Source organism: Pholis gunnellus (assembly GCF_910591455.1).
Source record: "Pholis gunnellus genome assembly, chromosome: 3".
Taxonomy (NCBI): Eukaryota; Metazoa; Chordata; class Actinopteri; order Perciformes; family Pholidae; genus Pholis; species Pholis gunnellus.
Genome location: NC_136529.1, coordinates 17,146,583 through 17,288,061, shown reverse-complemented (window position 1 = coordinate 17,288,061; position 141,479 = coordinate 17,146,583). Strand labels below are relative to the sequence as shown.

Sequence of the window (141,479 nt, the reverse complement as noted above, 5' to 3'; positions counted from 1 at the left end):
TGGAGTTGTTGTTCGTGATTAGTGCTGCTCCCGAAGGTCAGATTCTCAAGTTTGAAAGTATAGCTGGAAACTCATTAAAGTAAGTTAGTGATCAATCAGGTATAAGAGAAGTCCCAAATCAATCAGAAGGCCCTTTTATCTACTCTCTCAGTTTTTTATATTCTGTAATCAGCACACAGGAGTACAGAGGTTTCAGCATTTCCCCCTTTACTCTCCGCCACATATATGATTACAAGAGTATTCTGATTGATTATAGTGTGTGAGCTTGTCTTGCTCTTTTCCTCTTCTTGTATTTGTTTCTACCTTTGCTCATCACAGAACCAACCATTGTGTTTCTCACAACTTTCAAATCATCCGTGTTGGATAAAGTATTCAGATCTTTTTTGCTGAAGTAAAAGTACGAACACCACGCTGTAAAAACAGCAGCCAGCCAATAGCACACCTGCTGTACTTGTATATTTTGTGGGTTAGTTTGCTTTATAACTATAACATCATAATTGATAAGCTCTTAATATGTTGTATATACAAATCTTAATATAAATTTGCAAATTAACTAGTAATTAAAGCTGTGAAATAAATGTATATTTCCTTCTGAACTGTAGTGGAGTAGAAGTAGAAAGTGGCAAAAAAAAGACTCAAGTAAAGTACCTCAAGCTTATAGTAAGTAAAGTATTTTAGTAAATGTACTTAGTCACAAAATACGTAAAATACTTGAATTCAAAATCTTGGTAAAATGACAGAAATAGCTCAATATAATTTACGTATGGTTGGTATATATTACAGAAAATTATTTGACCATTGTTATTGACGCATTAATGTGAAGGTGTATTTGTCGAGCTGGAATTAATTTCAATTACATTATATACAGTTCAATCTGTAGCAATGTGTCTATGAACCGATTACATTCTGTGTTTTTTTTTAATTTTAATCAGTAAAGTAACTATTGGCTGTCAGATACATGTAGTGCAGTAAAAAGTAAGACAGTTCCCTCAGAATTGTAGTGGAGTACAAGTAGAAGTTTGCATAAAATGGAAACACTTAACACAGTTCTTGAGTTCATGCACTTAGTTTAATTTCCCCAATGCAAATCATTATTCTTTATATACATGTATAAAGTCACAAGTGCATTTAAAGGCAGTTGTACACAACAATAGATATTTTGACTCTATTGATCTATTGATTTTCCAAAAGACAGATTGTGTTGCTTGCCCCCTCCCCACAGCAAGGACTGAGAAAACTACCTGTTCAGCTGCTCTCTTTATGTTTTATGCGCAGCATTGACACGCCTGTAATATCAATAACTTTTGAAATAAAGTTAAGTGAGAAGATGACACTTACATTCCATGTAGTGCTGCAACTGGATAAAATCCACGGGAGTCAGAGACCCTGCTGTATCGTCAGACGAGGCCATGCCGAGCAGCTGACTGAGCAAAGACAAATCAATGATGGGCGTCACAGAGATGACAGGGAGGAGAACAACACCAAACAAAGCCTTAACCTCAAGAGAGGCTGCTGAAACGAGGAGGTAGTCTTTTGTGTCATAGGTGGGTCAAAATAACTGGTTTTCCACCATTCCTTGGATTGCAAATACCAGCAGTGACTAAACACTCCACTCTGTGAGGACATTGATCAACCACAGTGTGTGGTTCCAGATATTTAGACAGTCTGGGGCTTCTAGCTGATGAATCCTAAAACCAGAGCCAATAAGAGTTACTGTACCACATTCAATAAGTAAGGGAAGTCTTGTCGTGCATGCTTTTAGTTGACACCCTTAGAAACATGGACATGAGTCAACAGTTTGTGACAAGATCTGACAAGATGAGGATTTACCCACAAGGAGATACATGTAGGCTAATAACATATGTTATATAACAGGCTGTATGACTGTCGCCAGCAGAAAATAAACATGAATTTACCACCAGCCTGTAGAAATATGAATTGTGCTGGTACATGTGTCCACCTATCTTCTCTGCACAAGTCTCCTATCTCACAACAAACACTGTGTAATACCCCATCAGCTTAATCAGAAACGTACTGTACAAACACCTACGCAAATCAAAAATCATCAATTAAGACCAACCTTTTAAGGGTCGTCCATCAGACAGGATTTGCTATGATTTCATTTCACAGAGTGACAGGTACGATTTTTTACTTTGCCGTGCTCTCTAAGTGCTGCACAGGTGTTCAGTCATCCGGTTAAGGACTGCACACTAATAAAGGCTCCTTACCTTCCTCTCTCCTCAGACTTCAGCGGAGCTAAATAAAAAGCGTCCCAAACTCGGAGCTTCACAACACGGAACTTTGATATGTTGGTTGACGGCAGCTGGTGCTCGTGGGTGAACGTCTGTCGTGGTATTAGCGGATATAAGGGATTAAGAAATGGGCGGAGGAGGAGCTTTTAGTGACATAATTACAGTTAGTGGCACCATCTCGACTGTGTACTCACTCACACAAACGCAGTAGGCACGCACACGCACGTGCACTTGTTTGATGTATTAACATGTGTTCTAAATACTGCAGAGTTAAGCCTCAAAATGAGGTTCAGGCTCTCTGGTTTCCAGCGTTCACAGAGCGAATGAGCAGATGTATATATATGTATTATATGTGAACTTATAAGTTGGCTCAGAGAAGCTCTTTGCAAAAAAAAAAAAAAAAGCTTCCAGACTGGGCCTTACAATTGTAAATGAACTGGAATTTTGCTAATTGTCATTATTTGGTATCAAATGATCAAGATTATTTGAGGACATGTCTGAAATAGAAGCTATACTTGAACAGGTGTATGTTTGCTTTTCTGCCAATTTTCTTTAAGGAAGTCTGAGGTCCATGACGCATTGATAAGATATGCTGAGGCAGTGGGTGTAGTAGGCTAAATGCACTGAAGATAAAATCCCACAAACTGAAAGTGGAGGACCAGTTGGCAGGTCAAAGGTTTTCTGATGAGGCAGTGACACTAAAGGTACCATGGTCCGTATAGTCTCCAACTGAAAGAGCAATATATGCATGTGATGGCAGGGAAAGATGCAAAACATGAAGGAACCACAGAGCATATTTGAAAAAAAAGTTGTCATGGCATGACTAGTGTGGACAAAGAAAAGGAGAAAGGAGTCATGCAAAGAGAGTGACTATAAATAAATAGACCAATCATCTGGGCCCAATGCAATGGACACATATTTTGCATATATTCATATAATAATATGTTTGCAATGCATTGTGGTATATATAAAATACATACTTGCAATTAATTATGGAAAAATATTGCTACTGTGCATGTATTGAGCAAAGTATTGTCTCAAAACCACATGTTATGTAAATTGATCACTTATGAAATTATGTTTTACCTATGATATAACATGTGACAGGGTTTTACAGATCTGAAAATCACATGTATGTCATATTCATTTATCACATGTGAAATGTGTTTAACAACTTCTTCTTCGGGAAGTATGTCGACCATGTTAATGGAATTGTTTTGAAATGAACGTTGCTGCATAAACATATCTTCCAGACATATTTTAATTATATGTATAAAATACTCTTCCACAACAATTTCCTCGTAAAAAAAATCCCAAATTACATATATTCATAAAAATATACATCCAGAATCAATGAAAATGTAAATATTTGTTCAAAAAATTGAACAAAAAACAAGTTCAACTACTGGACACAAGATGTCTCCCACTTCACGGAACAGTTCATGTTCAGTTTATGTGCACTTGAGGTTTCGAATTTCACACTTGCGTAATGGACCATGATTGGCTTTCAAGCGAGTTGTGATGTCACAAATCATACTTGTACATACACGTCTTAAACTCAGATTTAAGGTGAGCACAGAGAAACTTCCCCCTTCAGCAGATTACTTTAGTAACTGTTTTTTAGTGTAAAACTCTGTACACACATCGTTCTGCACAGTAAGCTCATAAATCCAAGTGATGTGACAATAAGCAAAAAGGTTTTTTTAGTGAACGGGATCTTTGACTTTAACATGACAAGAAGTCCTTCAAGTGCTATGGATGAAATCATAATAGCTATACTGAGCTCATAAGTCAACAGATCCATCTTGACAATTGAGCAAATCCCATCTGTTGATGAAGACTGCGTACAATGGTTGAAAGCTCTGGGGACATGCCAGTAAGTGGGCTTTGAATTGTTATGTCAAACGGTCAAGCACGAACTTTCATGCTTATATAGGTCATATTTAGTGAAACAATCCTGGAGATAATGCTTAGTCCTGCATTATAAACCGAGGCGGTAGGTGGCGATAAAGGGCTTCAGTTACAATCAACAGCTGCAGTAAATAAGTAGTAGAAGAAGAAGCACTTCACGCAGGTGTTTACGTTTTCCCACTTCCGTAGCTTCCTAAAGCGGAATAACGTCACTAATCTAACGTTATATTACCAAATTTGAGAAGAAACCCTCGTTCATGTTTCTCTTTTTTAACTTAAGCATTAGAGATGCCTGACAGATAAGTATCGTTGAGGTCGTTTGCGGTCCACTACAGGCGCTGTATCGCGAGTTTTCCTCATCTTTCATCGCGGACTAAAGCTAAAGCTAAAGCTAGCGGTGTCAGTAGCTGGTCAGCGGCAGTTGACATCCTTTTATTAAATCACCTGATCCGCATTTAATCCAGTTTGAATTGATATATCAAACAAGGCAGTCATGGCCACTAGGCGTCTGACCGATGCCTTCTTGTTAATGCGGAACAATGCGATCCAAAACCGGCAGATATTGGCTGAGCAAGTGAGTACATACGACCCCCGTCTGAGTACACGTAGCAATGCTGCGGTGAGTGGTCTGCATCGTTTTGACATTTTACTGTGTGTGTGTGTGTGTGTGTGTATACATATAGCCAGTCACTGAGCTGTTTTAGCTAGCTGTTTAGATACATGTGTGTGTGTTAGTAGTACTGTCATTACGGTAGTAGTTCACCTCAGCACTAACTGCTTTATTTGACTCAGCGGGGTGATGGAGGAGGATGGAGAGGGGTGTGCAGGCATATTGTTCAGCTCTTAACAGCTAAATGTCTATAGTAAATAAAATTAGCTAACTTTTAGTTAGTATTCCCCATTTCTAAGATGAAGGATACATTTGTAAAATGAATTGGTGTTTTTTTTGTGAAAGTTAAAGCATGTTTTTTTTTAATGTCCACATAGTGCTTCTCTCTAGTAAAACGTGTGCTGTGGTCACTCCATTGTAATTTGATCTAGTCGAGATCAAACTGTGCACCTGTAATTCATTGTTCCACTAGAGCATAGCTGGTGTTCTCCTGGACTTATTAGCATGTATGACACAAACAGAGGCAAGGAGATTAGCTGGAAACTACTGCTTGTCATTCAGAAATACTAATAATCATTAAGTTGTCTTTATCTTTAGTGGATCAATTATGAAAACTCATGACATTGTTAAAAAAAAGTCCAAATATCCAATCCACATGATAAGGAATGATTCACCCCTATATGAAAGTGTTGTCATTATTAGCAGTTTGTAATACTACAAAGCACAAGGTAGTGAAGGCAGTGTCCTGCCGTTCCCCAACACGTTTATGACGCTTGATCATGAACAGTTTACAGCTCTCCAGTGTTCACCTTACGTCTCTAGTAGAGGAGGCAGTGTGTGCACAACCATTCACACTCAGCTGAGAACATTTTAACCAGTTAAATGCTCCCTGATAGATTTATTGCTGAAAGCCTGAACACCCGGAGTCACTAAACACAAGGATATCCCATCAGTTGAGGATACATTTACCAAAATATGCTGCTGAACACTTTCTTCTCCTAACCTTTTTTTCTCCTCTTATAAACTTTCTTTAATCCGCTGCTCCTGATGGCTTGGAGAGGCCGATCGTTCTCTGACGCAAACAAATCAGTACAAACTAAATTAAAGATTGGAGACCTTTTTAAATGGCCGTGGCTCCTGGATGGACACTGTCCGTTAGTGCATCTCTGTGTATGACGCAGTGTGGAGTGATGTGCTGGGGTTTACCTCAGGACTATCAGCAAATAGGCTCAGAGATGGGAAATCCTATAGTGATGCTGTGGTTTTGTCCTCCAGAGCTGAGGAAAGTGTTCGTCTGACAGTGCAACTGCTATGTTCAGTAGATTCACAGCTCCTGCACTGTCTGTGATTTCTCCTCCTGAGAGCAAAACACTTCATTGATTCATTACTCAGTCGGTCACCTGCATTCGTACTAGAGCTACATCAGTAGATGACGTAGATATCATGGACCAGCCACGGAGAAAAGCTTTAGTGGCTTTTGACCAATAGGTCGCCATCGTTATGCTAATCAGGTCTTTAGCTGTCAGTGGCCTGCAAAAAAAGAAAATTCTAGAAAGTGTGGAGTCTCGTAGTGAAAGATCTCTACAGATCCTGGAATAGAGCTGTAATTCCAAGAACATCTGTGTTACTGGACACTTATTACACTGATCTAAGCACATTGTGTCATGTAGCTCAAATGGAGATGTAGAAATGTTACATGAACAATTATGTTTGTCTTTCACTGTGACTGTTTATGTTTGGTCCCATTGTCCCTGTATTACACTTCATACATATGCTCATTCATGTTGTGAACTGTGTTGGTTTAAATGTTGCTGCACTCTCCTCTAATGTCACAGAGAAAATGTTGGTACATGATTGGTGTTGAAATTAGAAATTCATCACTTATGTATATTTTGAGCAGAGTGAAAACTGGAAAAAAAAGCAATTCAACTGTTTGTTTGTTGTAGTTGTGTTCCAACAGTATGCTACTGTCGTTTAATGATCCTGTGCAAACATATCCACAGGCTGAAATATATATTTGCATTTACTAAAAGGCAATGACTCAACTAAAACTATTTTAGTTAGCTGAAGCCGCTTTAAAATAACTCTGTTTGCCAAAGACACATGAGACGTAACTATCTAAAACAAGGCAATGTCTTTTGAATTTCCTATCACATATTAACTTCCCGCTCATTTTAAATTGTATTAAAAATATCCTTTTTGTTTAACTGCGCCGTGTTGGGTGATCTTGAGGCTCAGCCATTCTTTCTCTCTCTCTCTTTTCTTGCTGTTTCTTTCCTCTAATATGTTTAAAGTGGAATTATTGTACAACTAGTTTCTGGATAAATATGATTTATCTTTGCAGTTTTAGTCTTTCGCACATTCACACAAACGCAGGACAAATGATTAGATTTTATATTAACAGCCAGACCTGATGTACCTCTGCTGTACATCATTCTCATCTGATGGATTCATTGTTGGGGGCTGTGGTTTGGTATTTACAGCAGATGTTTTCCAGGGCTCACTTTCTGTCACTTCTGTCCTTCTCTCCCTTTTCTTCTTCTTCCTCTATTGGATGGGACCTATCTGCTATCTGCTATCTGCCAATCGCATTAGGAGCTTGATGAGGTATTGTTGATTCCCTTTGTGGATAAATTACACAAGATGCATACAATTCTTCACCGTCATCATCCTGTTGAATTACTACATGCAATGTTTTTAATTGAACAATATGTTGTTTGTGTTTTTCAGCTGGCTGATGATCGAATGGCCCTGGTGTCGGGAATCAGTCTGGATCCTGAAGCGGCCATTGGAGTCACAAAGAAACTGCCCCCCAAATGGATAGAGGGGGTTGATGAGGTGAAACTAACACATGGGATTGGATCAGAAATATATAAACCTATCTGTAAAAGGCTGACCGACGAATACAATATCCCTATTTATTAGACCGAAAGCTCACAAATGCGTCTGTTTGGAATCCTGTATTCTTAAACCGGTGAAATCTTCTGTACGATCCCAATAGTTTGTGTACAAAGTGAAGTCCCACAGCTTTTAACCATTGAGTTTCTCCTTTCAGATCCAGTATGAAATCACTCGGGTTCGGCAAAAGATGAAGGACCTGGCCGTACTACACGACAAGCATATGAACCGACCCACACTCGATGACAGTAGTGAGGAAGAGCATGCCATAGAAATCACTACTCAGGAGATTACACAGGTACAATCATTTACCAGTGTAGTTAATAGAGATAATGTATATTTGTATAGATAGAAAACCTTAAACACAGATGTGTTTTTAGTTGAGCACAAAGTCAGAAGAGCATGGTGCAGTATTGAATCTTGACTGTCTATGCTCTGGTTGTTTGAGGGAGTGAATACAAACACATCTGACAATATTTAGTGTCGGGAAGAATTTTAAATGAAACGTGGAGTTCGTTTCTGCTCGCTCACTCTTTTTGTGTTGTCTGCAGATGTTTCATCGATGCCAGCGAGCTGTGACGAGCATGCAGTCTCGTTGTGGTCACTGTACCGAGCAGGAGGAGAGGCTGTTGAGGAACGTGGTCTCGTCCTTGGCTCAGAGCCTGCAGGAGCTGTCCACCAATTTCAGATACACACAGTCCGGCTACCTAAAACGTAAGCACTGCAGCGAAGCTGGCATTGGACTATAGCTTTTCACATTTGTAACCATTACTAACGGTATGTCTCTTTTATCTTCGAGATATTTTCACGTCTTTTGTTTTTATTCCAGGTATGAAGAATCGGGAGGAGAGATCAAAGCACTTTTTTGACTCTGGTCCCTTAATGGAAGAGGATGAAGAATTAGCTGTATATGACAAGGTGACCGACTTTAAAAAACATCCATCACCAGTTCCTTTGGCTCAGGCGTCCTGATGCAGTGCAATAAGAAGAAGAAGAGTTACTTCATGTTATAAGCATAAGAGTACAGACCAGAGGAGAAAACAAACATCCCAAAAGTTTAGATGCACACTCACTTGTTGATGAACTTTGTTAAGCAAATTTAATTTAAGCATTTGGACATATTACGTTTTCAGTTTTTGTCACTTTTTATTAAGCCCTACTAGAGGACAGGACAGGAGGATATCTACCAACACATATGATATATGTGTGTTACATATCATCAGATGACTAATGTTTCCAAGTATAATTAAGCCATTTTAGGGCAGCATTGCTGTGCAGATGGATGTCCTTTCGCCATCATCGTCTGCTAAAATCTACTTAGTGGAATAATTAAATGCAGCATTAATTGTTTTTCTTTTTAATTTTGACATAAAATTGAAATCTGTAATTTGTTCTGGAGCGGTATCTACTGAGGCTGTGGCTACATGTGTGGTTGCATTTAGAGTAATAATTAATCACTTACTTCTTATTCTTTCTTTTGTTTCAGGGTTTCACAGACGACCAGCTGATGCTGGTTGAGCAGAACACTGTTATGGTGGAAGAACGAGAGCGGGAGATCCGACAGATCGTGCAGTCCATCTCGGATCTGAATGAGATTTTCAGGGACTTGGCTGGAATGGTGGTGGAACAGGTATTTGAGTCGGTCCCGACAGGCTTACACACAGAATCAATTAGACTTAGTTAATAGTTATGGCACGAGTCCAGTCACTGAGGTACCAAAGACAAACGCTCTGGTCCTCCACATACAAGCGTGAGTGAGTTATACCCTCATGACTCCAAAATATACTCCATATTGACATTTCATATGTCGTATTCGTATCAAAGCTTGAATGAGAGTTATTAGGTTAGTGGCAGTGCTACACCAAACTCATAAAGAATCTACTACTGAAACGTTCCTCTGCTAACAGAAGCCCCTCCTCTTCTCCATCTAGGGGACCGTTCTTGACAGAATTGACTTCAACGTGGAGCAGGCTTGTGTGAAAACAGAAGATGGAATGAAACAGTTACAAAAGGTAAGGTGTCTTCATACACATTTTGACTACTTTGGCTTGTTGACTGTCAACATTTATTTGTTTTTTTATCCCAAATTTACATTTCAGATTGCTGTTCATTCCAGATTTATTTTCTGGGTTGTTTGTTTAGATACTTAACTTTTGTTTGGAAGCTAATAATGAATGTTAACCACCTCAAGGAAAAAACAAAATGCAACTTTCAGCATGCTACAAGACACAATTATGTTATTATAATATATTATTAACAGTTATCTAATCTGTTTGGTCTCAAATTTGCATGATGATAAGACACTGAATGCCTTTTATTAATTAAATTGAGAGCAAGTGAAATGCAGTGTTTGACTTCTTATTTTCTTTTCATTTTCTTTGCAGGCAGAACAGTACCAGAAGAAGAACAGAAAGATGCTGGTCATTTTGATCCTCTTTGTCATAGTCATCGTTCTAATTATTATTCTTTTTGGAACAAAGTTTTAATCATGCATTCCTCCGGCTCTTGTTTTCGGTGTGGGTGTTTGTTGTGCGTCTGTGTGGACTTGCTCTCGGTTTCTACCCAAAACAAAGCTAACTGCCTTTTCATACCAGGAAATGTTGAGAATAATTCCTCGTCCCGTTGCAGGTGCACTTTGGGCAGCTTGGAGAAGTTTTGTGGTTGATTTTGATGAAAGAAAGAAAAATCAACAATCCGTCTGAGCTGTGGCTGTTTCAGCACATGACTGGCGCCCAAATAGCCAAGACTCTGTGACAGAGTTTTGCCGAACCTCACTATGTTGACATATGTGCTTGTCTTAACAAAAGAAAAACACTTTGTGGTGTATACAAATGGACTACCAATGTCTCCATGCTAAAGCAGAGTGTTTTCTGCTTGAACTCAAAGCATGAATTGTTGTGTGACAATGCATCATTTCCACCAAGTATCATTGCAAACATGTTGATTCTGTGAGAAAGATGTGACAAGAACGAATGTTTGTGAAAGAGAAATATGCAGTAGATTTTATTTCAAATTGATTTTCATTCCTCCGTTACATCTTTGTCCCGGCTCAGTATTTTACCTTGACAGGCTAAAATAAAATGTTTTGTATGAGGACAGTACCAGATATGATTAGAATAATCATTTAGTACCAAAAATATTCCTTTGGTTTAAGGACCACCTTTATTTTGTGTTGTTGTATCCCTTTACTGCACAATTTAAAAATAATATTGAGATCATTGTTACTCAATTGTCGGCCGCAGGAGTTGGTAGACAGTCATGAACTTTCTCTAATTCATCCTGTCATTTTAAAATCATACCCGTGTCACACATGCTGCACTTTTCATGAAGTGCTCTTTTGTTTGTTTCTATGGTCCTTGCTTAAAGTGCTACCTTTTGTAACTCTTGCAGTTTGCACATATTGAGGCCTGAGGTGGGAGGGGAGGGGGGGGGGGGGGGTTATCGATGTAATACTACTGTCATCTGTATGATGAAAATAATTATTTATTTTTCAATAGCTTCAAATAATCAAGAGGGTCTGTCTCTGACAGAAGTACTGTATATTGATTCAAGTGTATCTGTAGTCTAAACCCAACAGTTATTGTCCACTCTGAGAAAGCAGACGTATGAAGACATCATTTTTATTTTATTTTCAGATTGGACACTTTACATTTTAGTTGGAGCTTCTTTACATGTTGTGTTCTATAAAGACTGACGAGTGGAAATTAAGAGCTTTATTTAACATATCTGTACTCGACTCTATACACCTGTTAAATCATCTTTGTCATTGATGTAGAGTTGTGTGTGATAAATAATTGTCATTGTACTTAAGTTTTGTTTTCTGAACAAAACAGGTGAAGAGAGAGCAACTTTTTCTTTTCTTCTTTTTTTAAATAAACCTGGAACATGGTGTTTTGTGTTTTAAATTGTAGCATTGATGCAACTGCAACAATTTACTTTAAATTATATCAACTATTTTACGAATTGACTATGTAAATCACTTTTCAAGCACAAATGCAAAACATTTGATGGTTTCTCCTTCTCAAATGTGAGGATTTGCTACGTTTCTGTTTTATAGCATCATATATTAAATATTGTTTGGTTTTTTACTGTTTAAGGACAAAATAAGCAATTTGGGGACATCCACTAGGCCTAATGTTATTCACATTTTTCAATGTTTTATACACTAAACAATTAAAGTAAAGAATTAAGAGATTGACCGTGAAAATGATCTTTAGTTGCAGGTCTACTCTTAAGTGAGTGAACATACGATCATATGTCGTTTTTAAGACAGCCACTGTTGTCTGGCTGTGAAAATAAATGACTATAGGTCAAGATGAATGGGTTATTAAGTTGTTACATTCAAATAACATCAATATGAGATGACCGGTGTAGTCGGTATGGTGTCTGCACTGCGGAGGAATACATTCACTGTAATGATAAGTGGCAATATGTCCTGGCTGTTTGTAGCCTTTATGTAGGAGAGTTATTTTCGGGCTCTTTGCTTGTTCATTGGAGAGACCCTTCATTTGACTCTGAAAGTGAACTCTCATGCTCAAAACACACTTCCAGTCCAAAGATATGCAACTCGCAGCTGCTTCCACCAGAGGCGCTGTTGATCTGCTGCAGCTGCCACAGCCAGGTGTTGCTCATATAGAGTCAGTGTTGAAAACGTACCACTGTCACTTATTCAGCATTGTCACAACATCCTGATTTATTTTTTGGTATATGTTTACAGTACCTGAATGTGTTATATGTGGTGCATCCATCTGTAAATAAGATATCATTGCATCTTGAGTTGAGAGTCTCATCAACAACACATTGGAATCAAATGTTCTTATCTTTTCAGGAGCAGTCGTGACGCTCACAGACCTTCCTTTGACTGTCCAACAAATTCAGGCCAACGTCTCTTTACCTCCCAGAGACTTACCCACTGCTGGTGGAGACACTAGCCCATCTGTGCAAGAACAGAGCCGTGGTATATCTCTAGTCCAAAATGCGGAAAGAGCATGAGACTCCAGGTTTCTATGAAGAATGTCTGCCAAGCAGCTTTAATGTGGAGCTTGTGCACCGTGATGACAATCAAAATATTAATATCTACAGGGCATCTCTGAGGAAAGACCAGTGACAGCAGGGACAACCTGCTACAGGACTTGGATTAGTTAGTGAACGGAGACCGGTTATGATTATTTTTGGTGCCTTTTAAAAAAATGTTTAAAAAAAGAATCAGTGAAAGCTGTTATTTTACATACAGTTTACCATGGCAAAACAAGTGCAAGTTGTAATTGTGATCTAAAATCTAAAAGCCGTACGTTTTGTTGATGAAATCTGAAGTCGGTTGTTCTCAGCTTCTCGTGTTTCGACTCGTTTTCTCTGAGACAGGATCAGCTCTTTCGTTACAGCTTCAGGTTTCAGTCCAGGTCTGCTCATGATATCCTGACTGGAGACTTCAGGTTCTTCATTTCATTGTCTATTTCTTCATTTTGACTCTGTGTTGTCGTTGTCATGCACAATGCAGTTTCAGAGATGAGTTTGACAAGGTTATCAGTTCATGTCTTGAAAAATGGTCAACTGTTCCTCTGCTCTGAATTTGAAAGTTTAAATCACACGTTTCCTGTTTGTATTTCTGACTGTTGTCTCAGTTAAAACACTGTCTAGGTTCATTTTATTAGTACATGTGACACAGCGGCCTGTTCGTAGTCAGACGCCCCTGTCTGGTTTCTGGAAGGATGTTGTTACAAAGAGAACTGAGCTGCATCACCTTCAGATTAGATTCAACACAAGTCACATGATCACAGCTTTAAAGACCCTGAAAATCATGTCATCTGTTGTCCTCTGGTTCAAAGTAGGCGGGGCTCTGTTGGAAAAAAGTGACATTAAATCCTGCATGCACCAATGAGGGTTCAGCAACATTTCAATCAAAATGTGATGACGTCTTTGGGATTGCTTGCTTATGTATGTTGCTAAACTTTTGTCAATCAAATCTGATCAAACCTCACCCACACAATCCTGATGAAGAGGATTAATTTAGTTTGAGTCATCAAATTATTAAATAACACCCAAGGATCTTTTTTTGTTGATGCTCATTTGGTCATGAATATTTAAAGTTATGTTTTTAGGGGCTTTAAATCAAACTAACACCAGTCCTCCCTCCACACAAGGTGATGGATGTCAGATTTATCTATCAGCAGCATCAAAACTCAGAACAATGCAAAAACGAATGTTCACAGTATTAATGGATACTGTCATTGTGTCAACATTCACATTTCCGTCTTCTGTGCAATTTTACATCAGCTCAATCTGGACAGACATAAATTAGAAAGCTACATGGGTCCAATATATCAAAATATCATTCTCAAACTTCTGTCACATGAATCCAGTTCTAAAAATTCTGGCAATACCGTTTAGCGTATGGGCTGTTGTACAGTATTGTTTTTATTGAGATATGCAAAACCCAAAACAAAGTTTATCCCATCCCCAACTATTCTGTCAACATCAACAGATTGCCCAGCCTGCAGCCTGCTGTCTGTACGTACTTCATCCCCTCTCTCCTGCTCTCTGCTGATGTACAGACTTTCTGTTCAGAGAAGGAAAGCCTGTTTGTTACGCTGGAGAGTTTCAAAGAAAGGGAGACAACCCGTCCGCTGCCCGTCTCTCCCTCCGCTACAGTTCAGCCGACAAAACAACAGATCCCTATCTCCATGTAGAGCCTGCCTGCCATCACGCCGAGCACCTCCCACACGGGTGTCGTGCAGCTCTCTGATTTTGTTGTAATTCATGATTATTTGGGCAAAGTTATGAAAACTGTGCATTGAAGAAGTGGTAATGTTGACCCGAGTGCCGTATGAGCTGATAGAAAACCAGCTAATTAGAAAATGTTACAGTTGGCTGTCTCTTTCTGAACAAAACTGTTTGTTTTATGGAAAAACAAATCTGACTCCTTTACATTAGTTTTGTATTACTTTAAAGAGGAATGATGAGGCTAAAGATGGTAATTCTAAAAACCTGATAACAAAATTCCTCAGTGGTATTTGGACGTGTTGACCGGATGAGAGGAGGATGGGCTACAGTGACAGGGGAGTGTGTGTATGTGTGTGTGTGTGTGTGTGTGTGTAGGTGTGTGTGTCGAGTGGGAGGGGGACTGAAAACTATGGTCCTTTTAAAACAAGTTGTCCTGTTGTGACTTCATTAGACCTCACATAACCTCATGAGCAGCAAGGACAATAATCTGAAAACAGTAATTAAGGGTAAGTGTTGAATGTGTGAACTAATCTCTCCATTATCTAAATTGCAAGTGAGACTTTTTAGTATTATGTGATATTCAATGCAAAAATATGCTTTTGAGTCTCTAGATTTGATGCATGTTAACAACACACTGACATAGTTAAATATATGATCCTTTCTATGTTTCATCCAAAAGATGGAGTTCTGGCCCAAGAATCAGGGACAGTCGCCTCTATACCCCAAATTTGGTACTGTTCCTGGGAGAAATTGTACACATAAGTGAGTTCAGTGCTATTATTGCCGTTTAAATCACTGTATTTATTAGATGATAGAGTCTGTTGCCTTTTTTATGCTTGTTTGAGAAACTGCACAATTTTTAGACAACACAATTTTTTCACTTGTTGGACATCAGCGTTGTACCACATTGATTGCAATAAATGATGCTAAAAGGAGCTTCTTGTCATAAGTAGACACATAGCAAGAAATGAAATGTGGCTTCTACATATTTTCCATTTCACCCACAGCTACCATGACAGACATCAGGTACCCCATTATCCACTTTACTATGGTGAGCAGCAGGATCAAGGCAGGGAGTCCAGATACTGGAGTGTACCAGGATCAAGAGCCGGAGGGGCTCCACAGGAGTACACTAACTGGACGGACCAAGAGCTGGTCGTCCCTTCTTCCTCTCACTTCCCTTTTATTCTAGACCGTCACACTCAGCAGCAGCAGCAGCAGGACCAGGGAGACAGAGAGTGGACAGCAGCTCAGCGAGCAGCGAGAGAATATGAGAGAGGATTTCTGAGGGAGGGGTGGCAGAGGAGGTGGGAGCCCTGTGATCCTGTCCGCTACAACAGGGAAGCTTCTGCTAAGAGGAGCGACAGCAGCTATCGAGAGCTGGAGGCTTGGGCAGCTCGATACAGCCATTCACTTCCACGGAGGAGACGTATAGAGGCAGAGTTGAGGGGCTCCTCTCAGGGGCTGCTGGAGAGCAGCAGGGCTCCAGAGAGGGACAGCAGGAGTGGGACAGATCCTCGAGTGGCAGCGCTGCAACAAGTCAGACAATCTGCAAACGTCAGAGAATCAGGACTGTGGTGTGATAGAGGGGGGAGACAGCAAGCTCCGACCTATTATCCATCACAAACTCCTGCCACCGACACAAGCCACATGCTGGACATGAAAGAAAAGGCCGACTACCAACGGAGGATGTTCAGCCAACCTCCTGGCTATATTGCTCCCCCTCCCTATGACAGCCCACATAAAGGCTCACCTGTATTGCACCACTGTGACACCAGCTGGGAGCAGAAAGGTAAGAGACAAACCAACTGGTCACAGCCCACTCTGAGAAAGCAGGATGCATCTGCAGAGCTGCGCGATCACAGAAAAGGAGAGAAAGAGGAGTTTGCAAAACCAGATGGGAATCAAAAAGGCTTCCTAGAGCTGGAAGGACTAAAGCACAGACGACAGGAAACGGATGCTTTACAGGCAAGTAGTCCTTTCAGCATCCAGGAAAAACACATACAGCGTGAGGGTGTGTTGCATGTGCAACAGCCACAAGTGTTGCAAACGGTTGAGAATAAAAAGATAAATGAGGAACTGTCCTCAAAGGTAATTGAAGGAAGGGAGTTCAGATTAAACAAAAAGACAGGTGGGATGACCATATTCTGCTTGGTGTCTCGGATAGCAGGCACCACAGAAACCTCATCTTTGCCACTTTGTACTTTACAAACAAACACAGTTTTAGGAGGTATTCCGAAAAGTCTAAGGGGCAGTAGTGGCATTAATCAAACACACAAACTTGCAGATGAGGTAGACTTCAGAGCGCCAACACTCACAGAGCAGTCAAACACTTGTGATGGGAGGAATGTCAAAGCCAAACAGAAGGAGACACCAACCTGCGTAGAAAGTGAGATGCTTGAGGTTAATCTATCAGTAAAAGCAGAGACAGATATTGTGTCCCCGGAAAAAGCGAATACAAGTGATGCTGATTCTACGTTTGGGAGAATGGTTGCTCAGTCAGCGCATTCTGTGTCAGTCAAATATCCTCTGTGGAGGGAGCCGAGTATTACAAGCAGGGCTGAACCTGAGAGATCATCCCCATGTTTGAACGCAAACAGCGAGGAAGGAGAATCAGATGTTCTGCAAGACCAAGAAAGAACAGTTCATCCAATTGATGTTGAAGTAAGAAGACTGGACATCACGACAGACACTAAATCTGAGGACAGTAACGGTCTTCTGCTTATCGACACAACCTGTGTTGTTGTTAAAATGGAGCTGATTCCATCACCCAAGAAAGAGCATGTTCACCATTTACACACCGAGCACATTCAACTTGATACTCAAACGACCGTCTCTCCTGAATGTGTCCAATCAAACGGTCAGCTGAATCAGGAAGAGACAACAGACCAAAACACAGAAACAAACCCCCACCGCATTAATGAAAGGCCTGAGACCAAACTAGACTCAGATCTTATGGAGAAAAAGGCACCCGAGGGACAAAGTGAAATCTCTTCCTGCTGCATGTCCTCATCTTGGGTTTCTGAAAGGGAAGAGTTGGAGGAGCGAGCTGAAAGGATGCTAGGAATCCCTCTACATGACTGCATCGTTAAGCAGCAACGTGAAGATGAAACGTCACTGGACTCGTGTGTGGAGGACGAGGAGGTTGAACCAGCTCCAATTGAAGATAACGGTATTGATGATGCAGTTGAACAAATCCAAGAGGACGCAAGCGAAGAGGAGCAGTTACAGAATCAGTTAAAGGTTGGCCAAACTGAGGATGCTGTGTGTTTGCAAGAGAATGATGACACCAAAGATCAGGCATCAAATGAAGGTGCTGGGGATTTTGCGGGACTTCAGGATCAAGTGTCTAATATGTCTGAAGAGAAAGACACTGTCTACCAATTCAAAAATGACATCAAACCTTCACCTACAAGTGAAATGAATGAGGATCTTCTGCTCAAACCAGCCAGTGAAGAGAGTTCAACCAAGCAGGAGGAAAATGATACCTCTTCTCATCCCTCTCAGTGTCTCAGTCCACCAACCAACCTTTCTGATTCTTCTTCACTTTCACTTTCTCCACTCCATGAAGCACCAAAGTCTGCCCTTTCGGTCATGCCCTCATCCTCCGATCATACACCGCTCATGCACTTCTCAGAATCAAACACTGAGGAGGGTCCTGATCCTGAGTTGATTGCCCTCAATTCTGCAGAAAGCTTGGCTCCTCACCCTGAAACCTCATCTCTGCCTCACACCCCATCACTTCTTCCCCCTGGATCAACAAGCTCCATTCCCCATACAGATCATTCCCAGAGTCCTTCTCCTCTTCATTTAACTGTTGTTGAGGACCAGGATGAAGAGGGCGAAACATCACATGTAATAAACAGTGAGATCAGTGAAGCCCTTGAAGACTTCGCTAAAGATACGACACAGGAGCTGGTGTTGCAGCAACAATTTGAAAGTGGCCAACCAGACGATGCCGATTGTGTGAAAGAGAGCAATGTTGCTGATGAGCAACAAACAAAAGAAGCCGATAAGGATCCCGAGGACCATACTATGGAACAGACTCTTAACATATCCTTAGAAGATAACAAAGAGGTTGACATTTTGCAGCAACAACTTGAATGTGTCCAAGCGGGAGATGTTGCTTGTGTAAAAGCAAGTTATATGATTGAAGAGCAGCTACCAAAAGAAGACAAAGAGGATCCTACAGGTCTTTTGGAACAGACAATATCCCAAGAAAAAGTGTCTGACAGTCAAACTCAAACAGAGGTCAACATTTTGAAGCAGCAATTTCATAATGAAGAAGAAAGTTTCATGACTGAGGAGCAATCAAACCAAGAAGCTGATGAGGAACAGGAACTATCCACAGAAAATGCTACAGACACTCAAACAGACATTGACATCTTGCAGGACACTGAACCACAGACAGCACCGTCAAACTCTTCCCCCTCATCGTCAGACTCAGACTGGGAGGTGTTTCAATCACCTTTGGGTGTGCTCTCACCCTCTGACCTTCCCTCTCCACCACACACATCTATCGAGTCAGACGCAGAGTTTGTTTCTCTTTTGCACTCAGTCTGTCCCTCAGGTCTAAATCCTGATGCTGATCCTGCTGCTGGCATCCATGAAACTGACCCTCCTTTTCTTCATCTGGACTCTTGTGAGGAATCCCTTCAGTTCCCATCTTCCTCTTGCACTGATCTACCCCCAGTCCTACCTTCCAGCTCCTCAACTCCTCCTCCTCCTCAAGAGGAAGGTGGAGATGTTGACCCTGAATTACCCCTCAAAGAAGAGCCCCAGTATCCCATGGCCCTGTGGGATGCGGTAAATCGCATTAGGAAGCATACGGCGCCAGACTCTGAGAATGAAGAGGAGGAAGTGAGTGAGCTGTGGGATCCAGAGAGTGTCGGCGAGGACCTGCGCTGCCTGGGTGTGGTTGTAGGCATGGAGTCTGAGAGGATGTTCTTTGATGGAGCAGGACAACGTGCAGTTTCAATAAAAGAAAGTGTTGAGGATGATGTAGAGTTGGGACAAATCCAGGAGGATCTGTGTGATGAAGAGCTAGGCGGACATGCTGAAGAAGACACGCTGTCCTGCAGCAGCACCAGCAGCCACGGCTCTGGGGACACCGTTGTCGTTGAGGACGAGGACGAGGTTGAAGAAACACTAGCCGATGCCTGGACAGAAAGCATGACGGGGAATGACGAGGAGTTTCAGTCGGCAGAGGGAGAGCGATGCTGCTCTGCTGAAGTAAAAGATGAGACTGCAGCCAAGGAAGAGGGAGACGGTGATGGAGACGAGAGCGTCACAAATGTGTCCAGTCAGAGTGAGGACTGTCAGGTGGAGGTGACGAATAAAACCACCAAGGCAGCGGAAATGACGGAAACAGAGAGAGAAGGAAGCGAGCAGGGCGTTTTCATGCCCTCAGCAGTCTCAGATGAAAGGATGATTGAAAGTGAGTCAACTGGATAAACATTGTTCTGATTCATGTAATTAAATATCTAACGACGACATTGGTATTGTGCCTGATAAGGAATGGAAGTCGCTGATATTTAATGTATTTTTTTGTGTTATCTTAGAGCTTTTATTTTTAATGGATAAGTAATGATACATTCACTGTTATAGAAATGTAGAAATGTGGCATTAGGGAAATCTTAAAATTTATTCTTGTAAAGCAGACCACGTCATACCTCCCAAAATGTTTCCACTGTTTCTAGAGTGTTTAAGGTTAATATTAGGCTGAGAAATTATGAAAGAGGATGTGATAAAAGATTGATTATTTGGAGTGATTTCATGGTGTGGTGATATTTCTGGCAGAAATCAATCCATTATTCTGCATTATAAGTAAATAAAACAATGGAGTGCATTAACAACATGCTGTGGAAAGTTAATCTCCTCTTGTGGTGATTGTTTTGTTATCGGCTCTTTCCAAGGTCAAGAATGAACTTTCAATCTCAACATTTATGTCAACAAGTCTTTAAGAGAAAAAAAAAATGTAAATTAAAAAATGTACAATTTCATGACAACTGGACAAACTCCATCTGTTGAGGAAGACTGTGTTATACAACTGAACTGAGCTCTAGTGACTCTTTACATGCTGAGAAGTCATTTTTTAAACTTCTCTTTTGGAAGCAGTATTTAAATGTCATTATGGTCTTCCCACCTACATTTCAGTATTTTAGTTTTTGACAGCAGTCCATTATTGTAAATACAGATATTACGTAATAAAGTATTGGCTACTATATGTGCCCTCTCCTCTCAATACATCGAAAAACTCTAGCTACAACGAACTGTTGACAGTGTGTGAAAACATTTGTAAATCACTGATCTTAAATTATCAAAACAGTTACTAATTTTTGGGATTCATTTTATATATAAAACAGGAAATAGACGAATGGTCCTGTGAGAAAGAAACTTCTTTTTTTCTCCACACATCAAAAAATAAATTATACCAAAAATATTTTTATTCTACATCAACAGTACAGCATGTGGACTTTCCAACTGAATACGATTATATAATTCAGACTCAACTATCAGATTGTGGACTACAGCACACTCTAGTGGTGTTACACTGGAGTTCAGTTTTACTAGACAGAAGAAAACTTTAATCTTGATGCTCAAAAGTAAAAACTAAAAGCTTTAATCAAATACCATAATTCAATGGGATTGCAGATGTAGTATTTAATGAAATGAAGAGGTGACATCTGCCTGCTACTGACACTAAAAACTATTTTGTACTTAGATATAAAGCTATTTTCTGCTCTGAAACAGAAGGACATCATGGAGGGAAAGACTTCAGAAACAATTACTGTTAACATTAACCCAAACATTTCAGCCTATTTACAATCCAAAACTTTGTTAGACAAAAAGGAAAGTCCTTGGGAGTGTTGTAACGGCTATATGCTGCTTAACGCTTCAAAGTTAAGCTTCAATTCATACTTTTAGAAAAGGCAGTGGTTGGAGGTTTTCAGAACTTTAGAAATGTTCTTCTTTCCTTAAATTATTTTTGACTTTGCTCCAACTTTCAAAAAGGATCCTCAGTTGGCAGAAAACGTGTGATCATTTCATTTTCAGCATCAACACACCCACGTAAGTAGCAACATTGTAACTGTTCTCTAAACTGTAATACATTTCACATCAACAGTAACAATACCACGGGGCTAATAGTGAAAGAGGATCAATGTTTAAAGAGGGCGACGTTATACGGGAAACATTTGTTCAGCAATAAAGGCACATTTCACCACTAACTCCACTCAAATCAAATCATCTTCATGTCTGATGCTCTATAATGTGTGTTTAACTTTTCAGCTTTACCTAATGAAATATTCACCCAAAACAAGTTATTCCTGTGATCTTAGACAGTTCAACAAATATTGGTGAGCATTAAACTAGAAATGAAAATATATTTGGGCATCAAATAACTCTTTCATTGGTGAGCGGGCAGTATGGTTATCCATTCACTATGAATAAGTAACATTAATTAAACTAAAAAGACTATCAATTAATTAATATGTCAACCTGATCTCTATGTACTCGTGTCTTAAATTAGAACATTTACTGGACATACACAACTAATCCTGTAAGAAATCCTTTACGCACTGGGAAGTATAACTTCATTTTTGCAGTTTCACAGTTTCCGTTTCATCTTAAGAGCAATTTAAGGCAAGAAAAAGGGCTTTTATATTTAACACAGACTATTGAAAAGTATAATAACTTACAGTATGTAAAAAAGTGACAAGATAGTCCAAAGAGATGCAGCTAAAACTGGCAAACTAGTCCTTAAATTGTCACAGATCAGAGGAACAAGACTTGTATCTACAGGTGGATTTCCTATTATCTTACATTATAATGTATTACTGCCACGACGTAAACCGGTGACAAAGAGACAACCGAAAACAGTACAGCACCCAACGTCTCCGTTTCGTCCTGAGAAGAGACGATGATATCAAAGCTCATCGTGGGACACTTTCAGAGCGTGGTCACAGAGGTCTGCAGAGCACACAGAACATGTGAACAATGAATTAAAATACAGTTGCTGGACGGGAACAACATAACAGAAATGTGTAATAGTATGTAAAAAAAGAATAAATCACGCATGCTTTAAACATACCTGTCCTCTCGCTGCAGAGTTTGTCTTTGATATTTTCTGTCTCATAAGCGAAGAATTCAATGACTTCATCTTCATGCTGCTCAACAATTGTTTCACACTGCAGAAATAAGTTTAAAAAAAACTTTTACAAGCTGCACCATTCACTGATTTTTAAAAAGATTTGGGCTGTGGGTTGCATAAAAAAATATTATAATAATTAACAATAAAAGAAAAGTAATGCAAACATATGATGGTGCATTTAAGAATCATTTGGTGATATTTTGTACTCACTGCAAATTTTAAACTGGCCGTAACTCTTGAATCCAGCGTGGCCTCTGCGAGGTCCATGGCCTCACCGCTCCGAGACTTTATCCTAATGTAGGACTTCCTGGTTGTGGAAGAATCTGTGTGCTCACCGTAGTCCCCCATCCTCTCACACACAGTCTCCATCAGCTCCAGAAGGTTTCCCTCCGAGCGAGCCAGAGGAATCTGGTGCCACCAGAGGCCATGAAGGACTCGGAGTTAGTGAGGATGTGAGGCGTCTCTTACCAAACGTGGTAATAATTAACAAAGTGATAACAATACATTTTTTCGCACCATAATATCCGGCACTTGGCAGTTATAGACACAATTGATTTAGCACTCAATACTCAGCCCACATTGTGGTCATCTGACTGTAAATTATTACCAGCAACTGAAGGTTATTGTCTCAATTAATCGATTAACTGTTTGGCGTATAAAATATTAGAAAAGGTGGAAAATACCCATTATTATACCACTATCCTACAGCACAGGGGGCATCATCAGCTGTCTCTCGTGGTCCGATAAACAGTCCAAAACCCCAAAATATTCTGTTTACTATCATATACAGTAAAGACATCTGAGAAGCTGGAAGAAGAGAATGTTTGACATTTCTTTCTTTAAAAATCACTTTAACGATTAATCGTATCAAAATAGTTGCAGGTCTAATTCGTTAAGTTAGTAGAAGCATCTCATCCTAGTGGAAAATAGTTGATAAACCACACGTGCAACACTACTTCATTGTGCACTATAGTATTGCAGTGGTTGGACATATTACTACGTGGCTGTGCTGCTGCACGTTTACCTCTCTAATGGACTGGCTGCCGTCTGGGTTGATCCTGAAGGATCCCGTCTGGATCATTTTCTTTGGGTCTATTTGAGAGATGGTCCATTCCATCTCATCTACCAGAGCCCTGCACGCTGCAAGGAGCAGAGGGAGAGGACGCTCGTGCGCATTAGGACTTGTTTGTGTAACGATATTTGTGCCCTGGACAGAGCGCGAGACTTACAGACACATACCTCCACATTTGATGTCCTGTCCATGTCTGGCTGCCTGGCTGAAGCTCAGGAGGAGACACACAACCACACACGGTGCGAGCAGGACGGCCGCTTCCCTCATCTTGCATCTAAACACAGATCTAATACACATCAACCGGCAAAAGAAACACTCAAGTGACTCTGAGAGAAGTTATTCGGTGCTCTCGAAATATTATTTATGTTCGACTGGCGTGAAACAGAGAGAGATTCACAAAAACACACATCTTGTCACCTTTGTCGTTCAACTTACACGTTTCTGCCGGTGTCTTCTGAGGCCACCTTTACGTTTATACACGCTGTTCCATCGCGTTCAGTGGAATGTGGTGACGTAGGCAACGGAGCTGCTGGACAAGGATGGAGCTCGCGCTCCAGACAGCGCCCTCACGTGCCCGGGAAGATGCCAACGGGCAACCTCTTCATTTTGCTGGTTTTATGCCGGCTAAAATCAGCACTATCGACTGAAATTAACCGAAGACGAACATGTGTGCAGGGTCATAAGTAGCTACCATATCAAATGTAATTGGTTTTACACTTTAGGTGATACTTACTTTGCGTAAAAACCCTGTAAAAAAAAAAAGTGTTTAATAAGCAAACAAATTGACCAAATAGGTGCAAGTGAGTTTTAAAAGTCAGACACAGAAGTAATTGTTGGTAGCCCTGCATCATGCTTATTTTGTGCTAGGGGTCCAACATGTGTGCTATCAAAATGTATTTTGTGAAGGAAAGCATATTAGGTGGCAGGATGGATAATCAAATGCAGTCCACCAGCATTATTAACCACCACTGAGAAAACTAGTAAGAACACATTTAGTCCTTCAGAGGCAACAGCATTATAACATAATACATAACATTTTTATTTTAAAAAAGTTTTAAAAAAAAACACTGTAAAACTGGAAGGAAGTTTTTTTTTAATTGTTTTAATTTGAAAGATGGCAATAATATATTCCGCTGTCTCAAAAGAGGACATGGTGTTTGGTCTTCAGAAACTATATTTTCTACACAGGTAGACATTTTTATAAATAAGACCTAAAGTGATCAAAAAGAATTAAAAGAGATTCAGAAACAACAATGATTTATAAAAGTATTTTTACTTTTTATATTCAACAAGAAACAACAAGAAACAGAGATGACAGATCATACAAACAGATATAAATGTAAGATATAAATACCATACAAATCAGAAAACCACCCTTTTAGTAGGGCCTCAATACTGTATCATACTGTTCAATTGAATCCAATAAAACACATTTAATCACATTTACAGCACAGTGCCAGTTTCCTTCCTGGCAATGGAAGCAGAAAATGGTCTCTGGCAATCCTAACAGGCGTTCCCATATTCAGACACTTCACAATGCAACACATGATGCAGCAATCAATAAAACATATGGTTTAACTGGGGACATTACCATGTTTTACATACATTTCACTAGAAGCTATTTTATAAAACAGCCAGACTTACATTCTTCGACCAAATGCATGTGACCTGCAGTGAGATATGTTCACTGAATGTTGAGTCCTCCCAACATCATTCGCTCACTGCTGAGCATTGATTTTCTGCTGTGATCTCATCAATGCTCCTTTCAAGTATTTTATAATTATTCACTATATAATCAGCTTTCATGCATTCAATTATACCTTGGCCCATTTCTTTTGCTGGTTCTTTAATTTTTTTAAAGTGTTTGTTGTCGTTTTTTGCAAAAGTGAAATTACTAAAAGGTCTTTTGCACAAAAGTATAAAAAAATATTAGTCTTAAAAAAAGTAAGATGGCAAATGCAGAACACAATGGCTAAAAGAAAACAGATTTGAAAACATATTAGACTTTTAAGCCTCTGTATACCTCAACCCTACCACACATATTCTTATAATGATTCCAATTGTTTTACTCGTGTACTACAGTTGAGTACAACAATGTGACATTCTTGTATTGGTTTGTAATCGTTTTTGACTGGATAGCGCGCTAGAGATCCAAGAAATGAGGCACAATGGTGAACACAGGAGGCACTGCGGTCATCTGCACAGTAATTGTAACATACAAGTGCAGTTCAGTGTTTGGTCAAGCAAAAGGTTTGGTTTATTTATCAGCCCAAACTGGCAGCGCACAATCGTAACTCTTGTGTTTTTATGTTGGATTCTATTGTTGTTTGACGTTGTTATTATTATATATAATTTTCTGTCTGTTTCGATTGTCTTTCCTGCACTTTTTTTACTTATTATTATTATTACTACTTATCTTAATTCTCTAAAATAAAACTGTTTTTGAAAGGTAGTAAGTTAGTAAAGTACACAAGAAGACGTGCAAGAATCAGCCTGTCACAACTGCTAAGCTAACACTTGTCTCCCATATTTGAAACAGTCTTGTTAATCTTTTGTACAGTTACAAACTCCCATGAAACTCCTGGTACACCAGAGTGAAGTAACAAAAAGCATCTTGTTAGGACACAAGGAGCCCTGAGATACAATGAACATGACCAATGCTGCTACTCACGATGCAACACATCCATTCTCATATTTAGCATTTACGGTACCTCACATATTTGCACCACAGTGCCAACTTTTTCATCGATATTCAGAAAATGAGTGCCATATTTTTCTGTAATGTGATGCACTTTTGCACACATCACACCCACCCACAAATTAGGCTTCATGAAAAAAAAGGCTGCCGATATATGTCCCCCAAAAGCTTAAGTTAAAGAAAATAAAAACATTTTAAACCAAACATCCACTAAAGAATTTATGAAAAGAATTAATACAAAAAAAAATTAAACAAACTGGCCTAAGCTTAACTGAGAAGAAAATTTAGGAGAGAAGAAATAAATAAAATAATAATAGAAGATAACAAATTATTAGATTCTAATGTGTGAGAACGGATAAATAAGTTGCCTGCGACTGCCTCCAACAGGTGAGTGTCTCTGCTACAGTGTCGCTTTGAGATACTACCACCAAGTAGTCCTACACATGGCGACTTAATTCAATATGTTTTCATGACTGGCCCTTAAAAGATTTGGAAACACAAAGGAAGTACAGACCTCATCTCCAAGAACGGAACATTTCTAGCATCTAAAATAGATGCATAACTGTGCATGAAGTGACATAAAACTGTCATTCTCTTTTATATAGAATACACAGGAACAAGTGTGACTAATCACACATAAATATGTTCCTTAATTCTCCAGTGTTCAATTCATATTCAATATATCCATCATAACAATCTAGATGATTTTTGTTTTTGAATTACTTCATATTTTATCTGAACATTAGATAGAATTCAGGGCAACTGTTCAGTCCCCAATAAATGCAAGAAAAGTAACATGCCGCAGCTTTGGTGTTTTTTTATGAATAAAACACACACCATTCACATCAGACTGTTTTCTGGTTCTCCCTGTGAGGATGTGTGACAATGGAATAATCAGATTTATTTTTTTCATTTCAATTGGTTTTAGAGCATGTCGACTAAACCAAAAAGAAGTGGAAGAACTAAAAATAAAAGGAAATAAAAGGAAAGTTGCTGGCTGACCATATCTTGCATATCTGTCCACGGCCTCTTTAGTAAAGCAACGGCTGAAAAACCGACAACTGTGTTTCTGAGAGCAAGAGCCTGGCATCTCAATGACGTGGAATACAAAGTTAATTGCGATTTCGGAATGGAAACCTTAAGGTGTGATTGTTTTGCCAAAAACTCTGTTTCAGTCACCTAATTCTTTTAGACATATTAAACCATTACTTGCGTGAACATTATTTAGCTTAGAGGTTGCTGAGACATTTGCGATGGAAAACATCCATCACTGGATTAGACATCGGTGTGTGTGTGTGTGTGTGTGTGTGTGTGTGTACACACCGCACTGTGTACTGAAAGGACACTTTTAAAAAAACGTGTTAGGCACAGAGAGGTGAAGACAAACACATACTGGCCGAGCTTCAGTGGTCCCACGCTTCTGTCGGGTCATCGGTTCAACATTCGATCACAATGTCTCATCCTACCTCTCAACCAGAGTATCAGTGTCAGTATCCATGTCAGTCAGTAAGTAAATGTCTGTGTGCCGTGACAGCTGAAAGAGAGAGAGAAGAGATGGAGGTCAGTGAGGAGAGATACATGGTTAACCCAACACATAAATCAGCTAAACATTATTTTACCATTCATGAGGACAAAAAGAAAAATGTTCATATGAATTTGCCATGAGTTGTATGTTATTAAGAAAATACTCCCCCATTATGCTTACATGAAGAAAGAAGAACACACACACACACACACACAGCTACTTGCTAGCTTCACACGCTGTGTTTATAATGACCTGTAAAAAGCATCTGTGTTACTGCAGCTCTCTTTATATTACTCTACATATACACTAGCTTTATTCTTTTTTCCAGGGAATATAAACCTAGAGAGCGCAGATACACAGAATAACAAGTAGGTTTCTCTTTTGCAATTTAAAATAAATATGCTAAATTAAATATAAAATAATAAATAAACATCACAATCAATGCTGTGTTTTGATCAGTGGTAAATAGGAGGCAATCAGGTGACAAATAGATTTTGATTCTTTTAGAATTACAGAAGGGGCTCACCTTGGGTCAAAGTGATATTCTTCCAAAATCAAATTTCCTCATTTAATCCTGGAAAGTCCTGCAAAAGAGCATTTCTATTGCCTGCCAAAATGTTCTATAACAGAAGGATTTGGCCCTTTGACCCTTTAATTATTATTATATACTTAGCAGGTTGTACATTAAGGCAAGTTATCAAGTTTAGTACTTTATTTACTACGTTAACATCTTATCATGAAACTGCCTCAAAATCGTTACTGTATTTGAAAACTGTTATGAGAAAACCTACAGCCTCAGATCATTTCTTTAATTACCTTGTTTGTTTTTTTCAAATACAAGGTTTGATTACCTCATAATATACTAAACATTATTAATATTATATGATTCAGACTGTTAGTTTTTTCAGTTAAAAGACATAACTCATGAATCGTTCTTTAGACATTCAGACAGAAGACGCCAACAAATGTCCATATGTCCATTATTTCCTGTTTATTTTGAACACATGGGATGCTTTATCCAGTAGAAAGGACAGACGCTTATTCATTCAATCCCAAAGAGCAGAAATGAGTGATAACTTCAGGAAACACATCTCTGTGACAGTTCAAATGTGCTTGTGCCATGTTTTTCTTTAGTCAGTGAGGCATTGATATGACACTGTATGACGTAACAGTCGCCTGAAAACCATGAGAGAAACTTCATGAAAGCTTTTGAGAACTGTGAACCGGAGAGCCGTCTCTGATCCACCACACTAAAGGTGAACTTCTAGAACCATAACCTGAAATCTTTCCTGTGATCACTGTACGAACTGTAAGCTACACGGCTCATGTCCAACATATTGGTCAATGTATTACTTGCTTTGATTTGACCAACAGGACAGTGTGAGGTTGTCCACTTATTCATTTACACATCAACCAGCCGCTGCTCAACTTATCTTGTGTGTTAGACGGACTGATGCAAATCTGAAGGCAGATTGTGTGTTAACTTTAGTCTCAGCTGAAAATCTACTACTGAGTCTGATAGTGGACATGATGTGTGGACATTTCCCCCCCAAAACAGGTTTTAATTATCTCTGAATTAGTTTATTAAATGCGTTTACTGTATTAACCTTTATTTCAGGTCTGCAGTCCAGCGGACTTGTGTTAAAAATTTGCAGTGTATATCAATAGTAGTTTTATTGTCAGTGGAAAGAAACAGACATACATTTTAAAAATAAACTGACTATGTTGAGAAGGGAGAGCAAACAAACACTTCTGAAGTCAAACGTAACAAAACTTTTTCAGTCACATCAGCAGGTCTTCAGTGAATCAGAGAGCTGGGCACACTGTAGCTTCATCAACAGATGCACCAGAATTAGCAAAAACTATTTCCGATGCTTAAATGAATCTGTGCGGCCTGTATTTCATTCTGAGCTATGGCGCTTTTGACGTGTAATTCACAAAACGACTGGTTTCGATGGTCTAAAGATAGATTACAGACTGTGAAAACACTCTGAGACAAACTCGTGATTTTGGGCTATATAAGTAATCTCGTCCTTGTTTTGACTTTTTTTCTACTTTTGTGTCCAGTTCTCCTTTAAACACAGCTTTGTCATGACAATAACAACAATTATGACTACAAGAGTATTTTTAAGCTACCACATAAGAAGTTCCTTTCCTTCTTTGCAAAGCAGTTCAAATAAGTCACAACGTTATCTTTCAGAAATGATAAACTATGTATTTCAATGTAACATATTTATATTACAATATTTTTCTATGAATCTTTACCCACAGGCAAACAATACTGAATAAAATGTGGAGTAGAGGTTTACCATGGTTTCACTAAAGGAAATAAAAACAAACAAATCAATACTTCTACAGATTATTCTTTGCACACTGCTACAAACGTAACTTCAGTCACACTCACAATATTTCACTAATAAGCTCACTTCAGTATGTTGATGAACCCGAGTCACTGGCATCCTGATTATTTAGGCACTAAAAGAGGATGAGGCTGTAGTCATATTAAGCTTCACTTGCTTAAATGAAGTTTGTTAACTGGTGTCAACTAATATTTCCGGGTCAAAGTGCAAATTAATTTCATGAGCCAGCTGGGTTTTGATCACATTAACGCAGAAAGGGAAGTCTGGACGTCGACAGAACAAAGAGAGGACAGCACATGCATAATGTATGCACAATACTGAAACTTGCCACTTTAGCTTCTTTTAAATGTTAGACAGCAATCAGTTTACAACTTGGTACAACAACACCAAAAGGTAGTTTTCCACAGAGTTAGGGCTGGATATCATTTGGTGATTTTTTCATACAGATAGTAGGATTAACATGACTTTCTCGTGAATTACGTGACAATTGTATTCTGTTAAAAGATATGAATTGATATTGACTTGTTAGATGCAAAAATCCAGTGATTAAAACTGCTACAGAGACGATACACTCAAATGAGTTAGTAGCGGGTGTTGAGGTAGACTGTGGTGGAGATCATAACAGAATGAGCATCGTCTCCTTCCACCAGGACACGGGGATGTTATCAAGGTAAGAGGGCTCAGAGACAGCAGAGTGCTTGATGCTGCTAGCATTAGTGTGTGTCTCAGGGAACACCGGACAGAATCAGAAAGAAAAAGATTAAAAAAGGCTACTACTTTAGGTAGATACTTAGGTCAGCTGTACGATAACAATAACAGTAAATAACAATATGAAAGAAATCAAACAGTTAAAATGAGTATAAACTCAACAGCACAGAAGAAATGTGGGATCTTTTATATCTTTCTGTGCGGCTGTGTTTCTTCCACACTCAAGTTCACGTTAACCAACCTGTCGTCTTGTTGGATTACGTCTAATATCAATAACTTTTAACTGATGTCCTCCATCGTCCTCCTCATGACGACCAAAGTATGTTCATTGGGTGTTTTTACAAAGAGGCGGTGAAAATACAAACTGAACCGATAGTTTGTCTAGTCCAGCTGATTTTCTATAGAAATTGTGGAAAATCTGTTTTTAGAGATACAGATAATTGTGGTATAAACCACTCGTGTCACAGTATGTCGCTTTCTAAACAGAGGTGGATATAGTTGTACCACAATTATTGATTTGCCAATGATTTGTATTTGCTCAGAAGTCTTTTCAAGCATCCAACAATGGCCTTGAATTTTCTTTGCTTGTGTACCATCAGTTTGGTTTATTGGGGACCTAGATATAGCACCAAATTCTGATACCCAGCCCTACACAAGATAAACATGTGACATTAGCAGAAAAAGGTGCTTTCATCATCCTACATTATCTAGAAAAGTATTGGTTGTGTACAGGGCTCAGAGTCTCCAAGAGGAAAGAGGAATGCTGGTGGTTACTGTCCATTTCAGCTCTAGGAGTCGTACTCAGACGGCTCCTCTATGAACACAGCAGGTGGATTGCTTACCCTGCTGCCAAAGTCCAGGCACGAAACCCCCAAAGAAACCAAACAGTGCCACACCTGTGAACGACAGAGGAGAGAGAAGTCAGGACACAACCAGGTTTGTGCACACTTTTTTTCCAGTGGTTAGTGTACTATAAATATAAATACATCTTTTGTGCAGCAAGATCAATACATCCATAGACAGCCTGAAGTTATTTATGATTCATTTAAACTTAGGAACCAGTTTATAGTACTATAGTTTGTCAAATATTCATTGTCTGCGTTAAAAAAGGTTAAAAAGTTCAAATTCCAAAAGCTAAAAAGTGTGTTATGAGTGAATGTAAAGTTGCAGTAATCTGACTCACCAGGTAGCCTACAAAGCACAGATAGGCTATGGAGAGCAGCGCAGAGAGAACGTAGAGCAGCACGCTGTTCAACGCTGTCACGTAAACCACCACAAAGTACATGTTGATTGCACAAACCACCAGGATAACGACGCCTCCGGAAATCTTCCACACCCTAAAGAAACAGGCAGTATATTTAATACAAATTCAAATGTACAGTCTCCTGGAAATACTTTATTCTAACAGTAAAACTACTGAGTGAATTCCTAGTTTGCGAAGCTCAAGCGTGGCCTGTCTACAAACAACAATGGATAGTTTTTTCATAAACAGCTAAATTATTGGCCCATATGTCAGAAAAAGGAGGAACATTCGGTAAAAAAAAATGAGCTTGAGCAAACAAGTTGCATTTTATTCGTCAATGAATAACTAAACGCAGACCTCCACCATAACAAATACACCAGCTGGCTGTCAAAGTGAAAGAGATCACGTCTTTGATCCTAAGAAAATATAGAGTCATGAATTAATGATGAAAAACAACGTATCCATTTCACTCACATTCCGTTTGCAAAGTCGTTCATTATGGATGTCAGACTGGTGAAGGTCAGGATCGGGATCAAAGCAAATGGAAGCTGTTGAACAGAAAGAAAAGGAACAGTGAATATTTGCACTACACAATAGGACCGAGTGAGAGGAGGTGAATGTTAAAGATGTTTTCGACTGAATGAATAGTGAGGGCTTTCTAAGTGATTTCCTCCTGACCTGCATGCTTTGAAGCACGTTGAGGAAGTCGTTCATCCCCGTCAGATGCTCAACGTCCTGAAAAATGGCGACCAGCAGTGTAGGTGTGATGGCGATGGAGCGGGTCAGCAGCACACGTGCAAAACGAGACCACCGAAGGTTCAGGAAGCCCTTTGCAAATACAAAAACATGAGCATACACACTTTTTTTTTTTTTTTAACCCATTTCCTGCTATATAACCAATAGGCACTCTTACCTCCATGACAAACTGCCCAGAATAAGTGCCTGTCATGGTGGAACTCTGTCCAGCTGCCAGGATCCCGATCGCCCAGATGTAGAGGGCTGCAGGGCCAAAGAAACAGCCCAGGACCACTCCCTGAACACACAGACAAACCCACAGAGAAAGAAAGGAACAATCATACGTCTATCATCACTTAAAAGAGACAGAGACCCTGCTCTTAGTTTTACATATTGCATCGTTATCATTCTAACAATTTTTGAGCACGTCATAACAGAACAGAGTGGTGTAACTAATACTATCGCTAACAACTGCCTTCGCTTTAGGTGACCCACCGCCAGTGTCTTGATATTGTGTAAGTTAGGTTAACAGAGGCAAAGCGTAACAAGATATAATCATTAATGTTATTAGCTGCACCTGTTTGCTGTGACAACGCTCACCTGTTCTGTGTCCCAAATTAATACCATACAATATGTGTACTACACTAATTGTCACAATATCTTGTTTCTGGTGCACATATTGCATAATTGTTGTACATTTATTGTTAGTATAAAATGGTTAAGTGTGTACTAACAAGCAACAAAAACAAAACACTAAACAGAATAGTATACAAAATAAACTATATACAATCAGTATTATTAGTCATAGAAAGGTCTACAAGTAAATGTACTGTGTCCATTTTCTGTGTCCCTATTATACAAATAGTATAGAATTTGTACTATGTACTAAAATAAATGTGCTGTGTCGTAATTTGGATACGTCCGTTTGTACGCTCAAAACAGCAAGTATAGGTACGGAAGCGTGCAAATTAAGACACAGCAATGATGTTTCGACTAACAGGAAGTGATGTAATATGTCCTCTAACGTCACTACAGCTGTGATTTATTGTAGTTGTGTTGATGACCAAACGTACCCCTTTGTAGATGTCCACCTCCAGTGTGTCGTTGTTGAGAGGGAAGAGATTGCTGTGAGGGCTGCCGGTTGCATTGCACTGACTATTCTGCAACCAGGAACACAAACACACGTTAAGCCACAACTTGAGGCTCTGGATGCTTTGCGTCAATTTGTGTGTCATCAGAACAACCATTACACTGTGTTTCAGCATCAGCAGTAAAGAGAGAAAGATTCTTAATACTGTACACCAACCATTTCAATATTGGTTTTGTTGAAGAAGGCCTGAGCAAAGACCGCTACGACAAAGACGTTGATGAGAAAGGAGATGAAGAGAGCAACAGTTGACTCGATGAAGTAGTACTTGTTGGCTTCCTTTACTTCATTCTTATTTTTGCGATCAATGTCCCGAGACTGGTAGATAAAGAAATAAACACAATAATGTGCATTAAGAATGTTTTAAAAAGGCATTCATACTGCTGTGTCAAAACACTGACAAATATGATACAAGCTTTCTAAATTCTATAAGAAATATTCATGAGACAGCTTATCAGTTTATCAAAACTAAAAAAAAAAAAGTTTGGCTGGCCAATGTAAACTCTAGAATCTAAAAATGTTTTTGGGATTGTGGCAACTTCTAACTATGTTGTAACAACTCTTCACTAACTCAAATTACTTCCAACTAGACAAATTCACATTTCTCCGGATAAAACAAATATTCCTCTAACCTTGACCAGCGCTGAGTGCAGGTAGATGTTGTGGGGCATGATGACCGCTCCCACGATTCCCACCGCCTGCTCCAGCTGCACAGGCCCACAGCCGGCACAGTAAGGTACGAACATCCCCTTCAGCAGCTCCCCTTGGTTTGGCTTGACCATCACATACTACAGACAAAACACAGCCAAACATGTCATGGTGCCATGAACGTTGTGGCAAAAACCCTATCGGCTCTCAACAAATACTTATTATTAATTATATTGGAAACTGTGAGGGACTATTACCTCGTAACCAAAGCTCAGAGCCATTACGGTGATGAGAAAGCCAAAGAAAGCTTCAAGTTTCCTCAGGCCTGCGAGGAGATGAAAACTGTATCAACACTGGGATGCACAGCTTTCTTAAACATTGATTGACAAGTAAAAGATGGTGGATCCATACCGTATTTGTCTAGAAAGAGGAACACAAATGTGTCTGTGATGGTGATGAGGACTCCTCCCCAAAGTGGAATCCTGAAGGAGAAAGAGAGGAACTACAGTAAATCCTCACATCCCTCAAAATGTTTGTAGTCACTTTTCATGGACAAGCGGTGAAGACGGTACCTGCCCACAGACAGAAGGTTGAGCGCTATGGCACAGCCAATGACCTCCTGCATGTCGGAGCCAATAATTGCCATTTCAACCATCAGCCACAGGAGGACCCGAGGAACCTGGAAAAGAAAAGAAAAAAGATTGAAGATACTATCAGAGAGTAGACGAGCAGAGTTCAATCGTCTCTTTAGAAACTGAAACTTTACTGAATCTGATATATCCTGATATGTTGGCTTCTCATCATTTGATACAAAATGTGCCGCTCTTATTGACTGATCTGATCTTACATATACAGTGCCATGCATAAAGAAAGAAGAAAAGGGAAGTTGAGATATGTGAACGCTCACTGTTGGATATTGGCGGTTGCAGACTTCAGCCAGGTGCATCCCAGTGACGACCCCGAGGCGAGCAGCTAACCTCTGCAACAGCAGCCCAATGATGGTGGCTCCGAGCAGAATCCATAGGAGCTGAGACAGAGAGATAAACATTAGTACAATATGCAAAATTAAAATGGATAATGGTTTGTTCTTAATCAACATGTAAACACGTTTTGTTTGGATGTAGTTTTATATTTCACCTTAAAGCCAGCTTTAGCTCCAGACTGCAGGTCAGACTCGATGTTTCCTGGATCCAAGTAAGCAATGCTCATCAAAAATCCTGGTCCAGTGAACGCCCAGAGTTTACGGAAACTGAACACCTGAACAGACAAACAGCATGATTCATTTGATTAATATGGAACAAAACAAAATGTGTTTTGCTTCCCAAAATCTAACAAATCTAATAAACTGTAATGGGTCAAATCATTCAAATGGATAACCACAGCTACATGTATATGATTACATGTGAACTGACATTTCAACTCCACTTCTCTTCTATGAAACAGCGGCTGTGAGACAGTACCTTGCTGACATTGTCAGGAATGGCCACCTTGTCTTCAAAGTATGTGGAGAAAGGTTCGTCCTGGGCCACCGGGGAGGCAGGAGGAGAGATGGAGCTGTACTGGTTTGTCTGGACTCCATTCTCCTGAGAGGAGTCCTCTAACAAAACCACAGAGAGGAAAAACTCAAATTAGTTGTGAGAGAAGAGGAAGAGGAAGAAGACGTTATGCTCTGCTGGAACACTAATGCGTCCTTCCATCAGTTGCCAAACACAGATACAGTCTCTAAGCAACTCTGATGCCATTAGTAAAAATCTGATTGGTTATATAAATATATAATATATATAAATAAAGAATCATTTCTAGACCTCTAATGTGCTTTAAGACTTTTGCAACAACATTTGCGTCACTTGATGCTTTTCTACAGATCCTTAACCAAACACTCACACACTTTTCTTCTGAGCCAACCTCAAATTTTACAACACCGTTAATACTTCTACACAAAGCGTAAGTTGGATCAACAACTATCAACAACTACAAAGCACAAATCAAAGCTTTATGAATTCTTTACGTTGGGAAATGTTTAAACCGGTCTCTCAGCCTTGTCTGTACAGGAGCTTTAGTGAATACACTCAGAGATTAAGCCATTTGTGGCAGTTTAATGACCAGAAGCAACCACAGTGAAAACCTCACTGCTGTTAAGCTAAAAGCAATTCAACCTCAGTTTCAAAACTGCTACATAAGTGATTCAGTTTAAGACGTGTGCACTCAGTAGAACAGTAATAACCAGCAATTAGGTCCACTTTACTAAAGAAACATGTTTTATGAGAACACAATGAGAGGAAATACAAAAAATCATCAACATATCTGATCCATTATAACAGTAAACAATGTCTACTACTCACTGAGGTTAGAGTTTTCATTCCCTTCCTTCATTTCCAACTCACTGCTGGTCCCAAAGTCCACTGTTCCCTAACAGTGACTCTGCTTTTATGTGACTCAGCCTTAATCAACCCTGTTTTTTTGTCATTAGATGTCACAACGACATTCTGGCGTCGCGTTACTAAGAATAACCCGCAAAGAGAGAGAAGCAAAAAACGCACACCTAGACAGACACTTGACAAACTGGTGCTCGGGGGGGGGGGGGGGGGGGGGGAACAAATAATATGCAGAGCTGTGCCTTTTACCCTTTAACGATTAACACAGCATCACACAAGCGGTGATAAAGTTCACAAAAGAAGCAATGACAATTAATAGCATGTAGATTCTCAAATAATCCCAGAGAATAAAGACAACAAATCTTCCTTTTTGGGAATATGTTGTCAGAGTAGGAATTTTCTAACGTTAAACCATGGCGCTGTGGTTACATTTCAGAGAAAATGAACGTTTAATATTGTTTTTTAACTGCTCCGTCGGCCTGCACACTGACACAGGATCATGTAGAACAGCCTTCACCAAAAGCCAAGCGTGTTTAACGTTGGAGAACATGGCAGGTGTGTCTGTAATGCGATGATCATGTTTCTGTTATCTTAAGCGGTTACCTTCGAGGAGGTCTCCTTCTTGCTCGGCCTTCATCAGAGAAGGCTGAGGGATCCCTGGGAACGTGAGGGATGAATTTCAGCCTCCCTGGAATAAGACAACAACAGTAACACAATATGAATTTAGCATGAAAGACGTGAATGTTGATGGTAAAACAGTAATTATCTGGAAAGTGACGCTTTGCTTTCTGAAACAAACAAGCACTGAGCTGAAAAAGACAATAAGCAACTTAAACATGAGACACTGTGTGAGATTCTGTTGTCCTTTCCCCTAGAAACATTAAAATGCACGAGTCATAAAAATGACTCAGCAACATTGACAGCGTGTGAAAGGTTAGTAAATTAACCTTTAACAAGAAACCTTGAGTTTCACTTCTACCACATACATCCTTCCTCTCACACTCCGCTTCAGAACAACATGAGTACTTCTTGAATTTACCACCCAAAAGATGAAATGGATTCCAGCCGGAGAACGGTATTTTATAACACCGTGTTCTGTGTGAGAGAGAGCGCAGCCCCTCAGGAAGCACATGACTAAGGATCATATGAGGCAAAGGACAAGTTGAGGCTGCAGACAGAGCAGCTTTCCCAACAGTCAAAGTTTCCTTCAGAGTGCCACTTCTTCCTTTAGTGCGCAACTGAACATGTGCTCTGAATAATTGGCATTATCAAAGTGATAAGGTCCAACGACAATGAGCAAAATGTGAGTTGTTTCTTGTACAATATACCCCAAAAAAACATTTTAAAATGATCTTTTTTTCCACAAGGCAGGAATATACTGATTTTAAAAAGAGAAAAAAGTTAATACATTGGTTTGTACAACTCTACTAAACCGAAAAAGTATACATTTTCACATCTCAGGAAACTTTCTGTGCTCCATCTTTTAGACGGTTCCGGGTAAGTCAGAGTGTTATTTTTTTTTCATAGCTAAACGACTTGTGTTGAAACGCTTCTTATTTAGAGGCAGCTTGCTGAATATTAAATATTTTACAAATATTTTGTTCAAATTTTGGTACTTTGTTTTAAAATGTAATACTCCACAAAAAAAAAAGCTTAAATGTAACAGTAAACTTTAAGCATGTCAGGGGGGACCTTATGAAATGGTCTTGGGGGCCGGATAAAGCCGGTTAGATATTACTTGTCCGCAGGACACTTCAGTTTTCTGCATCTCTTAAGACAGGCGGCTTATTGTCATGTGTGCTCATGTGGCTGCAGTCGGCCGTCACAGTTAGTTAGTGAACACACTAGAAAGAGTACAAAATTAGTTTTCAAATACTGCACTATTGTGTTCACTAATAGTAGCTCATAAAAACACGATGTGCTCATGATGTGACAATAACAAACCAGCTATCATCCTAAACTAGAACAAATTGTCCTGCAGCTAAATACCGCTGAGATTTTAGCAGGCACACATGATGATGTTCTGGTTCGTCAGTTTGCTCTTATCATTTTTCTCAAACTCAATCAAGTGCAAACAACTGTCCTTAATCTCCAAACAACCATGTGTCTCACATACCACCATGAACTAAATTATAGTGTTTCAGCCCTGTAAACACACCCCTCTAATAACAGTTTATTCAGTCAGCCTTGACACTCTGTTGCAGGTTTGCCTGATGAATCTGTGATCCAAAAAAACAGAGCTGTTTATTAAGACTACAAAGGAGATTTCCAACACCATCTCACTAGTATGAACACCAATAGAAATGTATCAACAGAGGAACAATTACTTGGCTTCATTTATTTATAGTCCACTATTGTACTTATCTACGCCACATGTGACATACTGCTATCGTACTGTACTGGGCCGAGCAGTCCAGTCCTTGATTTTGTAACTGCCTTTTAATGTGTCAGCACTAGTCTTGTTAAACTCCATGGGCAACCCTGTGCATGTGCATGTGGTGATAAAAGAGATTTAGGCAAAGTTTTGCCAGCAGCTAAGAGTTTGGTAAAACTCTTATTTAATGACAGCACCAGCACCATGAAGTTCAGGCATTAAAACATATTTCATCAACTGCATGATTCCTTTTGACTTTACCAAGTGTTGTAAAGTTGGATTGGCCAATGATGAAGTCCTCGTAAAAAAACTACTATATTTCGTCATCCATTCATCCGACTTCCCCAAAAGGCCTGGGCCTAATCTGCACTGAACAGCTTTAATAATCACTAAATCTATGACAACTCCCAAACTGGCACATGATCTCTAATGTTACACCCCTCCAATGACGGCCCTTTGCAGGCTTAAAAACTCAACTCCGTAACAATAAAGTAAAAACCAAATAAAACTGATTCTAAATATTAACCAAGAATCACACATTACAAACAAGAACAAGAACATACACACACCTCACACACACACACACAGTACTAAAAAATGAACCATAATGTGTTCACGTAGAGACGTGAGCTTGCCGTGTTGCCTGAAGTGATTGGTTTCAAACGTCCAAATGCAAGTAATGAGCCATACTGATGCTTGAAATGATGTTAAAGTAAAATTCACTATGCATTTTGGGTTGCACTGATCACACTTTCCTTTCCTACTGACAAGTGGCATATTTATCATGAGAGTTATTTTGTTTAAAACTGACTTTAGAGTCAGACAGTCAACCTGTTCAGGTAGCTTCAAGGTATGTGAGAGGTGTAAAACACAATTATGAATGTAAACACTGTACAGTCTTTCAAGGTCCAGTAAACTACTGTAAAGAAAATCTCATCCTATAATTAAATTAACCTGTAATTTCAGGAATACCGTAGTATACTGTAGTTTTTAATGGTGAATCTGACCAACTGTAATGACGACGATGATGAAATCAACTTTGCTAAGAGATCAAATGATAACGTCATCGATATTCAGGGTTATGCTCTGATTTCCAGCTTTTGACACGTGAAACAAAAACGTTGATTTTTACTGCTCACGATGACTGGAATGAATCACAGAATACATTCTGTAAAGAAGCTGGGGTTTTTTCTTTAAGTGCAACACACCGGTGTTATTGTCAGAATGCAGTTTGACAGAAGTCAATGCTGAAATAGTGTCAATGAATTTAACTTGGTAACGTTGCCACAACTGGTAACGTGTGACCTCTCGTCCTGATAGCTACATGGTGATGTGACTTCAACTAACTCGCTTAAAAATAAACCTGCCCGCTAATCAACACTGTAGATGAACCAGAGCAGCCTCCATCACCTTCAAACCAAACAACCCGACGATAGAAACCTGGCTGCACAAACACCTACTCAGACGATCTAACTGTTACTATGGTAGTGGGATCAAGCTAACAAGTTTCAATGGTATGTTAGATAGCTGTCTGGTTGGATCAGCTAACCCTTATCAAAGTATGAAAACGTCCTTACCTGGGTATACTTTAAGGGAGGGTTGTGTTTTGACGATTAAATCTGCTTTTTAAACTGACACCATGTGTGTAAATTTGAAGGTAGCTAAGTAGCACATTGTCAAGCTAAATCCTGGCAAAGTCGTATCTTTCCATGTCAACTGTTAGTTCAATAAAACTCAATGCGCATGTGCACTATTACAACGGCTCTGGTTGGTCAATGAGTTTTTAGTTAGGAAGTATTTGCCCTACGTTTGTACTGCCAGGCTCTACTGACGGTCTTTCTTTCAAAGCCAGTGGACATTACAAATTGCAATATTTCAAATTAAACAGCGTAGGCCTACATAGATAGCGTACTTTCTACCACTGGCTCTAACCATATAATTTATTTAATTATTGTTGCCATGACCACAACTTGTCCGTTGGAGCACGGGTCCATATTTCTATGAATGAATACAAGGCTTGTACATGTATGAGGAGGAAATGTTGCCAGGTTCACAATAAAGTAATATATAGATTGATTTAATAAACATATGACTTAAAAAAAACAACGTAAAACCATACTAATATTCAGAAAAGGTCTTTTACAAGGACAAATAGTTGGCAACGTAAATGCGTCCAAATCCCGTTTCTTTAACTGTCTCTCTCGCGATATTCTGCCAACTACACATCACATATCAGCAGCTAACTAAGCTAAAGCTAGGCTAACTAGCTGCTACACAGTGACATGTAGTCAACTTTACACTCAGTTTCAATGAGGGGGCTTCCAGAGTGATTAGAACATGGAGTTAAGAAAGATCAAGGACCAGGTAGTAAATAAAACTTAACGGTTGAACTCACAGTACTTTTGTTTAAAACACTGCTGGCTAGTCACGTTTGCGACATGTCGAGCAAAGTTGGCTACAAGGCTAACGTTAGTTAATGTTGCAGATTATTCGCCATGCAAGACTAGAAGTTTCACTTTGATGTTGGATGTTTAAATGTTGTGATTCGCCTCGCGTTAGACCCGATCATTAGGGTCTTTGGGCTCCCTGGTACACGGAGTCCAAACCCTTCCAAACTTTTTGATCTTTACATGGATCCACATTCCTCTTCTGTGTGCGTTTGATTTTACGTTACATGTGAAAGACAAAGCTTGCAAAGTCATTGCAACATTGTTTAAATATCAGTTTAAAGTGCAGGAGCTTTGCGTGATGCAAACAAGTAACGTTCTTTAGTCAAATAAATGCCAATTCAATACAAATGCTTTAAGTTGTACGTGGTGTCCTTATCTTTACTCAAGCAGGTTGCATCATTACAAGCAACATATTGTTCTCAAGACAATATAAGAGACAAATCTCTGACAGTGTCTCAAAGCTTACTACACAAGACAAGTGTTAGGTTTAAATGTGCACCCTGTGGGAAGTTGTTCTCTCTCTTTATACTTTAGCCTGGTCATACCCTCTCTGGTTGCTTCTTTTAGTGAGGAACTTGCATGTCTTAGTCTTAGTTTAGGTAATCAGGATTCATTCAGTCAAAGGTAACATGATCAAATTCAGCATTATGAAACATAGGGGAATGATAACATTGTGCATGATCAGAGGAGTTTCCCTTACACTCTTTACTCATGTAACACATTTTTTTGGCATCTCAGCAAAGGCGTCAATGTATTTATGATCACAGTGGGTTTTTAAACAAGTGTTCTGATGAGAGCTGTTCAGTTGAAACTGTTTAATAGCTGCTTCTATGTGTTTTGTTGCTGTGTGCAAAACTATTATCACAGAAAACATAATGACCTGAATCTCATTTTGAATGTCACATCTCTCTGTCAGTCTCCATTGGTCCAGGCTATCTTCAACCGGAACGCAGAAGAAGTGACATTTTTGTTGAACCATAATGAAGATATCAATTCACTGGTAACGTTTTGGGGGATGTTTTGCAAATTCAGCTGTCAAATTTTCATGCATTATATTATTAAGCTATTTATTGAGCTTGTGCAAATGGTTCAGCTGCATCTCTGATGTCGTCTACGCACCGTGGCTTTCTTGGTTGTCAGCACAGCTTCTCTTTAATTGTCAATTTAATCTTGTGTATGTTTTTTGGTTACTGCTAGTTAATAACAAAAATGTCAATCAAATATTCTGGGCATTAGTTGAAGAAAGATGAAAGTGCACGTGAACTGCGCAAACATTTGGAGTCACAATATAACCAAAAATATTGAATGTAAAGCTGATAAAATAGAGGAACATTTGTTTTTCTCTCCTCTCAGGACCAAGACCAAAGCACACCACTTCATGCTGCTGCTTATATGGGCGATGTCCGCACTATGGACCTACTTATTACTTCAGGTAGAAAATCCATTTAATCTCACTTTGAAATATGTCGGAGTAAGTGGAAAGCTTATCATCAACTACATACACATGAGTTTTTTTTAATCAATCAGCCTTTCTAGTAATTATGTCAATGAGTCAATCAAGTGCAGAGGGACTGAACGTTATCCAAACACTCATAAATGAATGACTCACTCTGTTTCTGCTTTCTGTCACAGGAGCGAATGTCAACGCTAAGGACGAGGGTTTGCTGACTCCTTTACATCGAGCAGCTGCCTCTCGAAATGAAGTATGCTACTATCTCAAAACACAGAGGGAGGAGGAGCTTTCTCAGGACTTAACCACCAGCTTGTAACGTCTTTGAGTTTTGTGTTTTTCCTCAGAAAGCCGTGGAGCTGCTACTGATGCACAGAGCAAAGGTCAACACACAGGACAAGCACTGGCATACACCTTTACACATGGCAGCTTCAAAGTGGGCCACAGGCTGCGCTAAGGCTCTGATACCACATGTGTGCAGTCTGGATGTTGCCGACAGGGTGGGAAGGACGCCGCTGCATCATGCAGCGCACAGCGGTCATGGAGAGGTAACGGTGATAGTATTAATCAAAGTCTTCCTCCTGATATAAAATTAAACATTAAAGCTATATGTTTGATGCTGAAAAGAAGATTTGCTTTAGGAAAGTGAATGATGACTGTGGGAAGCTTTCTTGTGTTTTGGCAGTTGTTGCAGCACTATGGGAAAAGGCATTTGTCTAATAATATATTAACCGAGATTCACACAATATTTGCTCCTCTGTGTAGCCGAAATATAACCAGAGCCCCGTTTTAGTAAGTGTTCAAGGATGTTGTGAGAGTCTTGTCAAGACAAAAGACACAATCCATTGGACTGTAGGTATCGATAGAAACAAATTGAGCTGATAGACACAATGGTTGACCCGCTTGTTATGTTCCTGCAGATGGTAAACCTGCTCCTGAGCAAAGGTGCCAATGTGAGTGCCAAAGATGAGACGGAAAGGCAGGCGATCCACTGGGCTGCATACCTTGGTGAGTGGTGTCATTCTCTTGGGAAACACAAACATGTTAACGGCGGATGTCTGTCGTTAAGTACACAATAATATACAATAAGAAACAAGCAAATAACAAACTAACAACCACCCAACAAACAATTAAGTGAATACATTATTTATTAACTATATAACATACAATTGTATGCTTGTTTGGGATAGAGTGATGAGGGATTAAACAAAAGGTATATAATGCATGCGTATATTGTGTTTGTGGACTGAAAACAATAATATGAGCATTGAACATCACACCACATGCAGAAATTATTAATTTTTCAGAAAAAAACTCAAGCAAAAGGTTATTTCTCTGAGGAACAATAATTAAATATCAACCTGTGTTTACAGGGAATGTGTCTCTTTGATTATATGGTTGAAACTAAAGTTATGATACAATTTGAAGAGACTAGGGCTGCAACTAACGAATATTTTAAATATCGATTCATCTGTAGATCATTTTCTTGTTTAATCGATTAGTTATTTGGTCTAATAGATGTCGACTCGAGTTTCCCAAAGCCCAAGATGACGTCCTCAAATGTCTTGTTTTGTCCACGACTGAAGAAAGATATTACGCTAACTGTCACAGAGGAGGAAAGAGACCAGAAAGTATTCACGTTTAAGAAGCTGGAATAAGAGAATTTAGACTTTTTTTCCTCAAGCAAATACACAATTAATTGAATATCAAAATAGGTGCTGACTAATTTAATAGTTGGCAACTATTTGATTAATCGTCGCAGCTCTAAAATGGACTCGTACCAAAAATGTTAACAATATATGACTGGCGTGGCTTATCAGCACAGCCTCAGTCTATTTAAGTTAGACTGGTCGTTGACAAAAAAAGTCTATCTTAACAGGGTACAAATTCTCTTCTACACTAACCGTGCTACATTCTGCAAACAGGAGAGATTTGTGTGCTGTGATGTGCGTGCAGAGACTTGTAGTAAATGTTAAGCTCTTTTTTCAGGACATGTGGAGGTTGTGAAGCTGCTGGTGTCTCACAGTGCGGATGTGATCTGCAAAGACAAACGTGGTTACAGTCCGCTCCATGCTGCAGCTGCCAATGGACAGTTAGACGTGGTCAAATATCTATTGAGGCTGGTGGTGGAGGTAAAGTGGCTATAAGGAAACTCAAATCCTAATACATTATTACAGCTGTCATGTGTTGTCTGTACTGTCTGTTCGGCTACAACGGGTTTGGTAGATTTGTATACAATTGTCTTTGCTTTAAAGTCAGAACCAAGATGTCGGGAAACATCCTGCTCAATTACAGAAACCCAGCAGTCTGTAGTTTCACGTGGTTTGATATAAGATTAGTCCTCAAAAACATGGTATCCTGCAGAGCTCCAGCCTTGGTTTCATGTTGGTCCTGGATCATGTCACTAATCATGCTGCAGCCTCATCAGCAATGTGTCTTTTGCTGATGTTACCAAAATCTGCTCACAGCTGAAGCTAATATTAGTTTGAAAATCTCTTGACACTGATAATGAACTTCAGTGTATACTCATCGCTTGTTTTCCTCCTCCGTGTCTCAGATTGATGAACCGAACAATTTTGGGAACACAGCGCTCCACATGGCCTGTCACACGGGGCAGGACGCTGTGGCCACTGAGCTGGTGAACTGTGGCGCCAACATCAATCAGCCCAACCACCACGGCAGCATGCCGCTGCACCTGTCTGCCGCCTCCTCCAGCGGGGTGCTGTGTCTCGAGCTGCTCATCAACAACGGGGCTGACGTCAACGTGCAGGTAAAGAGATCGTTTTTTATTGAGTGGAGTTGAAAAGAACAATAAGAAGAAATCATTATTTCATAATTCATTTTTAATGAAAAATGTGCAGATTATCATAATTTATGTAAGTCTTTTAACTAAACATGTCGTTTTACTTTTTCTCTGTTTAACAGAATAAAGAAGGGAAGAGTCCTCTGCATGTTGCTGCTATGTACGGGCGCTTCACAGGCTCCCAGATTCTGATCCAAAATGGTAGCGCATTTACATCCCCCCCCCCTTCATCGTCTTGTAACACATGATTGATTCTGAAAAAGTGAAATTGTGCCCTCCCAGTATATTCTGACTTATTAAGATATCAGAGCACGTCCTCAATTCCCATCTTGTCTCTGTGCACAGGGGGGGAGATTGACTGTGCTGATATGTTTGGAAACACTCCTCTTCACGTCGCTGCCAGATATGGTCAGGAGTTGCTTATCAGCACTCTGCTGACAAACGGTGCTGATAAGACCAGGTAAGACCGGCCAAACCAGTCTTTTTGCAGCTACGCTGCAAGAGAAAAGCATTGTTACACATGCATGCAGACTCAATCGTTACACGTGATCCTGTTATATTCTGCTTCCTCTTGACACAATATTAAGAAGCAAACTCACTGTCGATACTTCAATATCTAAACCAACAAATTCCAATTTTATACGGAAAGTTATTCCCACCTCAGCACACACTAAAGTAAATCATCTTTGTATTTATCTTTAAAGACAGGGGATTCATGGGATGCTTCCGCTGCATTTGGCGGCGCTCTACGGTTTTCCAGACTGTTGTCGAAAGTTACTGTCCAATGGTGAGAATCTGTTTGAGCCATCCTGCCCTTTTTTTTTACATTTTAATAAATGACACAACTCAAAATGTTTCCACTTAACAAATCGTTATTGTTGGTTGTGTATCTTTCAGGCCAGTTTTACATCCTGCCGTCTCAGGTGCCGTCAGCTGGGGATGATATAAACATTTTAGACGACCACGGAAGGACCTGTCTGCATGCAGCTGCCTCTGGAGGGTGAGCGTGCACACGCACACACACACACACACACACACACACACACACACACACACACACACAATTGTACAATCAATTGTAAAGCTTAAATCCCATCTTACTGTTTTACTGTCAGTATTTGTTTCTTCACTTCTGGTTCATTTTTGTCAATGAATACAAACAATAAATCCAATTTGATATGGTAAGAAAATGCAGTAATATATTATACACTATAATTTAGCATTTTGAAAGCATTATATGTTCAAATGTCGTGTCTTTTCTTGAAACACTGCTGACTACTTATTTCCTCTCGTGACAGAAATGTTGACTGTCTGAACTTGCTGTTGAATAGTGCCGCTGCTGAACTGGATGCTAAAGATCATTTGGGAAGGTAAGCCGTGCTGAATACCTTGAACTAAGACTTTCGACTCTGCTTTGCTGTTACCTGATGACACAGCTGTTCCCTGTTGCACCTTGCAGATCTGCTTTGCACTATGCTGCAGCTAACGGGAACAGCCAATGCTCAATCTCCCTGGTGAGAGCCGGCGCTGAGGTCAATGAGCTGGATCTGACGGGCTGCAGCCCTCTGCACTACACTGCTGCTTCACACACCTTTTGTGGGTGAGAGAGAGCGTTTACTGTCAGTTTAATTTCTAACTCATTTCACTCTGCAAGGACAACATCCTGTGAACGGTTTGTTTGTTAATCTCGAGTTCATTCAAGACAGTTTTTAAAGAGACTTTCTTTCCACTGAAGGGAAACAAACCCTGAGCCCGACCACTGTGATGAAAAGCAACAGGAAGCCTCTCTGTAAGACCCCTCTCTGTATCATATCACACACATTCTTAATCATGAAGTAGATACACTTTTATCTTTACAATAGGTTCTATTGTGCAAAAAGAATGTAAAAGAGCAAAACAAAGATCAGGAAAAAGTTACAATGAAATCTGTGCAACTATGAGATCAAATAAAAAAAAAATCAGACCTGTATTATGTTGGATGATAACATTTGTAAACTCTTTGGACACTCCAAAAAAATATTTAAATACCAATACACACAATAACAATACACAGAAGAGCCATGTTTCATTTAACAGAATCCCTAATGCATTTCCCAAAGACATTGAGAAGTGAATGTTTATAAAATAATTTTTCTTTGATAAATTCTTGTTGCTGGAAGAAGAATAAAACCCAGACAGGATTGTTAATGTTGTGCTCTGTGTGTTCAGGTGTTTAGACTTCTTGCTTGACAACGGAGCAAACCCAACCCTGAAGAACAGTAAGGGTTACAGTGCCGTCCACTATGCAGCAGCTTATGGGAACAAACAGCACCTCGAACTGGTCAGTGGTGTCTTTGATTTTGATTTTTTTTTTCCCTTTTTAAATCAATTGCCAGATACGACCAGTTTAACTTCTTTTTTTCTTGCAGCTCCTGGAGATCTCGTTCAACTGTCTAGAAGAGGTTGAGAGTAATATTCCAGTCAGTCCTTTGCACTTAGCTGTGAGTAGCACACGATGGCAATTATTACACTGGTAAAGACCTGACTTTTACATGAAGACCACATGTTTACAAGCCTTTGACTCTACTGTTATTGTTCATTTTGCTGTTACAGGCGTATTATGGTCACTGTGAGGCACTGCGCTTGCTTTGTGAGACGTTAGTGAGTCTGGATGTGCGGGACATTGAGGGCAGAACTGCCCTCCACCTGGCTGCTCAGAGAGGTTTTGCCACGTGTGTGGAGGTGCTGCTGAAGCATCAAGCCTCCTACACACTGAAGGAGCACAAGCACAAGTGGACGGCTCTCCATGCTGCAGGTGTGTGTGTGTGTTTTTGTACAAGTATACAGTATCAATTTGGTTTTAGTGTTGTGTTGAAGATTTGATGGACACTGTTATGAGAACAAACCATAATGTTTTATAGTTGAGAAGTTTTTAGTTTTCATTTTAAAATGATGTTATTACTTTATCATCTATGTAATTATTCTCTGAACTGATATTTTTTTGACTTGACAGTTTCTTTTTACTTTGTCCCGCTGTACAGCTGCTGAGGGCCAAATGGACTGTCTGCTTTTATTGGTCAGCGGAGAACAAAGTGCCGACATCATCGACAGTCCAGATACACAGGGACAGTGAGTCACCTCCTAGTTTATACTCTGATTTTGTTATTATTGGTTAATTAGGTAAACACCTGACATGTGCAGCATTGCTGTTAATTTGAGATTAAAATAATGTGTCTTGTTGTGACATGAAAGAATATAAAATACTGTTGAATGCTGTGTAAAATGATTAATACAATGTTTCAAAAGTAGTATAAAGCAATGACTTGAGGTGCTGCTGGTTACAGACAGAGGTGTAGGAGTCAGAGAGAGAACTTATAAATTACCCACTCAGCACCCAAACAAATACTAAAAATAGATTAGATTTACCGTCCCTCTCGCTCCCACTGCCTTTACACATCCGTGGCCTTTCCCCTGTTCAGTGTACGAGCATGAACTGTCGCTGATTGGCTGGAATGGATTAGCAGACCGTGAGGAGATGTTCGTTAAATGTAACATTAAGTGTATTGAATTAGAATCCCTGACACTTTTTCTCTGAAAGCTGCAGACTTGTATTGCAGTCGGGTCACTCGACCCACCCTGAAAATCCAACCAATTTATATTTTTCTGACACGACCAGAGAATTATCTTCACAGCAGTCAATTCTTCTTCCTCTGATTTATTTTTTGTCGAATGCAGGACGGCTCTCATGCTGGCAGCTCTGGGCCGTCACACAGACTGTGTCCACATCCTGTTGGAGAAAGGAGCAAAGGCAGATGCTGCAGACAAAAAGGACTTCACTGCATTACACAGAGCTGTAAGTGTACTTGCTGTACTTCAGTGCGTACATGTTCCATGTCACTTAATGTCCCTTTACAGAGTCCTGGGTTTTCCGGAATGTTTTTTTTTTTTTTTGTCTCTTAAATCATATTTTGTGTCCTCCTGCTGCAGGCCATTTTGGGCAGTCAGGACTGTGTATCTGCTCTGTTGGAGCATGGGGCCTCTCCTCTGTGTAGAAATTATCAGGGAAGGACCCCGCTGCACATCGTAGCGTCCCGCGGACACACGGAGCTACTTCGGACTTTGCTAAAGGCTGCTATGAAAGCTGACCCTCTGGACTCCATATTGGACTTCAGAGGCTACACACCCACCCACTGGGCTGCCCACCACGGTGAGACAGCAGGGCAAGAATTCATGTTGTAATTCTTAAGTAATTCTAACAAATGACTTGTTTGGTTTAGTAATGAATAGAGAAAACATGGACATGAATACAGATAGAACTTGGTGACAAAAACATGTATGAATGGATATTTCTTTATAGCCGCACCAGCGCAGTCTCTCAATAGTTTTTATCCATAGCATTATTTTAGCTTTTGACTCATTTCTTTTAGATTAAAGCTGCTACAAGGAACTTTCATTTGTGTTTATTGTGGTGGTCCCTGTGGACAAAAGCACTGAGCTTCCCTGCTAATGGTCTGTAGCTACCATACCAGAATTAAGAATATCCACCACCACTATATAGGAATTGCCAATCTTCCCACTGATGTACTCCATTGCTTATGTCGGTCGTATAGTGGCTTCAGTATTACATTGAGTCTGTTTCATAACCAGTTAAAAGTTCCTTGTAGTAGCTTTAAACACTTGCCTGTCTTGTTGAACACTTGCATAATGAGATACTGTACTACCATCATTTTTACAAAGATTTGAATATTAATCATTTGTCCATTTGTGTCCTGTGTCTGTAGGCCGTGAAGGATGTTTACACATTTTACTTGAAAACAAACTTTTTAGCAACCAGGAGGGAAATCTCTTCACCGCATTGCACTGTGCTCTGTGAGTACTGTAGTAAAAGTATATACATGCATATGTTTATTATATAATAAAAACAATACATGTAATGCTGTGCGTGTCCTCTTTCCTACGCAGAGTTAATGGACACGATGTTGCTGCTGGACTTCTGGTGAAGACCGTCGATCCAAAACGTGTTAACGTTAGCGATGCCAAAGGAAGGTGGGTTCTGCTCTGAGCTCTACTTATCATAACAGATCTATTAAGTTGCATATGTGTATGTATAAGCATTAGTTGTTCGTACATATGAAACTTAACCTCTTATTGCCGTCTATTTGATCCATTTGCTTTTATACAAATAAAAGGTAATGATATTGTATGATGTGTAAAATATTGTCATTAAAAACTTATTTAATCCAAACCTCAAATGTTCTCTGTAACATTTATGTAAACTTGCAAGATTTTTTTTTATCTTGAGGGGTACAAGAAAGACCTTTTCGTAGCATGCAGAAATATGTCAATTAAGCTTTTCATGTCTATGTTATTTGAGTGCAGGACGGCGCTGCATGCAGCTGCTTATTCAGGAAATGTTGCTGGGCTCCAGCTGGTCCTGGCCCAGGGAGCGGAAGTCAATGCTGTGGATCATTGTGGATGCTCTGCTTTGATGGTTGCTGCTGACTGTGGACAGACTATGGCTGTTGGTATGTGATTGAAATTCATGTGGTCAGTGTCTTTAAAATGTGTCACCCTTACACCTGGAAAACCATAAAACACATCAGGACCATTTTTTATTATTTTATTTTATATATATATATATTATATTATATATATTTTATAATATATATTTTTATTTCATACTTGATGAGTTGAGAATGTCTCCTTTTTGGACATGCAAACTGTTGTTGTGACCCTCATAGTCCTCCCGAACCTTTTAATTCACCGTATAGTTCTACTTCCCTCTTGCACTGATTATGTTTGAAATCTAAAGGTACTAGTTCATTGTGAAAGATGTCTTATTTTCTGCATTTCAGAGTTCTTGCTCCACAAAGCGAAGCCTGACCTGACCCTGGTGGATGTCAATAATAACACTGCCCTTCACTTAGCCTGCAGCAAGGTCACATACACATACACAACTGCATGTACTGCATGCATGCAGTGGCACAGTCATAACGTATGCATGTGTGTAGCACACATGCATGTAAAAATGCTGTGCTATAACATTTCATGGTGTACATTTTACAAAATAATTCAAATTAAAGAAAAGATTTTATTACATTTCCAGGAAGTTTGTTCTAAGTGATAACGTGCTTTATCAATATTGTCCAAATGTGTTTCACTCTGCAGGGTCATGAGATGTGTGCTCTGTTGATCCTCGGAGAGATCAGCGACTGCTCCCTCATAAATGCGACAAACGGCGCTCTCCAAATGTGAGTTGTCTTAAAAGAGCTCGTCGTCCATGCTGTCAATTAAGAATACAAACTAATCAAAACTGTGAAATGTTGAAAATACGAATAAAGCAAATCAACCAGTATGGATTCTGAAGTTTAGTATTTAGACACATTATGCATTCAAAGAATATATTTTAGTGAAATGTACTGAATGTGTTGCTAGATAGATTATGCAGCTTAATGGTGCATTCAAATATCTGTGTTTTCTATCAGAACTGTAACCTGGAAAAAGGATCAAACGGGTACAATGAAAATTTAGACAAGGAAGTCTTAACATTGTGAGAAAAAACTCGTAACGTAGAATGCATTTCTTTTTCAAATGTATTATTGAAAGTAAATGCATTGTGATGATGCTGGTGAATATTTTTCCTAAGTTATGACTGAATATCAATAGTAGGTTTTGTATCTTAAGAAGGCACCCTGATCTCAACGAGAAGAACGTTTTCCATGTTTACAGTATTGACTCGACTGCCATTGGCATCAGTAACACTGCATGAGATTTTATTTTATATACCGTACATGGGTTATTAAAGAGATATCTTTCTCTCTCATGCAGGCCACTTCACATTGCAGCAAGGAAAGGCCTGGCAACGGTAGTGCAGGTGTTATTGAGCCGAGGAGCTGCAGTCATGGCTGTAGACGAGGAAGGTAAGCAGGAATAATTATATTTCTATGATACAATATCAAAGCGGTCCGTGTTTCCTGTCAAAAATCGTTCCTGAGGGGCACTGTAGGATACCTCTTCCCTGATGTCCCTCTGCAGGCCACACTCCGGCTCTGGCCTGTGCCCCAAACAAGAACGTGGCAGACTGCCTGGCGCTGATCCTCTCCACCATGAAGCCTTTCCCCCCCAGAGAGGCCGGCGCTGGTACGGCCTCCCACTTCAACCCCATCCTGAAGAAGTACTGCATTGCAGCCCCCTGCGGGTCCGGCGGTAACCTGTGTACCGCCTAACTCGAGGTGCCGCTCTGTGGGCCTGCCTGGGTGTTTGACAGAGTGAAATTTCATCCCAGTGTAGCCCAAAGTGTCCACGCATACACGTCTTCAGGAACATGTGTGGTCATGCATAGCTTCTTCTCTTGCGTGTGGTGACATTTATACACGTGTCCTATGCAGCTGCATGCACACCATGTGCTCATGCACCAGTAGCATCGATTGCTTCTTTGAAATCTAGTCTTACACACTACTATTAGCAGGCCACTTAGATTATCTTCTCCGTCATGAGTTGAGTTTAGCACACATATAGTTATTTTAATGAAGTACTAACTATTGTAAAAATAATGGAAGTTTTAACATGAGCACTCTACACAAGCCTCTCCACTTGAAACCCGTCCGCTGTCAGTATTGGCTTAATTTCTCATTAACCAGCAAAGCCTGAAATTATCCATGTTCGTCTTCAGCTGATGCAAGTGCAAGAATACTCGGATGATGTGAGTGTTTGTTTTACGTATGCGTGTGCCTGCAAGAGCTATTTTGCATAATAGACATTGTTTCATAATATACTTGTTTAAAAATATCTAACGGGTGCTTTAAACCTTTTATGCAATTAATAAGACTATTTTTCTATCCTGTCCAGAGTGTAGCAGACAGTTCACTGATATAAATGACCTTATTATTCAAAATATGATCATGATTTAAAATGTTACATTTCAGTTTAGTTAACTCAAAAGCATGTGTGTAGTAGTAGTTATACAGTTTACAGAGTCTAGTATAACATTGATGTGTGTTATCTTGAAGATCCCAAATGATTGAGAATCAACCTCAGGTCACTGCGTACTGTACTGTGGGTGCAATAAAAAGTACATTTTGAGCTGCATGTATCATGACGGATATATTACAGTAGTATCATAATTTCGGTTTAACGAGCCAGAGAATATAACAAACAACTGAAAGGTCAAATACATAAATAGAATATGTGTTGATATGAACAGTTTCCAAGCACAGGAAAATAAACTGATCTTTCAGTCTCTGAGCGTTAAAGTCTTTAGCAAATGTATCTTTTCTCTACATCTGCGACTAAAGATTTATTTCATTTTTGATCAAACGGTTGATTATAATTTTTTTATAATAATGATTCAGAACACAGCGAAAGTTTCAAGAGCCCAAGCTGACGTATTTATTTTGCTTGTTTTTTTTCTGATCAGCAGTCTGAAACCCAAAGATATTTAATTTTCGCAGCAAATCTATCGCGGTTAAGAAGCTGAATCCAGAAAATATCAAATGACAGTTTTGCTTGATGAATTTGTAAAATTGTAATTATTAACGGTCAATTCATTTTCCGTTGATCAACCAGTCAATTGATTGTTTCAGCGCCAAGTTTTACTTTTGCTGTCGCTGTAATGTTGTCAGTGTGCATTGAAATGAAACGTCCGATGCTGCTCACATCTGAAGCCACTAACGATCTCTGTGAAACACCAGAAATGGAAATAATTATGTGTGTCTAGTAAATTTGTCACATAATTTATGATAAAGAGAAGAAAAATGGAAAACGCCCACATAATTAAGTTTTCTTTTTTATCATTTTCACTTTAGCACAATGGTACAAAGATGTCACTGCATCTGTCTCTTTAAAGATAATGTTTTTAAAAATGGAGTTTTGCATTTAATGTTGATCTTTTTACAGTTTGAAAACTGTATCCACACACGGACTTCGATATTTTCCCCTTTTGCTAATTGATTTTATTTTTCCCGAGCAATACTTGTTGTGTCGTCTTAAAATGGCTTTAAACTATTTGCACTCTGACATGAAAGTTTACATTTTACAGTAAGATTTCCATCTTAGGTTTATGCAAATATGTAAAATGTGAAAGTGCATTTTACAACTTTTGACTTTAGAAATAACAAACACTAGAATCCAATTCAGTTTGAGTGTGTCCTTGTTTCATTTGGATGAAATTACTGGGAGAAAATGGTTTGACATTTCTAAACACACGTTTCAGTGAAATGTTTGGAAAAATGTTTGTCTTTAGGAAGTGCTCTGTTGCAGCTTTCCATGTGAAAAAACTGTGTCCTCTGTATAATTTACTGAGATTTCAGGGTGTAACTCCCAACTTGAATGCTCTGTGATCTAGTTGTGGATGGCCTTCACATGGGAGAAAACCAATAAATCGCTACAACGAAGAAGGTTTTTCTTGTAATTTATTTCTATTTCCCGTTTGAGTTACATGAGTTTTTGCACAATGTTGATTTCAAGCATCACTACACTCTGCTAACTGACATCTGAACAAGGCTGTCCTGCAGCTGTACAAGCAAATTAGTGAATCACTTTCAAAATGCTTGAAAAAGAAAATTGCAGCAGTTCATTTTACATAGTTGTTTGTCTGACGAGTGAGACCATAATTTGTGTTACAGGCTAAACTGTTTTGTAACTCACACACCGGTCAATCCGTAATGGTTGAGAATATCTGACAATGTATGCATTAGGTAGTGGTTTTACTAAATGTATGTCTTATTGAATGAGCTCATAGATAATAAAGAAGGATTGGTGTTTATTTCAGCCGACGTGACACTGAAGGAATGCACTGACACCAGGTGACATGAAAGTAACACAAGAAACCAGCTTACGGGGCATGTAAACAAAGAAACCACTTTGATGTATTCAACAACTGAGTTGTTGAATACATTTGCAAGGTACAAATATATAAAACAGCAAACGCTTAAGGCTACAAATAAAATACCTAGAGGAATGACCCCGTTTGGACACTACGTTTAGTGAAAAGTGCAAATAAAACATGAGAATATTTGCCATATTCCAACAAGATGTATTGGAATAATATATTGTATTATTACAATAAATCAATAATTAGCAGAGAAGTTCAAACTTGAGTGTTTGGGACCCCGGAATATATTTTATACTGTTATATTAAATGTGAAGTCAGAAAGACAGAACCAGACGTGATATACTTTTTTTATTTAACTTTAATGAGGTAACGTTATTCAAAATATGTTCAGGAAAGGAGAAAATATGTATCCTGTAGTTCCTGCTGGTCGCTGATAGGGGGCGATAAAGGTCGCTGATTATTTACAGCCTCTATAAATAAAACCGCCTTGTCCCCTCCCGGCTGCCGTCGCTGTTTCGGGCTCCGCCACTGAACGACAGTGGCCCATCTAATACCGACAGCTAGCTATCTGTGTCAAAGATGGCGAACGTGGTGCTGGAGTTTAAGGCTTCTGCCGGTGACTCCGAGCCGCAGAGTCGTCCTATCCTCATCATCGGACAGCAGACCAACCTGCAGACAGTCGCATGGAGCCAAATCAAAGGAAAACTGCAACCGGTCATTAGCAAAGAGGTAACGTTAATATCGTGAATTAAAAAAAGCTATTGTTTAGTGACAGCTAATGTTAGCGCTATGCTAACCCAAGTGAGCGCTGTTTAACACCACTAGCGTTAGCTAAATTAATTTAACACATTAACGACACATGAACACCATTAACGTTAGCTAGCTAGCTCACGTAAAGTAGCTCTAGGTGTATACGTTGTAATATCGTATCTGCTACTTAACTGATAGTTAATTAGCTTATCACGGCGCAATGTAGCGTTATTTTTTTTTTAACTGTTAAGGTTTGAATTTTCCGTTTCCTGGCGGTAAGATGGTTATTGGCTATATTATTGTTTGGCTATTAGCGTAATTTAAAGTCTTAAACTGTGTGGCATCCTGTCCATGTAACTTACCCTAACTTGTTCATTAAGGTTAATCAGACTCTGCCTAAATACTCTTTTCTCACGGTATCTAATGGAGCTGTAAGCAGTGTGTTGTACAGGGTCGTGCAAAGATGGCAGCCTGTACATAAAGAGAGACTTGAGTCTGAGAGGTCAAGGAAAGAGCTTTTCAATGTCCTCTGACAATGATTAACCAACGCGATTGTTCTCCCTATGATGGTCAAAGGTCTTTGCCATACTTAAGCTGGTAATTGGTACACTGTCTGCAAACTCGGGTGAACCTTGAAAGAATCTAATTTTTAAAACTCGTCATTGTTCACTCGCATTCCATCTGCAGCCACACATTTGAGATGCAAACGGGTTTGCTTGATATGTGATTCAAACAAATCAGTTAAAGCAGTTGAATTTTCTGTCATTTGGAACAAGTGTTTCTGCTCTGCTCCACAGTGAATCTAAAATGTCCGTTTTTGTTTCATGTTTTCTCAGATCTGGCAGGCCGCTCTCAGTGCTTTGAACCCAAACCCCACGGACAGCTGCCCTCTGTACCTCAACCATGCTGTGGTGGCGGCTCTTCCCTCACGGGTCACCAGGCACAACAGCCAGTCTTCTGCCCACTTTGTGTCCCGTCTGGTGCGCTCCTGCCTTCCTGGAGGGAACAACCGCTGCATTGTGGTCAGTATTGTAACACAATAGTTAATAGATGTGTCCACCTCCTTCAGGAGCACTTCTAGCGGCAGAACAGATGGGGCGACCATCCCTTCTATGACTCCTTCTGGGAGTCCTATGGCACTTAAATCTGGGTCATTAAGTGGAAGGACCTCTTGTGTGACCAAGTGGCTGATATGAGTGTTTCTTTCATTTCCAGATGGTGTGTGAGCGTTCAGAAGTGTTCGCGTCCTCCTGTGCCATAGCCAGAGCTTTCCCCATCTTCTCTCGCCGCTCCTCATCTTCTCGTAGGGCTGAGAAGAAACACGTCACTGTGGAGATCGTGATTGTCGGGCAAGAGAGCAGTTCTCTTGGTGTCACGGAACTTAAGGTCTGTGTTTATACATTTTTGTAACAAATTTTCAGGGCCTTTAAGACGCTACTTAGAAATAGCATGTTTTTAAACCTCTGTGGTTCATGTTAGCTGCAGTCTGTTGTGGCTGAAAGCTTTTCTTTTGTTCAGTGTCTCTCCAACGCCGCTCACGGAGTGCGGATGGCAGCTCGGATTGTGGACACGCCATGCAATGAGATGAATACAGATCACTTCCTAGCTGTAAGTGAAACTATTTCTCTTTTGTAAATGTTGTTGAATCTACTACAGTCACATGGTCCCAGTTATTTTGCTGCAGCCCCCTGTCACAGACCATCATTGCTGTTTCAGGAGATCAAGGCTGTGGGAAGTGAACTTGGAATAACTCCAGTGATCATTCGTGGAGAGGAGCTGAAAAAGAGAGGATTTGGAGGTAGTGTGTCTGTAGATGTCTCCCTTATGACTGTGAATATTTTGACAACTCTCCTTTTGAATAACTGATTCAGATTTACTGTAAGTGACCTTTTTGTCACTTAAAGAGGAGAATGCAGCTAATTTAGATTTGTTGCTCAAAATGTGTATTTTCCTGTGAGCTGCCTGTTACTGTGGCTAGATGGCTGCAATTTTGCAACAATTAACTTAAAAACTCAATATTCCGTACCTAAATACACATATTTATTTACTACTTTATTCTGGCAATTTATCTTCAGCAATCAATAAAAGTGTAACGAACATAGACATTAATTATCTTTGCATAGGCCTGAAATCATAACTCACAGTGATTTTATTACACTTTGCGTTGACATTTTAGTTAAAGACTATTTAAATTATAGACTAAAAATTATTTATAAAATACTTATGTTCAATATTGGGAAAACCAAATGCCTTTTTATAGAGCGATAAGCATGTATATCCACAAACATTCAAGAGATGACAAATCCTAAGATTGATCATTGGTAGTTTGGATTATTTATGTTTTCTCTCTCTGTACCCTGTCAGGTATTTATGGAGTTGGCAAGGCGGCCGAGCATCCTCCTGCATTAGCAGTCCTGAGCCACAAACCAGAGGGTGCGACCCAAACCATTGCATGGGTGGGCAAGGGCATCGTGTACGACACTGGAGGACTCAGCATCAAGGGAAAGGTATGTTTCCTCTGGAGAAGTGATGGTAACTATTGTGCATCATAAAAGGTTTTGTCATGCTAATGTCTTGGGAAAATCTTTGCAGTAATTATCTATTTCATTTAAAGTTTTAGCTTACGCCACACAACATCTTCCATGTTCACCGGCAGTACCACAACATGGCCAGCTCCACAAGATGCTTTGGCCCGTTCACTGTACACCTTTCAGACTGAACTCTGCAGTTGTATTGGTGATCATCGAACATGCACGTTGTGACACAACTGATCTGTTCATCTTTAAGCCTATTCTCAGTAATCTTTTAACACGTAGTTGCCGTTGCATGCAAGTGTCATGCACGAATAGAAAGGTTGACATGTGTGTCGACCCGTGAGGGGTGATCCGTACGGATCAATAAAACCAGTACACTACAAACCAGCTGGTAAAGCTTTCTGACTGTAAATATGTGGGCTGCTGGGTCACTGTCCTGGTCAGTGCATGCTAGAGGTGCAGCACTGGAGTCACATCAAAGATGAAATTACCTTCCATCACATGTAAATATGTTTTTTGCTTTTTTTTTTATCTAGACCTCAATGCCAGGGATGAAGAGAGACTGCGGTGGAGCTGCGGCCATTTTGGGAGCTTTCAGCGCTACTGTTAAACAGGTGAGCTTTTGGGTTATCCCTCAGCAGCTGCCACCTCTGATTCTCTGCAGAAGAGAGTTGTTTTAATCAGACTTCCTCTGTTGGCTCCAGGGCTTTAAGGACAACCTCCATGCTGTGTTCTGCCTAGCGGAGAATTCAGTTGGGCCCACAGCCACACGACCTGATGATATCCACACTCTCTACTCTGGAAAGTGAGACTCTCTCTTTGATGATGATGATGCTAAATCAACAGGAATGAATGTGGGCAGTGGTATAAAAAGCATTTCTGTGTTTTTATAATCTCAAGGACTGTGGAGATCAACAACACTGATGCAGAGGGCCGGCTGGTGCTGGCTGATGGAGTGGTGTACGCCAGCAAAGACCTGGCAGCTGATATTATTCTGGACATGGCCACACTGACGGGGGCACAGGTGGGTGACAGACTGTTGTAATATTTGTCAACACACCCCGTGAAGGGACCAGAAGCAACTACAAATGTAGCCTTCTAACAGGTATCTTCTCTGTATCTAAAACGTCTTTTTTGTGTCTGTTGTCCAGGGGATCTCCACGGGGAAGTACCACGCAGCAGTGATGACCAACAATGAGCAGTGGGAGGTTGCGTGTGTGCGCGCCGGCCGCAGCAGCGGAGATCTAGCTCACCCTCTGGTCTACTGCCCCGAGCTGCACTTCAGCGAGTTCACCTCGGCCTTGGCTGACATGAAGAACTCTGTGGCAGTAAGTGACGAACTACAAGTTCATCAAAACCAAATGCTTAAACAAGGCCGGCTCGCCTGTTTGATGATTAGATAGAATGAAGAAGACATTTCGATCACTTTCAGTCCTAATCACTGTCGGCAGGTACCACTGGTAGACAGGTGAGGGGGCGCTTGTTGTCCGCCTGCTGATACATTTACAAGATTTTTAAGAAATGTTTGCAAATTAAGCTGGACAGCAGTTAGACGACATATGGACAGATTTGTTTCAACTTGTGTAGCCGAAGGTTACATTGCACCTCTTCTTTATGATGGTAAAGAAATAATAACATGAAGGCTCCTTTTTAGACAACAACTTTATTACTCCGACCTTGTCAACAACCGCACATCACTGCTTCGTTCCTTCCGTTGCACCCTTCACAATAAAAGAGGCGACTCATCAGAATAGCTTACAGTTGCTTGAAACAATTCGCTAATAGCCAAGCTAACGGGCTGTGCTAGAGGTAGATGAGAGACTGTGGACACAGCAGATTCAAATATCGTTTTTCGTCATGTTTACATCACGATTATGCTTGTTGAGAAATGCTTCAGAGTGATAATTAATACTACGGTATTTTTTTATGAAGATTAAATTCTTCGTTCAGCCCTACTTTACTGACACTTTATTGTAATTGTAGCTCAGTGTACCTGCATCGCTCTTATCTTGTGCACATTTTGCTTGAGTTGCTGAGGTTTGTCATCCTTTTCTTGTTTCTGCAGGACCGGGAGAACGCCCAGAGCTCCTGTGCCGGCCTCTTTATTGGTTCCCACCTGGGCTTTGATTGGCCGGGTGTCTGGGTCCATGTTGACATCGCCTCTCCTGTCCATGCTGTGAGTAACTACTTCTCAAAGGTGTAAACTCACTGTGACGGTTAACAAACACACCTTACGTCTAATTGTCTCAAATCTAAGGAGTATAACTTAACACACAATTTAATGGAACATGTTGACTAGTACCAGAGACTCAGTAAGCTGAAAGAAGAGTCAGCAGAATGTGTGAGGAAGTTGGCAACAACACCGCTATAAAGCCTAACATCCCATCTAGATTTGACTAAAACTCGTGTAGATCATTAAAGGATGGGTCCACCGTGTTTCTAGTTGGTCTGGTGAGAATAAACAGGTGCCAACATGAACACTAAAACAAGTTTTTCTTGCTGTAATCATTCTCCTGTTCATACGTGATGCAGAACAAACTCCACAATGTTTGCTCTGTGCAGAAAAGTCTACACTGTTTGTACAGAAACCAGCTGCCAGTAACAAATATAGAAACCCCAACTTCCTCGTCCCTTTATGAAACTTTAAAGAAGGAAAAAGCAGCGTGACTGTTACTCATTACACCTCATGTATACTTATAAATCACAGAAATCATTTGACAACTTCCCTATAGTAACGCTTTTGAGCATCGGGTTTTAGAACAAACATCGTCTCATGTTTCAGTCACATTAGTTCTGAATGATAACTTTAAAAGATAACTGCAGGGTAAGTTTACAGTCGTGCTTGAATGTGACCCGTGTTTTTTTTGTCTGTGCAGGGAGAGCGTGCCACAGGGTTTGGCGTTGCTTTGCTGATGGCCCTGTTTGGTCAGGCATCAGATGACTCCATGCTGAACCAGGTGTCTCCTCTGGGCGCAGCCACCAACATGTCTGGAGACCAGATGGAGCGTGACTGCAAGAGGCGAAGACTGGTGTAGAACCCTCCAACGGTTTACTTCCCTACACTGACCGCTCCGCTTGCCAGACTGTTGAAGAAAGTGCTCGTCCAGTTAATTCAAACATTTTAAACTGTGATCCAACTCCCTGTGTTTGATAAATCTCACTGAATAAATTGGTCAATCATCAGAGAACCAGGTGTGTTGTGTTTTTATGAAAAGCTAGTTTTCTTTTTTTGGTAACCACTGCACTCTGTTTTCACACTGCGTATAGTTTGATTGTGTGATCTCTGGACCAAACTGAAGTGCTTACTGCAGGGTTTTTTTCACATTGGTGGCAGATGAGTAATTGACGGGCAATGCCACATATGCTTTGTCAGCACAAAATACACATACTGACTGTGAATTCAAGTAGTAGACAGATTCCAGCTCAAGTATGATGTTATTCCACCCTTGTGACAATCATCTTGTCCTTTTTAAATAAAGGCGGCGTCATCTGACCTCTGAGGGCTGCAGAGTAGCCTTTTGGAGACATCGGCTGAGAGACTCAGTTAGCCGTTCAGGGAAAAGCATTTAAGTGGACCTTAAATTCAGACATTTTTTATCTGTTTCCTAGGTCAAGAATGAACTAACTAACTCAGAGCTGTATTGCAGGCACCTACATAATTAAACAATTTTGGGGGTTTTAAGACTGTTTGAAATGTGTACTATCGGGGATAAAAGGCTTATCGCACAAAAACAGCTGTGAACTGTGATAAGGGCCACAGTTCATGAACATCACTCATGTAACACTGATGGTTCACTCAAACTGCAGTGGCTTTGCAACAAATTACAAGACAACGATGCAATATGTTGCATTATATTGGATTTTATGTGTATTTTCATTATTCTGGTCCCCATTCTTGAAATGTGTTATGGGTGTTCAGAAGTTTTATTCTTTATTAATGCAAAAAAACATGTCTTGTGGAGAAAAGAATCTTTCAAAATTCCAAGTCAAACTAAATTTTATTTGATTGCCTTTACAGGACAGATTGTCTGTGGGTTTCCTCTTCACTGAGAGGTGTACTTGTGACTTCCTTGTAAAACATGTGATTTATTGGTCACATGACTATCTTCATTGACTTTCCCCGTAGAAACTCCAGTGTTCAGGCTGCCTCTGCTACCAACAGACCCTCATCGACGTTACTTAGATTAGTAAAAGGTTTAAAGCCTGCTCGGTGCTAAAGATGTCTCCAACGGCTTTACTGGTCCTGTTTTCGGTCGTGCTGTCCGGTGTGAGTGCCGGTGTGTTTTTCAACCAGAAGCAGCCGTGTTACGTCCGCACACCGAAAGGAAACAACTTCGGACTGAAGTAAGTAAACATGTTTGTGTTTTTAAAAGACAAGGTTATGAAGAATCAACTTGTTAGCTCCGGGAAAAAGTCTATTTTATGTAACAGTTAGCGAGCTAACGTTAGCTGTAGATAGCCGTTAACGTCAGTTGATCAAGTAACTGGAGTTAAAGAGTTTTGGTTTAGTGTTATTACATTGTTGTATCTGTTAAGACTTGTGGTTAAATGAAAGAAACGGAACGATATAGTTACGCCTTCAGGATTGTCTTGTTATTGCTGTATAAATCACGTTATTACTCTCTATACATCACGTTATTACTCAAATCACGGGGCTTAGTGAACTACACTTTGAGGAAACAGAGTCAACACTGACTCATTGTCATAAAGACTGCATTGGTAAAAAGATACAAAGCACAATATATCACATTTAATGTTAACTAATACATTATGTTTTTTTGTGCAATTTATATCCCAACATGCTGTTTTAAAGCTATTCAGTTTTGTATATGACCAGTGAGTCATATGGTGAAGAATGCTCACGTTTTCAAGATAAATATCAGGATTAGCTTTGGATTTTAATGTTTATATTTTTTAAATCATTTAAATAAACCAGCATTGGGTGTGTTGCTGCTTCAGAACTAATGTACGTATCACCTGTCCGTCCACAGGACCGCTCCTAGTCCTCATGAGTATTTGAACATCTCTGAATTGCCCAAATCCTGGGACTGGAGGAACATCAACGGTACCAACTTTGTGAGCACAACCCGCAACCAGCACATCCCCCAGTACTGTGGCTCCTGCTGGGCCCATGGCAGCACTAGTGCGATGGCAGGTAAGAATCAGCATGCCCGTTGCGGACTTCTACACATGTAATCATTGTGGTTTGGTGACGGTGTAGAACCGCAGGTCCTCACATGACTCGTCACACGGGTTTTATTGGAGTTCCACTTTCTCTTTGCACAGAAATGAGAACTAAGTCGTCGAGGTATCTTTATGTCTCAGCACCAGCTGCAGTCGTGGGTGGAGGGTATATCACGTCTACTTGCACTCAACGCTGGACTGATTTTGGTGTTCTCAGGAATGCCTTTTATGTCATAAAAGAGTGCTAGTAAAGTATGTCATAAAGAACTTCAAAATAAGTCACAGTATAGTATGCCAAAAACACTTGTCACTTGTATAGTATGGCATAGAAAATGTCATTAATAGTCATAATGTAGTATAACATAAATTAGTCAGAGTATGCCATAACATGTTATGAATAAATCACATTATTGTCATAAAGTATCTAAAAACAAAAACTGAAAGTATAGTATTCCATACAAATGTAAGGGAAAAGTCATCGTATAGTAACTCATTAAATAGTCATAACAAAAGTCATAGTATTGTTTGTCACAAAAAGCCATAAAATTGTCGTATAGTATAACGATTTTATGAAAAAGTCAGAAGTAAGATATGTCATAAAAGTCATATTATAATATATTATCTAAATGTCATGAGAAAAGTCATAAAATATTTCATTGAAAGTCAGATTATAGAGAGTATAGTATGCCATAAAAAGTCATAGTAAAGTGTAAAAAAAAACACAAGTAATAATATACTATGTAATTTAAAAGTCATAGTATTTTTTTATTTTATTTACTATTTTATTTTAAGTGTCATAAAAATAGCCATAAAAGGTCACGGTATAGTACATCATAAAAATGTCATAGTAAAGTTTGTCATTAAAATGTGATGATAATGCAATAAAAGTCATGGTGTGCCATAAAAATCACAACAAAGTCATGAAAATGTCATCACATAGTATCCCATTAAAAAAATGAATCTCTGGGTTTCCTCTCTCACCAGATCGCATCAACATTAAGAGAAATGGAGCGTGGCCATCGGCCTATCTCTCTGTCCAGAACGTGATCGACTGCGGTGACGCCGGCACTTGTCACGGAGGAGATCACAGCGGCGTTTGGGAGTACGCCAACACACACGGGATCCCAGACGAGACCTGCAACAACTACCAGGCTAAAGACCAGAGTACGTGTACTTCAGTGCACACAGTCATGGTTACAATCACTCACCGTGTCTTATTCTGTGATACGTTCTGTGTCCCTCTCCAAAGAATGCGCTACTTTCAATCAATGTGGCACCTGCACCACCTTTGGAGTGTGCAACATTGTGAAGAACTACACCCTGTGGAAAGTGGGAGATTTCGGAGCTGTGAGCGGGAGGGAGAAGATGATGGCAGAGATCTATGCTAGAGGACCAATCAGGTTTGCACCTTTTTTTTTGTGTAGAGCAGCAGCAGGCAGCCGCTCTGGTACTTATTTGTTAGACTGCTGTGGAACATTTGATGAATCGTATATATATCCACGTCTTCATTCCACAGCAGCTCTACACTTTCTGATTTCACTAATTGTTTCACCTTCACCCAGAGGAGGCGAGTAATCTGTGATGTTTTGTTTTCTCCAGCTGTGGGATTATGGCCACAGACAAGCTGGATGCCTACACCGGAGGTGTCTACTCTGAATATCAGGAGGATCCTTCCATCAATCATATTGTGTCTGTAGCAGGATGGGGCGTGGAGAACGGGGAAGAATACTGGGTTGTACGCAATTCCTGGGGAGAGCCATGGGTAAGTCTTTATCGAACAGAGAATTTAGCAATGGCTGTCGGCTCTATAGTCAAAATGAATACCCTGCTTCCTGAATAATAATATTGTAATTCCCTAAGTAAGAGGGGACATCTTCAAATTCATTGTTGTTCAACGAATAGTCCCAAAACCCAAAGTTATTTAACTTACAATCAAATATAAAACAAAGACAACCAGCAAATCCTCACAATGTAGCCTTCGCTAAGCCCAGGTGCTAATCCATCAAGCTATCAGAGCTACGATAGCATAGAGCCCACACTGCCACTAATTGCACTCCCTGAATGAATATTATCACATTTGTTTTGAAATAGCAGAAAAGCAATTTCAAAGAGAAGCTACTTTAACGCTAGTTAATGATATGCTAACGTACTCTGCTCATGTTAACGCAGAAACTTATATCTCCTTTGTTAAAACGTTAAACGCTGGTACACTGAACCATTACTAGCTCGAAATCCATAAAACCAGCCTGAAAAATGAAGAAACCGATTGCTAGGCGTCTATGGAGCAGAGCCATAAAGCTGTCGGTGCTGGCAGATAGTCTGCTACGATTGGCCGGTCTGCATTCGAAGGGCGGGAACGTTTGGCCCTTTGGCTTGAAAAAAATGATTCAATTACGATTAATTGTTTATCACAATAGTTGTTGATTCATTCCCCCAGGGTGAGAAGGGATGGCTCAGGATTGTGACCAGCGCCTACAAAGGAGGAAGTGGAAGCACATACAACCTGGCGTTGGAGGAGGACTGCATGTACGGAGACCCAGTGGTCCCCAAGGCCTACCTGTAGAGGAGAGCAGCACCCACAGCGGCAGAAGACACTCTTCATGTCTTCCTGTCTCGGGCAGAGAGACACTTTCTCTTTGTAAAATGTTGAAAAGGGAATACGATTTTACTCTCAGAGATCTATTTTTTGACACGTGTAATTAAAAGGGTCAAATCAGACCCTGCTTGAATCAATGCAAATATTCAGCTTTTTGTAGATCACATTTTTCAATGCAAACTGACTCAGCCAAAGAAGAGTTTATAATCAGTCCTACACTGCTGTGACACTGACTGTCTTCAGTGTGTGGTGTCTATTGTGTTGACAGTATTGCACCACACCGTTAGGAAACAAATATCAACTTTAAAGTGTGCCTTACATGCACTGGCAGCTGAATACAAACTGTTATTTCCTTTTTGTGTTCACACTTATCTACACATCAGACATTCTGGAAAAATTGCAATCTTTGTTTTGTTGTTTTAAATTGTGCAAATAAACACAACACTTAAAAAGTGACGCTCGCTCCGCACAAAACCTGTCCTTTGAGTACGAATCACTCCGTCTGTCGGCGGGAAACATCCTGTACAAAGCTTCCTATGGTGACATGATGATAGAGTTTACAGTATCTATGTGCCTAAACTAGCTTTGTGCTGTGCAGAAAACTTGCTCTTTGTTAGTAACGTTAATGATAAAAATCCCCCAAAATCCATTTTTACAAATGCAAGAAAGCACATATTCAGGTTTTTATTTAAAAACCACTTGAACCAACATAAAAATATAGAAAATCAAATATACAGGTGAAAAAAAGAAAACGTTTAGCTGCATCTTCAGAGGCTTCTCCTTCAACCTGTCCGTCTACTTACTGAACTTCTGCCCGTTCGTTGCCTCGATAGAAACAAATCGTTCACTCGGTCAGACTGAACAGTCCCGAGCTATGTGCTCCAACATCAAGCAGAGCGTTTGGTGATCACAGATCTTCTTCCTCCGTTGGGTCTTCTTGGTACAATCGCCAACATTTTCACTGTCAGTTTATCATGATGAAGTTTGACTTGCAATGAGCTGAAAAAACAGAGAATTTATTACAGACATGAACATGTTTCTACAGGAAGTTTACAAACTACAAAAACATAACTTTTAAACAGCATATAGTTGGTTTTACTGGCCACGTTCATGCATGAAAACCACTGACCAGACTTTTAGATATCTCTCTCCACTATGTCCTGATTGTACCGACTCAAATAGAAGCGCGTCACTCACCAATGAACTCGGCTACGGGGTCATGCTCTCCCTCTGTGCGGATTGTTCCTGCGATGCTGTCGTTCTCCAGGATGGGCAAGAAGAGCTGAACGAAGTCTGATGTGTAGGGAGGAGCGATCACATCCAGCACCTAAAGAGAGGAATATTTACGTTCAATCAGTTTGTTACAAGTTACAAATGATTCAAGATGGTGTTAAAAGGTCTGTTTATGTCAGCAGTCTTTCAAAACTGCAGTAAAACATTCAAATTTTCATTTATGATCACCTGACTAACATTGAGACGGCAATGAGTCTTTCAGCCACTTGGCAGCAGCAGAAATAAGCTGAGAACACACCGTTGACCTACCTTTTAAGTTAAAATGGTGAAGCTTATTTACAAATACAAAAGTTATGGAAGCAACATGATTATTATTTTAGAGTGAATTAATGATGAATTTAAGACCAGTTTTTACTCTATTTTAGCTGTTTCTGTCTCTACCAACTGAAGGAAATATCTGGCTCTTCAGCTGCTAAACGCTCTGATGTCTACCAGCTAATTGCTAACTTTAAGGTGTTTGAATTTAATTTATCAACTTATTATATATTATTCATGTAAGGATGAGTAATATCCACTGAAATCAAAGTCTCTTAGATTGATGAAACTTCGTTCAAGACCATCCTAGGGGCCTTGCGTGTATAAAACATAGTCTGATACCTGCAGGCAGCCTGTTACTTCTGTGATGGAGGAAAATACTCAACGTTATATACCGTGCGTAAACCAGAGTTCACTCCGTTTGCAACGTTTTATCTCTTGACCACTAATCAAGATCAGAAGAAGCAGTTACCTCAGTGACAAAATATCTAATGAGGGAGATGTCCGTGTTGAGTTTCTCCAGACACTTGCGAATGTAACCGACTACCGGCAGGACGTAGCCACGGCTCAGCAGATGAACCATCCGATCCAGCAGAGTCTTCTTCAACTCCAGCTGAGGGGGAAATGAGACCAACGCGCCGTCAGCGGACAGGTTGCAACACACTGACATAAGAAGCGTTACAGTGACACAAACAGACCTGCTCCATGACGTCCAGCTGAGAGTGCTCCGTCTCAAAAAGCTTGATGAGCAGCTGGAGGACCTGCGGGTGCAGCAGCTGGTGACACGTACAGATCTGTGCGGAGGAAGCATTCATTTTCAATTTAACTGCCGTCTTAAAAGACTGGAAATGTAAAGTGTAACCTGAAATGTTGTACCTCGTCCAGCAAAGCTAAATGTACTGGAGTGTGGTCTGTCTGCAGCTGGAAGTAGCGCGGCTCAGACACCGTCCAATCCACCCATTTCAAAACCCCCATAGCGACGACTGGGAACCTGAATCCAAACAAACAAGAAGTTAGAAGTGAGAAGGGCAGGATGTCAAACCTCAACTAGTCTTTAAAACAACGCAAACGTGTCAGCTGTCACTGAGTGCATTATCTTTATTTTTTAAAAAGCTTGTGTATTTCCCAATTTAAATCACACATAATTAATTTTGTTTTATTTAGTTCTTCTACAGTTGATCGACAAAATAAGTTTGTTTGCAATTTGTCTCATTTTATTAAACAGTAAACTTGTTTATGAGGTATTAAAATATATACTAATGTCAGTCTTTTTTTTAATGATAACCAGCCACTAGCGATGAGTAACCATGTTGAATGAAAAACATCTGCGTGATTATTACAGAAATCTTCACTACATTACCTCCCAGATGTGGAGTGTCACGTTACATCAATCTTATATTTCCAAGTCAGATTAGCTGGTTATTACATGAACTTCAATTTCATTATTTATTTTCCCCCAGTATTGACAATCCCATCTGATTGTATTAATTTACGTTTTGCCTTTTACAACCAACAAGGCCACCATTATGAACATGTTTCTCCTCACATAGAACACCTCCCTCTCTTAAAATAATAACAAGTTGCAGGCTTCTGAGGAACGAGGTCTCGGTCGTCTCCTCACCGGATGCACTGGTACAAAGTGCCGAGTTCAGCCACCAGCTCGGTGGCTCCTTTGTTCTCGTTGCAGCACAGGTTGTGCACAGTCTCTATGGCCTTGGACGTCGACTTCAGCTCATCCTTATTGATGTTGACTCGCTTGTTCTGGGGTTGAACAGAGAGAGAAAAGGGTAAAGAAGGTGAAACCAGGAGGTATAAAGAAACCAAATGAGCATGGGAATTCTGTATGGAAAGAAGTAGTTCACCATACGTTATTAATTTAGCCGGTTTATGTAAATCAAACAACTGAAAACTGCCAGAGCGGTCTGTGTCTGCGGACACATCAGCTGCTCTCGGTACCTTTTTCCACGTCTCAACCACACTGGCAGCGTAGGCCAAGATGTGAATGTACTTGTGTTTGTGGTCTTGATTTATCTTTGATCCCGGCTTAAACAGCGACTGCATGAACAAGTCCAGAAAGGCCGGCACTCGGATCTAAAAACGAGAAAGACACATACTTCAGCACCTTAGCAGACATGCAGTGGATACAAACAGGGTCAAAGATGCTCCGTCCTCACCAGCTCCACAGGAGGCGGGTCCATGCTGCTGAACGTCTTGAACAGAACTGTGATATCTGCAGGATTCAGGGCTCCTTTAGACAACATGGCCCCCAGCGCCTGGCAGGCTCGAGGGTAGGCTGCTGCTGTGCCGAGCGCGAGGGTTATCTGACTGGCATCGTGACCTCTGTGATACAAACCACAAACACAGAAGTGAGGTCATCCACATGTGATTGATCTTCATGTGAGATTCTGATGAGGAAAAAAAAGCCAAAGTTACCTCTCATGTGCGGACTTCTGCACCTCCTGTCCGATCCTTCGGATAGCTGAGCCGCCTTGTTCCTCCTGAGAGAGGATGGACATCATCGCCTGGGCGAAGAGGTAGGTGTGCTCGCCGTGACACACCATCTTCTACAGGAGAGGAGAGGACAAACATCGTCACATGTCGCTACCGGAGGAACAGAAAATCTCATTTTACTGACTGACTTTTACGCAATGTGGTGTTAATATAACACAGCTCTCACTTCATTAAGCGAGGAGGTAAATAATCAAGAGATATAATAATTATTTCATCTATAAAATGTCTCAAGAAAGGTGAATGCTGTCCTTAATGGTCCAAAATTCAGAGATTCAGCTTACAATGATATCAAAGAGAAAAGCCACGAATTTAAGAAGTGCGATCAGTTGTAATGAGTTAAAAAAAAAATAATACAAAAAATAGTTGATTTGGAGAATAATCGTTTGATCGTCTCAGCACTACAGTCAGAGTTATTAAATATCAATCACGTCAGGGTTCAACATTCATGTTCCCCAAAGTACATTTTTACTTGTCTTATAGAAATTATTTTATTTATTCGTTGTTATAAAATAACTACTGTATGTAAATTGTCATGTTTGATCTCTACGTGAATCTGGAGTTTCGCCCCCATCCTCTTACTCCACCCAACTAAACGCCTGTTTCCAGGATAACTCCAGCCCCCCCACTACTCTGAAGAGGATTCATTAACCACGATGCTATGAAATATTATTAAGGTGTCATCTTCATTTATTTTTCAGAGAAGCTAACAGGCTCACTGCAAATTCTGGCAGGTTCTTCTCCAGGTTTTCTTCTCCTCCATCCAGCAGCGTGGCCAAAGACGTCCTCAAGACTCGGGAGAAAACCTCCAGCTGCTGACACGCTGTGGACACACTGGTGATCTCCCCCTGATACCCTGCGTCTGAAATGAGCTAAACACACACAAAGTAAATGTGACGTGACCGTGACACACACAGAGACTCTTCTATTACATTAGATTTCATCTTTTGAGGCATTAGAACGTAAAAAGTGGACAAAGCAAACAAGTGCTCAACTTTACAAAACATAAAAGAAACAAACATTTTAGTAGATTTAATTGAAATACTACTACTACTACTGTTACTACCGCACCTTTACAGTGAAGTTGAGCATCAGGCAGTCTGGGTGAGCCTCTGCCAGCTTATAGAAAAGATCTCTCCACGTAGTGTGCGCTATCATCTGCTCGAGCCAAGCAGGAGTCTGAAAACACAAGAGACGGGATTGGTTTGGTTTCACTTCTATGTAACCATGACAAATACATATTTTTGCACAAGATGTTTAAGATTTGTGATCACTTGTACTTTGTAAAAATTACAACCCAATGTTGAGAAATCTCACCTCTCCCTCAACAGTGAAAATGGAATCAGCTTTTTGGGGGTCAAAATGTTTTATCAGGAGACTTTTGAGGTGATTTTCTACTCGCTCTTGGACCTGAGCAGGCTCTACACCTGTATTCAAAACACAGAAAGGACGGATTAATGAACGGTCACCAACAGGCTTGGATTCCACGCTAAGGAAAACAATGCAGGATCCTGTAGTTTTCTACCCACCCATCTGGATGAGCCACTCTGCCAGCAGATTGACGGTCTGAGCCACAGCAGAGTAGTTTTCAGAGAGAAGCTGGATGACGTGTTCTGGAGAGCCACCCGATAGGAAATACCTGTGAGAAAAACATGGTTTCTATCATCAAACTCTCAGTAGGTCTTTAGGATTCAAAGCACTAGTCATCATGTACAGTTTTCAGTTCACTTTGCCATCTCATTCTCATTTTAAAATGCTGTGTTTGTAAGAGGAGGGTGCTTACGTTTTGAGGGTGTTGAAGATGGCAGGCTCCATGATGTAATCCCTGCTGGAGAACTTCTGAAAGCAATCTTCCTGGATTTTCCCATCATTTTCCCCTTCCACATAATCCTGCACACAGGAACATTGAAACATGTGTTTATGCTTCTATAATGGCTCTTCTGTCTTCACTATGTAATCTCCACACTATTGGATTTATGTGACTGATTGAGCAATAACAGATTTGAAACACACCAACATGTAGATGAAAGCTCTGTGTTACAGTTCAGTAATTTAGGTAAACTTTACTAAACGTATACAACAAAGATACTTTTCAGAAGTGACTCTATGGGGTCCATCTTTATGTTCTTTATGTTTATCTTTGAATGCATGTGTGTTACATAAAACAAACTGTCTCATTTGGCGTCTGCAGCGGACCTTCAGAGGTTTACCAGAACAACCTACCTAATGTTACGCCATTCTTATGGCTTAAATGGTTAAATAGTAGCGTTGTTTTCAAGTGAGCTTAGTAACAGTTTACGTGCAACTTTAACTTCCATGTCCACCAGCTGTGACATTAGTTAGCCTGTAAGCTAGCCGGCTAACGGAGCCGCTAAGCTGCTGTTTTATCAGTGCAGCTTAGCTGTAGCATTGTCACAACAACAAACCAGCAGTGTGTGGCTGCAGTGAAGCTAATGCTGCTTAGCTAGCTAACTAACTGTCCACTACGAACAGCAACAAGTCGTCATCTCACCGTGGGACCTTCCCCCGTGCCTTCCCAGTCTCCACCACCGCTGTAATATTCCTCGTCCATGGTGACGGGAGAGAAGTAGGGTTGAACTAGCTACAATAACCCAACTGTAAGTTTTAAATATTGACGTGACTTTGTTTTACCGCTGAGCAGCTAGCTTATTTAGCTAACAACGGCTAACAACCGCTAATAACAACAGGAGGAAAATGGCGAGTCGGTGAGTATCAGGCCACGCCCCCCGATTTGATAGATATGGTGTCTTCTGCCCTGGGTTTAGCCTGTCAGGCAACTATCTGCTAACTGTGAATGAGTCAAATCTCTAAATATTTAACAAAACACAAACAGAACAACAATTTAATCAAACATTATGAATTATGAATTAATTTTGGCATTAAATCATACTGGGATGTTTGCTGAAATTGATTGGATGGCCCTACCTAGAACATGTTCCACCAGCCGCCACTGATTTTAACTACTGTGTAAAGGGAATACTGATGTTAAAAAACACCTTATTTGTTTAAAGTGTTCGCAAACCAAATGGTATTGCACTTTTGTTCATATAGCAGTACTTTTAAAATAAAAGTGCGCAATACACTACTTTTGAATTCATTATTGAATTTTGCGCATATATACATATATGTATATAAACATATACATATATGTCTATATATACATATATGCATATAAACATATATATATATATATGTCTATATATACATATATGCGCTCTGTAGAGTCTGGTCATTTAAACATACAGAGGGCATATTTTCTATAGTCTACTCTACTTGTTTAAGTCAAATGATTTGACTCACTCACATTGATGGAGCAACTAGGATTCAGTCACGGTATTCCACACAATCTTACAACATAATACAACTCATTTGTTTTTTAAAGTTAACTTATTTTTGTTAATTGAATTCAACATAAGTGTCGTGATTTGCTAACAGCATGTATAGTCATCATACAATACAAAGTTATTATTTTCTCACCCCTATCTTCTATTCATCGTATTCGGTATCATGTTCATTTCCTTAGAGTTTAGTTATGTACAACAGGAGTAAAATATTTGGTTATTTTTAATTTTTATTTATCACAATTAATTATGTGCACTGACTCAGGCGATCACCGCGCTCAGCTCTCATCGAAGACTTTACAGCGTTAAGGGAGAGGTTTGGAGGGGGTTGAGGGTTGAGGTGGTGGGTTGATCATCCATTACAAACGGCCTCACATGTATGGTGATGGCGCTCTTGGGTGGCTGCCTTGATGTCGACAGGTGTCGTTCTGAACAAGGAGGCCGCACGTCAGCTGGTTTAAGGGCTGCATCCACTTCAGGAGTTCTCAAGATATCTTCCATCATCCCGGATGTTGCATTGTGGATTCCTCCATTGTTTGGCGCCTTTTTCAGATCATCTCTCAGTTCCTCCATGTGGATGAAAAAGACACATTTTATATATTCAGTAATACTTTGATAATACCTCAAATATAAACAATTTTTGTTTAAGTAAAAACAATCCACAGGGCACTTTTAAACATGAGTTGTATTGGTCTGATGTGCTAGAAAAACTGAGGCACTGATATTGGATAGTTATAAATTGCAGTTATTAATAAAAACTGATTTAAAAATGTTCAAGATGGTGCAACCTGTTCCATCTAATCTCCACTAGATAGTAGTTAGCGTCATAAACTATTAATCAGGTACCAAGGTTTAAAATATATGTGTATGTAGTCATCAATATAGACTGATTGTATTGTTTATTTCATTACGAGTGTGTTGTGGAAAATATTTGATAAAATCTTGTTTTCTTTCTTAATTGTATTCACTGACACATTAATGTCTCCACACACAATTGTTTCCTGCTTTTGTTTTGAGTTCATACAATTTGAAATGTAGTCAACCCACCAACATCTAAATCAAAAGCAACATTTTGCCTGTATGGCATTCGGCACTAAAGATTGACGAGTTCAGGCATATGGGAACAAACTTTTTTTTATTTTATAATGCAAACTGCAACATATGAATTATATTATTTACCCAAAGGAGCAGAAAAAGGTCATAGTTCACACAGTCTGTTAAATCTAATTCCAACACAATATTTTCATCTAAACCATAAAAGGGAAAATCCACCCTAAAACAAAATGTACATTCCTGTGATGTTGGACAGTTCATTCTTATTTTGTGAACATAATCAACTCTTAAGCCAAGACTCGTTTCTTTCCTCCGCAGACAGCGCAAAAGGAACCAGACTTTATTTGTTACGGGATATAAGGGATAAGTATTCGGATGCAAACTTTTGCACACATTGGATCAAATAGCTCAGACATACAGTCCTCACTCTCCGGTTTCTGATTCAAATTCTGTTCACACATTTTAATTGAATTGTGCAATATCATAGGATTCAAATGTCAATTCTTCAGGATTTTTGCTTCAAGAAGACATACTATCAAAAGAATTTATAAGCACAAATATCGCTCAGGTGAAAACTGAACCTCAATTAATCCGTTCAGTTATTGCTTAGATAAATAATATTTACTCTACAAGAAAAGGAAGTTTCACATTGTTCAGATGCATGTAAAAAAAGAAAAAAAAAGCAGTTCTAAAATGTGATGTCAAATTGACTTTTTTTGGTTGAAAAATCCCTGCGCTGTTGAAACATTTTGTAATTTTGTACATCTGCATTAAGTCTTGGAAAGTTTCAGAAAGGATTAGTTGATTGGCTGAAAAAACCAGCCACGCGACGAAAACAGTGACAGAAGTCTTTTGTAACTCTGGGATAAAACAGTGAAGAGCACCATTTTCACTACGGGCAAGCCTGAAGGTAAAGGGGGAGAAGCCACAGAGGAGCACACAGAGTTCAGGTGTGCACTTAAGTGCTGGGGTTCGCAACAAAAAACGCTGACCCTTCAAAGTCGCTTTTTGGTCTTTATTCTCCTCGGTCATAGTCCGGCTGTGTGCAGCTTATGCAAATATAGTCGTCCTTCTCTGCTCGCTCAGCAGAAACTCCTACACAGACCTGGTGGAACCATTGATTGCAGCTGCCGTCACATTGGACCCAGTTTACCTGAGAAGCAGTAAGACGAGAGTGAGAAACATGTCAACAAAATAAAAGATGTAAATCAGTTAAAACTCCTGCATGTAGTACATTAAGTAGACGGATGTAGAACAAACCTCGTCGGCCTCTGGCTCTCTGCACCATGGTGCAGCACACAGTGAGTAGTCCTCCTCTGAATCTGAAGCAGTGGGGTCAGACACTGTGTGTGTGGGAGAACACGCAGTGGGGTCAGACACTGTGTGTGTGGGAGAAGACGTCCACTTGGTGTCGTCGCTCTTCTCTTCGATCTTCTCTTTGCTCTTCTTGGACTTCTTTTTGCGGCACTTCTTGGGCTTCTCGCTGTGCTGCGAGTCGGAGCTTTCCTTACGCCGCTTGGTCCTTTTGCTCTGACCATTCGCCACCTCCTTCTTGAGACCGGAAACTCCATTCTGTGTTAAAAGGCAGAAATATTACAATAAACACATCATAACTAATGATACGTCATAATAAGTGTGATTGAGAATACGATCCACAGGCAACACACTTTGCTGTATTCCTCAGTACCTTGTGGTGGTGGGGGCTCCCTCTCTGTGACTGTTGGTCCTGTTCTGTGTTGCTCCCACAAGGGGCGCTGTGTGAGAGCAGGGGGGCCAGTTTGTACAGCAGGTATTTGTACAGCTGCTCCGTTTCAGGCAGAGTGACCTGCAGTAGGAATCCCTCCACCATCAGCTCCTCCAGCTCGGGGCCGAGACCTGTGACAAATATGATGAGCGGCCGAGAGTTCAGAGGCGAGATACAAAAGGATAAATGCAAAGTACGCTCGGATGCAGAGTGCTTAAAGCGTTTACACTGACCCTGGAGTGGAACAGACTGGTGCTCTGTATGGAACAAAGAACCGTTTATTTCCTGAGTCAGATGTGAAGATATTCCGGGTCCAACCTTCCCCTGAAACAATAAACAATCAACTTAAGTATGCTTGACGACAATCTATTCCACTGTATGTACACAGAGTTATAAAATGTGTGTTCCACCCACCATCTTTGACACTTTCTTCAGCACTTCCTCTGTGCATGCCTGCTGAACTCTGTGCTGCCATCGCACCGTCCTTTCGATGAGGAAGCGCAGGGCGTCCCCTTCTGGCAGCCGAACGCGAATCCTCTGCAGTGACGCCAGCAGAGGCAGCACCTTGTCCAGAGGGGGTTTCCTCGACCGCTGGCAAAGTGGGCAAAGCCAGGCTTGGCCGTACTCGAGGTCTGCCGCCGCCGTCGCAACGCAACCGCAGTGGAAAACCTCTCGGCAGAGTTCACACTGCTGCATGGCACCCGAAGGGGCCTTTTGGCAAACGCAAACACTAAGTGCACAACAGTTTTCAGCAGGAACAAGCTTGGCCTCGTTTGAAGCACGCAGAGCCAACAAGATATCCATCTCCCTCTGGCGGACCTCAGCGAGAGTTACCATCTGTGAAGGAGGACAATGTAACTTAATAAGTAAAAAATAAAGACCGATCTCACGCTCTACAATCTGACACCAGATTACGCTCAGGACCACGATTGTAATTAGGGCTGTCAAGGTAGCATCACCACACTGTTGACATAGTGTTCATGAGTGATACTAAATCCATCATGTTTCCCTCTTCACTTTGTGAAGCATCCATCCTGCCTTTTATTGCTCCGTGGCTACCTAAGTAGACCAGGGACTCTATTGTTTTAACAATACAGGGGTATACGTTTGTTTTTTTATGTAAAGTATGCTTCACAGCTGAAAGCTCCCAGAAGTGAACAGGGAATATTGTGTAATATGCCACATAGGGGCCATTTTGAATTAATTAAATAATTTAGTATTTCAATTTGACGATTTTGTGTGCGTGTGTGTATTTTGAGCCCCTCTATTTAAGGTTCCTTATTGTATCTTTTTTTAAATACTGTTAGTATTAGAACACTCAATCCATTGAGAAATACACACAGCCCGTACTCAGAAACTTTGCTTTTAAATGAGCCGTCAGGATTTCTGTACAGTTGTGATGTCACAACAATACAATGTATACTGTAGACCATTTTACAGTTTCTACTGTAAATATTCTAAATGTGTCCCAGTTTATTTCTGGTTGCAGTGAAATTTAGACCAAATGTAACAGTTAAAACAAGATGATACATGATGAAGAATGTTGTTAAGGATCACAATTTAACTCCCATCCCCCCAAAACTCTATTGTACTGTGACTGAGAACAAGAATACTACATTTACACTCACAGCAGAGGCAGAGTCCTTGCTCTCAGAGAGAGCTCTGTCCACGTCACACAGAGAATCCAGTTTAGTTGGAGATTTTTTACTGATTTGTGCGGCTTCTTTAGATTTTTTAGATCTCGACTTCTGAAGCCCGGCACCTACATCACATCTCGGACAAAGCACCTGAGAACACAAATAAAAAAACACATTATTTATTGGTCCTGTCATACAGCCAACTTTGAACTGAGCACACTCACTAACATCTGTTTACCTCAAGGAGAGAGAAAGGTGAATTTTTCAGTAGGAATGTCTTTGCTGCGCTCTCCTTCCAGGTCTGAACGTCACTGACGAGGACTTCTAGTCGACTCAGCGGTTCGAGCATCACTGGGATGGCCTCTGCCCTGAGGAGCAGCTCAGAGAGGCTGTCCAGCACAGGAATACGTCCCCCGAGCTGCAAACAGGCACACACCAGATTTATAATCCAAATTCAACCATCTCTGACCATCGCAGGCCAAGTGTTAAGAGCTGAGAACATAAAGCATGGTTTAAATTTAAGTATATTTCACCTGAAGTGCTTCGGCTTCATGGAGCCATTTCTTGGCCTTGGTGACGACATCCTTCAGCTGCAGACAGTTGGGCAGATAGGCAGGGATGTTTTCCACTTCTTGTAGAGCGGCATCGAGTGTTTCCATGTTGCGATTCGGCCTTTGAAGAGACATGAGCTTTAGTAAATACAGTTTACATGTTCAGGTTCTTTTACAATGTCTCGTGTGGGAGTGTCACGTCATCTTTTATCTTGTGCGTTTCAGTTTTAAACCCTACCAAAATAAGACTGCATTTCTGATAGATGTATATGAACATCAAGTATCAGATCATATATGAGGTGCTTGCTATGGCAGAGACTGGTGCACTCCAGTGTGTCGTCTCTGTGGAGCCATCAGAGGGTTAAACACTGTCACAACACCATGATCCTCTTTATCCAACATGATCCAGCTCTGCAGACGTGGCACATTTCACGCGGCACGGTCTGAAGTTAAAGCTGATTTCACGTTTTCTCGTCTGACACCACTTTTTAAGAAAAGTGTAAATTTACAAAACAAAGCATGAATTCACTGTTTAGAAATACAGACTTTACGTTATTTTAATAAAGTTGCAGGACGTAAGTTCACAACTGAAACCAAACTGAGCCGTTCCTGAATTTGACTCGAGTCAGATTTCTGCTTGTTTATAGAAGAGGTGGGTAGTGTGTTTGGTCTAATGTGTAATGAACGGTCATTTCTGTAGTTTATTATGTTTTTCATGGTAAATTGATATCTCATGCTAAAACTTTTTTCCTTTATATAAAACTATTTTTTCTTTTATGAATCACATTTTTAACAGTGATGGGGAAAAAGTCATAGTATCTGATTTTGAATCTGGTACATAGATCATACTTTCATTAAATGAGTACTTGATCCTTTTTTTTTTGTCTCAACCTAAACCACAAACAGGGAGTGAGATAAAAGATAAAAGCTGTGGCCAATACGAACTAAGGCCAAGTGCTGCTCAGTGTCCTCACCTGGCTTCCATAAGGCTGAGTGCCCGCTCCTCCCACTGCTCCGACACCGTCAGCAGCTCCTGCAGACGAGCCATGGCTCTTTCCACAGAGCTGTGAGGGGCCAAACCCACGCCCTGGTCTATCAGCCTCCTCATGGTGTCCAGGCAGAGGCTTTCTGGCCGGCTGCTGGCTTGCTGCACAGCCTCCAGCCAGCGGGCCTGCTCCAGTCTCTCCCTCAGCAAAGGCAGCTGGGGCAGCTCCACGTCCAGGCCCAGGCTCTCATCCAGCAGGTCCTGCAGCTCCAGCGGGCTGGGCGACTCATCAGAGAGGAGCCGCTCGCTGCGCTGCTGGAAGTCATCCACCCGGGTCAACAGGTCCTGGGGGCCACATTAAACAGGCATTTAGGGATGGATATTTGACTACTGAGACAAGACCACATTCTAAAATGAAGCCAAATTCACACATTATGTTCAGACATTATTAGACTTCAATGTGAAAGTGTGATGACACAGACAAGCTGTAATTTGTGCCGTTTATTTCAAAGTAACCAATTCAACTTTAAGATTCAGGTCGTCAAGAAGTTAATGTTTCTAATCCAAACTCTCTCACCTTTAGTAAAGGAGCCTGTCGGATGTTGCACGGCAGGTTGTCGAACTGTCGGACAAAAGACCTGAGCTCCTCAACAGTCAACTCGTTCTGGTTTTGAGACTTTCCTCCTCCAGAACGATACCTGATATACAAATAAAAAATCAGCACATCTATAAATAGCAAATGACAGAATTGTCTTAAACAGCAAAAATAAACCTGTGAAAATCTCTTGTCGTACCTTGTCTGCCTCTTTCCATTGAGAAGCTGTTGGGCCATCACAGCAACTTTATCAGCCTCTGAGGCGATTGTGCGTAGCTGAGCCAGGAGGCTGATTTGTGGGAACGCCTTTGTTTCTGCCTGCTCCACCAGGCTGTGAAGCTCTTCCAAACCTGAACAGAAAGTAGTACAAACTTTTAGAAAGTATGAAATATGAAGGGGAAGTAAGATAATACAGTGTGGCCGGATGGCAGAGTAGCAATAAGTGTATCCCTTAAAATTAGGACATATTTTGGATAAATGAGTTTTGTAGTATTTAGCTTTTCTCCCCCCATTGACTAACTTCTTTTCTTGTTTCCTTTGTTCTCCAGGATGTCCTCCACACTACAGAGCCAGTCTTTATAGGACTCTGCACGCAGCTTCACTGACTTCATCATTGGATACAACTCGTCCAGTGTAAACTTGTAACTGCAAGGAAAGACAAAATGAGGCAATGACTATACAATGATAACCAATAAACCAATAAAAAGTCAAGAGCTATCAGGATTATGATGTTTTAAATCATTCAATGAGATTAAAACTTCTTACATTACATATTCCCGTGCCACTGCTTCAGAAACTGCACATTTACTTTCCTGGTGTAAGTTAGTCTGATATAAATATTAATTTCAGACAGAAACTGAAAGCACGGCTGATTTTTGCTGACGCAACTAATAAAGTGCCCTGTGCTTGCACATTTCTGCCAGTCTGACTCTCTTACTTTTGTTCTGGGTGTCGATTTCTTTGTGAATTGTGACCAGAAATATGTGAATGCATTTTTATCACTTCATTAAAATTTAATACAAAAATACAACCTTCTTGTAATTTAGTCTTTAGGATGACCTTGAAGTAGCTTAGCTGATGCAGACAATTCATAATAGTACTAAAACCAAAACAAGTCAAATTCAGAAGTGAGCAAGTATGATCAGTTGTTGTGGTTACTGAAGACTCACTGGAGTGTAAGGTTGCTATGAGGACAGGAGCAGAGGTCCCGGGTGTGGTACAGACACACCATCTTGCCAGGACTGCAGGCACAGGTGATGCCAGACAGGTAGCAGGTGGTTCGACACTTGCAGCACTGCCGCTCCTCATCGGGGAGCACCTCATAATCCACTTGTCGAGATTGCACCACACCCTGGGGAAAAAACAAACAAAAGAAATTCAGTAATTTGAGCTGCAGAGGAACTAAATGAGAGCGCTGTGAAGACAAACAACAGTCTCAAAGTGTCCTCTAATGTATTCTTGATGACACGTGATTATGGGTGTACCTGCTTTGCTATTACTGCCCCATAGGAGCTAATACTACACACTGAAAAATGAATGGGATTCAGAGCTATAAATTTAATAGTTTCCATATTCTAGACCACAGAGAAAATAAAATCATTATGCCCTGTTAACTCACTCATATATGCTGAAATATTAAACCTGCATCCTGCTATCATTGAATAAAAAAAACAGACTCAAAAGATCCTTAAGACAAGACCTCCTCACCAACTTATTCATCTTCTCTCTCAGTTGTTCTTCTTCTTGGACCATGACGGTCATCTCCTTCTGCACTGTGAATGCCAGGTTGACATCCATCGTGTCTGCTTTATAGGCCATGTTACAAACCATCTCGTCGTGTGAGAAGACACAGTACCTGCTCAGCTGGCGGTAGTGAGCCACACATTTACGGCCGATGGGCATCTGCAAATATATAGACGGGTTTGAGTTTAGGAGCGATGGGCTAACGGGAACTATGAAAGCCGAAAAATACATACAATATCAACAACATGTTTCTGTACCTGAATATCAGATTTGTATACCTTATAATCTGTATTAGGGGTCTATAAAATTGTTTTTAATCCTGTTTTATAATCGATTATGGGCTGCATCTCGACAAGAAACAATACATACAAATAAAGTTATCATTATTATTATAGAACTTTTGTTTTCCACCATTTATTATAAGCATACGTAAATATCTCTGCTGGAGCAAAACATATTTATCAGTCAAATCTAATAAACAGAACTCCTACTGCATGAACAGCATGACTTTACAGCAAGACAAGTAGAAAATGATCTGGTTTCTGATTTCTTACCCAATCCATGGTGCAAAAGTTGACCGCTTCAGCAAAGTTGAAGCCCTGGTTGAATCCACTGTGGTAAGCTCTGGGGAAAGTGATGACAAACTCCCCCGCACATTGGTTGGTGCGATAGATCTGGTCATCAGTAAGAAAATTAAAATTAAGAAATGACAAGCTGTAAGCATTTTGTGCAACTGTGATGTGTAATATTTAAAAGTAAGGAACTTCATCTCCACACTTAGTGTATGAAGAGCTCTTTGTTTCAGACATTTCAATGTGACGATTAATTAATGAGTGTAACATTCAGAGCAGGTTACCGGGACGCCGTTGTTCATCAGCGTGTTGGGATTCATGATGGTGACCAGCTGGTGGAGGAGGTCTTGCTGGGACTCAAACAGCTCAGGTGCCAGGTTCTTCATGACCGACTCGAGGTGCTCTGCGGCATAACCAGGAGCCCCATACCACGTCTTTGGCTCCCCCCTGGAAATATGGTCAAAACTATCAGTGACAAACACTTAAGATAGTCAAACTTCTGCATTAAAAATCACTCTAACAGATACACAATAGAGCTTAGAGAGTGCACTCTACCAGTGAAGATAGTTTATGGAGTAGCTCCAGTGGTCCTCAATATGCCAGCAGAAGGAGGAGAAGCACATCCCCACATACAGCCAGGGTAACTTCATCCCACAGATGTCGGCTGTAATGTGATTCAGCACAGAGGATTCCAGCACCGGCATGTTGTTCAGGTTCCACCCGCTGCTCAGGTAATGCTGCAGGTCAGACACAGGTCTCAGTTCACTTGACTTCTTACTGAATAAAAAGACTAGTTCAGCAGCTGTTACAGTATTTCAGTGCCGTTAGTTTTTTCCCCCAGCAACCAGCCAAAAACCTACATTGCTTTAGGAAATACTGAAGGTTGTTTTGAAAAGCCCAACATTATGTGAAAAAAAATCAATCTTTGAAGGTTGTGGAGGTAAAGTATTTGATAAATTTCACCCTTTACAACCCATAACCACATATAGTTTTCTTATTTGTTTTTAAGGTTTTAGAGAGACAAAAAGTGTACATATCTTTTTATAATTTCCAGTTAAGTTCAATTTGAATCAATGAATGAAGTTAAAGACAGCTCATCATGGGGGGAAATGTATTCTGACCGTAGACAAATATGAAACACCATCCTCAAACCAGCAGACAGATTTGTACCTTATCCTCAGGGGTGACTTCAAAATGGCTGTTACTCAAAGGGAAACCACTCCCAAACTCCTTGGAGGCGATGTCTGCTCCGTACTCCACAATGACGTCCTCCTCAATGGTGCTGACCAGACGCCAGAACTCCTTCTCCACTAGCTCAGTGGGAACCATCTAAAGAGACATAAGGAGGTGACATGGTGTGACCGTGTTCAAACAGATTAAGAAAAGTGTTTTAGTGTTTTCACTGCACACATGTCAGAATGTATCTGCTGGGACCAATGACAAGAACGTCATCTTTTTTTTTAGGAATTCAGCTAGACAACAATTTACGTCTGAAACTAGCTAGTCCGCTACTTCCTGCTGCTCCCCCCTGAGCCAGACCTCTAACCTCTTCACCTCTTTCACTCTCTTTGTGCAGTAAAAGTGTGTTCACAGGATGTGTCGAGTGTGAGAGGGGGGAACAGCATCTGATAAGACAAAAAGGACTCTCTCTAGAAGTGTTGTTATGACAGCATTCCTTTGTTAGAGGCCAAGGTAATAAAACAGAAGTAACGGAGAGTTCAGAACTGATGTCCTCAAAGATCGTCCAAAATCTGCTCAGAAAATATTTTTGCGATATACATAGATGCATTTCAAATTATTGGAATATTTTGTTTCCACTGAGCCAAACATGTTAAGTCTTGTATCATACTATAGCACGAGACATTACAGTTTTGGGGAAAACTATTTTCAAGCACAAGACGTAATCATACAGACTTTAACTCCGACACACAAACATGTTTGAAATTAATCAGGGCTACGAACAGTTCAGGAGTTTTAGGACTGGATCTGTAAAACCCTTCACATTACTTTATAATCTAGGCCGAACATCGGTCCCGACCAAGGTCCGAGACCAGATTTCTCCCCTGATTGTCAATCAGGGATAAAACAACCCAAAGCTCCTGTAGTCTGAATCTGGCTTGAGTAGAATGGTTATCAATGAACAAGTGATGCAAACTCACATGAACTGGCATGTTGAAATAATCTGACTTGAAGGAATCGGCCATGTCTCCAAAAGACTGGAGGGTGTAGCTCCTGCTGGCCTGCTCAAACCCAAAAGCAACAGGAGGTTTGCCACATTCCTGTAAAATAAAAAAAGGGGATAAAAGATGTAAAATAAAGTTAGGAAACACTTGGAAGTTGTATCATATTTGTGAATATCAGGCACATGATTCTTCTCTTGTTCCCAATTATGAGCTTCTCTGCCGGGATTCAGCTCCCAGAGGGTTTGCTCACCTGAGCCAGGCACTTGGGACATCTCCAGTCGCCTTTGGGAACGTCGTGGAGGGGAGGGATCAGACAGAAGATGTGATAGCTGTCATCACAGCCGTCACACAACAGCAGGCGGTCCTCAGCAGTCCCTTTGCCACAAACAAGGCACATGTACTGGTCTATCTGAGGAGACAGGATCATTGTGAGCACTGCCTTTGTTCAGATATTCTCTCTGATAATATACAGCAGAGTACAAAACTACAGCATGGATACACGTTTGTTTTTTTACTGGCACAATAATAGTGAAAAATACAAAATAATATACTAACTTTACTCGAGGGAGGTCTCTTATCTAATAGAGTTTCTTCTTTGTAATCCGTTGGATCCTCGCGTTTAATGGGCTCCCGTTTCACCTCAGTGACGGCCATCCTCACTGAAAGACACAGAGGAAGGCTCAATGAACGCTTTAAGAATCTCCAATAATGTCACTGGTCACATCTGACACAATCCCCCTTTTTCCTTTATAAAGCAAGCAGCACTGCTTGCTTTGTTCTTACCAGGTTCTTGTTTGCCAACATACGTTCCCATCCTCCTCCTGAGATTGGGACGATTCTCACAAACTTCCCCTGGTTCGGTTTTAAAACTGCCTCTCTGTTGAAGTCACAGTGAGAGTCAGTGAGAAACAGAGAGAACAACAGGCCCCTCAATAAGATATGAGGATTACTCTTTTAAACGAGACAATTGGTGACAAAAACATGTAGCTTCACTATCAAAGTGAAATATAGCCACAGTCACAATATATAGATTTGTTAGAACTGGTTGTGGATATGAACTTTTACTTAAACATCCAGATTTATGACACTGACACACACACACAGACAGAGACAGAGATTGGACTGACTTCAGATCTCATGCGTTTTGCACGGCGAGCAATGCTGCAGGTCTCCTGGGGCTGGACAGACTGCCGCTGCGGCAGGTCGTGAGGGGTGTACACCTTATCTTTAGTGTCATTGGTCAAGGTGGCTCTCTGTAAAGACAAGTAGGGGAACATGAATAAAAAGACACTAAACACTGAACTACCCTGAGAGAAAACTAAGTGCAACAAAAACCTACAATTTACCTGCATATAAGCCAAATGAACAAAATCAGACATTCCCCAATTATATAATATCAACATACATATACAATATAATTTTCTCCTACAAGTCTCTTCATTATACCTTAACTATATCTTCAAAGACACCAAACACAAGAAAAGCTCTTATGAAAGTATGGCGCTACAGACAAATCTTAGCAGTGTGTTCCTTACATTTAAAAATGCTCCCAGTGTTAAGCTGGTAGAGCGAGAGCTCTAGTCACTACCTATGGTTTAAAATAATAATAACAGTGTAGCTTTAAAAAAAAAAAGGCAAATAAATTGACTATGAATTCTTCCGATGAACATAGACTCAATTTCAAATAATTAGTTTAACAATTCTAGCTGCTGCTGCTCGACTGGTAGAAGAAAACATGAGCGACGTACGGGCTGATTGCCTCCAGTCTGGAACAGGTTGTATGGGTAGAGGATTCTCTCATAGTGGGCCCGCAGATGAGAGCCGATAGCCTTGCCTGGAGCAAAGCCCATCTTGACGGATATCTTAGTCCAGCGCCGCTCTCTGCAGACGGCATCAAAGCCTCCTTCTTCATTTACCAGCTTGGAAAGAAAGAAATTGTGCATTTAGTCTGTATGTTATCTTTAATAACATTTATTTGTACCGATTTTAAACAGCAGCAAGGATTTGCACGCACTTTATTCAGCTGGTAAAGATCCAAAATCTTTCTTTCCACGTGAGGGATTTTCAGAGTGCACCCTTGAAACTCCCAGAATTTTGCTATTTGATCCAGAAAGTTCAACTTGACTCTGGTCTGAGCCTAAAAACACAGAGAAACAAAAGTTAATATTGTGCATTTAACATTTCATTGTTTATGAATAATCAATAGACAGGATTTTAGATTGACCAAATACACATACTTTTTTAAAATGCATTAAACATACAAAACATATTGAACGTACCTCTAACTCATTAAGTCTTTGTATCCTTGGTGTGAACTTCAGTCTGTCCACATCACAGGCAAATGGTGGCTGCCAGTCCTGAGAGAATAAAAACAAGCAAAATGACACCAAATCTTTGATGGTTACACTGAAACAAAAGTCTTTGAATCTAAATTGTGTTTGTCAGTAAAAGTACAGCATGCTCAACAAGGCCCGAAGTGAATGAGTGGAAGTCAAACCACTCACAACAAGCCTCCTTCACCAAAACCCAACGGTTCTTTTTTTTTTTCTTTTTTAACGTTGCTCAAACTAAATAGATTTAGTTTTTGTTGCGGATTATTTTCAGCCAAATATTTGGTGCACTAATGAGTTTGACTTCAAGCTGCAGGACAGTACTGTTGGATTGCCTTAAACAAGTGAACTATTCAGAGTACCAGACTTTTCTTTTTTTAATACAGCTTGGAGTATAATTTCACTGAGTTCTTGACCCAAATAAAAAGCCTGCCTGTAGTCAATACTGAGTAAAAATCTAAAACTAATCCTGACTGCACACCCAGTATGCACATCAAAGAGACGGCTGTTATTCTGGTAAACCAACAGACGGTCATTAAAAGGCAGACATGCAGGAAGTGAGAGCGTGTCTGTGCAAACATGCAAAGATGCATCTAATAATGGTTGATTAAATGTAGATTTTTGTCTTGTTTTTGTTTGTTTTGCATGAACAAAACTATGTGGCGAACAAGATTTCAGTGATTTCAGGTCAGCTGCATTGCATGATTAGGGGTGATGTAAAACTAACAATTTAAATAAAATAAAAATGTCTTCAAATGTTTGTCATATTTATCAAATAACATAATTATCCTACAAAGAAATAAATACACAACAATTTCATCTTGCTGCCAGTCGCTATGTTTAACTACACCAGCGTAACAACCCCATCTGTCTTACTGACAGACTACACACCGACATGTCTGCTATTAACGCACTTGCACACCTTCTCACACTAGACCGCACCACTTCCTGTGACACTAGAGAACACGGTGTCAGTGGTGGCTCAAGAGTCAGCAAGATAATCTCAGTTTTACATCGTTAAATCCAAAAGTATTTATAAAGCACATTAGACCAAAGTGCTGTACAATCAAAATATAGCAAAAACAACACAATAGAAACACAAAAGACATGTTTAAAATACAATAATATAGAATGGTAACTCTCAAAGTGAGTTAAAAGCCAGAGAATGAAAATGTGTTTAAAGACGGGACGTGTGATAACACACTCCTGCTGATTTGTCATCAGTGAGAATATAAATGAGAGACAAACAACTTGTGAAATTGTTTCCTTGAGTGTGATGGAAAACATGCTGTACCAGCTGATATGAAGTTGATATGCTGTCATATGATAGACTGATTGTTACTTTGGTAGTTTAAGAGCTGTTATTAGTATTGACAAAACTATAAAACATGTAAAGTTAAAATTATAGTTTATTTCTTTAAAGATTCCCAACATCACAGATTCATTTCTGACTCTGTGGAACAGACAGAAATGCTAGAGATAAGTTTCAGGTTTCAGATTTGCCCTTCAAATAGTATGTCAGAAATGTGTCTGCTGTGTTAAAATGAACACCCAAAATCTATAAACTCTAAATAAATCCATAAACTTAAAATGTGTGAAGCCACACCTGCTCTGCAACAGCACTGAATGGATGTTACGTTGTCCTAATGGCTCAGATTTGGGACTCAACACTGTGTTTGGGCTTTCAGGAAAACCAGGCCACATACCAATCTGAATTAGAGGAACTGAATGGCCTTGTAGCAGCTTTGTTGGTACGGTAAAGTTTTATTGCTAATTAGATAACTAGTCTAAAGCAATAACTAGCTACCACCTACATCTACGATTTGTATTTGAACCATTTGCTCTAGATTTGTATTAGATTTTTTCATATTGAAGTATTTCCCCATTCACTCGTAGTACAGAGTAATTTGTGGAGAATGAGATACATCAACTTGTTATCACACGTGTATAAGAAGCAAATGAAGGTATCAACTTTTGCTTTAAAGTTCACATCTTAGAGCTGACACTACATTATTGAATTGAAAAGTGAATGTGCCAAATTGGCACGCGAGATGTGGTGAAGAACAGATCATGTGACCCGCTTCGGCCGAGCCTGGAAACTCAGCTACAGCTCTGGATCCAAGTCAACGATCACAATGTTTCTTAATGGGTACACAAGGACATAGTTCACTTTTAAAATAGTCAGCATTTTCATGATAACTGACCACCTATGAAACGTTAAAATGTCGCTCACGAGATTTACTGGGTCTAGAAAGGCTTTTTAATCTTACTAGGATAGAAATGCTGGTCAGAGTAGAGACAACAGTCGCTTTAACACAACCTTATCTATAGACAAAGCTGGTTTACAACCACAAATGTCCTGGCACAAGAGAAAAACAATCGCTTTTAAACATATGGAACTGCACAGGGCTTTTCTTCTTTTTAAGTCTGACCACACCAGTTAAGAGTACAAGTGCAATTTTGGTATGAACATGACGAGCCTTTCGCCACGCACAAAATGACAAATGCGAGTGGTGAAAAGCTAACCACAAACTGCCTAGAGATGAAAATCATTTGCATATGTGCCACTAACATCTACAGTAAAAATGAGACGCGAGCAAAACCGTGGAGGAAATACTGACCATGCACTGTGCACCCAGAAATCACTCATCAAAAACAGATTGTGGTGCAATGACTTCTTCCCTTCTTTGAAACCAAACATCTTTTAGAGAAAAATTAAACAAAAGAAAAAGGAGATCTCAGGCCAGATCACATCTAAAAAACACAGAACGCAACATGTACACTGTATGAACCTCTGCCATACAAGTCTCCAGGATGGCCTCATACAAACATTAAAATGATGCACTTCAATGACACTTCAGTAGCAATCAACTCTCATGAGCTTAGATTCATATGGCTGAAGGATTTAAGATTGTTGTTATTGGATTGTTTGGCCCACAAACCACCCTGGAGTCTAAATATATCCAGTAGAAATACTGGTGCATGACACAGGGCTTCAGACAATGGTGCACAGTGTGGGACAAATGGTGGGGTTTGACTTATAAATACTCGGAATACCCAACAGTTCCCCGGTCCATCTGGTGTAAAGGTAAACCTCGACGATCAGCTTCTAATCTATGCTCAAAGCTTTTGCCACTGCCTTCTTTTGTGTACATGAGCTGTGCACTTTCAAAGAAGGTTTCTTTTGGAAGAGCAAACACCAAGCAGTCCCCACTCCCCACCCTTTTTCTTTTGGTTATATTGCAGCACTACCCGTCCTGTTTGGCCCGTGAATAGGCTTATACACACTTCCTTATTTCAACTGGGAGTCTATGTTAACAATTTGCATTCTTGACCTCAATGTTTTCAAAGTGATACATTGGTAACTGCCAAAAACCCATGTCATCATTCAAGGTAATATTAATATTATTATTATTACAACATGGGAGAATCACCCATTATAATTATTATTCCAGAGAATGTGCCCTCTTTCTAATTGGCGTGTAAGCTTGGACACACCCTTGAATAAATATCTTTCCTCTCCCATCCCAACAGAATTAAGCTCATTGTGAGATACATTTCAACTGTGTCCATTTTAGAAAGTCTATTACAAACGTTAATTCATCTACTTTGTGTCCTGATAATATGTTAGGAGGTGTGGATGATGGCAAAAATTACCCTCAATAAGACAAAATAAATAAAGCCCGATTGTTTAATAATAACGATATAACGTTATTCTGCAAGTTAGCTAAAATAAATAAATTAAATGAATGACTAACGCTGTCAACAATCTGAAATAGTTTTTAAACACACGAGAGCTATGAATTAAAAATAAAGAAACGCAGCGTCCGTTGAGCCGTTAAACAGTCCCTTCTCTCCATAAACAGTTGGTCACCGAGCACGTACGTAACGTTAGAAACGTTGACGTTACATGTCACAACTGCAGCTTTAAACGGGCCCGATTAACGTTAGCCGTTGGTTACCTCATACTGGCTAAATCCTTCAAATCCCGTCGGGAAAGTTACGCTATACATCCAACTAACTGTTTTAAAAGGCAACGGCTCAAATTATTAGTTTAAATCTCGGTGAGCTAATTTCCGTGCGACCAGTCCAGGAAGCGTTTCATACGTAAACACTTTCCTTTATATTTGAATACGGGCAAACTTCAACGGTTGAATTTTTTTTATTTTTTAGAAAGCATGCTCTTAAAGATGACGGTTGAAATAAATACACGTCTGGCTGTTCGGAGGTTTAAAAACTTGATCTAAGACACCGATGTAATCATGTGATAGAGCTCCACTTCGTTGTTGCAAACACAACACAGTCCAGGCTCCGGCTAGCTGACGATTCAACTCGGGAGAGCCGCAATCCGCCATGTTGAAACCTGTCTAAAAACACAACTTTGCCTGCTAAATTAACAACAGCCACTGAGGCCAACACACCACGCAAAAAAAGAGAAGAAGCCCCGAATAACTATTAAAATGAAGAAATACTCACCGGCGGAGGTCGGACCTTGCAGATGCCAGTTTTCTCTGCAATGGGTCGTATTTTGTTGATGTACGCAAAAGGGTCGGCGAATTCCTCCCAGCTGGGCTCAAAAACAGGGCACTCCGGAGGAGGAATGAACTCATTCAGCTGTGGTTGAGTCATCGTTGCATCTTCGTTATGACTCCAGCTGAAATGTTGTTGTTGTTGTTTTTTTAAAGGGCTTCCTCACGCCGAATATGCTCGCAATGGATTCCTCGTCTTTCAGTTCATGTCCACTCTCCACTCATTGAACTCAAAGACGAATTATCTAGTTGGAGACGCGAAGTGACAGCAAGAGACTGTGTACCTCCGCTTCAAAATGTAGACACTCACAAACCTACACTCATTTTTACAACCAGCGTGTGACTGTGCACGTAAACACACAATTTATCATTTAATTCCACATGCCAATACGGATTGTATTTATAGTTGATTTTAGTACATCGATACAGCTCATTTATATCTGTTTGAAGGAGTTAAAAGCCTGTTGGACACTATTAGAGTAGAGTTAACGCCTTATACGTTATTTCAATTTACTTTAATACCTTAAAACACACTACCGTAGAGTTTGCTCTCGTACTGTTAACACTTCGTGGGCGCAATACTCTTAAATTAAGGATTATAGAGTGTATTGGTTCCGTGTTTTCCTATCAGATGATTACCCCCCTGTTGGATGGGTTTGATTCATTCACCCGTTGTGACCGCGGGTGTGCTGTGTTGAGTCGGTTGACAAATGAAGGTATTGGTTGGTTCTGGCTTCTCCTAACCCCGCCCGGCTTAGCCGGAATAATAGACGTATCAGATGGTACATTGGGTTTTCTAATCGAACACACCCACTAGATCGTTGCGCGCTGACCGGAACTTCGTTTTTAAATGGTCTAGAGGAGCTCGTTGATTGGTAGAATCTACGGTCATATGTTGATAGTTCAGCTGTCTATGTTTTAATAACAAACATTGTAAATACCGGTATGTCGTTTATTCATGACTGACTCCTGAACGCCTCAATCATAAAGTAAAGCCTTTATAATATAGTAAAATATAATAGTTTAAAAACGTGCCACAGTTCTATTGTTTAAACATGCATTTACAGTTTTTGCCAATGTGCACGAAGCCACTTGCTAAATAATACCGACATACAGAAAAAAACAATTAACTTTATCGACACATTCTGGAGGCGGTGACCTTTATACTCGAAAATGCTTTCATTCGGGTCAGTGTTTGATCAATTTAAATATATAGAATGGTATAGCATATAGTACTGTTGTTTTTTGTTCACACATCTACAAGCTGTTGTACATTGTATTATACTATCCACTGTCTGTTCGTTGACATTGGTTGTTAAAGTCATCTAAAGCCTTCTATGTACTGAGGTCATCTATTTTGAGTAATAACTGTCATATTTGTGTTGTTTGTCAATATTACATCATCTATCACACAATCTTAAACACTTTTTTTAGGAGCGACAGCTGTACCATCTGCTGATAACAGTAACCTACCACTTCATCTGGGTTAGGGGAGTGATTTGAATGTCTTTGTTCTCTGTTTCGCTTGAGCTTCCTCTTGGTGGATTGTAGACATTAACACGTAGCCTTCACGTGGCAGGTGTCTTTCAAAGTCATCTGTACATTTAAAAGGTGCTCAAGATCACTCTCACTAGCAAACACATTGAATCAACACAAGCTATCTGTTGTGGTCTTGAGTTTTATGTATATAGTAATTATGCATACACAGCATATACAGCCACAACCTGTTCATGTAAAATGATTTTAATAGTATTCTGAACATAATACTCTACATCCATAATATATTTTATATGTTTGAAAATGCACCAAGGGAAGCAACCAGCCCCACCACCGTCACTCACAGTGTTGTCTGCTGACTACCACCGAGGCCTCTGGTTTGGTGGGGTTCAGCTGGCAGGGTGGGGGTAGAGCCTTTAGTTGCTAGGTGCACAGCACACACAAAGCAACAATGACTATGATCATGTAAGAGATAACAAAATCACAGTATCTAGTGGCAAAGAGTATAAATGAGATTCACCCCTGCTGTAAACTGTTTTCATAATGAGCATTTCTTCAGTGAGTATTATGTGCAGGTATCGGTGAGGTCTGTGGATTAGCCAGAGTAAAATAAATGTTACAACCTAAAAGTAAACCAAGGGCCACAACAACCACCATGTACATTTTCATGCACATTTGACTACAAGACTATCTTGGGTATTTTTTTCAATTTGATTGGGACTTGCCTCGTCGGGTACTTGAGAATTGTGAGACCGTGCATGTGCTTTAATAACAATTGCATAAGAAGTGACAGGTTCTTGCAGCCATTTCAGCAAAAAGACGTGGAGCAAGCTGAATGTCAGACTGTGGTGCTCATTGAACACGGAATTCACTCCCTGTATACTTTTAGGGTACAATCACACAAATGGGGACCTGATTTTTCTCAACAGTGAGTAACTTGCCTCCAGTATTTAATAATCCATCCAAAAATATTTAGTGAATTCACCCAATTTATAAAGTGACAGAAAAATAGTGAGAAATGTCCATCACCAGTTCACAGAGACACACGTCATCTTCAAACTGCATTTGTTTGACCACAAGTATAAAACCAAAAAGTATCCAATTAACAATGATACAAGTTAGTCAATTGATTAATCTGATCGTTTTAGTATTTAACTATTTTAATGAGTTAAACGAGCACTAACTTGTGTAAGCATGATTTTCATCTCTTAATCTGACTGAAAGTGATTTTGTGGGTTAAAACACACTGAGATGAGGGAATTCACATCACATTGTCCAGGATGGTATTCAACATCAGCTTCCAAAAAAAACATCTTTATTAGAACAGCATGATCCTACTGTTGTTAGTGTGATGGAGGAGAATGAGAGTGACACAGTCCTTTTATCATAAACAAAGCACACATACACAAGTATATGTAAGTGTCTGTATGATGGGTTAGGTTGGGATCAACTCTGGGAGAAAATCCATGAAAAGATGCATAGCATGACAACACATTTTTTGAAGTTCATGTGGGCTCACATATGCATTTAGATTATGTATGATTCACCCTTTCCACAGCGACATAGAAACTTTTCTTGTCATCCAAACAGTGCCAGCCAATTGGTCCAATCTCACAATCTGCACAGATGAGATACTTTATTCTCCCCACGTCCTTAGTGAAGCCCACATTCTCAAAAGTGTACATGTCGTCCACAAACCAGTGGGCGGTCAGAGTGTCCCCGTCCACGGAGCCCTCTGTGGTGCTGAGGCCGCTCTTTTTCCTCATGGACGGTAGGAACAGCTGGTGAGTGAAAACATAGCCTCAGATGACATGAAGACATTTCTGAAAGAACTCAAAATCACGTAGGACTTAGTATATTCATGAACAGGTTGCCATGTATTCATATCTTTCATTGTATATAGACCAAGCTGGATCAAAGAGATATACAAATCTGACTTCCCCACTCTGGTCCCCAGAAACCACCACTGGCTGGCTGTTGCTTGTCAAGATCTAAATGGCCACAATATATATTCGTGCTTTCAGTGTATAAACCCTGGTGATGTCTCAGATCACAAGGCACCAATCACCTTCATATTCAATAGGACAGCGGACAGTCCGCCTGCTGATCTTAGACTGTGTTTACTGATGCTATCAAGACCTTTTTATTTGGTTTAGCATTCTCCTAAAGCAATGTATGTATGTATGTATGTGTTCATATATACACTACCGTTCAAATGTTTGGGGTCACCCAGACAATTTCGTGTCAATTTTCAGTTTCTTCGCAATTTCTCGCATGGAATAGCCTTCATTTCTAAGAACAAGAATAGACTGGCGAGTTTCACATGAAAGTTCTCTTTTTCTGGCCATGTTGAGTATAATCGAACCCACAAATGTGATGCTCCAGATACTCCTATGTAGATATTTCATTAAAAACCACCTAGAATAGTCATTAACCACATTAACAATGTATAGAGTGTATTTCTGATTAATTTAATGTTATCTTCATTGAAAGAAACAGTGCTTTTCTTTGAGAAATAAGGACATTTCTAAGTGACCCCAAACTTTTGAACGGTAGTGTGTATATATATATGTATGTGTTCATATATATGTATACATGTATATATCTATAGATCTATGTATGTCTATATGTATGTATCAGTTTTTGCTTATTGTTTCATTTACTGTTAAAACAAGTTTTCACATAATGTACTAAAATAAAAGTAGCAATACTAGAATGTAAAAATTCCCCATTATGAGTAAAGGTAATGCATTTATAATGTTACTTAAATAAAATAATTAGGAATAACTAATATTATTAGCAAAATGTACTTGAAAAATACCAGTGCATTAACAACGCAACAGTTAGTGTTAAACTATAAAATAAAATATCACTTGCATATTAATGCTGATGCTGATGCATTAATATTAAAGTGATATTTTTCTCCTGTAGTTGCTCGGGGTGAAGTTATTTACTACCTGATATACGGTTGGGTAGTTTAATCTATAACAATGTGCACTATTTTAGAAATGTATCATATGTGTTGACTTTAAAATCTTTGTTTGCAAATTAACTAGTAACTATCAAATACATCTAGTGGAGTACAACTAGAATAGTTCACTATGAACCGTATTGGAACACTTGTAAAGTAGCATAAAATATAAATACTCCAGTTGTCTACTTACAATTTGCACTTAACTTTATTATTTGAGTACATTTATATAGTTGCATTGTACCACTTGTAAAGCATGTACCACTTAAAGCATTATTAACATGTAAAGCACCTTGAAATTAAATGGTGCCATACACAAACTATTGATTGATTTACATTTAACAGAGGACAGACAGATTACATATTAATATAGCAGAGCACTGACAGGAGTCCATCGCTTTATGTCAGACATCATACCTCCTTCTCTGCAAACACAGCCATCCCCGGGCAGAGCACTTTGGATCCGCAGCGTTGACACACGACCGTTTTGATATTCTTCCCGTCTTCAGACACCAGGTCGGACCGGTCCGTGCCGTCTGTGGACTGTTGGTTACTGGCCATATTACGGTATCTTCTAACGGCCCAAACCGCACTGAACCAAGAGACAGTAATGAACTGTGAGGGCTAACTGGCTTCTGTTAAGTTAGGAGTGCTATGATAACGAAAAGAACGATGGGGCGCACACAGTGAGAGGTCCGGTGTTACAAATATCCGGAACCTTCGTAGTCCGGAAGTCCGTGACAAATAAAATCAACGTTTACATGCTTCATTTATGTCCCAAAAAATAAGTATGACAATCTTCATGCTGAACCACGGTCTGAGATATTTATCTTCACGGGTAGTTAGTTAAAAAACTACAATACTCACAGACTGTAAACCCCACCCTTTGCATTTATGCTAACATCTGTGCTAACAATGAATTCAACAGACTAAGTAACAGACATCTACATGAAGAGTAAACATCCATAAAAATAAAACACACACTCTTGAATAGAGTCAAATAACACGTACCTAAATGTTGAAGAAAAGACAATGCTCAATACGACAATAAAAGCATAAAACAGACAGGCTAGCTAAAGGCTAGGCTAGCAAACTAGTTGGTCATGGTTAATTGGTCTACCAGCCACTAAATGCTGTCGTTCAGAAACACATGGACGTGCTTTGGTTCCGGATAGACATGCCCTTTAGTTAAGAAGTTCTGTTGACTAGAGCAGTGGTTCTCAACCTTTTTTCAGTGATGTACCCCATGTGAAAAAATGTTTCAGCCAAGTACCCCCTAACCAGTGCAAAGCATTTTTGGTTGAAAAAAACATCATCAGTGTCTGATTTATTAAACTGTCAACACTGAAGATTGCATTGTTTAGGATAATGAAATTGAATAGCCTACTGAATATACAATTCAGTTTATGAACTTACACTTATATTTTATTGAATATTTATTAACTAACTATTTTTCAATGATTTTTGAATAGATGCTATTCACCACTACCCTGTGGTAGTTAAAACATTAAGTGCCCTCTAGGTTCGCCTCAAATTTGAGAAACATGATGCAGGGCCACATATGCTACCCTACGATCTAGAAAACCGTTGCACGCCTGTGCCCTTTAAAAAAAAAAAAATCTATTTCGGCCCTGCTCGTCAGACACCACTGGGCCTTGTGCCCTGGCAGGACACAGTCACTCGGCGAGGCTGTTTAAACTAGTGATGTATATTTTGTGAGACGGGATTCGAGGCCTACACATATCACACAAGGGTGACATCACTGGTGATCGCCTCACAAAATAATCTATCAGACAATGTTTTCATTGATTGAAAACAGTGAAAAATGTAAATCGATAGACTATGTGATTAGTTTATTAGTTAGTGTAATGCATAATCCAAACATACTTACTATTTTTCAGAATTCACTGTCGTATAAAGCCCTAATCTACAAAGGAGACAGTAATGAAAACATAATTTTTTTATATTTAAAATAATAAATATGTTAAATGATTGTGACGCCTTGAAGGAGAAATGCTTTCTAATTATGTCTGATTTATCATCCTGATAGTCTGTAGTCTGGCATTTTAATGCAAATTAATTATGGATACATTTATTTCAGCAAAAGAACATGTGAGGAAGCATTTTCTAGTGTTATTATTACAGCTGTGGTGTCACACCACACATCTTTCCGCCCCAGTTCCTGATCTCCAGCCAGCAGCTAATCCCAGGAGATTAAGCAAAACAAGGAAGATCCTGTTGTGTCGCCTCGGTTTGTGTGCTCAAAACATGGTAACCGTTGATCTCTACTAGTAAACACAATTTTGTACGGTGATAAAACACGTGATGAACTGCAGGTTTAATCCTGTTGCCTTCAAAGTTGCTTACTGCCGACGTCATAGTCTTATATTGTAAACGATTGACAATTGGACACCATGTTTGTACATGTGGAAAAAAATTTATTCCAATAATTTTCCAAGTTACCATTAATAAATATTTATGTTTACATTTCAGTGAAATGTATGATTTATCACTTTCTACACAGGACATTACACAAAGTCGAGAATACACATTGTTTTAGTCTTTGTAATAAAGCTCGAATAAGTTGATCTAGAAAAAGGAGTCTTAAACAGCAGTTGATACAACCTATCCATGGAGTTTTACGTTCAATAAGGATTTGATTGTATATATGGCAAGGAAAACAAGAAAAATCAACATCTGGAAATCCTTGAAGCTCCCTCGACTGTTAAGATAGGCCGTTTTATTTAAAAACATTTCCATTGGCCTAAGGCACAGGAATACTAAAAGTTTATATCAATCATACATAACACATTTTAAATCCCATACAGTGATTTAACGTTTTGAATTTAATAGTATACACTAAGGTGCATTTGATATTTACACCTCTCATTGCATCTGTAATCTAGAACAAAAGAAACATCTCTAGCTGACAAAAACACAATTTGACCTTTCCAGATCTGTACATTGTGCAACGCCCAGAAACTATTACTCTGGAAATTAATCAACGATGTGTTGTCTGACTGAGGCAGTACAGCAGGGGAGCTCTTTTAACTTCTACATTTTCTATGTCATTTGAAAATCATTTGTTTGGGACTTTTGTCAATTCAAAACAATGCATCTAAATGCAGAGGAACTTAATTTCAGAATTCATTTCAAAGAAACTGAGAATATCAGTTTGTTTAAGTATCCAGTCCCTTCATTTTTGATCATTTTGTTAAGAATCCTGATGAGTATTGCACCTTGTTTTACCACATCTATAGATCACATTCATAAGATGTATGCGCAATGTTCCTTTCATAAAATTGTATTTCGTTTCATTCTAATGGGATTTTAGATTGAATACCTGGGCCTTAAGAGTAGAGTTTATGTTTTATTGCAGAGTGGGCATGGGTGGCTTCGTAGTGGTCCTCCAGGTTTTAACACACAGCCGCACAATCAGCGTCAGCACAGTTAGAAAACATCTGGTGTTTGTGCAGGCCCTCAACCACCTAAATGGTCCTGGACTGCACTACACCTCACTCCTGGTGGACAATACATTCATCCTCTAACCTGCATGGAGACCGGGAGTCAGGATAGGAATGGTTTACAGTATGTGCCCTCTGCTACAGCACAAATAATACTCTCTGTGCCCTTGATGCAATGGTAACAGACTACAAGGAGGTTGGGGTACTAGTGAGCTTCAAAGAAGTGACCATCAGTTACAGGTATATATATGATTTTGGTTAAAATCCCATTTTGACCTTACTTGAAAATGTAGACTTCAAGTTTAATACGTATTGTAGAAGTAGTGCCTGTTGAAGATTCCCTCCGTAGTTCAATGGCTAGTTAATGCTACTTTATTGGAGCAAAAAAGAGCCGAACAGAAAGACCACCAAAACCCAAACAAGATGTTAGCAAATCAGAAGTACAGAAGGAGCAACAAGTGACTATATTGAATTCCAGCAGCATTTTAAGTGATTGATTGATTGAGTGTGTGTGGTGTGATGTGTGTGTGTGTGTATGTGGGACTATAAAGAAAAGTATGTGTAAGTCACAGTCAGGCCTCTCAGAGTAGAGTGTCATCTGTGCACCCCCCCTCGAGGCCGTAGCGGAACTCCTGCAGGTTGGAAACCCCGTAGAAATGGACGAATGCTGCTGCCACAACCAGAACATGAAAAATCTGATGAGAGTGGAACTAGAAACAGAGAAAGAGATGTTTATGTATTAGTTTCATTCATCATCATTTGCCTGTTTGATCAAACAAAAAAAAACAAAAAATACATCCACTGTCTACAGCTGTGTCTGAAACGGCTCCTTTGTTTATCAGAGATATTCCCATTTGTTAACACTGCATTGTGTTCATCACACAAAGATGTCTATAAGCATGCTAGATTTTCCACTCCATTAAGCCGATTGAAGTTTAATATAATTATTCGTCAATTTAGTTATTTTGAGGGGGGGGAAACTAAACCGTTTACGCTACTAATCACATGGCGTTCCTAAGTTCTGTTATGTAATGTAACACATCAAATACTAACCCAGATGTCACACTTTCCAGGAAAATAGCGTTCAGGGATCCTGGCTGCATACAGACCAGCCCCAGTGATATACATGGCACCCATCAGGTAGAACCAACCCATCTGGCCGACTGTGGTGGCCTTAACAAAGCCCTCCTCGATGGTGAAGTGCATGGTGGGGACAATGCCGCTTAGCCCAAGACCCATGAACACACCTAAGAGAAGCATGGACCTTTGTTACTTTGTGTAATTCTTTGAACAAAAATCAACACCCACAGTACAATTACAGAGAAAACACTGTATCACAAAAGTGCATGTTATCCTCGACTGGTTAGCACCTGCTCGTGTGGGTCTGTGGCGAGGTGTAGAGAACCGGTCCCACTGTGCAACTATGATCGCTGCAATGCCGAGGACACAAACAATGGTGAGGTAGATAAGTCGAGGCTGAGGAGAACAATAGAAGGAGTAGTAGAGCCAGGGCACGAAGGAGCCCATGATCAGGAGGGCAATGCCCGAGTAGTCAAGCCTGAAGAGAGGGGGTGACAAAGAGACAGCAGCTGGGTGTTTGGCCGGAAGATCTGCTTGTTGCAAGAAAGCTGATGTTTTCTCATGTTTCTTAACACACGTTTATTTCTCAAAATGGCCAACAACTATGCTGTTATTGTCATTTTCACAGGAACATCAATACTTAGGGTAATAGCTGGTACATTTCTAATTCTATCCCAATGTAGCATACAGTTTGATAATTCAGCCTGAAGTAACCTGATGCCACAGCGGTCTGCAAGCCTGAACGCACTCATCTAGCAGCGTTAACCACAGTTTGAAGCCGTTTAGCCCGTAATAATGACTGTGGGCGTTTCCCTCATTAACTGTACTGAACTCTAGTAGTAGCATGAAGAAACATATGCATCCCTGAAATTAAGAACCAGTGTATTCCAGAGCAGCGAGTCTAAAATAGTCAAATATTTTGACAGTGACGAATGACGATGCCAGTATGTGAGAAGCAGTGTTTGACGGTGTGAGGCCTTACTTGGAGAAGGTGCGAGACACTTTCTCAGAGTGGCAGTAGACCGTATGAAAAAGCCAGGAGAAGCTGAGGCAGAGCACAGCTCCCAGGAAGAACATCCCAAACACCACTTTCTCTTGCAGCGGGGCCATAAAATACATGTTGGGCCGCAGCAGGGTTAACGTGCCCAGACAGATGAATAAGATCAGTCCTGAGGGGAGAAAATAGGCCAGTTTTACTGAGAGTTGACAAGAGAAGAGACCAGAGCAGTCCAGAGTTATCCAGTTAAAAGATATGTTAATAAACTAACATGTCTGGTTGTAAACACGATTATAATCTGCTGCTAAAACTCGCGTTTGTTAAATTCTTTGAGATGTTATGTAAGGAATTTTATTCTCACCTAACAGGTGAGTCCAGATGTTTCCTGTCTCAGTGTGAATTCTGAAGATGCTCCCAAAACAGGCCCTGAAGGAGGGCATAGGGGGCCGATGTCCATGCAGAAGGTAGTCGTTGTCCTTTAGCCACTCTGGCAGGACATGGAAAGGGATGACCCTCCAGCGCCCCTCCCACACCTGAAAAGTAAGAATTGCTGTGACTCAGACGCATACATTTACAACTAGCATATGACTGATGATGCAGAGACGAATATTCTTATTAAAATTACTTTACAGTTAAAATAGTTTAAAATAGTCAAACAGATTTTCTGTTACGAGTAGTTTTAATAGTTCCTAAATAATTTCATATTTTCCTTTGGAAGCAGAACCTTAAATGTTGATTTACTGTAACTATCTTACGGTTGTCTCCCATGGGGACTTATGTGAGTCTTTAACAACACACAACATTACAGCATTACTAACCCCCCCCCCCCCCCACGTACGACTCACTCACACTACACAGCAGTGTAGTCGCTGGTTGTTGCTGTTCACCCAGATCTGCACCTGTATGTCCATGAACCTCACTGATAAACTACAACAGACCCCCGCACCTGTTATACACATTCGAGACAAACACGGTGTTGAGTTTCAGCTCATGTTACGTTGGCGATGCAATATTTATGCTCGGTGACAAATTGTGTGATGTCATAGGATCTGTTGTTTTCCTTATTCTAACTACATCAATAATTGTCATCGTATAAATCTGTGTTTTTTCTTTCCGTCTACAGCTGGGGGCAGGTCGGTGAAAACAGATTGGATAAAATGTGCTGACCTGTTCACACCAATCTCACACTTTTGACTAGCAGTTTATCACAATAAGATCTGGACTGGTGCCCTCAACTGAACTGGTTTTGTGTTAATTAAAGTGAGAAGACATTTTTACCTTGTGTACAAACTCCTCCATCTTCTCCATGGCGTGGTGAGCCTGAAGGGGTAAAGTCAGGACCTCTCCCACCTCATCATCCTCCTCTTCCTCTTCAGCAAGCATTGCGGCTCCCTTTAAAGAGATCCCAAGAGAACACTGAAGCGACTGAGCCAAAACAACTTTTTCTCTGGGAATGTTTGTGAAACAGTCCTACCTCTGAAAGGACGCCTTTAGATGCTGCCTGTCGCCCCCCTGCCTCCTCCAACAGCGGCCCCAGCTCCATCAGCTCAACATCTGGGACATTACAGTCCTCAGAGATCCGGCAGTCTGCATCACTTGCAGACCCGTTTCGGCCTGACATAGGGATACTGCCTGATGACCCACTCACAGCCTCTGTATTCTGCTTCAGACGGTACACTTCAGTTTCCTCCTGAGCAACCAGAATCACAATCAGCTCGACTGGCTAAGTATGTTGACATATACAAAAAAAACGCCAGTCATCAGTAGCTCTCAATATAGTCTGCACAGCAGAGAAGACATTTACAGGAGTGTACAAAAATATACATAGAGCTACAAAAAAAAAAGACAATACGCTACAAAAAGATGTCAATATAAAAACAGCTGAAATAGGTTTTGTATCGATTATAAGTAGATATGCATGTTATGTATGTGGCTGATACATTATTAGCCAGTAATTGATTGTTCCAATAATGTGAAGCCAGGTTACAACTGCTGCAGACAAGAGATTTAACTTGAAAGGGTTCAGCTAGTAAACCAGAGTATTTTACAAAGTATAGTATTTTCTATAACTTTTCAATAAGATCTGACTTAATTAGCCAATTAGTTAATTATTATTAGTGTTTAAAAAATAAACTCAAATTTCTGGGGTTATATTGATACACGTAAGTTATCAACAATTACATATATATTCTTTACTGTATGAATAATGAAGGCCTAGCAATCAAATACATTTATTGGTATCTGCCACAATAAATAGGTCGGTCTTGACTGATACATATTGCATCAATATACAGAGATGTGCATAGATAGGATACAGTACACGTGCATTACATACAGCCTGCATAGCCGAACATATAACAGTGAACGGATATTATGTACATGTTCAATGTGTCTATTACACTGTAGTATATAGTACAGCGAGGTGATTAAGTAAAGCAGGGTTATTGCAGATCAATAATGTCTCTTTTGAGTGACAAACACGTAGTGTTATCTAACTGCTGATTTAATATGGCTGGTGATTAATCTGGGTCTCACGTGAAATCTGGGTTACATCGATCAGACATTCACAACAAGAGAACAAAGGAGCAGCTTTAAATCTATGTCACCAGACGAAATTATTCGGTCGACAATTACAGCAGTGACAATATCCCAAATATAAGATATAACATTGACATTGGATCCGAGGCTGAAGCCGATAACACAAACGTTTAACCGAGTTTGTGCTAAGCGAAGCCTGCCGGACGGATGTTGATTAGCACCGCGTCAGACGGAACATGGAGTACAAGATGTAAACAACCGCAAAATACTGACGACATCCATCGTATTTAGGAAAGTTGAGTTCATAGCTTGGGTCTGAATTTCGGGTTGATTAAAAATCGCTGATACGTTTTTAAGTTAGCAGGTCACGGATCGCTCGTGTATCGTCTTGCTAACGATACCTTTATGCTAACGTTAGCACTGAGCTGTCGCTATACAGTCGAGCAGGCGACACTGGTTCGTGGATCAACTTGCTCGAGATTAAGTCTTTACAACGACGCGAACATACATCGTTATATAGATAAACCTACCATACTGTAGCAACATCTGCAATGGCAATTTAAATAGACATAAATTACCTGACAAGGTAGCCTTAGAACCAGGAAGGTGAATTATTTATCAATGCGCGAAACACAATCCTTTACGGAAGTAGAGAGCTCTTCCGTTAACCCAGCCCACATATTTATTTTTCGAAATAAAAGCACAAATTGACAAGTAGAAAAACTAATATCCTTACATACGATTTAATGTATTTTTTTAAGGTGGTACCTATAGCCCAGCACGAATCGCAAAGCGGTTTAAAAAAAAAAAGGTATTTGAGACAAGAGTTATGATAATATTTCATACATCAGATGTATTTGAAATGCTGTGGCCAGAAATACTGTACTTTAACCTTTCTATACAGTGACTATCTATCTTGGGGATATAATTCACGATAAATAAAGCAGAAAATGACAAAAACATACGGACCTGGATAAAGGTCTGTGACAGTGAGCTAGCATACAAATACCAGGACCCTGAACCTGAAGCAGCTAAATTGAATTTAGCCATCATTAATTGTGCTCTTTAGACCTGTGCTTTTCCTACTGTGACATGTCAAAAATGTGTTTCGTGAAAAAAAAAAAAAAACATATAGGAGGGATTAAATGAAACAACACTATGCAAACATTACTCTTTATTTTCTTCCACAGGGTTAACATTTTCACAGATTTATCAACAGCAACATAACACTTTATTATTAAGTCCATTTAAACTAATTTAACAGATAAATAAAAAAAGACAGTAAAAAAGAGGCACACAAGGTAACATGATTGTAGTCTGTTTTTATGTATGTATGTATATATATATATATATATATATATATATATATATACATACATACATACACACACACACACACACACACACACACAAAACTAGACAGTCTTTACTGCTGCTGTTTTTTGCAAACTCAGGTCCATGTCTTCTTTTATTTCAAGTCTGACTTTCCATGGGTCCAATGGTAAACATCACAATAAATAAACACATAAATAGATCAATGAGAGACCAGTCAGTGTGTAGCTGTTGTTGAATTTGCAGTAATTTGCTCACATTCTCATATGATCTACCATAAAAAGCTTGTTTGATTGGGGACTTGATTGTGAATCACATATTGGCAGTGTTTAAAGTACAGTTCACCTCATAGTTGAAATTGTATCAGTTCTAACAACAAGAATGGTGTCTAGTCACAAACACTGATAAAGATTCTGTTAAAGCTCAGGACATATACATCTCAAGTGAACACATCAATAGCTGCCAAGCATCAAGACTCTGCTTTTGTTAAATTTGCTACTTTACAACTCATGTGAGTAAATGAATATCTAGTTTCAACTAGTTGATTACGCCCATTAGTAATTCAAGTTAACTGGCAGAGCCGCAGACATACAAAAGGTATAAAAACAAGACAAAATAGCCTCCAAAATTACACGAGGACCAAAGTGGGATCTTAAATTCAAGCAGCTCAAGTTCATCAACATGGTGACACAATCATGGCACCATTATACACAAAATGTAGTTAAAAGGGATATGCTACTCATTTACATTATCTCACAATGAATATATGTCCTTATTACAGCTGGTGAAAAGGAGCACTGTATTCTCCATCTACCAAACTGCAACAAGTAAAGTTCTCTGTCTTGAGCACATCCTCACAGACATATGCATTAATGGTAGTGTTTTTGGCTACAGATAGCCACATCTAATGCAGTACTATGTATGTTGTATTATTAAGTACCTAAATCTGTTTTGTTGACGGCTTTACATGTGGCTATTTTGAAATAAATAATCATAATTCATCTGAGATTAACTTCAACAATGACCTAAATGTAAGCAACGTGTGAAAAGTTACTTTAAAAACATTCACAATTCTCACAATCTGACGACAATGTGCAATTTTGTGGAACATTTCTGGTTTAGAACTACTGCCAATTTGCTGTTAATTGTCATTTCATTTATAATTGCTTTTTATATCATAATAACCCTGTAATTAATGACACAGAAACTCTGTGCTGATGATTTGTTTTTTGAGAAACTGAATGTTCAATTTTGAGCTGGCAGCAGATTTACAGTCGCAGGTTAAAACAGCCCTCACTAACATCACTAACAAGCACTCAGTTCAATGCTTAATATGTAACCGTTAGTACAAAACAACATACAGAGGGTCGACATAAACAACAAGTACACTTTACAGTTGTGCTTCAAATCCAATAAAACTGCTTTGCTTTAACGGTCAGAGAGATGTACAACTTTACAGTAGCATTGGTGGCCGTAGTTATTGTTGTACTAAATTGATTTAGACTGAAAGATGTCCCCGTTTTTTTAAATTCCCGCTTTATACGCCAAAATACAGGTAAACATGAGTCATGTTTGTGGGGATCAACAGTTATTTCGACTTCAACAACTTCACTTTGGTTGATTGGCAATGAATACAGTTGCAGCTTCTGAGTTCACAATGTTCAGTTTGCGGTCTTGGTGGCCGTGAGTTACACTTGACTGACAAAGTGAGAGCCATCATCTACAACCCAGTGGCCTTGAGTGTCATCTGCAGCTCTTTGAAGAGCCTTTCTTTGGATGACCTGAACGTTAGCAAAAGAAAAAAGAAACAATACTTTAGTAGGATGCAAATATAGCTGCAGTTTATTCTTACAATACAGACTGATGTTTTGGTGTATAGTCTTATATACACCGTCTCCTGTAGCATCATGAGTGTGTCATTCATATTCTTCTGTGACTTCTAACTGTTAAAGACTTCAGGTCTAAATTCTACATGACTTACACTTAAAGCAAGTGGATAGTTACTGCCTCAATCATTTTAAAAGCAAATGATCACAATGGATAAAGAAACGTCTTTGTATCTTTAATATAAACTTCAAATATGAAATGTCCTTTTCACACATACTAAAACTAGTTAAAAACACCTGTGTCTGATATACATTTAGAAAAAACTTTATTCTAACAACAAACGTCCATCTGCATAGCCGAAATACTTTAGTTTCTTTCTACTGCTGTCTTAAGCTGAGCAGAGATGTAGAGTTGTTGCGTCAATGTAACTTTTGTATCAAATGTGTCCCCAAATGTGTTTCAGTGTCTGATGTCGTGACACTATATTAAAACCATAATAAAAACGAATAAATAAAAAAAACACCCATTTATCAGGTAAATCAAGAAACCCAAAATAGCAAGCTTCTGCTCAAACATGGCAATTTCCAAAATAGTAACAAATACAAAATGTATTTTATTTTCCAGCCGTAAGTATTATTCATTCATTAAAAATGACTAACTTGACGCCACTAGTTGCAGTCATTTGAGCTGACAAACTGTAAGACATGTATCAAATGACTTTTGTCTGCTTACCTGTTCATGGTAATTGTGATTTTGGTGGAAGGTCGCCTCCCGAGTGGATACGTTTTTAATTCTCACTGCTCCCTGTCTGTCAAGAGAGCGAGACCGCGGGGATTTGAGCTGACTGCGGTGGTGCCATGACTTAAGCTGTTCATTCACTACTTGTTGAGGGAGGCCATTGGGGCGGTAGTGTGGATGGTCCCATTGAGCCGGGGAGGGGGAGAGTCGGACCTCAGGGAGTAAAGACCTCTGTGCTCTCCGGTGGGGCACAGCGGCCTCGTTATAGTAATACTCATATCTGTTGGGAGGACAGGGAGCCGGCTGGGCGTAATAGCTCCCTGCCAAGTCCAGATCTTGTTGGTAGACCATTTTCTCATTGTAATAGGCTTTGGGAAAACCGGTGTTGGACTGGTGCCTGGGATTATGGTAAAAGCCGGTGCGTGCGAAGGCTTGAGGTCCATAGCTGCCAACTGGGCTAGAATGCGGATGTGCAGACTGATATTGCTTGGGCGAATCACAGGGCATCTCCTTACACGGTGAGCTGTTGTAAGATGTAAACGAGTGTTCAGAGTTGCTATCCTCAGAGTTAACGTGGTTTCCGTAGTTCACCGTGGGAGGGAGAGTCTCTGGTAAAGTTATTGAATATTCTGTCAGTCGCCTCCTTGGACCTCTGGTGCGACCCCGGTCCTTTTCAAATGAAGAGTCAGGGTTGGATATTCTGTGTAGACATCAAGTGCATTAGTATGGCCACTTAGCAGACACATGAACCTTTGAAAATATGTACATCTCACAGTCAAAAAAATATAAAATAGGTGGAGAGGTCAATAATATCACTGCAATTTGAAGTTAATCACAGGTTCACTATAGTTGTGCTGTGGACATACAGTACTGTGGATGTATTTGAGGTGCGGCTACCTGAGGGAGAGTTGTCTGTGCACTCGCATCTCTGGTGTGGAAGGCGTGCTGTTCGACTGAGTGCGGCTCAGCCTCAGGTGGGAAGCAAAGCAAGCCTCCAACGGTGGCAACAATTCACTTTTAGCTGGACTGCTGAACACACAAAATGACAGCACAAGAAATACGTCAAACTTTGTTTCTCAGTTTGTGTTTTTATGCATCAAAACATCTTTAAATACTTAGGAAAATACCCAGACAACAGAGGAAATACCAATGAATAAAAATGTGAAGCCAACTCAGTTAATAAAACGGATTATAAAAAGGCAACATTTTCCATAAATTGCTATATTTCCTCTGACATCCTGTGGCATTAATCCATTACACTGACAAACATGAATAAACACTATCACAAATTGGAGTTTTTATTACAGCAATCGACTCCTGGACAATAAAGCCTGAATTCTACCTCTGCGTCAAGGTGTCATAATCAATCAGATGGATTTATTGTTCTGTATTCTTGCCATTGGCTGTTGTAGCACCAGAGCAAAAGCAGATGGCAGTGTTGAACATCACTGACATCTTTGCAATACAATGCAAGAATAAGAGGGTATGCACTAGAACCGACTTTGCAAGATGAGCTTTTGCCCCAGAATCATTGAAAAGATTGAAACTAAAATTCTTGAAAGGGTGCACAATGTTCTGTTAAAGGCAGAATTGCAGCATTAATTATTCACTGCAATCAAATTGTTTTTTTCCCAGCATTTCCAAAGAATCCAACCAGGACCATTTCACTCTCAATCTTGCTTATGTTACTAGTAGCCACAAAATCTGCATTTCACGCAGCTTACTACAACCCAAGTAACACAAACCACAACCCCCCCCCCCCCCCCCCCCCCCCCCAATACTAAAAAGTTGAAGAACAGGAAAGGAGTCATGATGGATGGTCGGTGTTACCTCGTCTTGCTGGAGGAGCGTGACTTCCTGCTCTTCTGGTAAGGTTGGTCCAGACTAGTCTCTGACCACGGGGAGGGCTGGATGGGAGGAAGGTCACATACAGGGCTCGAGTTTAGACTCAGCATAGAGTCCAGATTGGGACGGGGAGACTGGCTTGGGGTCACCGGCAGGGACTGTGGAGCCACAGATGGAGCCATGTAGGGGCCGCCTATGAAGGACTGTGAGGACACAGGAGGCTGGGGAGGATCGGCCTCTGCTGGGTCGGGGAGTCCAGAAGACAGCTGTGATGACTGACTTGTCACCTCTAGTGGAAAAAAATAGAAATGATGTAATGTAGGATACCTGCAGAAAGTCTTTTACTGTTGATAAATGTTAATATCCTCCAAATATGGTTACATATTCTTTAAGGAAGCATCTTCTATTTGGAGAAAACATGAGCACTGAAAGTATTCATGATAAATGTTCACATGTTTTATGGTTAACGGTTGTTGTCCAGCTTTCAAAACTACAGAAAGTTGGTCTTGGTCCAACTCTCACCAACACTAGATTTTAGGCTAAATCTTACCTTCATCTTGCACTACAGAATCAGACAGAGAGCTGTCATCAGATGTACCCAGATCTGAAAATCAGAAAAAAACACTTTGGTTCACATGTGAAGTATCAGATGATACATTTCGGTTTAATTAATGATTAAGTTATGAAGTGACGATCAATTAACTCCTTGCACAGGTGATTACAGAAGGGATTTGACGGCCAACTATCTTCTAGTCTGGCCAGGCGCCTCTCACCGTGTTGTGCAATATTGAAAGCAGGGAGTGGTGAAGATCGACCGTGCTCCAGTCGGAGCTGAAAAGCCGTCTCCTGCAGCCGTTTGAGTTTCTTCTCCTCTCTCTTGCGCTGCTGTAAACGGCTCTTTTTAACAGCCTTACTCGGGTGATCCTCCTCGCAGAGCTTGCGCGCTGCCTCGTCTATCTTCATCTGAAGGGCCAACTCAGCATCCACTAAACTCAGTTCTGACTCCTATAAAATGGTGCAGCGACAAGAGCGAGACATCAGTGTGACTCTTGAAACATTGTATCTCCTTGAGGTTAACGTTATTGTTTAAAAATGCTGTTTTTTTTTTTTTTACCTCTGCTCCTCGGGGGAAGCTTTGCTCGTCCAATTTAAACGTAGCTCCAATACGTCTGCGAATCTGCGGCGGCTTCTCTCCCGGCAGCAGAGGGTAATCATCTGAGAGCTGGCCTGTCAACTCCTAAACCACACAGACAATATCAGAAACTCAAATGTCCACAAAGCAACATTTGAAGGTGACTAAAAGTTGTTGTTTTTCTTAGGACAGATGTAGTTAATCATAATTGGTAATCAAAATAGAGACATTTTAAAAAAACGCTACTAAATCCTTTCAGTTCAGTCCAAATAAAGACACACACACACACACACACACACACACACACACACACACACACACACACACACACACACACACACACACACACACACACACACACACACACACACACACACACACACACACACACACACACACACACACACACACACACCTTGAGAATTGATGTAACCATGTCCGATGATGTCGTATCTCATTCTGCTCGTTACATGTTGAGGCATATAGGTTCAAGGAATCTGTTGCACAATTCTGCACTTCCAGAGATTTCCTCTCGCAACACATTCTTTCTCACTATGTCGCGCATCCGTGTCCAAACCCAACGCAGAGCACGACGGCACACGGTTACCGGTTTCATTAATGAAGGCTTGTAAAAACGGTTACGTTTGAGTCACTCCTAACCAGCCACCTGTGCAGACAGATAAACACATAAGCACGGCCCAAAGAGCTTACTTGTTCTTTTGTCACTAAGAGAAGGGAGAGGCATCACGTCTCCCATTAGTTCACCTGAGCGTGTCCCGACAGGAGTGCCCGGACCCAGTGTCAACAGGAAAGAATGATCAGTCCTGGGATTTTACAGTCGGAGCACAGACGCACGGCAGGAAAACACCCGGAGGAATATGTGCCCAGTTTCGAAATGATTCAGTGAGACCGTTTTAAGTCTTTCATCCATTTGGTAATTCCCGGTACAGAGAGCGAAGGAGAGGCAGATAATATTGTAAATAAAGGGATGACGTGACAAAAGTCTCATGCTGGATTCATATCCACTCTGTCATGGGAACATTGAAATTACTTTGGCCAACTGAACCACCAGGATACCTCTTCAAAGGCGATGATACATTTAAATCTCATTGTGTGGTCCAACTTCACAACACAATATGTCTGAAAGGAAAACGATGATGTTTGTATTCTCTAACGTCACTATGGACAGGAGGAAAGATTTAAAGAGCGTTTGTTTCCCCTCGGTGGACTGAGACTGGAGATAACCACTGTGACATTAAGGACACTTTGAAGCTAATGCAGAAGAAAATGGAAAATTCATAAATTTGTTTTTGAACCACTGGAACTCAAACCCCACAAAGACCTCAAAGCCCAAGTGAAGAAACAAAACGTTCTGACTCCCGAACAACATTTTCTAATTCCCCCACATCAGTGTGGACAAGGCTGAACACGGGTCACTTTGTTAACATGCAATAAAATGCGTCATCAAACATCCTGCACTAAACTACTCTACCTATTTAATCTTTTATATAAGCCGCTGAATCACATGAAATATGGCAAGCACACGTTGTAACATCTGGCCTCATTAAGCAGCGAATATTTTGAGTTTTGTCTTTAGTAATGTACTACTACTAAAAACCTTTAAGATTTGAATGAGCTTAAATCCTCATGATTATGTGGATCTTTAGTTCCGTGTTTTGAACTGTTGGCCTGTTGATGTGTAGATTCATTTTACTTACAGCTTCTCGTATGCAGAGTTTCTTCAACTCCAGGAGGCAGCGCTCCAGTCGGTCTTGGAGAGCCTGGTGTTTGAGCTTCATGGCCCGTGTGTGCGTGGTCACATCCTTCGTATGCGTCATTGGGCTGTCTGAGCCTGCGTAACGCAACAAGAAAGAAGCATACAGACTGTTACACCTTATTTATTAAAGTACTCAACACTTGAGCCCTTAAGTAAGAGGAAATCAAAGTTAGAAATGAATAAGTAAAGACCAAACTTAAAAAGGAGTGGACCAAAAAGAAATACATACAAATCTGAAAATTCTACTTTTTAATGATCATTTTGGAGACTGTTGGTTCTGGTTCGATTGAATTGCATTGTATTACACTGAAAGGTGTTTTAGTATTAATTGGCAACTCGGTGAACATAAGAGCATAGTGTGTCTGTGATGTATTTTTAACCACAATGAAAACAAAGTAAATCACATGTGTTAGGGAAAAGGAGACAAGTCTACAGACCTTTTCAAACTTGACAAGTTTGTGCAACAAAATAATTAGTCAGTCATCAAGCTCCCTACTATTTTAAGTTCTTCATGATGGTTGATGGTGATCTTTGATTCTGCCTGTTATATTTGTATTTATATATTTTTTACTTTGCCTAGTTAGTATGCTGGCATGCTCATATTATGGTGCCCTTACCATTATGATGCTGCTGCAGAATAACTCTCAAAGACACGAAGGACAACACAATGGCTACATTCAACACCACGTACCTTTTGTTTTTATCGTTGTTGTCTTTAGTGGCATGCAGAATAACTGGTGGTATAAACAATGTGCAAGTGTCCGACTGGTGCTGTCTGTAGCCTCGGTGACTAATGACATTAAGATTAGTCTCAGTTGCAGTGGGAGTGGCTTCAGGCAAATTGCATTGAGCTCCACATACCTTCAGAGATTATTAACAGAATCCCTGCAGGTACTGACAAACATCTGAGGTGCGACAGGAAAGAAGTGTGACAGCACCACAATAGGGCGAAGAATTCCTCTTCCTAGAGGGACAATCCCCCCATTCTTTGTCGACCGACACCTTTTCATTGTATCGGGCAGACATCGCGTGTTTCAATCAAGATGAACGAATGTCAGAAGGGCCAGAATTAGAAACTGCTGGGCGTAGCAGCAACAAGACTACCAACATTTTTTGTTAATTCTTTAGCATCGTTACCATTTGGGACAGAGGGAATAATGTAGACGACCACATTTTGTGACTCCCTTTAATGAAGTTGATGTTGGCAACCCCCAAAATAAGAGCATAATATTTACTCAAGTTGCACCTGGTAAACCAATCAAACATTTGGTCAATACAATTTCAGTAAAGGTTGAACAAAAATGTTCACAGCCCAACATAAAATATTTAAACTGCTTCTTTTGTCTAATCAACAGTCCAAAATGATATCCAGCTTTCAACAAATGTCCACAGCTGACAAGCTGAAAAGTTTTGGCTTTTTTGCTTAAAAAAGTCAAAAAGAAACACATAGTTATTCGACTAACAAAATGATTGCCAGTTAGCTTTCTGTTAATCAACTAATTGATTAACAGACGGATTGTTTCAGCTCTAATATTCACAAAACATGTTCAACCAGAAAAGGACGGAATTTCCTCCTGATTAAAATCCAGAGTTAAAAGGCCGAAGCTTGTTTACAGATCTTGCGAATTACAACTGCGTGAGTGAAAAAGATGTTGTGGCTGCAGAGGGAGCCGAGTGAAATCTGACTTGAGGCAGATTCAGTTGGGTCTGAAGACTTCCAGTTTAATAATGAAAAGAATCTCAGAAAGAAGTTTAAAAAGGTGGGTTTACCAGACCTCTGTAGCCTGCTCCTCATCTCTGCTTCAGGCTATCCGCTTAAATCTACATTAGTTGCCACTAGCATAACAAACCAGAATCTCTGACAGAAAAATCTTGTTGGTCAAGTTGCATTGTGGGTAATGTAGATGTCAGGTTTTCACCAGAAGAAAGAATGAATGGAATAAAAAGGACGATATCTGATTTGATCCTTTTTTTTCTCTAAACTATCCTAAATACACAATGTTACAGTTCAATGCTAAATCGGTGGATTGCGCTTTTATTCTGGATTCATTACGATGCATCCTATTTTGGGTAGAGCGACAAATCTGGCAGCAAATCCCAAAGGACCACATGCATTTCAGTCCCTGACAGAGTTCTCACGTGATAACTTGCTTTTGTTAAGTAGATGACTTGCTCCGGTTTTCAACTGGTTGGAATTACTTGGAATTGTTTGATCTGTGCTGAAGTGGGGAGTTGATTTCAGTGTAGATCCTGTTATTGAGATCTCTGTTACCAAGAGAATTACAGCAGCAGCTGTTAACTCAATGTAATCTACAACTATTGTGTTATTCTCTGAAAGGAAGTCATTATGCTAAATATTTGTGTGAAGCAGAAGCAATTCAAAAATGATCTTGAAACAAAAGAGGTGAACAGTGTCAGGAGAAGATTAGTGTTACCAACAGCGGTGAAGTTCAGAATGAGTAGGTAGATGTCTTGTGTGTCTTTATCAGAAAGAGATCAACATCAAAAGTCTGTTTGAGGTCACTTAGCTGGTGCTGTGATAAGATTACCACGAGCTGGACTAAAGGTGTGTACTCGGTTTCAACATTGATTTGTGCTTCCAGCAAACGTCTACTGGCTGAAAGAACTTGATGCTTTGCTTTTTAAATAATGAGTAATGTAACCCAAGGGTGCAGGTCTCACACAATGTTTTCAGTATTAAAAAGTCAGAGAACTTAAACCCTCTTTCACTAATTGACACAACTCAATAAAGCTGCCCAGTGTCCCTCAGATACAAATCTGCCAACCAGCCAAAGACAATCTGCAGTCTATAGTTTGTTTCTACTAATTTCAGGTCTCATGATGTTGTTGGTGCAGATTTTTAGGAATCAAGCACATGTGTACTTCTGCAAGCTGTTATATCCTGAGACTCAATTAACAAAGGAACAGACTTGATGATCAAGTTTAACTGTTATGTTGCGGTGGCATTAACGTGCAATACCTGGAGATACTTTAGAGCCTGGAAAAAAAAACCTGCATGAATGTGCTTTCCTCGGTTTTAAAATATATATTTTAAAAAAGTGAGACATAAAAGTGTTTTACCTGAATGAAGGATGATGCCACTGTCAGTGTCACTGATCTCTCCGTTGCCCTCCATGTCAGGGAATCGACCTGTTGCTATTCTTTAGTGGATGACGTCGACGCTCACCATTTCCTGTAATGTATTATTTCAGCTTTAAACACCCATCACAATTAACTACATCAGCCTTGATTATCACAAAAGTCAGGGATTCTTTGTGGCAAAGTCTTAAAAATGTACACACTTCTGAACAAGCCAAGATAAGAGATAACTTCTATCATGAAAAACATTTAGTGAAGACAGTTTTGTCTTTTGCAAAGCCTCAAAAGACAAAAGCAGAGCAGATTCAAAGTGGAACAATGTTTAATCCTGCAGCGTCTGGGAGTCCACTCGGAAAAGACACCTGAATATAAGATAGGATTAAAAAACAACAACTCCAGACTAACTTTTCCACTTGCTGCCCACTTTCTCAGTTGGTCTCACGGGTACATGATTTAGTTGCACCCTCTTTTTGCTCGACATGGTATTAATCAATGACCTTGCATGTTGTCTTAATTTGCATACCCAGTCTGCACTTACATCATCGGTGAGTCGAACATTTTGTTCTTCTCCTCTCTCTAATCAGCTAGAGCCCTTCCTTCTTTTAAGCACGGTAACAGCTGAATGGATTGTTTGGTTAAGTTGTTTAATCTTGTGATCAGGTGATTGAGTGACTCAGGTGTGACTTGCCTTCTTGACCATACAGTCAGGTGGAGTCATAGTCTCCCACAGCATGAGTAGTGCACATGAACGTTGCCAAGTCTAGGGCGTGTTACTGTTTGTTAGTCTCTGATGTCATATGATCGCCATTATCTCATTCCTTCAGATAAGAGGTTCAGGACGCATGAACCTTATATGAGCGACTGGTGTCAAATAATAACTGTGAAACTCGTTGGTTCAATTATTAACCGAGAGGTTACGGGAATGTGCCGCTGGTTGCATACCAACACCCACCAGGGGTAGGAAGCTTCCCAGCAGTCCCTGTTTTTAGGAACAGCTAGATGAAGTGAAGATAAGAGCAACAAGAGTTGGTTTTTTTCTCTATGTTGGTCCATCCTCTTGGTGATCCACACACATGAACATGACCCCTCCTCCAAACAGCTCACATGATCGTGACCGGCGCTTCACTCCTTCAAATCACAGATAATTGTCTGCTGTGTTTTCTAAATTAAGGCTGAACAGCTGATGTACAACACACTTAAAAGACAACCTACACTGCTGAATATAGTGCCATTCCAGTTTGAAATATAAATATATGCTACATTTACAAAAATGCTCTCTACAATTTTTGGTATCCACTGGTACTTTTGACAAAAACCTATAAATGACTACTAAAAAAATGAACCAGTCTATTGAATTTGGTAGGTATGCTACTAGAGCACAGGATTCTTGACTATATCTACAAACTATAAAACAACAAGCAGCAGTTAGTGTTTGAGGATCACATAGCTAATCAATTTGATGACAGCAGAAATCAAAAAAGGTAAAAAAATAAACCCACTAGGAATGCAACTACTGATAATTTTCCTAATTAATCAATAAAAAAGTAGGAATAAATATGATTTATGGACTTTTATTGAAGTCTATAAAATGAGTGGAAATACTGACAAGTACCCTGTCACATGTACACAAAGCCCATTATGCAACTTCAATTAGCTTCTTTTTTTTTATCCAGCCAACAGTCAGACAAGCAGCATGTCTTCACACAATTGAGTAATGTAATACATCAATAAAGACACAGACATAATGTACTTTAAATCTGTGGTGTCCAGTCATACGACTCGGAGTGTTTTGAGATTTCAGATTCCACCTCACCAGTTCAATGTGTGCTAATTACTGAAATCCCCTGAAAAAGCAGCAGAGTCTCATCCTTTCACCGCACGAGGGTGGACTGAATTGGAAGTACTTCAGTGGTTTGATGTACTGTAGATGTACAGTATCTTCAAACTAGATACAAAGAACTGCTTGTACACAGACCAATCTGTAACATTTGTTTTGTTAGACATATTTTATCTAAGTCAAACATTTCTGTGAAGGTGCTAAGAAGCTATATAAAACTCTACCTGGAGGCATTTGTTTAAGTCAAGCGTCAGTACCACAGAAGCCCGCACTGTCATCGTTTGTAAAAGCATAAATATCTATATGAAATATTAACCCAACAACACTATTAACACAATGACAGTTATTCCACATAAATCCAAATTAATTCACCCAGAAGACAATAGGCAAAGTAAGTACATGAAAGACTGCCAATTAGACCACATATATAAACAAAATCTACTTACTTTATGAGAAACTTAGAAAAACTGTCAAAATCCAAAGAGTGAAACCTTTCTCTGGGAATTCCCGACATAAATGGAAATGCACAAAACCTGAGCTGAGTGGAGTCCGGACAGGAATGAGGGACTCGCCCACTAAGAGGAGCGCTGCCTGGTGAAGAGGAGTGGCCACATACTGAGGGCTGAACACTCGAGTCAGTATCAAATAACTCAGCGCTCCTGTCTGAGCTTGAAACTGTGTCAACAACAATGACAAAGATACAAAGAGATTACACTTTACTTCACCCTCTTATCAGCATCCTAATAGGCGGTTGGTGGCAACCTGACTGAAACGTGTGTCCCTTGAGTGCAAAGGCACCATTACTATAAAAAAAGTAGACACGGTGGGACAAAGACAAGGGGCCCAGGAGAAACAAATGAGAAACAGCACAGAAGTATAAAGGCAGTTTTAAAGCTGAAACCAGTTGTCAACTAATCAATTGGTTTATTGTCAGAAAGAAATAGCAAAAATGATTTAATCTTCTCAAATATGAAGGTTTCTTGCTTTTTTATAAGTTGCATGATAGCAAATTGAATATATTTGTGATTGTAACTTTTTTTTCCACCATGTTTTGTATGGACCAAAAAAATACTCCATTAATTAATGGAAGTATCTGACCGACTAACCAATAAAGATGAGTGTATTCATTAGTAACCAACAGCAGTGTCTTGTTCAACTGTTTCACTTTGTACATATTTCTGGGTCCAGGTTTGTGGGACAACATGCAAGGTGTCTAAAAGCCCGAAACCATGCTTTGATCACGGGTAATAGGTGACTGCGACTGGATAACTGATTGGTGACGGCTCTCTGACTCTTCACCTCGTAGGTTTTCTTACAATAAAAACTGTGTCAGTGTCAAAGTTCAGCTGTGGTATACAAAGATCAAATATCTGGTGAAAGCATTTCTACTGCCATCTCCTGGATGTTTCAAAGGGCCGGTACGACTTACACATGTACCATCTTAAGATTTGCAAATAGCCTTCTTAACTTCACCCCTTCTCTTCTTACTTCCAGGCTACCAATGCAGAGGCTCTTTTGTGGCTTGCCAGTTTTTTTTGCCTCGACTAAAAAGAGGGGAAACGCACGGCGGCGGTGGGACAGTATGCATGATTTACTGGGACCAAGAGGCAGCACCTGCTCTCCAACTGCATGGCTCACATTCATTCGGAATCTCAATATTCATTTTGGCTTTCCAGGAATGTTGGTGCTTAGACACGCGGAGAAAAGGTCCAGCAATTCCCAGACACTCAAGAATTAGATCTCAAATGACACGGCACCGAGGAAGCAGCAGCCACAGGGACAAAGCAGCAGATATTTGGTTCAGTGACTCGTATGGTTAATAGAATAAAAGAGCAGCAGCAGCAGCGTCTTGTGGAAACAGGCAGCATACCAAGTTTGATCATCTAAAATCAGATCTAGGGGAAGTGAAGTCATGCAAATGAGTGATAATCTCTTCTGCTCACGGTAAACTACAGTTAACAATAGAATTGTATTTGTGACTCTTCAGAGTTGGCAGGAGATCAGTTTCATCACAAATTTCCCTCTTTCAATAACGCACAGCTGTGCAGTTAAGTCCATCCATCTTTATGTGACGACTAGTTAAACATCTTCCCACAACACGACTGTACGACACGGACACTCGTGCTGTGTTGAAGTAACCAGTCTGTGGATGTCATGGGTAGTTTATATAAACCAGAGGTCCCCACCAGACAGAGATATAGCTTTGTGTAGGCAATACAGCAGCTGGCCAAACAAATTCTTGAAATATTCTCGAGTCCTTTTATACGTGTACGGCTAGACTTCTGCTGCCTGTGTGTCGAGCCATCAGCTGCCAGGGATCACACATTTCCCCCTCAGTATGTTGCAGCTTGGCTCTTTCCACCAACCGCTAATGGATCATCTCAGTGTATTGATGCTTAAATCAAGGTGGTGTCGTAAAAAAAAAAAAAAAAAAGGTTCAATAAGGTTACACTAATGCACCAGAAACTCCTAAAACTGAATGTGAAACAAAGCCATTCTTGGAGCTGCAGGGTTCCTCCCCCACCTCTCTCTCTCTCCGCCTCAAGCCAGCTTTGAGTTTTATGTTGCCTAAAGGCTCTAATTGACTATAATAAAGATGTGAAAAAAATACCACATGTATATTAAATGAGAAAGCTTGCAGAAGTGGTGTGTGTGATGTGGATAACTGAATTAGAAGTGTGTGCACCACCATGCTAATCAAGGTCTATTCTAAAACTGTGGCCAAGCCCTTAAACTGTGGCTGAGAGTGAACCAGCGTAAACACACCAACACCGTTACACAGAGACATGCACGTTTAATCGGACACATTTGGTATCCCTGTAGACTTTTAGGCTTTCCACTAGAGTTTAAATTTCAAAGTTTGGGTGCACAGCTTGAGTTAGTAATGACTGTCCCAGCAGCAGGTCACGGAGGTTTAAGGGGTTAAGCCACCTCTGTCCTCGTGCCTCCTGGTCAACGCTCAGGAATGTGAAGCCAGGGGAAATGTTTCAATGCACAGCAATCACTAACTAACTAATATGACCGCTCTGTAGTTTTATAGAGATTGAAGTAAAACAATATCATATTTCCAACACGTCTCCCATGAACCATTTTGTATCAACTTCATGAGGTAGGTACACTACCAAACTGCTATGATGTAATAATACTGAGCATGCGAGGCAGAGTGTTAGACCTCACTGACTTGAATGCAGTTGTTCCTCTCAGTTATGATTTAATGCTGTGCGTTTCTGTTGAAAGAGGATGTCTCTCATTTATAACTTCTCTGCTGGTCAGTGCAGTCACAGCACTTAATACTGTTTAAACTATGTTTCTCTTTTACACAGGATTGACACAGACTGTCCATGAAAAAAAGATGCAAGATGGAGTTAAAATCAGTGTCCTACAATACTTCCAATAATGACATAATAGATATACGTTAAGTGTAATGTGCCCCACATATCTGAATACTGTAACGTTAGCGGTGTACAGGCATTAAATCAAATGGCACAACAAGCTTCAAGTGTCGAGTTAGTGAAAACTCTCTGGAGCAATAACAATACATTCAATATATGTATTGATGCATTTCATCAGCGCTACCTCAGCTCCATGAAGCTGCAGGGCCTCGGCTCTGAAGAGTTTCTCAAAGTTTAGAAACTTTTCACACACATTTAACGACACGCTGCCCAATAACATGACGTATTTTCAGAGGCACAATGAGTTCACTGGCTTTAATATTTACCGCGTTCCGTACATGCATGCAGATATAGTCAAATGAAACGTGTAACTTCATCGTATGTTGCTCTTACCTCAGTAACGTGAGCTAGTTAGTTAGCATCGTGTCTCATCTGTATCCATACAAACTCCATCGGGCTCCCAGATTTGAGCTGGAGGTTTACTTTTATTTACACAAACAAAAGAGCAGAAGGACACCGACACTAAGTCCTCAAGTGGTGTCTCTGTGGTCTAACGGAGTGGATACATTAAAACACAAACATTAAAATAACGAGTTACTCCCAGAACGACACTTTTTGTTGGATTGGCTACTTCTTGAGCTCAGTAAAGTAAAACAATGCTATGCTGCCTCCACGTGCTGTCGGAAAAGACGACTACAATAACAACATCAACTTTGTTTTTACCATGGTAACCGCGTTAACGACTCCCGACGTATACATAGGCACGTGTATCAAGTTAGGTTATCAAGATCAATAACACTATGACGAACATGTTTAGAACCAGTAAATATGTTTATTAAATCAATTCATTCATGATTCGTTCAAGGATCGGTCGTTGTTGTAATCTTCCACTCTGTGTAGAATTCTGACGAAGTGTTAGTTGATTGATGGAAATAAAACAATAGCAACCTTTAACAAAAACAATCCGTCGATGGGTCAAGCTGCTATTATTGCATTTAGTGGCCCTTGTAAGTGCTTAAAGTTATATTTACCACTGTAGTTTTACAAATTACGAGCTTAAAATGGGCCACCGAACGCCGCATTGGTCATCCTCTTCTTCGCTGCTGTGTGGGCGGTTTGCTTCATGGCATTAACCCCTGTTTCATGACGTCAACACCTCTTAATTATTCCTCCGACATGACCAAAGTGATCTATTTTATAATCAAGTAATACAACGTGTGTTCAAATAACTTAAATTAGCATTTTCCTCTTTTAGTTTGAGCCACTAGAGGGCACCAGTGCGTCACATAGACTTTTAATCCGGTAAACCACGTGATCATTTGTCAGGGCCATCCTATGTTTTATGTGACCAAACACCTCTTCTGATACAGTTAGCTTTTTTTGATTAATGTTTCAGACCTTTTTTATTTATATGCTGCATTAGTGTCTCAAACCCACCAATCAGCAGGAATCAGCAGGTGAAGAAAATGAAAGATTGAACAATAATAATTAAATCCACTGTTGGTTTAACACATTCACAAAAACAGTAGCTCACTTTGACTAAATACATTCTAAATAATATGATTGTAATATAAATTGTAGCTTACTGCTACTTGTCCACTAAAATGTCAATGGAACCAACAGTATAATCTTACCACCAAAGTGGTAAAATTGAACTTAGATGACATTCTGTTGTTAACACAATAATCATAAATCATTAGTAGATGTAACATAATTTGAAATATAGATGGGCTACTTGACCCATTTCTTTACAGCATGTGCCTGACAAGCTAATTACTTTAGCCATTCACTCATCCAGTGGGTCACTGTAAAACAGACCTGATGTCATTGACCCCAACCTACAGACGTTCATTATCAGAGATAAATTACTCACATCTGCTGTGCATAACAAACCATCAACCTGAAGCCATTCACTCTAATGGAAACTCTTGCTGTGGAAATCAACATTTTATGACAAATCTAATGAGCAATGTTGGCTTAATGTGTCTTTGATCATAGACAAGAATGAAACTGATCATCACTATTTGGAATTCATGATAAAAGTATTTCCTCTGGTTTGTCAACACATACTTTTTGCTGTTAAATCAGATTCTATTTTACGCGTTTCACATAATTTTATTCCAAATTATGCATGTGCCATTAATAGCTCTTTCAGGGATTTGATTTACTTTGGTTAAGAGCATTAATGTAATATAGTCCCACATAACTCAAAGAAATTAAAATAAAATATGTTTAAAATTGTGTAAAGCACTGAATTTTAGTGCTTATTTCAGAACCTAAAATGCATTGAACTGCCCTGATTTAGTGATAGTGACACTTCAATACATTTGCATTGTTGTATAATATGTGAAACTGTTCAAATTAAAACACATAAACAGACCTCATTTAAAATATCCTTCAAGTTCTCACTAGGAACTAAAGATGAACAAATTCTGTATTTTAACAGTACTTCCTTTCCGCATGTCTGTCTCAGTGGTTTTATTGTTTACAGGCAGTTAGTTGCATTGAATACATCTGAAACCATGGTTCCATGATACGTTTTCATGGCTGTTTTGACTGTAGGAAGATTTGTTCTTTGGAAAACACAGTTCCCCTATGTATGACCCATTGTACAGATTAAGTTTCAGTACAAACCAAGGCCTCTTTTGTCTCTATATGTCAAGTCTTGCACAAGAGATCCTGTTAGAGACACTGAAACCTTTAGAGAACAAGACTTCCTCAATTCAAATGTCATGAGCTGTCAGGTTTGCTCACAGGACAGGTAGAAATGAATAAAAAAGAATTAAATAATTGATATAAATTATATATATATATATATATTATATATATAGTATATGACTACCATGAGATTTTCTCAGTGAGCTGATAGGTGTCGCTCACTCATATAGACTTGAAGTGACATTTTAAGGAACAAAGAAACCACAGTCTGCAGCATTGGCAATATTGCAACATTGGCAAAAACGTTCTGCGTGTTGGTGGTTAAACAGTAAAAAGTAGACACACTAACATTGTGCCATGCTGCTTTATCTCTCAATTCACTGAAGCTGCCCTTTCAGCTGGGCAACGTTAGAAAGCCCAGATATCAGTAATGTGACAGTTTATTGTGTGAGCCTTTTTTCTTACTGTATATAAACAGTTACAAGTTACATTTGTACTGAGAAGGTAAATATTAATAATATGAATATGGAAGCTATGCAGGGAAAATAATTAATTACTTATGTTTTACTTAACTCCTGCAGTCCAACAGGTTAAATAATGCTATATCCTAAAATAAAACTTGATTGCAACAATTACAGAATAATAATAAAGGCTAAAACATTATGTAACAGTGGCACAAGTAAAAGAGAGTCATTAAGTCATGTAACAATATCCAGCCTATTCTAAAGCTATAGCTAACTACATTATCTATGGTCATACCAGTGGATTTGTATTGCCTATGAAACTAACAAACTGTTCATTTGTAAAAGGAAGGAGGTGTTATTTCTTCTTCTTACAGAAGATACGTAGTACGGCTACAAACTAAAATATATTATCAAGATTAAAAAAATCCTCGTCTGAAAAATGTGTCTGATAATTATCAATATGTCTGCCGGCGCCATATGAACCCGTGGGCTACTTTTCTTGTTATCTAATCGAAGTTTATGATTTACCAGTTAGAATACTAATTTGAGAAGTTGAAGGCAAGTTCACGTATTGCTGCATGCAAGAGATCTGCAACAGCGCCGTGAGAACACTACCAGTCTGTCTCATAGACCACAAACACGTTAGTGAAATGACTGACACCTCGCCTACTGGAAAATATGCCAGGGTCACACACCTTTCATCGTGTGTGTACCAGACTGGCAGAATAAGTCATTCAGTTCATTAAAAGGTTTCTAATCTTAACAACCATCATTTCTTACAAGTATTTTGTTATTCATTCAGAAATGGCTTTATTTAAAATGTGTCTGTAGACTGTGTCCATGAGCAATTCACTAATCCCCAGAGCCTCCAGCACGAGCATCAATGTGTGTATATGTGTGTATGTGCTTGTGAACTGCTCTGTTCTCAAGTTAAAGGTGCAATCTATCAACATGTTCAACTGTACAATAAGCACAAACAAACCCTCAACAGTTAGAATAAAGTATAGACTTTTGTCATGAATGTAAAAACAAAGCAGGAAACAGATTCCTTCAAGCTTAAAATGTTATCTAATGGGAAAAATTATTTAGAATAAAAAAGAAACATGAAAATGCAAAGCACTGACAAATAATAGTATATATGTAACCACTTTACACGATCACTTTACCTTATTTACGTATTTTCTTACAACTTGTTTCATTATGCATATGAATTTACATTGTGGTTTACAATGTGTCTTTATATTTTGCAATTCCTGAACACCTGTCTACTACAAATTTATATTTCATATATATGTATTCTATCTCGATATTTTAACTTCTGCATAATTTTATGTCTTAGATTCTAATTGTTTACTTACGGAATTTTCTTTTTATGCATATTTAATTGTTGGAGGGTGCCTGAGCTCTATGATTGTCATTTAAATCCACTGCTTGTCTGTAATTGTTGTGCCCATGACAATAAAGAACGTGAACAGGAGACGAACTTAACATTGTTGACTTGTCCACATTGCTAGAATAGATCCTGTTCTGTAACTGTTTTCACTGTTCATGTATGAGCATTCATTAGACTGTGTAACAGTAAAATACTGATCATCTACACTACCAGTGTTTATCTCATACTTGGTAACATTGGTGTTATTTGCGATACTGTTGAAACAGTTTTGTGAGAAAAGCCGGTCAATGTATCTCTGAAAAAACGTTTTCTTTCAAGCAGGAGAGGGGAATTCCTGAGTCACTGCACCCACAGCCTGGCACCGTGTTTTCTCATATTTAAAACTGCACGTAGTCGACTGAAAAAGAAGTGGGCACACATGAACATTTGAACTTTCATATAGTCAACGTTCGCTGTAATACTCATATGACTACATTTGATTTTTAGGAAATTACTTTTAACGGTGCCTCATGTCTCTGCTCAGTAAAAAAGTTCTTATAAAGAGACCAGGAAGAAGTGTGTGCAATAACAAATGTTTTGCATTCTAACTCTCAGGAGACCTCACAGATGTCACATCTGAGCCGCCTGTGGTTTTTGTATTTGTCTTTCTACGATAGCGAGTTGTAGCCTGGGAGCTTTTATGAAATGTTTTTTCAGATAAACCTATCTATAATTAAAGAAGTGGGCCCGTTTTCATGTTTTGAAGCACTGTCTGATTACATGTAATTACATATTCTACCCTCTTTCACTCAATTAGCTTCTGCTTCCTGTTGCAGTCAAGTGCACTGGCTGATTTTAGGTTTCAAGTTTAGCATTTCCTCCCATGAATAAGTGTGACTTGCTTCTCACGACCGTTTTTTGTTTTTCTTATGCAAAACTGAGAAAGTAGGAAAACATAAATTACCTCATATTTCACACCTCTCTTTGAGTTTTAGTCTACATGTGATTTTTTTAATTTTCTGTTTGCACTCTGTGATGCATGAAGATGATGAACATCAGTCAAACACACAAAGTGCACAGAGTGAAACAGCTACTGGTATACTTAAGACGAGATAAACCTGAGAGGTCACGTCAATTACGAGATCTTAGTTTTATAAGCTACAAAGAACCAACATGTTAATTATATCTTTTCCACACAACACATAGCCATGACTTTATTACTGCATTATGTTATTGTGATTACATGTTTAAGACAAATAGAAATTATTATTATTATTATTGCATTATTACACCAAAAGCTGGACTGGAACTTACAATAATAAAACTAGTCACTTATACATCAACAATGGGCAGTACTACATTTGGCAACTGATAAACAACATAAATGAACATAAAATGTTAAAATTCTCTGCATCATTTTTGAAATTGCACAAATACAACCAAACTGTCAATGGTCTTCACGACAGACAAAATAGAAAATTAGTTCAATTATTGAATGGCTTTGAGAATGTAATTTACAAGCAACTACAACTGAGGGGAAATGACAACATTTAATGTAATAATAGTGCCAATCTTCAAACATGTTTATAAATAAATCTAATTCTCCCTAATTTGACTAAAATGACCTGAACGTTTTGTAAAATCTTTTCAAGATTAAAATGGGATATCCTTGTTAAGAACATGATAGTCTTGGCTGCACATGTCAGGATTTATGAGCTGCAGCTCTACTTGAATTCAGTGAAACTTTGTACTTTTTGACTGAGTGCAAAAACACAGATGTAATTTATTACTGCAGGATTTTGGTTTCTGGATTGTAATTATGGAAAAGCTTGTTTTGAAGTATGATGTCTCTTTTAAATTGTTACACAATTAAGTAATGATCTTAGATTCTTTTAATCTTAATGAAGTGTTTTTTCAATATCAACAGTCAGTTTTAAGTTACAAATACACAAGAATATATTTTTTCAGCTTTTATTTTTGCAACTTTATCACAGCAATATATATATATATATATATATATATATATATATATATACATTTAATAAAATGGTATTCATGGACCAAACATTTTTACAATAACACCACCAAATTATTCTCTCTCTCTCTCTCTCTCTCTCTCTCTCTCTCTCTCTCTCTATATATATATATATATATATATATATATATATAAAATAACAACAAAATACAACAATAATGTTACACATTTTAAATCATATTTACACCTCTAGATCGACCCAATTGCACTCAACTAATGCAACAAAAATGTTCAGGGTTTTCATACAAACAAGCAAAAGATATCAGTGGATACTCATATATCAACACTACTGTACTATATTATACACTATACAAACAGCATGTTCAATGTATGTAGAACATTTGAATAAAGAAAAATATGACAAAGTAAATCAAATTATTGTACTGACAAAAAAAAAAATCCATTCTTACCATGCAGCCTATGGCTTTATATTTACCATCCCTTGAGAAAAATATGCACAAAGTCTCCCATTATCAAGATGAGTATGACAAGTTTTTAACCCAATGGAAAAATAACTTTCCTAGTTTTCTCCTCCTACTCAAACATCTGCAGCTGAGTTCTTCCAGCTGTTGTTCCATAGCTATCTGAAGTGCCAACATTGGTGAATGAGGCTGAAGAGTTGTGGCTCTGCAGTAACTTTGGCCTCCCTGTGAAGGTCTTGAACAGGATCTCGGCCCGTCGTCTGAAGTGATGGTCTAGGAAGAAGTAAATGGCTGGATTCACACAGCTGTTGATGAAGGCCAGACAGCACGAGACGAGGAGCCCGTTTCTTTGCCACGACTGAGCATCGCAACTCAGGTCAACGTTTGAGAGCTGCGAGCCAATTATGACGACCTTGAAGACGTTAAAGGGGAGCCAGGACACCACGAAGGCCACTATGATGCAGAGGACCATCTTGAGGGAGTGTCTGCGGCGGGCGTCAGCCCGAGGATTTGCTGCACAGTGGCGGTTGAGATGCACGACGATGGTGCCATAGCAGAGCACGATGATCATCACTGGGAGGACAAAGGTGAGCAACGCCATGGTGAGGCTCAGGCAAAGAAAAAAGACAGAGTTGTTGTCCTCCACGCAGGAGAGTCCGTCACTGAACTGCTCCACTCTGCGGTACACCAGGGATGGGACGCCGAGCACCAGGGAGCCCAACCACACTGCGGCACAGGTGGCACGGATGCACCTGCTGCTCCTGAGGTACCTCGAGTCCATCAGCTTCACCACGGCCAGGTAGCGATCGATGCTCATGCAGGTGAGAAAGAAGATGTTGGAGAAGCGGTTCACAGCTATAATATAGCTGCTCAGTTTACACAGCAGGTCCCCAGCTGGCCCAAAGTCCCAGGAGCCGCTCTGGCTGGCAGAGATGGCCCACAGAGGCAGCGTGAAGACGAAGATGAGGTCGGCCAGGGCCAGGTTGACAACAAATGTGTCCACCAGACGCCCACCCATCTTACCTTTGCTTCCCACAACCAAGATCACAAAGAGGTTGCCCAGAAAGCCTGTGAAAAATATGAGGTAGTACAGTATGGGCATGAATATGTTGGAGCCATGCAGGTGTGAGCCAGGGCAATCCATTGTGACATTTAGATCAGAAATCTCGTAGTCAGTAAAGTTTTCAAAGTCTCCGGAGTAATCATAAGGTGGATAATCAGCGTAGGCGTCCATCCTGAGAGATCACAGATGGGCTCTGCAGTGCAACTGTTGTATTGAGGCAGGGCGGTGAGTCAACATGCTGCTGTGAAAACCACAGAGAAAGATATTTCCTATTTCAGTTCTCTTCTTCTCACTCCTCAGATCTGTATTTCTTTGATAACTTCTTCTCAGCGTCCTCTCACTGCGATTTATGGGCCAAAAGGACTGAATGTTTTTTTATTAATCTAAAGGCTTGTCACAGTTGGAAGCTTGACGAATGAGCAATATGAAACTCTGATATTGCACCCAGCAGGGCAGGATGTGTAAAAGGAGCCAATGCAATATTTTGCCTTACTTCATAAGCGCGCGTAAGCTTTTTAGATTATAAATATGTTTACAATTGCAGCTGTTTAAAACACTTTAAAAACTATTATATTTTCCGAGACAGATAGTGTGTGTATGTGTGTGCATGTGGCATACTCTACTATTATTGATATTTGCTCTCATGAATTGTCACATCTGCCTTATGGATATATAGTCCTGAATGATCAACCACATATTATGGCTCTTGTATCAGATGGTGTATTAGTTGTGTGTGACCAGTAGGGGGCAGGTACGATTTACTTGTGTTTTATATCTGACGACCTCTTGTCTGAATGCAGACTGTTCTGGAGCAAATGTCACTGATCTTCTGCAAAAGAAAATGTTTGCTTCACGGAGGATTTCTCTCTCAGTGGTGAAAACATGCTTCTGATTCAAGCCGGGAAAGAGCAGTCGGAGTTACATATTGTCAAGTCAATTTACAAACTATGAATCCATGGATTTCCTCAACCAATCCTTTCATTCTCTATCCAAACCAAAGCTTTTGAGTAGATTTGTACCCATATATTCAACACATTTTGCGTACACTGTAATATGCAGGCTCTGTTTACTGACAATTCTTATAGCTCCTTCATTTTGCACCACAAGCAGTGGTGTTTGTTTGATTGTGAAGCTGCAGTATTTGCTTAGGAAGTGACCTCAATGGTTCAATGGATCACTTTGGACTTCATCATGAGAAGGGTTGATACTGATACAGTTTGATTTATCTGAGACTGCGTACAATATCAAACATTATTGTTGTTATTTGACATTTTGTAATTTTATCTGCAGTCCCTTTGGCAGCTCACAATTGGAAAATACACACAGCGACAGAACGTCCCTAAACAAACAGGTCAGGACACCTAATACGAGATGACACACAGCAATAGTTGCTTTCACTTTAAATATGCAAATATCAACCAGTCAAATGTCCTTTTCAACAATATTTACTTGTCACTGACCAGATGAGTGCTGACAAACAACTATACAGTCTTGATGGAAACAGACTGGATGTAAACTGCTCTGTGCTTGTATTTACTCACTTTCACTCGTCTTTCTAGATTTGAACTGGTTTGTTTACTCGTCTACTTTATTACTGACTGTGTGTAGAGGCCAGTCTCAGCATTGTTTAAGCAGTGTACCACTGAGAATGTGTGATTGTAGCCAATAACTAGATAGCATATCACTTTCTGTTGTGCTCAATGATTCAGGGTTTATTTATCTACCTGATATGCAACCCAATACGACACAACATTCTGTTTCTCCATAGCCTAATTTGACTATTTGACTATTTTTATTTTTGTCTATTCTGTAAGACATGAATTGCATGAAGGGGGATCCCTCCTCTGTTGCTTTTCCTTACGTTTTTTTCTTATCTGAAGTGGATGTAATTTGTTGTACATATTTTAAAGCCCTTTGAGGCAAACTTGTGATTTTTGAGATTGGATCATATTAAGAAAACTCACTGCCATCTCGTCTGCCTGGTAGCTAAAACCTGAAAAGGACAAGGACAGGGGAAATGTGTTTCCTGCACAATAGACATGCTGTAACTTGAATATCTTGTGTGCTGAGGCCGCAGACATGACAGTGTGATGTAGAGATAAAGCTGTTTCTCTTAATCAGCTGAAAGAAACATACTGTCAAAACCCGCAACCACCACGGAAACAACCCGAAGCAACCTGAAACTGCTCGACACTTTTTGTGCATCAGCAGCTCATCTTTACCAAATACTGCACTGGTGTCAGTCTGGATTCAACCTGCAGCTCGATGCTTCTATCTAACCGATTCACCCCGGTGAAAGATAACAGAGATTGACAGGACAGAGGAGACTTTGGCAGCCATTGTTACAGAGAAGGAAACTGTCATTACGACTGGCTTCTCAAGACAGAATAGACTCAGGAGAAATGAACTCCATGGTCCAGCTCGCAACTATTGTGCTGTGGCCGGGAGCTGAGAGGTTGGAGGACAGGCCGCATCTTACAACAGGCCGGAGAACGCTTCATTGTTCTGCGGCTGTTTCAGTTAAGAAAGCACAGCGAATGAATGACCTCCTTAAAGGATCCCTGCTCCACTTTCGAGCATTGTGCGTTATTCAAACACTCCTTTTACTTTGTAGTGTCAAGGTGATGTGTGGATATACTCATCACGGCAGAAAATCCTGTCAGTCCCACATTGTTCGGTTTGACGTCGTTCTCCCTCATGCTCAGCTGTACCTTTTTTCCTTTAAAAACATTTAATTATTTCTTCTGCATTCTTGCTGCTCTGTCAGTGGAACGCTACATTCCTCTCCTGGAATAAGTGCTGTCTCACTCCAATTGAGCAGAGTAAATGTGAGAGCCAGTGAATGGAGCAGCCTCAATAGGAGAAAATAAACAATTGCATTGGTCCATGGGTGCAGCGGGGGAGAGCGGATGAGAGGAAGGGAGAAAGGCCTCCCTAACGTGCTAAGATTCCCATGGATACTTTTTCTGTTGAGAGGAGGATCTCGTAAAGTACTTCAACAGTGGATGATTTCTCTTTTTTCTTTTACTCTGTTTTTATTTGAGGAGAGAAAGGGTGGTATGCGTCAGGATGATTGTTAGACATAGGGGGGGTCACATGCACACGCACACACACACACACACACACACACACACCTACACACACACTCACTACACACACGTACAATTTGCTCCTCACTTGTCGAGTGTAAAGTTTCAGAAAAAGAGTCCATTGTTTAGGTGTGAAAGGTTCTTGTTTTAGCTGTTAAACTAAATCAAAAGTTCCTTGAACACAAAGGATTGCACAGTCCTCAGTCCTTGTGTCATTTTAAGTGATGAGGGGCTTATAACTGTTCCCTTTTGTTGAGAAACCTCACAATTTCAACCCACTTTCGACTTTCCTCCACATCTCTCCTAATTTACATACAAACCACACAATGAAATTCTTTGTATTTTTAACACCCTAATGCCCATTCCACACAATAAGAGCTATGAATAGTTACAGAATAGGTCACAAGTTGCACATATAAAAAACACCAATCTGAGAATAAAAACTGAATTCCTCTTTCACTTTGACCTTTCCACAAATGCTAGCTAACATGAGGCCACACATAAGGTGTTTGGCCCTACGTTACCGCTGTTAGCCAGACAGCCAAAACAAGATAATTGATATCAATCACTACATTTACTACACTACATTTGATGAAAAAACAATTATTGTTGCTAGGTGGTTAAGTACATTTCCAAGATGATATCCAGGCTTTGCTATATTGTTAATAACATATTGATGGGTGGTGGTTACCATGTTATTAAGTGGTTGCAGAGGCTTCAGTAGCGTCTGTTAACTGGTCAGACCTTTGGTGGGGTAGGTAGGGTTTCACTAGGTGGTTACTGGCTGTGTCCTATGTCACTCCCTTGTTCACTCATTCACTATTCACTATGTAATAGTTGACCCAATAGTGAGCAGTAAATTGAGGATTCAGGACTCTTGCTTCTCACCGTCATCTGCATCATCACTAACATCTGTCGAGTCATGCAACTGCATAGGTGGTGCATTGCATTTTGGGATCGTTAGCAGAAAGTACTTCTTTTGTTCTTTTGTTGAATTTGTCAGGGCGCTATATAGTGGATAAAGTTACTCACGCGGTAGGTGGGGTGGGGGGGGGTGGGGGGGGGTAAAGGATTTTGGATGATTGCTTGGATGATTATGGGTGGTTGCTAGGTTGTATTATGTGTTTGCAGTGGTCACAGAGGTATACAGGTAGCGCTGGTGGTAATAGTTTTTCGCCAGGATTGTGTGTTTACGTGGTGCTTCAGCTGTTTGTGTGTATGTGTTTAATCACAGTTTAAAATACCACTTTAGTCCTGAATGTTGGAGTGGTTTATCTTTTTACCCAATGTTGTTACTTTCATGTATAAGAATCTTATGACCCCTTACGAGCCAGCTTCTGGCTGGTCCAAAGTCGAGGCTATAAACTAAAGGTGACCATGCTTTTGCCATTAGGGCCCCTCGGCTTTGGAACGACCTGCTTGAGGAGATAAGTAATCAGTAATCTCTTTTAAATCACTTCTTAAAACCCATTTTACAGACTGGCTTGTGTGTGATGTCGTCGCTTTACTACTCTATTTTACTATTGATATTATCATTTTATTTTTACTAAATAAATAAATTAAATAATTGTAATTCTTAGTTTCTTTTTATACTATCGATTGTTTTTATGTTTCATCTATTGTAGTGTTTTTTCAGGGTTTAACTCTTACCTTAGTGTGTCTTGCTTTGTTGGGCCTCACTGTTGAGCTGTTGTTTTATTGCCTCGCCTTTGATACTTTATCTGTCAAAGCACTTTGTAAACTCTGTTTTTAAAAGTGCTGTATAAATAAGGTGATCAAAGTTATTATAACTTACATTTAAGGAATCAATGGTCATCGCAAAAAGTGGCCATTGATTTTGTGTACTATGTTTACTGTGTATTAACGCTGAATACTATTTTTAAAAAGTCAACCTGCACCAGTAACTGCTTAGCTGAGTGTTTCACAGAATCTTTTACACTTTATTTGTTATTTCTTAAATTTAAGGTACAGAGTATCACAAGCTGAACATTCAAATATACATATTTATTTCTATTGTCTTTTCCCTCTTAACTTCCGCCCTTCTCTACTGAGGCTTCTCTATACATCAGGCATCAACATATTGGCAGGATACTCCTTTTACTCTTGTGCATGCACCTCTGCTTGCTTAGTGTAGGTGGCATTTTTCTAATGCTGATATAACATTCAGGAATTTAATGTAAAATGTTGCATATTCGCAAAAATAAAACAGCCAAAACAGGATGTTACTGTGTCACATTTTCTTTGAACACAACGAGATCAACATTACGAAACTGAAAGCTTGAAGTGTGTTTGATCAGCTTGTATTTAGGTCATCAGCTTGTGAAGCTGTGGTGTGAAGGCAATGAAAGGTATTAAGAATGGTACAGAAATCAGTGGGGCTTAGCATGCAGGCAGTCGTCCTACTTTTTTAGACAAACACTTAATCCTTTAGTTTTCAAAATAATTTAAGATTGTTTTATCCCCCGTGTGTTTTTCCACTCAAATCACATTTTTCAATATGTCTCTCTTTGAATCTGATGCATTATTAGCAAATGGACAACTACCTACTGACTTAACTTGACAAAACTGGAAGCTTTCAGTCACAATGTGTCTCTCCGAGTGCCGCTTATCTGTCAGTGCATTTCGTAAACACACGGCTTAACTACTCAGGGAGGAGGAGTCATGTTTCATCTGATGTTGAGAACATAACGAGCAGCTTTGAGAGAAGACAGGAGAAGCCTGTTGGCCTTCTGGTGGGATCAGGTTTTAGTTGAGGGAGACTATAATGGTTAAATCATTAGGTAGGAAAATCATTATTGCTGGCAGCTGGTGGCAGGAGTGTGAAAGACCAGGAAACAGAAGCTCACACATGGAAGAGGTTGATGAACTCAAAAAGGCATCGTATGATTCATACTGTTGTAGCTGCATTGTAATGAATACATATGAAGAAAATTAATGTAAATCCCAAGTTTTTCAAGCTGCAAATGTTGTTTTATGGCTTATGGGATTGTGCAGCAGTAATAACGTGTTTCGAGATTTTTTTCAAGTTAATTCTGCTCTCAGCACTTATTAAACAGGAACTTGTTGCAGGCCTCTTAAAGGGAGGTTATACTGTTAGCCACACCACAGTCACTGATGTCATAGGTAACACCTAACACATTTGAACAATATAATATTTTTTCGGCCTCCAGTCACAAATCAAATGAATATGATTCTATGCCAAATGTCAGCCTCTAAAAGGGCGAAAACTATGGCCAAAGGGTAGGGACGTTTTTGTGGTCTGACCAAATGACCAACCGGGCTATAGAGCTGCTGGTCGCAGCAAAAAAAGTTGTACACGGCATTTTCATGCATTCTTTTTGTTTGGAGGTTCAACCATTAAAGTTCAAAGTCTTAAATCCCGTCTTTTGAACGTTATGGTGTTTGTAACACAGAAAGTCTGGATTACAATTACCTACTTGTGTCTGGACACAAATGAGGCAAAGGAGACCTTTGCACATTAACGTTAAGGGTGTTGGGTCGTAACATCTTACAGTTTTATTACTTTTCATTAACACTTTGCATGAACTCCAGTTCATGACCCATGACTTCATATTGTACATGCAATGATAAATATTAGTGTCACCTTATCTTATGTTGTGAACATACATTTTCTTACTGTTTTACATTGCAGAGATAAAACTGTGTGAGTTTGTTAACCCAACACAATATTGCCATGCCTGGTGGATAAACCATAGAAGTGTGCATAATACATTTTAACACTGTGGCAAGAATCCATGAAGATAGTTCATAGTTTTAGTAATAAATAGTGACATCCTCATTTTGCATGATAATGACAATGAGATCATGGACGTCTGTAAAAGCTCAAGACCAGACCAGTCAGTTGACGGGTGTACTGGTCTTACTGGACTGCCATTGTCTCTCAAGGGAAAGTTTATGGAGCAGATGGCTGCCTCAGTGGGCAGAGTTGAGTGTCAGCTGACAGTAAATGATCTTCTCAGCAAGGGGCCACCGTTTTATAGCTTGTCCTTGTAAAGCGAAGAACAAGGTTGTACCAAACTGTAACGAAGGTTGGAACACTTTTGATTATTGATCTACAAAGCCGACTGGGATTGGTTGTTGACGTTGATCCTCCTTGTGTGAATCGGGGAGAGCATCTGCTGCCGCCGGGCCGAGTTGATTGGGCAGGAGATGATCTCGTCCCGGGGTGATAACAGGAAGGTGAAAGTCTCAGCTGTGCTCACAATGGAAGAGCTTATCTCCAGGGGAAGAAGAGCGGGCACTCTAGAGTCAGTCCTCATTGTGATAGTTGTATGTGCGCTTTGAAGAGTGGGATGTGTTATTTTTCACGGCAAGTGTGACCACGATCGGAACAGTTCTACCTGTCACATGGTGTCTTGTGCACAATGAGCTGATTGAACTGATAATAACGTGTCTCACCTCCTGCTATGACTAAGCACCCTGCCCCTCTCCTTGTGTTTTGACTCAGTGGGGACACAGATTTCATTCTCAGGTTTGTTATTAGCTGTGAGGACCTGTTCACATAAGGAGTGTTTTGGGTCAGTAGGTCAGAGGACAGGCTCACCAACATCTGGGGGACACAGAGTTCATCGCTCAGAGAACCATTAGGAGCAGAAGGCTGGACCCCGACCAATGACAGGCAGGCGTATCACTTCTTGCCGCAATAAGAGGTCATCATTGAGAACATGCATGTGTGTAAAGTGTTTAGAGGTGCGATTGTGTGCAAATGTGTGTGCGCTTTCAGGGAGTCAGAGGGAGGGGCGCATGTAGAGCACAAGCAAGGACGTGTTGTTGATTTTTGGAGAGGAATTGTATTTTTTTGAGGTGAAAGAAAAAGGGCGGATTCAGAGGTAGGGTTGATGAATGTGTTGATGGTGGCATTTTGATAGGGGTAATTTTGACCTGACAGGGCCCAGGCTCTCTCATGAATCAAAATGTGTCAGCCAGGCGCTGGAGATGGAGGGCCGCTCATTGTGGCTCTGACACCCATGTGAGGGGCTGAGGCTGCTGGGGGTCAAGTGTGACACCTCATTAGGACGGTGTTGATTTAGTGTGGCCGCAGCGCAACAGACCTCCTCCCATGGGGTATGGAGAGGCGTTGAGGGGGTTGGGAGCACCGAGCACCGGACAGAGAATGGGGGCCTACTGCTCTTCATCCGCAAAGCCGTCATCTGACAGCTTGCAAATCATGCACCTACGCCGAACACACCACCCTACCCCCTCTTTAAATGTCAGCCTTTCTCTAGTTTTTAAATATGCATTTCTTTAACCACAAAGGAGCCACGTGTAATTCTTTTGGAGCGATATCAACGTGTATCTGAATCTAGTTTTTTATTTGTTCATTTTTTAAGGTGGGGGCTCTGGTTTGGTCAGTTTTCCCCAGTGAACCCAACACCCCTGATGGAATAATTTCAACCTTTCACCTTTGATCTTTCAATTTGAAATAGTTTTCTGTAATGTCAAGATTACTTCTGACAAGCTGCAGTTGTGCTCTGCAGCTCAAGTGCAAACTGTTATATTTTAGGAATGAGAGTTTTAAGTTTTAATGTTTTTATGCTGACTCCCGTATTGTGCATTTAAAAAAAAAATTGTTTCAGCTTTGTTTTTAAATTATTGACGGGTGGGTGATATTAATAGAGATGAAACTTCTTTATTTAAAGCATTTCTTTCTGTCAGATAAACTTGCTAAATTGATAATTGTTTATGTCAAACTAGAAGTCGTTAGATACAATTTATTCTCTTTTGTACTCACAGTATTCCCTCTATACAAGCTCTGTTAAGCTGTTACTGGTAGATGGTTTGTACAGCAGAGAGTACTATAATCACATTCAAACTCTTTTTATTTAATAGGTGTTCAACTTAGTAATCAACCACCTCAAATAATTTCAGATTTCCTGGTTTTATGTCTGTGTAATCATTTAAAGCTTTCAGTGTTTGAATATTGGCTTTTTGCAAACATTACGTTTCAAAGTAGGAGTTTATACATTTGTGTTTAATGTTATGAAAGAATTATGTAACTAATGTGAGTGATGGACAGCTGATAGAGAAACTGGATTTTGTATTGCTGCACACCAATTCCAACAGCAATCAAAGTTGACATTTCAATGTTCTGTACATTTGTAGCTACGATTGGTTTGGGTATTTGATTTGGCTAAGATTGATTTTTGTTGAGGTTTTGTAGCTGTTTCCTCTGAAGCGTCCGTCCACATGTCCCATCGGTTAGTCTTTTTTTGATAAAAAACATTCAACCTTCAGAAAGTGATGGCAGAGGGATGGCTGGATTAGCAAAAAGTGTTAGAGACGAATTTAAACTTTGACTTTTAGTTGTAGTGCCCTCAAACGGCCAACTTGTTGTACTGCATGTACAGTTAAAAGGTTGTATCTCTGCTACTTTGAGCAACATTTCAGGACATTGAGAACAACAAATATCAATTAACAATGTTTCCTTAGAGTGCCAAAGGTGTTTTATGGATAGCTAATATGAAAATTATTTAAATTACATAATTTAAATAATTCCATGCAAACGGTTACAAAGCATTGTAATTGATCATCTCCATCATTCTCTGATGCAGGCTTTTCATTTAGGTAGCTTGACTGATCCATTCATGCCAACTGATCTTCTTTCCCCTAATTTCTTCTCTGTTATTACATCTCAGTTTCAATTACACCACAAAGCGACACACTGCTGGACTGTCACTGCATCTCATTGGCTGGGAATTCATTGAGAAAATTAATGTCTGTCTTAATGTCTGCGACGGCTTGAATTTCATTATACTGACTCAAAGGCCTGCACCAAATGTCATAGTTTGTCACTGTGCAGCTCCCCCGTCTTTCTGCACCACACAAAAGACATTTAGTAGCCTTTTATTGCATTAACTCATCATGCATACTTAAATCTAAAATGATGGAAAGCATTGGACTAAATGAGTGTATTTGGAAATGCATGAATAATTAATGACTCTTAACTCACAGATATGGTCAGTTTTCATTCAATAAGTAGACAAAGGTTGTTGTTTTTTAATTAATATTTGGGATTGTGTTGTTTGATTTGAATTTGGGCAAATATAAGCATTCAAATGTAAAACAATATTGTTAATAAATCTGATATTTTTCACTCCCTCGGCCCCTGAGATGTGCAGGCGCATCTGCACACACACAAACACACACACACACACACACACACACACACACACACACACGCACACGCACTCACACACCCACAAACAAAGGTGCAGAGGGCCATCTGTCTTTTGTGATGGTACAGATCTGGGAAAACAATGAAGGCTTCCTGACATTTCACAGATTTTCTTTCAAATACCTCACACTTCACACACTCAGATATCTGCCATCTTCATCACCACTGTTGTTCTCGATTAATTAAAATCTTATAAGTTTCAGAAATTACATTTGTCACCCACTTATAAATAAATCTCTCTTGCCAAGAATGAATGATTTATGAATGCTGTTATAGCCGATGTCACAGTCCACTGTTGTTGCCTTTGAGATTTTACTCATTAGTCTGAATAATAACTGTCACTAATTCAAGCTGTTCTCGAATGGCTTTTTGAATAGAAAGAGAGGGAGAGAGTGCGAGTGAGAGAGAGGCAGCAATAGAGAGGAGAGAGGCCTGAGAGATTAACTCCAGTGAGCTCACTCTGAGAGGCCCAGGAACGGCTGAATATTGTTCTAGTGGTGGGGAGATGGAGGGGTGGGGGTGAAAGGAAAAAAAATCCCTATGCGGCCAGAGAAATGAACTTGATGATCTCAGGGGGGCGGGGGGAGGATCACCATTCCTTGCTCCTGACAATCAAAATTAGATTGGCCAGCACTGTGTCAACACTAGCCTCAGTTAAGGCATGACAGGGGAGGGAGGGAGGGCAACTCCCCCCCCCCCCCCCCCCCCATGGGTGTTTGAGAGTTTGCCATGTGAACTATGGAGACCCCACAGTGCCTTTCACTGACTGCTCAGGCCTCAAAGAAATCCACAACCCCTTTTTATTGGCCAGCACTGTAACCGACGGCATCTCTGCCCCGAGTTCTATATTTTGGCAACTCGTTATTGCTGTTTCTGCTGTCACGTTGTATTAAACCCCAGAATCGACAATGCTGGGATTACAATCTGCAAGAAACAGAACAAAATATGAACTTTATTTGTGTTCAATGGAGCATTGCGTCTCCCTCCTTCATTTATTCTTTTCTTTCCACCATCTTCACTCATCCTCACTTCATCCTCATAGTGAGTGTGAACTTTTAATGTCAGCTGTCTGCTAAAAGGAAAATTAATTCATATAGCACAGTTCTTATACTTACAGCAATTTCAAAGTGCTTTACATATTAAGAGAAAAAATATAGACTTTAAAAGAATGAATCTAAAAGAAAATATTTACATGAACATAGATAAATCAATGCTACATTAAAACAATTGTGAAGGCCTTTCGTAATTCCTCTTATACATAATCCAATTTAGTAATTGTAAGTATTGGTCTCAATTATGCAAAATAAAA

General features: G+C 39.9%; 13 protein-coding genes across 17 annotated transcripts in view; 4 read left to right on the top strand and 9 right to left on the bottom strand.

Moving 5' to 3' along the window:
* The window catches only part of dgkab (diacylglycerol kinase, alpha b), a 14,500-nt gene extending 12,150 nt beyond the window's left edge, over positions 1-2,350 (bottom strand). The window contains exons 1-2 of the mRNA XM_079157105.1: positions 2,229-2,350; positions 1,339-1,424 (exon numbers count right to left, since the gene is read on the bottom strand). Of these exons, the coding sequence (XP_079013231.1) occupies positions 1,339-1,411 (73 nt within the window). The 5' untranslated portion in view covers positions 1,412-1,424; positions 2,229-2,350. The remainder of the gene's footprint in view (positions 1-1,338; positions 1,425-2,228) is intronic.
* Positions 2,351-4,340: 1,990 nt separating this feature from the next.
* On the top strand, positions 4,341-11,075 carry stx16 (syntaxin 16). Of its 3 annotated transcripts, none has more exons than XM_079184957.1 (8): positions 4,341-4,737; positions 7,504-7,611; positions 7,829-7,969; positions 8,223-8,385; positions 8,501-8,589; positions 9,158-9,301; positions 9,603-9,683; positions 10,056-11,075. In XM_079184957.1, exons 1-8 carry the CDS (start codon positions 4,657-4,659, stop codon positions 10,155-10,157), a joined length of 909 nt encoding a protein of 302 aa, XP_079041083.1. In that variant the 5' UTR covers positions 4,341-4,656; the 3' UTR covers positions 10,158-11,075. The 3 variants fall into 3 exon arrangements, with proteins under 3 accessions (XP_079041083.1, XP_079041081.1, XP_079041082.1); XM_079184955.1 differs by having other exon boundaries at positions 4,341-4,782; XM_079184956.1 differs by lacking the exon at positions 4,341-4,737 and having other exon boundaries at positions 7,416-7,611.
* Positions 11,076-20,867: 9,792 nt separating this feature from the next.
* Positions 20,868-24,092, bottom strand: cnpy2 (canopy FGF signaling regulator 2). Of its 3 annotated transcripts, none has more exons than XM_079156789.1 (6): positions 24,051-24,092; positions 23,783-23,901; positions 23,568-23,683; positions 22,754-22,951; positions 22,484-22,580; positions 20,868-22,362 (listed from the first exon to the last, which is right to left on the bottom strand). In XM_079156789.1, exons 2-6 carry the CDS (start codon positions 23,880-23,882, stop codon positions 22,319-22,321), a joined length of 555 nt encoding a protein of 184 aa, XP_079012915.1. In that variant the 5' UTR covers positions 23,883-23,901; positions 24,051-24,092; the 3' UTR covers positions 20,868-22,318. The 3 variants fall into 3 exon arrangements, with proteins under 3 accessions (XP_079012915.1, XP_079012914.1, XP_079012913.1); XM_079156788.1 differs by having other exon boundaries at positions 23,783-23,889; positions 24,051-24,074; XM_079156787.1 differs by lacking the exon at positions 24,051-24,092 and having other exon boundaries at positions 23,783-23,986.
* A 4,755-nt stretch (positions 24,093-28,847) lies between these two features.
* LOC306715787 (natural resistance-associated macrophage protein 2-like) lies at positions 28,848-41,128 on the bottom strand. Its single transcript, XM_079186264.1, has 16 exons — positions 41,006-41,128; positions 37,658-37,742; positions 36,140-36,276; positions 35,817-35,936; positions 35,587-35,706; positions 35,252-35,358; positions 35,091-35,161; positions 34,937-35,004; positions 34,664-34,819; positions 34,191-34,349; positions 33,958-34,044; positions 33,063-33,182; positions 32,828-32,977; positions 32,624-32,697; positions 32,090-32,243; positions 28,848-31,802 (listed from the first exon to the last, which is right to left on the bottom strand). Exons 2-16 carry the CDS (start codon positions 37,689-37,691, stop codon positions 31,695-31,697), a joined length of 1,665 nt encoding a protein of 554 aa, XP_079042390.1. The 5' UTR covers positions 37,692-37,742; positions 41,006-41,128; the 3' UTR covers positions 28,848-31,694.
* A 533-nt stretch (positions 41,129-41,661) lies between these two features.
* ankrd52b (ankyrin repeat domain 52b) lies at positions 41,662-55,491 on the top strand. The gene is made up of 28 exons (XM_079157048.1): positions 41,662-41,792; positions 42,795-42,878; positions 43,232-43,310; positions 43,511-43,581; positions 43,676-43,876; positions 44,249-44,336; positions 45,318-45,460; positions 45,886-46,098; positions 46,254-46,332; positions 46,477-46,591; positions 46,836-46,918; positions 47,029-47,131; positions 47,430-47,501; positions 47,591-47,731; positions 47,867-47,920; positions 48,340-48,451; positions 48,540-48,611; positions 48,724-48,925; positions 49,152-49,239; positions 49,846-49,963; positions 50,098-50,317; positions 50,892-50,979; positions 51,073-51,156; positions 51,490-51,635; positions 51,966-52,048; positions 52,279-52,361; positions 52,939-53,030; positions 53,146-55,491. Exons 1-28 carry the CDS (start codon positions 41,766-41,768, stop codon positions 53,334-53,336), a joined length of 3,132 nt encoding a protein of 1,043 aa, XP_079013174.1. The 5' UTR covers positions 41,662-41,765; the 3' UTR covers positions 53,337-55,491.
* A 1,004-nt stretch (positions 55,492-56,495) lies between these two features.
* npepl1 (aminopeptidase like 1) lies at positions 56,496-62,414 on the top strand. Its single transcript, XM_079156449.1, has 12 exons — positions 56,496-56,671; positions 57,529-57,714; positions 57,908-58,078; positions 58,211-58,300; positions 58,409-58,490; positions 59,057-59,199; positions 59,763-59,840; positions 59,931-60,031; positions 60,127-60,250; positions 60,378-60,554; positions 61,292-61,402; positions 62,103-62,414. Exons 1-12 carry the CDS (start codon positions 56,522-56,524, stop codon positions 62,259-62,261), a joined length of 1,572 nt encoding a protein of 523 aa, XP_079012575.1. The 5' UTR covers positions 56,496-56,521; the 3' UTR covers positions 62,262-62,414.
* A 920-nt stretch (positions 62,415-63,334) lies between these two features.
* Positions 63,335-67,462, top strand: ctsz (cathepsin Z). Its single transcript, XM_079156843.1, has 6 exons — positions 63,335-63,570; positions 64,218-64,381; positions 65,395-65,574; positions 65,660-65,810; positions 66,010-66,172; positions 66,848-67,462. The coding sequence occupies exons 1-6, from the start codon at positions 63,446-63,448 to the stop codon at positions 66,971-66,973; spliced, it is 909 nt and encodes a 302-aa protein (XP_079012969.1). The 5' UTR covers positions 63,335-63,445; the 3' UTR covers positions 66,974-67,462.
* A 213-nt stretch (positions 67,463-67,675) lies between these two features.
* nelfcd (negative elongation factor complex member C/D) lies at positions 67,676-73,743 on the bottom strand. The gene is made up of 15 exons (XM_079156768.1): positions 73,575-73,743; positions 72,846-72,952; positions 72,592-72,701; positions 72,380-72,489; positions 72,134-72,241; positions 71,782-71,934; positions 70,988-71,118; positions 70,729-70,894; positions 70,511-70,645; positions 70,176-70,315; positions 69,431-69,545; positions 69,253-69,348; positions 69,027-69,167; positions 68,204-68,333; positions 67,676-68,005 (listed from the first exon to the last, which is right to left on the bottom strand). The coding sequence occupies exons 1-15, from the start codon at positions 73,632-73,634 to the stop codon at positions 67,971-67,973; spliced, it is 1,737 nt and encodes a 578-aa protein (XP_079012894.1). The 5' UTR covers positions 73,635-73,743; the 3' UTR covers positions 67,676-67,970.
* Positions 73,744-75,540: 1,797 nt separating this feature from the next.
* Positions 75,541-92,566, bottom strand: kdm5ba (lysine demethylase 5Ba). Its single transcript, XM_079156529.1, has 27 exons — positions 92,294-92,566; positions 87,767-87,844; positions 87,502-87,624; positions 87,236-87,406; positions 86,615-86,740; positions 86,271-86,364; positions 86,043-86,146; positions 85,738-85,896; positions 85,464-85,583; positions 84,475-84,633; positions 83,860-84,041; positions 83,589-83,751; positions 83,287-83,406; positions 82,697-82,891; positions 82,159-82,340; positions 81,510-81,634; positions 81,189-81,339; positions 80,972-81,092; positions 80,384-80,739; positions 79,392-79,530; positions 79,097-79,276; positions 78,850-79,008; positions 77,636-78,058; positions 77,455-77,545; positions 77,165-77,352; positions 76,738-77,049; positions 75,541-76,630 (listed from the first exon to the last, which is right to left on the bottom strand). The coding sequence occupies exons 1-27, from the start codon at positions 92,444-92,446 to the stop codon at positions 76,493-76,495; spliced, it is 4,512 nt and encodes a 1,503-aa protein (XP_079012655.1). The 5' UTR covers positions 92,447-92,566; the 3' UTR covers positions 75,541-76,492.
* Positions 92,567-94,077: 1,511 nt separating this feature from the next.
* Positions 94,078-97,928, bottom strand: rabif (RAB interacting factor). Its single transcript, XM_079156549.1, has 3 exons — positions 97,826-97,928; positions 97,232-97,406; positions 94,078-95,624 (listed from the first exon to the last, which is right to left on the bottom strand). The coding sequence occupies exons 2-3, from the start codon at positions 97,373-97,375 to the stop codon at positions 95,376-95,378; spliced, it is 393 nt and encodes a 130-aa protein (XP_079012675.1). The 5' UTR covers positions 97,376-97,406; positions 97,826-97,928; the 3' UTR covers positions 94,078-95,375.
* A 1,309-nt stretch (positions 97,929-99,237) lies between these two features.
* adipor1a (adiponectin receptor 1a) lies at positions 99,238-105,532 on the bottom strand. The gene is made up of 8 exons (XM_079157116.1): positions 105,472-105,532; positions 103,830-104,045; positions 103,634-103,747; positions 102,717-102,888; positions 102,341-102,527; positions 101,649-101,836; positions 101,332-101,525; positions 99,238-100,988 (listed from the first exon to the last, which is right to left on the bottom strand). Exons 2-8 carry the CDS (start codon positions 103,974-103,976, stop codon positions 100,860-100,862), a joined length of 1,131 nt encoding a protein of 376 aa, XP_079013242.1. The 5' UTR covers positions 103,977-104,045; positions 105,472-105,532; the 3' UTR covers positions 99,238-100,859.
* A 697-nt stretch (positions 105,533-106,229) lies between these two features.
* On the bottom strand, positions 106,230-119,029 carry inavab (innate immunity activator b). Its single transcript, XM_079156913.1, has 10 exons — positions 118,927-119,029; positions 116,626-116,737; positions 113,486-113,619; positions 111,750-111,872; positions 111,409-111,640; positions 111,186-111,239; positions 110,621-110,924; positions 109,688-109,819; positions 108,785-109,490; positions 106,230-108,006 (listed from the first exon to the last, which is right to left on the bottom strand). Exons 2-10 carry the CDS (start codon positions 116,678-116,680, stop codon positions 107,914-107,916), a joined length of 1,833 nt encoding a protein of 610 aa, XP_079013039.1. The 5' UTR covers positions 116,681-116,737; positions 118,927-119,029; the 3' UTR covers positions 106,230-107,913.
* A 9,906-nt stretch (positions 119,030-128,935) lies between these two features.
* On the bottom strand, positions 128,936-130,057 carry gpr25 (G protein-coupled receptor 25; the record flags this gene model as incomplete). Its single annotated transcript, XM_079186339.1, has 1 exon — positions 128,936-130,057. One exon carries the CDS (start codon positions 130,055-130,057, stop codon positions 128,936-128,938), a length of 1,122 nt encoding a protein of 373 aa, XP_079042465.1.
* Between the last annotated feature and the right edge of the window lie 11,422 nt (positions 130,058-141,479).

Excerpts from the sequence above, each read along its gene's own strand:
- stx16 (XM_079184955.1), top strand. The coding sequence starts at position 4,657 with ATGGCCACTAGGCGTCTGACCGATGCCTTCTTGTTAATGCGGAACAAT. Across the intron at positions 7,612-7,828 it reads GGATAGAGGGGGTTGATGAG|ATCCAGTATGAAATCACTCG; the intron begins GTGAAACTAACA and ends TTCTCCTTTCAG. Across the intron at positions 9,684-10,055 it reads GAATGAAACAGTTACAAAAG|GCAGAACAGTACCAGAAGAA; the intron begins GTAAGGTGTCTT and ends TTTTCTTTGCAG.
- LOC306715787 (XM_079186264.1), bottom strand. The coding sequence starts at position 37,691 with ATGAAGGCCGAGCAAGAAGGAGACCTCCTCGAAG. Across the intron at positions 34,820-34,936 it reads CTCTGAGCTTTGGTTACGAG|TATGTGATGGTCAAGCCAAA; the intron begins GTAATAGTCCCT and ends TTTTGTCTGTAG. Across the intron at positions 34,045-34,190 it reads ACAAAACCAATATTGAAATG|AATAGTCAGTGCAATGCAAC; the intron begins GTTGGTGTACAG and ends TCCTGGTTGCAG.
- inavab (XM_079156913.1), bottom strand. The coding sequence starts at position 116,680 with ATGGAGGGCAACGGAGAGATCAGTGACACTGACAGTGGCATCATCCTT. Across the intron at positions 110,925-111,185 it reads TTCTGTAGTGCAAGATGAAG|AGGTGACAAGTCAGTCATCA; the intron begins GTAAGATTTAGC and ends TTTTTCCACTAG. Across the intron at positions 108,007-108,784 it reads ATCACAATTACCATGAACAG|GTCATCCAAAGAAAGGCTCT; the intron begins GTAAGCAGACAA and ends GCTAACGTTCAG.
- npepl1 (XM_079156449.1), top strand. The coding sequence starts at position 56,522 with ATGGCGAACGTGGTGCTGGAGTTTAAGGCTTCTGCCGGTGACTCCGAG. Across the intron at positions 58,079-58,210 it reads TTGGTGTCACGGAACTTAAG|TGTCTCTCCAACGCCGCTCA; the intron begins GTCTGTGTTTAT and ends TCTTTTGTTCAG. Across the intron at positions 61,403-62,102 it reads TCGCCTCTCCTGTCCATGCT|GGAGAGCGTGCCACAGGGTT; the intron begins GTGAGTAACTAC and ends TTGTCTGTGCAG.
- rabif (XM_079156549.1), bottom strand. The coding sequence starts at position 97,375 with ATGGCCAGTAACCAACAGTCCACAGACGGCACGGACCGGTCCGACCTG. Across the intron at positions 95,625-97,231 it reads CTGTGTTTGCAGAGAAGGAG|CTGTTCCTACCGTCCATGAG; the intron begins GTATGATGTCTG and ends TTCACTCACCAG.
- ankrd52b (XM_079157048.1), top strand. The coding sequence starts at position 41,766 with ATGGAGTTAAGAAAGATCAAGGACCAG. Across the intron at positions 46,592-46,835 it reads AACGGTGCTGATAAGACCAG|ACAGGGGATTCATGGGATGC; the intron begins GTAAGACCGGCC and ends TTATCTTTAAAG. Across the intron at positions 49,240-49,845 it reads AGTCCAGATACACAGGGACA|GACGGCTCTCATGCTGGCAG; the intron begins GTGAGTCACCTC and ends TGTCGAATGCAG.
- nelfcd (XM_079156768.1), bottom strand. The coding sequence starts at position 73,634 with ATGGACGAGGAATATTACAGCGGTGGTGGAGACTGGGAAGGCACGGGG. Across the intron at positions 70,646-70,728 it reads ACCCGCCTCCTGTGGAGCTG|ATCCGAGTGCCGGCCTTTCT; the intron begins GTGAGGACGGAG and ends TCTCGTTTTTAG. Across the intron at positions 69,349-69,430 it reads ATTTAGCTTTGCTGGACGAG|ATCTGTACGTGTCACCAGCT; the intron begins GTACAACATTTC and ends TCCTCCGCACAG.
- adipor1a (XM_079157116.1), bottom strand. The coding sequence starts at position 103,976 with ATGTCAGGCCGAAACGGGTCTGCAAGTGATGCAGACTGCCGGATCTCT. Across the intron at positions 103,748-103,829 it reads CTAAAGGCGTCCTTTCAGAG|GGAGCCGCAATGCTTGCTGA; the intron begins GTAGGACTGTTT and ends ATCTCTTTAAAG. Across the intron at positions 101,526-101,648 it reads CCACAGACCCACACGAGCAG|GTGTGTTCATGGGTCTTGGG; the intron begins GTGCTAACCAGT and ends TGCTTCTCTTAG.
- ctsz (XM_079156843.1), top strand. The coding sequence starts at position 63,446 with ATGTCTCCAACGGCTTTACTGGTCCTGTTTTCGGTCGTGCTGTCCGGT. Across the intron at positions 64,382-65,394 it reads CAGCACTAGTGCGATGGCAG|ATCGCATCAACATTAAGAGA; the intron begins GTAAGAATCAGC and ends CTCTCTCACCAG. Across the intron at positions 66,173-66,847 it reads ATTCCTGGGGAGAGCCATGG|GGTGAGAAGGGATGGCTCAG; the intron begins GTAAGTCTTTAT and ends TCATTCCCCCAG.
- cnpy2 (XM_079156787.1), bottom strand. The coding sequence starts at position 23,912 with ATGTGTATTAGATCTGTGTTTAGATGCAAGATGAGGGAAGCGGCCGTC. Across the intron at positions 23,684-23,782 it reads ACAGGACATCAAATGTGGAG|CGTGCAGGGCTCTGGTAGAT; the intron begins GTATGTGTCTGT and ends TGCTCCTTGCAG. Across the intron at positions 22,581-22,753 it reads CGGCCAGTTTAAAATTTGCA|TGTGAAACAATTGTTGAGCA; the intron begins GTGAGTACAAAA and ends TTATTTCTGCAG.
- kdm5ba (XM_079156529.1), bottom strand. The coding sequence starts at position 92,446 with ATGACTCAACCACAGCTGAATGAGTTCATTCCTCCTCCGGAGTGCCCT. Across the intron at positions 83,407-83,588 it reads TGATGAACAACGGCGTCCCG|ATCTATCGCACCAACCAATG; the intron begins GTAACCTGCTCT and ends ACTGATGACCAG. Across the intron at positions 81,635-82,158 it reads CATAGCAACCTTACACTCCA|TTACAAGTTTACACTGGACG; the intron begins GTGAGTCTTCAG and ends CTTTCCTTGCAG.